Genomic DNA, 144,179 nt, shown 5'->3' with positions numbered 1-144,179 from the left:
AACACAAAAGAGTAAATACTAGGCTAGGCATGGTGGCACACACCTGTTATTCTACCACTTGGGAGGTCTAGGCAGAACGATTGCCACAAGCCTGAGGCCACCCTGGGCTACATAGTAAGTTCAAGATGAGCTTGGACTACATAGCAGGACCCTGTCTTAAAAAGCAGAGCAGCAGCTGTGGGTCAGGAAAAGAACCAAGAAGTCAGCCTGCCTTTTCATGAGCCAGCTGGCAGGTAGCCTGGAAGACAAGAGCCCCCCAATCCCTACAGCTGATTCGGAGGGACCCAGGCTGGGATGACAGCGACTGAGGTACAAAAACAGCCTAATGCCTGTAATCTGAGCATCTGTTTAGAGGATAACAATATGCAAAATAGCAACTAGAGAGGATTCCTTCTGTCTTTTTTTTGAAATTCAATATTGTTCCCATTGCTTTGTTCCATTATATTGTTTTGTTTTATTCTCTTTAAAACAAACAAAACAAAACAAAAGCAATGACAAAAAAGAGTAAATACTAGATGGATCTGCTGTTTTTGTTTAGAGTTAAGAAAACTCAGAAAACTTATAAAGGGTGCTAGAAATCAGAATAATATTCATCTTGAGCTGGCAGTGGTGAGATGAGCTCACACATAAATTAGAATGCATGATGTCAACACTCAAGGGCATATGCATGTATTTAAGACTTGAACTTTATACTGAAGATTAGTGTATTCTGTATATTTCAATTTTAAAAGTTTTTTAAAAAGCACAATAACACACAGAATGTCAATGAAAAATACAGTGAATCTTTAAATTTTTAAAAGTTGTTGCAGTAACAACACATTTCCATTAATTCTCCTCAAAATGCTTCTCCCTTGCTTCAAGTATCCCAATTCTGGCATTCTCATCACTGTCTGAAGCAATTCTGGAAGCTGTCTTCCATGTTGTACAGTTGTGGTCGCCTCCATGTTTTGAATCAGTTCAGAATGCTCATCCTTCATGGTCATTTTGACTTTGGGAAACAGAACTTACATAGTTCACGATCTGATGAAGCAGGTGGAAGAGGACACCCTGTGATGTTTCTATGAGCCTGTCATTCCAGCATGTGTTAACAACATTCGCCATTTGTTGTTTTTTGAGAAAAGGTCTCAAAAGTTCACGCTGACCTTAAATATATGGCCATCCTGCCTCAGCCTCCTGCCTGCTCAGATTACAGGGTGTGCCACCATGCCGGTTTAGCATTTGTCATATTTTGTATCACACCATGAAAAGTCAGGAAAGAGGACTTCCAGAAATGCTTCAGGAAGTGGCAAGAATGGTAGGACAGGCATGTTTGCAGCAAGGGGAGTATTCTGAAAGGGTAATGGCAACCAGTCTTTTCCTGAAATAATTTTGCAAACATTTGTTGTGTATTTTGATCAGTCACCTTCGTACATGATTATATAGTTCGGATGTGGTTTGTCCCTTGAAGGAGGCAGCTGAGTCATTTGGTGGGGATTCACGCAGTTCTCAGGGGACCCCAGGTCATTTCTGTGAGAGTGGGTGGTTAAAAATATTTTAAAAAGCAAACCCGGGCCCTGCGTGCCTTGCACTTGTCGTCTCACCTGTGATCTTCCTGTGCCTGCCCTCTGCGATGCCAGCCCCTGCGAGGCCCTCACGAGAGGCTACACCATGGGTTGCCTCACCTTAGACTTTCAGTTCCCACTACCGTGACCAAAATAAACCTCTTTTCCATGTAAGCACTTAGTCTCAGGTATTTTGGTATTATAATAACAGAAAATAACCCAAAACAGTTGCCAATCTGAAAAAAGTAGGTAAAATCATTCTCTTAAGAAGTTTCACCCAGCTATGAGATGATTTATTCCTTTATGTTGATAAAAGAAGGCAACCTCTGTACTAAGAATCAAGGGGAAGAAGAAGCAATAGAGAAAATGCTGAAAAATTGTTTAAACTAAATAGAGAAGTAAAGCAACCATGGATTATAAAAGTATAATCAATTAAACCAAACTTTGTTTCTATTATGGCCTGACTAAATTCCCAATGACTAACATAATGCTCCATCCCACCAAGGGCAGGGAGGTGGGAGGGGACAAGAAGAGGCATTGACTGACATTTTATCTGGAATGACATGCTAACTGGAGACAGAATTCAGTCTGTGGACCAGCAGCAGATAGAAGCTGAAGGTATGCCAGGGCAGTGATGCACACCTGTATTCCCAGGCTCTATGAGGCTGAAGCAGGAGGGTTCCAAGTCTGAGGCTACTGAGCAAGACTATGTTGCAAAACAGAAAATGAAAAGGAGTAGGCATGTAGCCCAGCTCAATCTCCAGTGCTGGGGGATGGAGGGAGGGGAAGGAAGGTAAAAGGGAAACACTGAATACTATATAAAGTTTTTTGGGTCCACAGCATGGAGAACAATGGTAATCTTTGCAGATAAAGGTCAGAAGGAGCAGTGGTCAGGAAGAAAAGAAACAAGGTTCTCAGCACCCAGAAACAGAAAACTGAAGAAAAACAGCCATGTGAAACTGAAATAAGCTGCTTTATAATGTGTCAGAAGAGCTCAAGAACAAGAGAAGAGAGGGAGAGAGTCACTCAAGAGTGAAAGCCACAGACTCGTTTCCTACAAAGGCTCTCTCTCATGGTGCAGCGGAGGGAGGCAGGGAGGAGCCAGCAGCAGGTATCTGGTCACAAAAGGCTTTGAACTTCTTGGCACTTTGCTCTTCTAGTTTGTCAGGGTTTTTCTCTTAGTAAGTTCTTCTCTGAGGTATGATATGTATCAACTCCTTGCAATAGATACATTCACCTTATATTGCAAATATGTACTAACAAAACATTTTTCAAAGTAAGTTCTTTTTGGATTAAAAAAATGAGAGAGGCTTGCTGGAGAAAAGTTGGAAACTGCAGAGTTTTAAGGAGAAACAAAAACTTGCCTGGAGAGGACAACAGCAGCACTCTGGTTTAGGGAAGTGGTAACAGGCAAAGAGCATCGAGAGGCCGGCAGGCCAGAGGCCCCCTTCCCCTAAGACTCCAGGTGGTTTACATTATCTTGACTTTATTAGTGCATTTTTCCACTCACAGTTCTGTGAGGGTAGAAATTTGTTCTTTCTTCTTTATTTTTGTTTTTCTTTGTTTATGATGCTGGGGATTAAACCCCCAGAGCCTTGCACATGCTGAGCAAGTACTCTACCAATGAGCTATATCCCCAGCCTTTGTTTAAATTTTATTTCGAGACAGTTTCTTTAAGTTGCTCAGGCCTGCCTGGAACTTGTGATCCTCCTGCCTCAGCCTCCAAAGTAACTAGAAAGATGGGCATGTGCCACCACACTCAGCTAAAAATTTTTGTCTGTGTTGTTATTGCTATTTCCTTGGTGTCTGGTGCACAGTAGATTTTTCAGAAACATTTGTTGAATTAGTGCTTTTCCTTCACTTTTATTTATGAAGATTAGCTACTCCGGGAGCCCCCCTTTTATCCAGAAGGGATACATTCCAAATCTCCCAGTTATGTCTGAGACAGACTGAGGATAGTACCAAACTCTGTGTACTATGTTTTTCCCCCCTTATACACCATATTAGCATTCTCTAGAGGAGCAGAACTAATAGAAGGTACACGTAGCTGTAAGAGGGGATTTCTTAGATCAACTCATGTGATCAGAGTCTGAAGCAAGCTGCCGAGAGAAGCTGGAAGCTGCAGAGCTAGAGGGACCAAGGCTGCCAGTGTAAATCCACATGAAGGGCCCAGGAAGATGGAGTCTGGTGTCCCCGGGGGAGGCCAGCAGCAAACCTTGCACCCTGCCATGGAAAGCTGAGCTCGTGCCCATGTGTGAGCACCAGCTTCTTCTGCTTTTTTGCCCCATGCAGGCTCCTGTGCTGCTCGCATTTGCTTCCTTCCACTCACTGGTCTCAGGCCTGCTGTCTTGGGGACACATTCCCAGATACACCGGAAGCGTGCCTCACCATTTTTCTAGGAATCTCTTGATCCAATCAAGTTGACAACCAAGATAAACCATCACACACTCATACCTATGATGAAATTTAATTTACAAATGAGGCACAGTAAGAGAGTAACAACAATAATAAAATAGAGCAATTATAGGTTATGTGACTGTGCCTCCCCACTCTATATTACTGTGTGTATGTGTGTGTGTTCACCTTTCTTTCCCTTATGATTATGTGAGATGATACAGTGCCCATGTGATGGGACAAAGGGAGTCATGCCACACTCATTGTGACACAGCAATAGGTAATTATATAATGGTTACTTAAATGGAAGCCTTCTGGGAAGCTGAAGCAGGAAAATCACAAGTTTGAGCAACTTAGTGAGTTAGGGAGACCCATTCTCAAACTAAAAAATTAAAACGGGCTGGGGATACAGCTTTGTGCTAAGGCCTATGTTCACTCTTGAGTACTATAAAATAATAATAATAACAGAAGAAAGTAAAACACATGCACTTTGCTATTTGGACAGTGGATTGAGTAAGCCACTGCTACTAAGTGACTAATGGGGATGGGTGACTTAGCAGTGACACACTGGACAAAGGAATGATTCATGTCCTGGACAGATGGAGCTGGACAATGCACTACTTCAAATGCTTCAAATGACATGTCATTGAAAATTTAACGAAATTGTTTCTGGAATTTTCCATTCAATATTTTTGGATTGTGATTGACCACAGGTAATTGAAACTGGAAAGTGAAATTTTAGATGGGGGCCTACTACACTTACATTTTCCCTTTCTATAATCAAAATATTTTAAATAATTTTCATGTTCAACATTTTTGTTTTGGTGGTGCTGGGAACTGAATGCAGGGCTTTGTACATGCTAGACAAATGCTGCGCTAATGAGCTATATTCCAGCCCCCCTGACTTCCTATTTATCAGATCAATCTAGTCACTAAGTAAACATGTCTGTTGAAGTTAGGAAAATGTCCATTGTAAACAGAAACCTCACGATTTATACTGTATTTAACTGCATTTTCTCTGTGATGTCTTTTTATGTACCCACCCCCAGTTCTTAGAGAAACAATTTTTGTTCATTTATTGCTCATATAACATATCAGAGAGAAGTTGAAAATCATTTAACATCTAGGACACTACAACTCATTAAAAAAATCAAATAAACAGGATTTCTTGTTAAAAGTTATGTTTGGACCCTAATTTTTGTTTCCAAATCAAGACTTTCCTTTGAATAGTGAAAAATGATCAGGAGATTGCATGTTGTTTAGAAGTCTGTTGAAGAAAGGTAAGAATAGCGAATATTCTTGCAATAAAAGTTTCCAAGGAAGGCAGATAGAATTACTCAAATTTGAAATACAGTCAGAATTCTAAAGTGGACGTTCTCATCCTGGAGTGAAAACATCCTGGAATCAAACATACCTGCATGTGCGTGTGCGCGTGCGCGTGTGTAGAAATGAAGAATGAAGCAGGGCCTTCGCACAGAGTTACAGTCTCAGCCTCTTTTTTTTGTTTGTTTGTTTATTTTGAAACAGAGCCTCATTAAGTTACTAAATGTCTAGGACTGGGGTTAAATTTGTAACCCTTCTGCCTCAGCCTCCCAGAGTGCTGGGATTACAGGTTTGTGCCATAACCCCCCAACTCAACCATTATTAGAGGTAGCCAGGATTCTTCAGGGCTCCAAAGGCTGCCACACAGTTATCTGGGAAAACAAAACAAAGCAATCACATGGCTAAGCAAAGCAGAGTTTTATTGGCCCACAGTAATTGGGATTTCCAGTTACTACAGGTGGAACTAGGCTCGCCATGGTTGGTTCCAGGGGCTCAGCAGTATCAGTCTTCTTTCTCCCTGCCCCCCATGTGATCAGATCTCAGGGGAGAATGATTGGTGCTACTCAGATTAGCTACACTTTGAGGCACCTCAATATGAACCAGAGAATAAGCTATGGAATGGGTAAGGCCGGGGCCAGTCCATATTAACATATGTATGTGAGTAGGGAAATAGGATCAAACTGTTCCAAAATGAATGAGGTGGATTTTCTACAAGAAAGAGAAGTTCCATCATAGCATGGAATGGCAAAGCCTACTGATGAAATGTTGAATTTTATCAAAATCCTGTGCTGCTGGAAAAGTGTCCCTCCCTTATATTCCAGGAAATGTTTCACCTTGCCTATGACAAAGCTATGAAGAACTTTCTAACATCCTATTCTTTGCCTCATAAATGATTAGCTGGACTGTGTGTCCACATGGACCAATCCATACAAAATGCCTGCTGAATGACAACCTTGTCAAGCCAGCAGGTTCCTGAAGGCCTTCAGCGTTAGAACTAGGAACATGTGCTCCTGATCAGCCCCTGTGTGGACTTCATGGAGCTGGGGAAGAAACGTCCCTGACCAATGACCTTAGCTTCCCAGCTCCCGCCATCTGCTTCCTCCCCACATGGGTTATTCTTCCCTATAGAAGAGAAGCCTTTTTCTGCCTGATCTTTGAGATGCCTGTAGAACTTATGGCCTATTATTAGAGTATTTTCCCTATTATTTACAAAGGGCCCTTCTCCTTTTGCAATACTCTTTTTTTTGTCTTTTTCGTTTTTATCGGTACCAGGGATTGAACTCACGACTGCCTGCTTGCAAGGCAGGCGCTTATGCCGCTGAGCTAAATCCCCAGCCCCTGCAATACTCTTTTAAAATAGTGTTTCTTTTTATTTCCTGGGGTATGGGGAATCAATTTCAGGATCTTGTGCTTGCCAGGCAGGCACTTTGCTGCTGAGATATGTCCCAGCCAAGTGTTTATCTAGGTTCAGGTTCCTTCATTTTTTGTAACCACAAGAAGTGATTACCAATCGGAGGGACTTGAGGGGATGACAATTAATATACCCTCCATTCCAGCCTCAATTTTTTACCAACTTGAGAGGCAGAAGCAGGAATCAGGCAGAGTTCAAAAACGTCAACATTACCATTCTTAAAAAGGAAGTTATAGGGGCCCGAGGTTTAGCTCAGGGGTACAAGCGCCTGCCTGGCAAGTCTGAGGTCATGAGTACATGAGTTTGATCCCTGGTACCAAAAAACAAAAAAAGGAAGTTATGTCATGTGGTACAACATGGATGAATCTTGAGTGCTTTATGCTCAGTGAAATAAGCCACCCACAAGAGGACACAGCCTAAATGATTCCATCCTTCTGAGGCATCTAGAATAGTCACATTCACACAGAAAGTAGAACTGTGGTGACCAGAGGTCAGAGGGAGAGGGAAGTGGGGAGTTATTGATTGATGGGTAGAGTTTCAGTTTTGCAAGATAAAAAAGTTCTGGAGGACTTTTTGGTTGCACAACAGTGTTAGTGTAATTAACATTATTAAACAGTACACTTAGAAATGGTAAGGTGGCTAATTTTATGTCAGACACTTTCATCACAACAAAAAATAATTTTTCACGCATGAGGCTCTTGTTTTGAAACCAGAATTACAAAAACAAAAACTACCTACATTACTAATAGTGCTGGTTGGAGACTGTGGCATATCTGTGGACAAATGAGCTAATTAAAACTCACTCCCTGAATTAAATAAACCTCCTCACACTCCAGCCCTTTTCGCAGGTCTGGGCTTACTCTGGTAAACTCATTGCAAACTGAATCCTTAGGGAGTGGCTGCTCTTAAAGAGGAAAGAGCTGCATCCCTCAGTCTTAAAGAAAGTGGCTTTTCCCAAGGAGAGAGAGAGAGAGAGAGAGAGAGAGAGAGAGAGAGAGAGAGAGAGAGAGAGAGAAAGGGTAGAGACCTGAGCTCCCCAGCCAGTCCCTCCTAAGGGTAGTCTGAGAACTCAGGAATAAACTTGAGCCCCTAACCAGTCTGGGCAGGGGGTGGGAGGGGAGGAGTGGAGAGGGGAGGAAAGGAAAAGGTGGGCCATCAGGGAGGGAACTGAGTGGAACAGGGAAGGCTGAAAGGAAAGGGGAGGGAGGGAACACACAAGAAATCACGGACAGGAGGGATTTTCTTCACACTGTTGCTAGAATTATGGGGCTTGGAGTGATCATGCTTCCAAATGAAAACAAATATTATTGTTATGTCCTTTTAAAAATACAATGCTGCCAACGTTGGAAATACTACGTTCATAATGATTTGACACACTCAGTTTATTAAATGGCTAAAGGGGAAAAATAAAGGGGATTATTGATACACGGTTCCATTTTATTATCTTTATATCTGCCTCTTTTGTTGTGTAACGTTCATTACTACAGTGAGGCTGAACAGTTTCAAAATGCTTTTAATTGATATTAATGCCAAAACAAGAGAATGCTTTTTCATAGTGAAACATATCCGCTTACATGCTTTCATATGAAAGAGAAATACATGATCTGATGCCCAAAGAGTTTAAAGTCAGACATGAGTAGATTAGACATAATTGAGTGGGTACACATATTTTTTAAAAACATATAATTCAATTTACTCTAGTAGTAGAGCTTTCCTGTCTTTCCAATATTCCTATGGAAAAGATTTCATTCTGCTAGGTCGTCAGATGAGAAAAAAGATGGTATTATTTTAAATAATGTGCTCCAGATCATATATTTAAAGTGAAATAGCTGAAACTAAAACTTCAGCCAGGTGTGGTGGAGTATGTCTACAATCCTAGCATGCAGGAGGCTGAAGCAGGAGGGTCACCTCAAGTTCAAGGCCAGCCTGGACTATATAGTGTGATTCTGTCTCCAAAAAACCCCAAAACATTCTACTTTTTTGTGCTTTCCAAAACTAGCATGTTTAAAACTCTTGAAGATATTGATATAGGCAAGACTTTATAAACAAAATCTTGATCTCATAGGTAATATTCAAAAGAATCAATAACTGGGATCACATCAAATTAAAAAGCTTTCACATAGCAAAAGAAACCACCAACAGGGTGAAGAGAACCCACAGAAAGGGAGAATTTCTTACCAGCTACTCTTCAGACAACAAACATCTAGAATATATAAAACACTCAAAAAATCAGACCCCCCAAATTAAAGACTCAGCCTAAAAATGGGCACCTGAAATGAATAGACACTGCTGAGATAAGAAAGACAAAGAGCAATAAATATTTTTTAAAAATGCTCAACATCATTGGTGATGGGAGAAATGCAAATTAAAACAACACATTCCATGTCATTCCAGCAATAATGGCTGTCATCAAGAAATCAACCAATATCAAATGCTGGCGAGGCTTTGGGGAAAAGGGAACCTTTCTCCATTGCTGATCGGACTGTAAACTGGCACAACTACAGAAATCAATATAAAGACTCCTCAAAAGACTACAACTGGAGGCTCCATTTGACCGACTATTTTCCTCATAGGTATCTTCCTGAAAGCTGTGGAAGTATCATGATACAGTGATATATGCAGATCCATGTTGACAGCAGCACAGTTTATAGTAGCTAAATCTTGGAAAGAGCCCATATGCCCACTAACAGATAAATAAATTAAGAAAATGTAGTACTTATATACAATCCATAAAGAAAGATAAACTTGAGTCGTGTGTAGGTAAATGAAGGCACATGAGACCATAATTTTAAGTAAGATAAATCATCCGATTTATTGAACACAAGTATAAATATTGCATTGTTTCTCTTGTGTGAGAAACTCAAAGGGTAAGTAAAGTCCGTAATTGAGGACAGCTATTGGAAAGTTGAATGAACACATTTAAATAGGAAGGGGAACAAAGGAAGGGGAAGCAGGAAGGGAAGGAAGGGAAAAAGAAAAAGGAGCATAGAAGGAAAAAATGGAAAAACAGCTTTTGGAAATGGGGAGGGAAAGAAAGATTGAAAAGAGGGCCAGGGGAAACCCAAGACTCAAGATATGTTATATACAGGTACAAATTCCCTATGATGAATGTGATCAATATTATGACAAATACGTACTAGTAAAAAAAAAAGTAAAATAAAATAAATATGTTTAATTGTATGCTTTTGTTCTTGCTCATCTAACTTGCAGGAAAAAGTTATCTTTTGCTCCAGGAATATAGCGCAGTGGCACAATGCCTGCCTGGCAAGTGCAAGATGCTGAGTTCGATTCTTGGTACAAAAAAAAGTTATCTTTAAAAATTTTCAGTTACATGGGGCTGGGGATTTAGCTCAGCAGCATAAGTACCTGCCTTGCAAGTGTGTGGTCGTGAGTTCGATCCCTGGTACTGATAAAAAAAGAAAAAAAAAAAAAACTTTTTCAGTTACCTGTCAGATTTTAAGGAAAAAAACTTACAAATATGTAAATTAGGCTTCAATTTTTTAAAAAGCTCTTATTTTATTTGTTTAATTAATTTATTTTTTGGTACCAGGGATTGAACTCATGATCTTGCGCTTGCCAGGCAGGTGCTGTGCCACTGAGCTGCATCCCTGGCCCTTTATTTATTTACTTAATTGACTGAGTCTTGCTATGTTGCTCAGGCTGGCCCTGAACTCCTGGTTTCAAGCACTCCTCCTGCCTCTGCCTTCCCACTTGCTGGGATTACAGGTATATACCACTGCCTCCAGCTATATATTTTTTAAAAATGTAAAAATAGTACTAACTTGGAGGCAAATTCCTCGGTGGGAATGTCAGCTAAATAAACAAGTGCATTCCAAAAAGGCTGAGTATGACATTTTAAGATAGTGCGGAGTGAAACAGCGCAGTGTGTTTCCTAAAAAGAAGTCAGGCAGATACTGTTATGTCAGAAAAATGTATATCCGCATTTCCTCTATCAGCCCAAAACACATTTGGTTTGAATAATTTCTATATCCTCAGACACACACTCTCCCTAAGGAATCAATCCATTTAGGAAATTACTTCCTAGAACTTGTACTAAAAAATGAAGAGGATATATCTCTCACATTTTCTTTGAGAGGAAAATGGTGCACTTCAGATAAAACATTCCAGTGACCAAAATACCTCCCATCTGTCCACTTTATATTCCTCACATTTAGTTTCATATCATGTGCTTTGGCAGGATTCATAGGAGAAAAGCAGACAAGGACTTTCTTTTTTTTAATATGCCAGTTTGGCCAGGGTGTAGAGCAATGGGTACTCACAGACATGTAAGAGTATAAATTGGCTCAGCCTTTCTGGAAGATAATTTGGCAACACACAGGATACAAACATTTAATATATGCACATCACTGGCCCAGAAATTCATCCTCTGGGAATTTATCACAGTGAATGAATTGAACAAACATGCACAGATAAATGTGAAGGACCTACATGAAGTATTGTTTATAATAAAAACAGGTAGAAACCACCTAAATCCCTATCTCTAGGAACTGATTAAGCATACTGTGGCAGATCTATTCAGCGGAGTACTTAGTAGTGCATTAAAACAAACATGTATACTCATGTTATTTGCTAAAGAATGGTTGCAAAATAGTGTCTGTATGAGTTGTTTTTTTTTTTTTTATTTTTGAGACAGGGACTTGCTACACAGAACAGGTTGACCTTGAACTTACTATGTAGCCCAAGTTGGCCTTGAACTCACGGTGATTTTCTTCTCCTGTCTCAGCCGCTAGAGTGCTGGGATTACAGTTATGCATAACCATGGCTGGCATAAAAAATTTCTGAATGCACAGAAAGAACCTTGGAAAGACACGTAAAAAATTAATGTGATTGCTTCTAGATTGTGACGTTTCATTTTACTTCAGTTCTTTATTTCTTTTATATTCAGGAGCACATTTCACTTGTTTAATCATAAAACACAGGTTCTGTAAGTAAAAAAAAATTTTTTTTTGAGACAGGGTCTTGCTAGGTAGTTCAGGCTGGCCTCAAACTCACAGCAATCCTCCTGCCTCAGTTTCCTGAGTGCTGGGATTGCAGGTGTGCACCACCAAGCCAGGCTTTGGAAATCAATTTTGGCTTCCATAGCCAAACACCACAGGAGGGGTGATTTAAACAACAGGAATTTATTTCTCAAAATCCTGGAGACTGGGTCTGTAACCAAGATATCAGTTGCCTCTGTTCTTGGTGAAGGTTTACCTCTTGGTTTGTCCTGTATTTTCAAGGCAAAGAAAGTGAGCTTTTGTGTTTTTGTTTCTTGTATTAGGAGTATCAGTCTTACTGGATCAGGGTTCTTTCCTTATATGAAATACTTTTATCTTTTCTTCATAGGTGTTGTCTTCAAATGCAATCACATTAGAACTTCAACGTGAATTTTGGGAGGACAAAATAAATCATTTCATATCTTCTGTCTTGAAAAAAATCGAGTGCTGACTTTCACAACTGGAAGTCACAAAGGAGAAATATTTTGCAAATCAACAACAAACAATCCAATTAAACATTGGGCAAAGAGATGGCCATAGTGGCATAAGCCTGGGTGGTCGAGTGCAAGTTTGAGCCCAGCCTGGAGAACTTGGTAATTTAATAAAATTCCCTCATAGGTTAGCACTAAAACGTCTTCCAAAAGTGTTTGGAAGTGACTGAGTCATGCCGGTGCTATATTCACCAGTGGATTCACCCACTGATGAGCTCAGTAGTGGAATGTGCTGTTAGGAGGTGGGGACCAGCTGGAGAGGGTCACTGGGGCACCTCCCCCCACCCCAGGATGTATTCTTGTCCCTGGCTCCGTCTTTCTGTCTCTGCCTTCTGCTGCCATGGGTTGAGTAGCTGTCTTGTCAGGCTCTTCCACCCTGACATTTCTGTCATGGAGCCTGATAACATTGAACTGAACCCCTGGAAACTGTGAGCCTTTATCTCTCTCCTCCTTTAAACTGTGAGTGTTGGGTACTTTATCCAAGCAATGGGAAAGCTAATAAACTATCTCAAAATACAAAATGAAAAGGCTGTTGGAGTTGCAGCTCAGTGCCAAGGCCCTGGGTTCAACCCCAGTACTGCCCCCACTGGACTTGAATAGCGATTCTTCAAAAAAGATACATAAATGGCCAATATGCACAAGAATAGATGCTAAACATGACTAACTATTGGGGAAATATAAATCAGACCCAGAGCTGGAGCTAGATAATGGTTGTGTAACAATGGGAATGTATTTTGTTTTGAGACAGGGTCTCACCATATAGTTTAGGCTGGTCTTGAACTCATTTATATAGCCCTAAACTCTAAACACCTAGTTATCCTCCTGCTTCAGTATCACAGGTATGTAAAACCATGCCTGGTGCCTTTTTAAATTTTTTTTTAATTTTGAGACAGAGTCTTGCTAAATCTCTAAGTTTCCCAGAGTCGCTCAAGCTTGTGATCTTCCTGTCTCAGAGCTGAGATTAAAGGTGTATACTACCTCACCTAGTTAAAATTTCTTTTCTATCATCAAGAGAAAAATAAAAGTAAACACTGTTTACCCTGTTTTGACATCTAAAGCCTAGTTATTTCTTAATTAAACCCATTTTCTGAAAAAGAAAAACAAGCTCTGTTGTTTCATACGAGAGTCATCATTTTGCATGGCCCACATTTTCACCTGTTAACCTGCTGAATGTGGAAGAGAACCTCACACAAATGGGCCTTTGAGGCCAGGGTAGCCCAGGGTTGGAGCACACACTTGGAGTCCTGGGTTCAAACAGTGGCTGCAAACAAAACTAAACTGCAGGACTTCTGATTGCAGGGTGTATCTTTTCTTTTTTGGGGTAAGCAGGCTCATTGACTCGACTTTGATTCTTAGGGCTGAATCATCCAGGCTCATGGGACTTGAGAGCTAAAAGAGACTTTGAAAAACAACTAGCCCAGTTGTTTCCAATCTAGGATGACATCCAAGGACATTAAGTGATCTAGCCAGGAATTCAACCACTATCTAAAAATCACTACTAAGTGTAGGAATAATTAAGACTCCTTCCTTTCTGTAGTTTCTTTTTGATCACTACTTTAAGTACCTTCACTGGGGACAAAGTGAGAAAGAAGTCACTCTTGGTAGTTGTTTACTATGCGGATGTAAATTTTTGTGATGAAAGAAGTTGAAAATTGTGACCAAATAATTTTTAAAACCTCATATCTGCTATACATATTCCTGTTCTCATGGGTTAAGAATTTACAGACCATCTACTGCACAGATATAGTGGCTAGGGACTACAGAAAACACTACAGCAAAATAGCTGGTTGTAAAGTGAATTTATTTTCTTTTTTTGGACCGGGGATCAAACTCACAACCTCGTGCTTGCCAGGTAGGCAGTTATGCCGCTGAGCTAAATCCCCACCCTTTTATTTTCTTAAAATATTCAAAATCACAAAGTTAGGCACATTCACACACACAAAAACACATGTGCTGAACATTCCCAAGCTCAGCTTTGGGAAAACGGGGCCCTTGCTTTTAGAAAAGGCCCTATTCTCCATAGCTGAATCAGTCATGGTTAATCAGAAGAGGGTTTTCTAATAACTTGACAGTTTATGCCGCGATTGGGAACCTTGACGCCCTGCAGGACTCCGTGACCTGGGGAAGGCTGAGGATGTGCGAAAGCTGGCAAGGAAGATGGGTCTGGCAAGAAGGACTGGCCAGGTGTGCCTGCTACCCCAAGCCCAGCCCATGGCTGGCCCAAAGCCAGCCAGCCCATGAAGTGTCCACATTATTTCAGTTCTGGAAGTTGTGAGCACTGGTTTTCCAGGGAAACATGCACGTGGCAGGAGGAGATCCAGGTAGTATTCACCACTCAGGACTCAAACTAAAGGGCGGGGTATGGGGCAAGGGTTATTGAGCGAGGGCGGGCATGAGCCTAACATAATTCAGCTATGGAAATCAATAGAAAGCTCATACTGTCACGGAAGCAGGAAGAAAGAGATGGTAACGTATCCATCGTCATTCAGAGCTTCTATCTGCCCTAAATCCAGTTAAGCATGTGTGTACTTCGGGACTAATTAGCTCCCAAGGTTATCATCAAAACATTAACGGAAGGAAGAACTCACGTTTGCTCAACACTCCCTTATGCTATTCATCACACACACACACACACACACACACACACACACACACACACACAGAGGAAGAGAGGAAATTTACCCTAAGGAATTAGATTGTGTGGTTGTTGGAGAAAGGCAATCAAGTTTGAAGTTTGCAGGGCAGCTCACCAAGAAGAGCAGGCTGTAAACCTTATCCTGGAGCTGACACTGAACTGCATGGCGAGGATTTCTTTCTCCTCCAGTCTGCTCATGAGAAGTTTATCGGCTTGGATCTGACTCAGTCAGGATATGGACCATAATCTCCTTTTCTTAAAGTCAACAGGATGTAGATGCTTGTCATATCTACGATTTGCCCTTGCAAAACACCTTGTCCAGCATTGCACTGAATGACCAGATTATATAACCCAATCTCATCCACAAATAAGATTGACCATTGTACCACTTATATCACTGAGTATCAGTTAAGTATCTGATTTCAAAATTGGAATCCAAGGCTTCGAGAGGTAGCGGCTCTTGTTGTAGGAAAGAGATTGTGTTGTTTGTATTACACCATGCCTTCCTGAGGGTGATGAACATGTTCCAGTCATCCATATGATTTAATGTTCCCAAGATCTTAAAAATGGGAGACGGAAATTATAGAAACTGGTGTAACCTCAGTAAAGACAACAGAGTTGAGAATCAGACACACCTAAATTGGAATTATAACTTTGTCACCTTGAGACAGTACCTGATGTTTAAAAAAAAATTTGTTATAATTTACATCCATATGAAATACCATTTAAAAGTATATGTTAAGAAGTTTTAACAAATTTATACAGCTGTTTGATCATGCACATAATCAGGATTTGAGAAAATTTTTCATTTCTCTTCCTAGTCAGTTCCGCCTATTCACCAGCCCAAGGAAACCACCTACGCTTCTTGTTACTAATATTGATATATTTTTACTAATCTTAATATATTCAATTGTTAGGGATGATGAGAATCAAACTGAGGGCCTGCACATGTCAAACAAGTACTCTTGGGTTGAACTGGACTCCCAATCTAATTCATTTATTTTAAACAGTTATTTATCGAGCACTTACTGAATGAGCAGTTCTGAGAGCTGGAAAAAACTGGTGAATAACATAGACCCAGAAAGCTGTTATTAGGAAGAGATAAAAATAAACAAAATATATAAGTAAAATATACGTTAGGTGAGATGGCGATGAATTCAACAAAAATAGTGGGAAATGATGAGGAAGAGCCTAAGTGAGTCTGGCGTGCATTGCTGCTTTTAGAATGGTCAAGGGTCACCTTGTGGGGAAGGTGGACTTGAGCACAAACTAGGTGGAAGCTGGAAGCCAGGAACGCCAGAGGTGAAGATGATGGCCAGGTCAATGGCCTAGAGGTGGGTGTGGCTGGAATGTTTGAGAAACTACAGAGAATCCAGCCTAGCTGAAAGAACACTGACAGAAAGCAGAAGCAATGAGAGGGAAAAGGAAGTCCATGGGCAGCAGGTCTCGTGACCCACTGGGAAAACTTTGACATTTAAAAATATTTTTGAGACAGGCCCAGGTTAGGCTTGATCTTGCAGTTGTCCTGTCTCAGTCTGCCCAGTAGCTGAGATTACAGGCATGTGCCACTGTTAATCCAGTAATGGAGAGTCATTTCAGGGTAGTGAGATCATTTAACATGTTTAAAAAGTTTCCAGTGGTTGCTGTGTTGGGAATTTACTGTAGAAGCCAATGCAAAATTAAAGTGCTTGACATATAATAAATGTTTAATAAATGTAAGTTGTTTAGAGAATATTGATTCCTTAGTACAAATGAGGTTGTCACCTCTCCTGGATAGCCCAAATACAGATTCATTTTCTTCATTTAACAAATGTTTACGAAGCATGAATATTCTGGGTGCTGGGAAACGTAAGTTGACTTAAAAGAGATAAGATTGATGCAAATTCATAGAACCAAAAAGTAGAATGTTGGTTACCAGAGACTTCAGGGAGAAAGAAAAGGGAAGTTGTTCAATTGGTATATTGTTTCAGTTTACAACATGAGAAAGTTGGGGACAATGTGATTGGGGCTGGGTGTGGTGGTGCATGTCAGTAAACCCAGCACTGGGGAAGCTGAATCAGGAAGATTGCCACAAGTTCCAGGTCAGCCTGGGCTACTTAATGAACTCAAGGCCAACCTGAACTACATAGCTGAATTACATAGCAAGACCCTGGTCTCCAGACCAAACAAACAAACACACACAAAAAAACCTCAAAACAACAAATGTGAATATACTTATGAACACTGAGTTGTACACTTAAAAATGGCTAAGATGGTAAATTTTATGTTACTTTTTTATCACAATTAAAACATTTTTAATTTTTTTAAAAAAGTGAACTGCTGGGGGTTCCTAACTAAGCAAAATCTTAGGAATAAGTACTTACGCTGAAAATAATCAGGGTGATATGGTATACAGGTGAAAGTCTACTTCAAATAAAAAAATTAAGACAATTTAATAAGAAAGGATGGCTTTCACGCAGCTTCCCTGTTTATTGGCATGGGCCCTGCCAACCAGAAAGAAACAGCAGGGAAGCCGAGTGGCTTCCTGTGTGCTGGTGGCAGCCCTGCTGGCTGGGGAGAACCAGCAAGGAAGCCACCTCCGCCTCCCCATGCCCATAACAACTGGACGCGACCTAGGCTGAGATGATAATAACCGAAGTAACTGAAGTAGCGAAGTAGCCTGACATTTATGTCGTTTGATTGACTTTGCAGGGCTGGGGCTGGTGGTCTGGAAAACTATTTACAGGATAACATGCAGTATAGTAACGATTATGGATTTCCTACTGTCCTATTATTGTTTTGTTTTGTTTCATTTTACTGTTCAGTTTTACTCCCTTTAAAAGAAAAGAGCGGGGGGAGTGCTGAGGATCCAGCTCAGTGGCACAAGCGTCTGGCTGTCAATCATAAGTCCCAAGTTTGATCCCTGGTTTAAAAAAAAAGTATGGCTTTGTTTATGCAAAGATGTTTGTTGTGGCTTTTATCTAGATGTACTCCCAAAACCTCATGTACTCATTGATGGAGCTTTTTGGAGCTGGCTAGCTTTAGTGAGTTTGATTAAGGTGCATGGTACTAAATTAGTCCACTGATTGGAATTAACATAGGTCTGGGTATGGCTGGCACCAAAGGAAAGGGAGGTTTGCTTTGCTGCTGCTTCTGGTGCTGCCTGCTGCCTTATGCCTGCCTTGCCATGGACTGTTTCTCCTTTGGGATGCCCTTCTATCCTGCTACCTTGCCTTAGAGCCAGCCAACTAGAGACTGAGACTTCTACAAACTGTGAACTGAAATAAACCTTTCTTCCTTTAATTTTGAGTGTCAGGTATTTTGTCTCAGCAACAAGGAAAGTAACTAATACAATGTGCTTAAGTGTCTGCTGCCTGGGTAGATTCTTCCCACTTATAAATAATACTTGAATAATCTTTTTATCCTTTAAAATGCAGAATTAATTACAAACTTAAAAAATGCCATTTTCCCTTTGTCTTGCTAAAATAAATGTGTATACACAGATTTTACGTTATGTGTGTCTATACATGCACACATATATCATACATACACATATCCATGCACCTGCCATACTACACAAAGAAGTCTGGTTGCTTGCATGGCAAGCAAGGTAATAACAGGGAATTTTCCTTTCATTTTCATACTTTTCTGTATTGTTTGACTTTTTAAATAATAAGATATGAGGTTTTTTCTAAAACAATTCAGCTATTTTTAAAAATAATAAAATAAAAGAAAACACAAGAATACAATTCTGCTATATGAACTGATAAATGTGCGTTGCTTAGGGCACCCTGGAACACAGTAGGTGTAAAGTAGAATAAGCTGCTATTATTTTCTCCTGTGTTGCAGGTGCTGCTCCAAATACTTCACAGGGACTTTCTCTCATATTCCTTACAAACACAAAGAAAGAGACAAGAGCAAGCCTAAGGCCTTCACACTGAGCTATATTGTTGGTCTTTTTACTTTGAAACAGGATCTTACTAAGTCACAAAATTACTCAGGCTAGGCTCTAGCTTGTGATCCTTGTTCCAAAGTGCTGGTATGGTGTGCCACCATACCCAGCTTCACAGTTTTTAAGTAAGAAGATTATATTTAAGGGCAAACATCTCTTAACACATTTAAACATAGGAGCTATTCAAAAAGGCTTCTCTCTTTGAAGAAGTAAAAAACAGTAAGTGAAAACTTACTGTTGAGGATATCCTCAACTAATACTATAAATACATAACCTTATATGGTTATGCTTTAAATGGTTTAAGAAAAATGACCTATAAGTTCAAAAGGTTTCTGAAGGTATTAAAACACATGAGTTAAATGGCCATAAATCCCACAGCCTCTAAAATGTGTTAGATTTATTAGCAAAATTATTGATATCCTAGTAGCTTGCCCTTAAATAGAAATTAGTGATTTACAAAAGCACATAAAATACATTAACTCATTTTGATTTTTCAAACCACTTAATCCACCAGCAGGGTAGACACTGCTCTCCTTCCTCACAGTGAAAGAAGCTGAAACATCTGTGTACATAGCAGTTAGAATGTCTGGCCAAGGGTAACAAAAGCCCACCTTGAATGAGTTTAAACAATAGAGGAATATACTGGCTCAAGTACTTGAATGTCCACAGGTAAGGCAGACTTCAGGATTAGCATCACCTTGGTTATTTTGTGTTTATCTGCAGTTCTGCTTCTTCCCTTTCCCAAGTGCGCATTTCATCTTCAGCCTGATGCTAAATGTGATGATTAATCTTGATTGTCAACTTGATTGGTTTAAGAGATTACTAAAGCACACTTCTCTGTGGCTGGTGGGTCACAGGGGCATGACTTTGAGGGCTGTATCTACTTTGGCCCCTCACTCTTCGACTCTTCCTTGTTCTCTCTGCTGTCTGGCTGGCATGATGTGAGCAGCTTCTCTCTGCCATGGTGTTTCTGTTTTGCAGCCCAGCAACCATGGACTAAGACCTCTGAAACTGTGCGTCAAAAACACTTCTTCTTTAAATTGTGTATGTCAGGTATTGTCTCAACAATGAGAAGCTGATTTTTCATTTGTTTGCTTTTGTTTTTTTGAGACAGGGTCTTGCTATATACTTTATGCTGGCCTTGAACTCTTATAACCCTCCTGCAATAGCCTCCTGAGTGCTGGTGTAAGCTACCGTGCTTCACATTTAATGCAGGATTTTTATACTACAAAGTAAAGATCTATGAAAGACTAGAGTATTGTATATATACACACACAGTTAATGTTAGGTAAAAGGTAATCTGATGTACACTTCAATGCTGCTGTTTTGTTCCATGTTGTTCTTAGGTTATATCTGTATCTATATATCTCTGTATCTTTCTCTGCATCTGTCTACCATCTGTGGTGCTTTAGTTTACTCATCCTAATTGCAATGTAATCCATTGTTTACACCCCAGTACATCACTTACTTTTCTGATGACAGATGTACTGGTGGTTTTGAGTATTTTGCTACTAAAAACAGCGAGTATGAACATGGTAGCAGACATACCTTATAGGATACCTACAGAAGTTTGTCTGGTTCTTGAATTGTTGAGCTCATTTTCAATCTTAATAGATTGCTATTAATCTCATGGGTCTGAAATTGAATAATCTGCCAGGGATACAGCTCACTGACATAGCGCCTGGCTGGCAAGTGTGAGGTTGTGAGTTTGATTCCTGGTACCAAAAGGAAAAAAAAAAAAAAAAAAAAGAAAGAAAGAAAAGAAATTGAATAATCCTCATTTCAGAACTATAACAATTTCCCCTGTATATTTCCCATGCACCTGAAATGCTCCAGTCTGTTAAATATATTTCACTGTAATATACTAGAAGTTTTATTTCTTTTTTTATAATAGAAAATAAAACTACATATTATGGACTTGATATATTTTGTTAGCCTATTTTTTGAATATAGGTAGTTACATACAAAACAGAGAATTGGCAAGAGAAAAATAAATACAAATATATAAATATCTGCTTTCTCTCCAAATTGTTGGGAGACAAGGTAATTTTTTTATAATTTCTTGCTCACTTGGTAAGTGCTAACACAATCTGACTTTTTGCATTCTGTATGAGGAATGGAGCACAACCCTTCTTTTTACTGGTAAGACCTCTAGATCAGAAAATTTAGGAATATGAGAGATACCCATCAGTTTAGTTAGTATTTGGCAAACTGTTTAGTAGAATTCTTGAGCTTACATCTGGAGTGCAGAGATGACAATACTGAATACTGCAATGCCATGTTCACATCTCAAAGCATTACTATATTTTTAAACATTGTCTACCTATGAGATTCAACAGCACTTGGATACACGTTTGCTCTTCAGGGAGCAAACTCCCTGAAGAGTTCCCTGAGTTTAGGATAAGAGGCTGCATCATCACTATTTACACCAATCTGACATGGGAAATGCAAAGATGACACAGTAAACAAATGCAAGAACATATTTCTATTTTATTTATTCATATTTCTATTTTAGTTAAGAACAGAGAACATTTATTTTTTTTTTCTTTTTTTTTTAATTTTATTTAAGGAGAAAACAAAAAAAAAGCAGGGAAAGGGTACAAGTTATACAGATTTACAGAAAAAAAATGAACAGTAGGAAATCACTAGTTAATGGATTACATATTGTCATCTTAGAAATAATTGTTCAAGTCACAAAATTAAAGCTTGTAAAGTGGACATTCCATCAATGATACTGCAAACAGTAAGAACAGAGAACATTTAATCCTGAGAGAGAAAGGAGAAAGCAAAATGCCTGCTGAGTTTGTGGTTTCCCTTGCAGTTTGCTTAGTAAAATCCAGATGGGAAAGGAATAAGCATTTCTTTTTTTCACATTTTTACACTTATAAGTGTCTTGGCATCAAAGGAAACACTCAGCATCAAAGTGCACTTTCTGTGGTATATAGCAGAACATGTCTAGAGGCTGGAGCTTTGTGGCTACAAAAAGGATTCAAGATCAAAATCATGATAGCAATAATAATTTCCAAGATTGAAGCAGAACCTCTGATTGGGGAGAGTTATCTGCTTTCCTGATAGCTTCCTAGAGGGTTGAGTTACATCGCGTATCTTCCTGATGACTGATAAGTAGGCCCTTTAGAAGTGCTACAAATGCTTGTTGTTTGCCAAACAGTTTCTCTACTTTTTTCTCGAGGATCTCACAGTGCCAGCTAGATTTTTCTGAAAAGGTCAATTTTAGTAATTTTTCACTAAACATGACTTCAGAAGTCTTTATAATATGTAGGAGGTAATGATGGTATTAGGAATTTTAACATACACCTTTTATTATTTGTAGTTAACAAGTACTATGAGTTATTTGGAAATGTTAGGCACTGTGCAACAGTATTTTGAAAAGCAAAACTTCCTTGAATTAAATCATTGTTCGATAATTGAGCAGATCCTCGAACTGAACACTTTCTGCTCCTGAGTATCAGTACCCTCCTCAGATTCCTGTCCTAGTTTACAGCAATTTGGCTTCTGTCAAATTCTGGGTCCTCCCTCCTAACACTTCCCTCCTGGTGTTTACCTCTCATTATAGATTCCAGCCTCCACACCAGACCCTGTCATCACCACCTCAAATATCATGAAACCTCAAGCCTCCTGAAGTGGTTCCTCTGACTTGCTCTCTCCTGATGACCAGAACTACAGCTGCTAAATCAGTGACCTCAGCCTGGAGGGTCAGTGTGCTCAGAGTGAGAGAAGTGCACCATGGGCATGAGACTCACTTTCTAATATAATGACTTTTTATTACCCCAGCAGAATGCAGCAGGCGTACTGACATTTTGCCTACTGGCACCAGAGAAAACAGTGCCCTGTTCTAGTTCCAACATGCTCCTGCTGAATTCTGATGGTGCTGAGAAACTTATTAGGTACACAGAAGGACTAATCAGGTTTTTGCAGGCTTTAATACAAACACATACCACATTTACAGAGGTACAGCTCAGCAGGCACAGAGCCTGTCTGGCAAGCACAAGTTCCTGAGTTCGATTCCTGATACAGAAAAGAAAAAGAAAACCCATACCCAAACTTAGCACACTTATGAAACAAGCTTCCCCTCCTCTCAACTTGAACTTCAGTAGCAATAGCCAGGTAGCAGTTCTTCCTGGAAAAAGTGGATAATCTTAATTTAAAATTAGTTGGTATTTTTCAGAGATCTTCAACATATGTTCTGCACACATTTTTATGACAGAAATTTACTTTTGGGAGTGGTCTGTATCACTTACTCTTTTCTGGTGCTTCCTAGCCTCTCATTTAATCTCTAGACACTAGGACACTAACTTTCATTTAGAACTGGGGTGTTGTGTAGAAAACTCCTTAAACTCTCAATCCCACGATACAAAGCCCCTGATCTGACTACACCACCTCAAACTTCATGTTTTTGCTGAGATTTGCCAAGAATCTTCATCTATTAAATTCTTGGCAGAAAAAGAGGAAAGGAAAGGCAGAAAAGAAAGAGATGCTTGCTGTAACTGGTTAGATTACAGGATATAACTTACCTACTAAAGAATTAGTGACATGACAGTAACAAAACAGAAGGATGAAGCCACATGAATGGACAGCTCCTGCTTTATTTAGAGAAAGATAGCAACCATTTGGCTACTTCTATCTCCCTGTCCCTCAACTAAAGTAAGATTAGGAAAGAAAAGCAAAGTTAGTCACTTTCTCAGGTGACTAAATCAAAATGCTCCTGATCAGAGGTCCTCCAATGGAATGAATATCCTGGGATATAAGTGAGAAATTTCTCCCGTGCCATCTGATCCCAGTTGGAAATATACTGGCTAAAAAAATCCGTGCTGCTGACTGAACAAAGCAGAGGATAATAGCCTCTGGCTGAAGATTTTATAATCGAGACGAGACAGAGTGGGCCATGTGCATATTTAGAACAGTGATTGCATTGTGAATCACAACAGAAGTCCCACTTGTCAGTCACAAATGTTTAAGACCACAGAAAGGCATCTAATTTGGGACAGGGATCACAAAACAGATCTTTTGGTTTTCCCCATTTTGTCCAGAATACAAAGGACTGATGCCTGCTTTGTTCTAGGATGAAGTTTTACATTACTTTTAGGACCTATCTACTCATCAAAAAAGAAAGAAAATTCCTATCTGGAATCACTCTTGCTGCTTTGTGAAAGAAGTAACCTTAACTCCTAGCCATCCAATGGGGAAAGAAAGCAATATAAAGGTTATTATGGCATATTTTTGGTTTTATTTGCTAGCTATCACTTTTCTTCATTTATTTTTCTTAAACAGTGGTAATAAACAATATTAAGAAATGTGGCTCTTGTTTGATAGTACATCAATACTTAAAATATCTTGATTCTCTGAACGAGGCATTACATTTTTAAAGATTTGGTAGATACACTAGAAGATGTGGAAAACATATTTATGAGGATAATTGTGACAACATGGTTTATAACTTCTAAAGAGTGGAAACAAAAAAGAATTGCTTATTGATAGTGGACTGAAGCTGGGCACAGTAGTACATGCGGTAATGAAAGCCCTTGAGAAGCCATGGCAGGATTGCAAGTTCAAGGTCAGCCTGGACCACACAGCAAGACCCAATTTTGAAAAACAAACACACAAACAATAGGAGACTGAATAAAAAAATTATCATACATTTTTACAATGGAAGATGATGCAATCATTAACTAAAATGCAGCCCAGCTCCAGATACTAATTACTGATAGATAATGTGCAGGTGGGTAAGAAGCTACCATGGAAGCTGAGGAGCATGTATTCTTATATGAGTGTAAAACACCTTTGGAAGAATATACAAGAAATTGCAAGAGTGACTCCCTCTAAGAACTGGGCATGGAAGAGACAAGGTAGGAAGAAAAATTACTTGTCACCGTCTCTCTTTTTTGTATCCTATGAATTGTGATTTTATGTATTTTTTTCTCAGAAAGGTGTAATTAAATAAAATACAATAAAATATATGTTTGATAGATGAAATTAAGGTGATGTGGAATTAAAGAATTAAAATTAAACGAGGCATAAGTCTGAAGTCCAGTCTGTCCTTGTCATTGACTCTGGAACGCTGGTTTCTCTACTCTGTCACCAATCTAACTGGTTCCCATTCCTATGGAAGGTGGTCACAGACAATATGCAGCAAGGATTAAAGCGTTGGGTGCTTTACCTTTGGCCCTTAGTAGTAGTAATGGAAATTATTAACACTTAACGGGAGAAGAAGGGATCTGGACTAATTCTGGACCATCTCTGAATGAGAGTCATCTTAACAGTCTGCTTTCTAGACTCATGAGATGACCCAGCGCCTCGTTAGTATACAATACTTATTAGAAAGAGTTCCACATCACTCTTCTAATGACTATTGATTTCTAACTGATCACAAAAATAAAGTGAGCTTCTTTTTTACTCATTGAGTCTAAGAACTTCCTGGATAATTGGAGGTGGAAGAGCACTATTAGGTGCCACTGCTGAAATACTGGAAAGAAGAAAAGCTGTCAGTTTGTTAAAAATAAAAGATCATATTGACAGGCGGCATGGTAACTATTTAAAATCTTGTGACATAATGATCGAATTGTGTAACAGAGCCAACCAGGGTACCTTCCTACGGTAACTTATCTCACTGTATTATTACTTGGCTTCTCCACTTTATGGTGAGCAGCTAGAGTTTAGCATTGTTATTTTTTTGTATAAACAGTGGCAGGCAAAGTGCCTGAAACCTAATAGGTACCTAAGTCTCCAAATTGGGTTCCAAAGCAAGTTGAAAAGCAAGTTAAGACAGTGTTTTTTGTTATTGTTTTTCCTGACTAAAGTAAGGCACACTTTTCCCCGGAAAAATGCATATATCTATGTTATGGTTTTTATCTAGGTGTCCCCCCAAAGCCTCACAAGCTCAGGGAAAGTGACTGGATCATGGGGGTGTGAAATTTATTAGTGGATTAGTCCACTGTTAAATTTATTGCTAAACATGTTGAGTGGTATATCTTGGTCAAAGAAGTGGGTCAGCAGCAGGTATGTCTTGGAAAGGTCTAGCTCCCTTTCTCCTCCCTTGATCTGCATCTTGTCCGCCGTACAAAGAATAACTCTCTGTGCCATGCCACCCTAACTGGGAGGCAGCTGTGAACTGACACCTGTACAGACTGAGCCAAAATAAACATTTCTTCCTGTAAATGTGGGTGTTGTGTCCCAGTGACAAGAAAGTAACTAAGATATCACATATACAAACAAATTTAGTTATTTCCAGGAAATCTTGGGACACTGGCCCTTTCTGCACTTTTTAGACCTTGAAGCAAACCAGAAATTCTAGATTTAGAAATTCCTAGATTTAGAGGTTGGGGACACACCTCACTGGAAGAGGGCTTGGCTAGTATATATGAAGCACTGGCTTGGTCCCTAGCACCACAAAATGTCCTCAAATCCCCTAAACTTAGAATGTATAATCAAGAGAGAATGGAGAAATCTTTGTGAAGTACTCAATCTCTATTTTATTTTAGCACTCAGGATTGAATCCAGGGCCTTTACCCTGAGCTACATCCCTATCCCTTTTTGAGACAGGATTTAGCTAAGTTGCTAAATTGCCCAGGTTGGGCTCAAATTTGTGATTCTCCTGTTTCAGCCTTCCAGAGTGCTGGGATTATAGGGATGTATACCTGACTTTCATTTTTTTTCCTTACAAAAATCATGGGCTGGGGATTTAGCTCAGTGGCATAAGTGCTTGCCTGGCAAGTGCAAGGTCATGAGTTTCTTCCCTGGTACCAAAAAATCATGCTTCTTTCATCTTCATGTAGAAATTTTGTAAGGAAAGGGCCTTTTTCATGCAAAAACCTTCCCCTGGCTTGGGTGAACAGAATTTATATCACTTTTAAAAAATTTTTTTGTGGTGCTAGGGATTGAATATGGCTTCATATATGCTGGCAAGTGCTGTACCACTAAGATTAAGCTATATCCTCATCCCTATAGTTTCAGACTCACCTATTAATCAGATACTCTGCAGTTACTGTAGAAAAATGCATTTTATAGTAAAATTTTATAGCAAAATTTTTTATTTTTTTTTTGAGACCAGTTCCTACTATGTTATCCAGGCTGTCCTTGGACTCCTAATGTAGCCCAAACTGGTCTCAACAGTGTTTTTTCTGCTTCAAAGTGTTTTGGGGTTACAGATGTGTATCTCCATGGCCGGAGCAATAAGTAATTTTAAACAAGGTGTATGTATTAACTTTTATTAACTAGGCTCTAGCGATCAAGGGCTATGGAGGACAGGAGACAGACATGACTCAGGGAGATCACAGTACGATGGAGGGGATCCTGAGACACAAAATGAATCAAAATTTTGCCTTTGTGTATGAGTGATGAAGACAGTAGTGGGTGGGATGAGCAGAGAGCAATTGTAAATTCCTGAAGGGAAGAAAATGAACCTATATCCAAAACAACATTATTCTGAATAAAATGGATTTGGAAAAAACAATTTTAAAAAAAGAACATTATCCTAGTCATATATGGCTGTTAGTCTCCTACCACCATTCCCAGATTATCCACGAGGAGACTGCAAACCTCCGGATGAGCACTGGCTCTCTACAGATGATTAAGACAACACTTACTAAACTGTGAAGGCTCTCCTGGTGGAAAGAAGGAGCTGCAACCATGTTAACACCATTCCTAAGACTCAGCCTGTGAACATTTCACTGAATGATGTTTTTCAGATGAACATCGTATAAGGAAACCTCAAAGCTGACCTGACACCAATAGCTACTCAAAGGAGGATTCTCCTTGGCAACACACCTGGAAGCAATAAGCTATTTAAGAATACTTGTTAATAGCCATACAATGTATTCCTAATCAACAATAATCATTACATAGTGAAACAAAGCCTTTTTTCCAACTGTGTATCTAAGCTCTGAGGTCTGAAGTCAGAAATTAGCCAATTTTCTCTCCCATATTGTCCAATTATTTGAAAACAATTATTTGTACTTCTGAATTCATTCTCCAGACTGAACTCCTTCATTCTTGTGTATGTTTATCTCAAAATATCTTGAAAGGGATCATCTTGTCCTTGCTGAAGTCTGATGAACACACAGATGAATAATCAACTGTGATTGATCCTAACCGCCCTGGAGTCCAGAGGATTAAGTTTGTAACCTGGACACATACTTCCCCCAATATATCTTTCAGGTGTTCTACCACTGAGCTATACTTCCAGCCTGTCAATATACTTTTTTTTGTTGTTGTCTTTTTGAGACAGGGTCTCACTATGCAGATCGTTCTGGCCTTGAACTCACTTTGTGGGCCAGGCTGGTCTTGAACTCACAATGATCCTCCTGTCTAAGCCTCCCAAATGCTGGGATTACAGGAGTGCACCACCAAGCCTGGCTTCAGTACACTTTTAAAAGTTTTTGCATTCACTTCCTTAAGTACCACTATCGAGTAAAGTTTTACATTTTTTATCTAGCAATCAAATGTGTGTAATTTCAAAGTTGCTCTCAGTACCAAAAAAAAAAAAAAACCAAAAACAACAACAACAACAAAAAAAAAACAAAACCAAAAACCAGCCAAACAAAAAACCCAAAAAGAAGTTGGGGAGCGAGGGGGTTTTCATTATGTTTCCTAAGCTGGCCTGTAACTCCCAGGTTCAAAAGATCTTCGCACCTTAGCCTTCCGAGTAGCTGGAACTATAGGCAACCACTCCTGCACCTGGCTTTTAAATACCTGCTTTTGAAGCCACCCAGTCTGTGGTATTTTGTTTTAGCAAGAAAAACTAAAACAATATTTTAATGTACTTTTTAATGCAATTTTCTTGAATATGGAAAACTTTACTTGAGTATAACAGGAGTGAAAAAGTCATACACAAAGCAGCTGATCCATTGGGGAGGCAGGCTCTCCATCAACCTTTAATGCACACACAAAAGCGAAAGGCAAAATGGCAAAGTAGAAGAATCATCCCCTGCTAAGTTAAGGCATTTGCAAGTACAAAAACCACATCAGTAATTTTTCTTTCAAGAGCTGCTTTTCTCTCAGTTTGGTCTCCTACAATGCAATTTCTTGTCTACAGAGCAACAAATACCCATCTTCCACTCCCTTGCTTAGAAAGGCAAGACTTTAGGGGCTGGGGATTTAGCTCAGTGGCATAAGCGCCTGCCTTATAAGCAGGCAGTCGTGAGTTTGATCCCTGGTACCGATAAAAATAAAAATAAAAAAAAAGGCAAGACTTTGATCTAAGTAGCTCAGGTGATAATTCATCACCATCATAGGGAACATGCAATAGTGTTTATTAATAGAGGGGGAAAATGTATTTCAGGTGGTATAACATCAGGATTTTATTTTTCTTCTCTGTAGTATCTTAAAACCAAACTTTTAAGGAATCATGCCTACTATACACTAGCAAAAAGATGTTTTAAGACCTGCCCTTAGCAATATAATAAATGATGCTGGAAAAAAAAAATGAAACAAAATCAAACTAAAATAGGCTTAAATCATCTGACTAATCTAGAGGGACTTTTTTTTTCCCCTTGTCTTTTTGAGGCAGGGTTTCACTATAAAGTTCAAGCTGGCCTTGAGCTTACTATGTAGCCTAGACTGGTTTCGAACTTGCTATGATCCTCTTGCCTCAGCCTCCCAAGTGCTGAGATTACAGGCATGTGCCACCATGCCTGCCTCTAGTGGAACTTCCTTATAAATCCGTAAATCTGAAGCATGTTTGTCCACTTACAACTTATTTTTTTGCTTTTTTTTTTTTTTAATCGGTACCAGGGATTGAACTTATGACCACCTACTTGCAAAGCAGGTGCTTATGCCGCTGAGCTAAATCCTCAGCCCCTTACAATTTTTATGGTTATCTTCCATTTATAGTGTTATAATTGGATTTGAAATATTCCCCAAACTCAGGTGCTGAAGCTGATGGGTTTTTGGGGAAGTGATTGGATCCTGGGGGTTCTAACTTTATTAGGTGGGCTAATGCATTGATGAGATCACAATTTGACAGCATTATTGGAGGGACGGAAACTGGAGGTAGAGTCCAATAGAGGAGCAGGTTCCAGGGTACCGGGTGGGGGGTGGGCCTTAGGAACTGTATCTGGTCCTCTTTTTCCTTAACATGCTCTTCCGTCAGGATGCTTCGGTACCACAGGCTTAAAAGCAATACAGCCAGTCGACCTTGGACTGAAAATTGACAAATCGAGCCAAAGAGAAATCTTTCCTACTTAAAATTATTATTCTCAGGTATATAAGCTGACTAGCATAGAGTATCTCAGTGATAACTTTGTGTTCTGATGGGGGAGAAAGAAGAAGCCAACAAATAGCTACACTTAAGAGTTTCAAAAGTCATTATTTTTGAATTATGTTAGTGAATACCTTTTAAATGAGTATTTGATTGCACTGTGGTTCTTTGGTAGGTTTTAACTATAAGAGATGGTCTAAATAAGAAAGAATATTGTTGTGCTTTTGCTCTTCTATGCCTTTCAGTTTTAACATTAATATGTGAAAGAAATGTGAGTTCATTCTGGTGAACAATAATGTGACTTTTACACACTAATTTTTAGTTTCCATACAAAACAAGACTGAAATACCAGTTATCACAAAGAACACACATAGGCAACACAAAAAGCTGAAGAGAGTTTTTTCTTTTTTTTTAATTGGAGAGTAGAAAACAAATCAGGGCAGGGGAACTCATCACAGACACGGCTTTGGGGACAGTTACATGGAATTAGGTGTGGGAGGGAGAAGGCCCAGGTAACTTGTCTTGAAAGGATGGGTAGGATTTCATGTTGATGTTTAGGGTATCTGCTGGACATTAATCACCTTGGAATTCCATTTATGTTTCCATAGCTCTTGTTTTCATTGCTGTCTCTAATTTTATTATCCAATGTAATAAAATTTTATTCAGTACAAAGTCCATTTGGACTAAATCATAGAAAGGTTTATAATTTTGTTCCTGGCCAGCAAAGTTATACCTCAGGTGTGTCTTGGCAAACTACTGGGAGAACAATGTAGTATATGTTTACTTTTTGGAGGGTCTAGGGGTGTAACTAGGGTAGAGCAATGACTAGCATGCACAAGGCCCTGGGTTCTATCTCTAGCAATGAAAACAAAGCTTATAAAAATTTATTTTTAAAATTATCCTGTCTTGGTTTCCTCCTACAGAAAAAATAAGTACTGTGAATTTACTGGTATGCTGCAGACTTGGAATTTAGGCCCAGAGTTAAGAGGGTTAAAGAGAGGTCCAAAGGTTCACTTCAAATAAAAATAACCAGATAAAATAGGTTATTGATGAGCCTCTGCCCAGAGGTGGGTTTCAGCATATACATAACAGTTTGGACAGCTGTCCTAAACTCTGCCTGAATCTACTCTTCTGGATTATTATTATTATCATCATTATTATTTTACTTTTGAGACAGAATCTCACTATGTAATCTCCACTACGGTCTTGAACTCACTGTGTAGCCCAGGTTAGCCTCAAACTCATGGTAATCTCCCTGCTTCAGCTTCTCCAATACTAAGATTACAAGCATAGTACCATTATGCCTGGCTTCTCTTCTGGAATTTCTGAACTCTTCATATAAAATAGTCCACATTAGTGTCAACTCTCTTGCTGTGGCATTTTAAGACATTTTGTGGGAGGTGGTTATAAAATAGGCAATCATTACCTCTTATTAGAAATGAGAATCAAAAAAGACACCTGGGCTTACTTTAGTGGTCTAATTGGCAGCTACATCAGACAGACAATTTTGTATGCTGAAGTAGAATTGTGTCTGTAACACAAATCCTTTAATACACGATACAAAGACTTGCAATATACCTTAGGCTAGTTCAGTTAAAGCTACAAAAAACAAAAGCAAACGAAAACCTTTGGTACCCTGTAACTGAACTTCAGGGAATAAAAACAAAAAAAACCTCAAAAAGAGGAATATGATTTAAGCATGGCTGAAAGCTGGGGTCACGAGGCCTGCCTGGTATACAAACACACTACTGAGGCACATACTTCTGACCTTGAGGTATGCAGGTGAAAGAGAGGTCACAGCTTACTGCAGGACAGAAGATCAAAGTTGACACAGGGCTGCAAGAAAATATTTACCAGTGGACTGTGAAATCCCAAGTACAAAACTTCAAGATATAAGAAGGATCAAATTATATCATGTATGTGATTCAATTTAAAAATTCTGAGCCCTCTTACATTATATTATCTAGATTATAATAGTAAAAAATCAAATTACATTCATAGGAAACTTTTATCAAAAGAAATCAAATCCATTTTTATGGAATTTTATAGTATAATCATTTTTTAGTGGGTCTTTTCTTAGGCCACAGTATTTACAATTTCTTTTACATCTGTATAGTTTTTAAAATTGAAAAACAAAAGGCAGTCAATAGAAATCTAAGTGTTCATTTGCAAAAAACTCCCTTCAGTTTCCAGACCAGCAACACATGGTGATGTCGACTTGTCCTCCAGACATGGACGGCTACCAAAGATTCCAGCTCACGGAGCATGCAGGCCTCGACTCATTAGGAACGCTTTTTGGTTTGGCTCACGTTTCAAGAAATTCTGGAGCATTTCCATGCCGTCCAGAGATCCCCCAGGTTTCAGGATCAGGTTTCTGTATTTCATTCCAACCTAACAAAATAAAACATCATGCCTAATAATTCACAGTCACAACAGTTCTCCAAATCTCTAGACACTAAAGACAAAGGGCTAGGGATAAAGAGACAGGAACTTCCTCTTTGCTTGTCTACATGTTCTCTTCTGCCAACACTGCGGCTCTTTAGTACTTTTTAATTTATTTTAGTACCTAAGAGATTTGGAGTTTAAACCTGGTCTTTTGCTCTGTCATTTATTGCTGCCTTGTTTTGTCTTCTAGTTTCAGTAGTGAGCTGATAATGTGGGCAAACAGATAAGCAAAACATAGCCAGATGGACAACATAGCCTGTTCCTATTTGTTATTCCATCTCAAGTGCATTTTCAAAAGGGTCAGTAGAGCACATGTTCCGGGAGGCTCCAAACAGTGGTCCTGTGCTACTGGAAAACAGTAGCACAGCTACTGTCAAATGGTTCCTGCTGCTTTAATGAGGAATACATTTCAAAACCCAAACAGAAACAACTCTTTTTCCTTGTGGCTGGATGCAGAAAGAATGGCTCTAGCCCCACAGTACAGGGTGAAGCATTTCTGTTGGGGTTGGTGCTGGAAATGAGGACCTCGGTATCGTTGTCTTCGGGGATAGTCTCAACTTTGAAAATATCATAGTTTCTCTGCCTTTACTACACAAACTCATGAGCAGATAAAGTGAAAGAAAACAGTTGTTACTAAGTATCAGCATCATTCCATATTTTTACTTTCCTTTCCATGTCTTTTAGGGAACCAAGACAAGTCAATGCTACATAATTTCAAGTAAAGGAAATAGATCAGAGTACTTAAGTTTATGGCTATTGTATCTTTTGACCAACAGGACTAATCAGCTTTTTGAGGACAGGAAGGGTTACAGAACTGCCAGAAACTAACATAACCTAATTTTTAACTTAACAAGATTCTATTTGGTACAACCATTAGAGATAAATATAAACTGTAAAGGAAAATAAAACATAAATGAAATCCACCATTTTTTGGTAAATTATTAAATTTTTATAAGTTATTAAATTGTCCACAGAGTGATAAAATCAAACCTTTTGGGGTTGTCCCTTGGTTATAAATGGAATTTTTTTTTGCAGCTAACATCTAACTTTATGGTCTGGACACTGGTCAGAAGCGAATAGCCAAACCTAAGTTACCTTTTCATAAACTCTACAGTGGCACCGTCCACTTGAAATATAATATGAAGTTGGCACGGTGGTACATGCCTGTGATTCCAGCATGCTGAAACACTGACAGAGGAAGTTTGAGCCTTGTCTAGGTCACTTAGCCAGTTTAGTAAGACCTTGTCTCAAAAGGAGTTGAGGATATAGCCAGGCACAAAGGCACTGGGTAAAATTCCTAGTATTGCTTAAAAAAAAAGAAAGAAATAAAAATATGAAGGCATGTATATAATCTTATATTTTACTAGCTATACTTTAAAAAGTTAAAAATCAAATAAATGAATCTAACTTTTTATTTTACTTTTGGTGGCAGTGGGATTTAAACCCAGGCCCTTTTTACTGAGCTAGGTCTTTTTTGTTTTTAATTTTGAGACAGGCTCTCACTGAATTGCTTAGTTAAGGCTGGGCTTGAACTTGATTCTCCTGCCTCAGCCCCTCCAAGGTGCAGGAATTACAGGCATGTGTTACTATGCCTGGTTGTGAAATTAATTTTAAATTTTATTTTATTAGTAAATGTTTGTGATACATAGTTATCAGATTCAGTTTGGGGATTTGATATATATACATACTGCATTTTGATTTCTTTTATTCCCTCTATCCCCCTTGCCTTCCCAACTTTTAATAATAATTATATATTTTTTAGGGATACTGGGAATCAAACTCATGACCTCACACTTGGCAGGCCTTAATAACATATTTTATTTTATTAAAATAAAAAACCTGGTAAAAACCAGGCAAGGTGGTACATGCCTGCAGTTTCATCATTTTGGTAGGCTGATGTGGGAGGATCACTTGGACTCCACAAGTTTGAGATCAGACTGGGCCAACAGTGAGGAACCCCCCCCCCCACTTCAATTAATAGACAGACAAACCGCTGTATATATAATGTTATCATTTCCATGTGTTCTTCAGCTGCACCAGCCTCATTTCAGCTGCTTAGTGATTAGGCATAGCGAGGACAGTGATGGGGAAACTTTTAGAGACCAAGTGTTCAAACTGCAGCCCCAAACCCACTTATTAATCACAAAGTGCGAATGCTGCAATTAAACCTGAATGTTGAGGTTTTGGTTTAGAAAACACTACTGTTACCTGATGTTCTGCTGCTGGGGCAACCTGGCTCACCTGCCAACAGAGAGTCTCTAGGGCCTACTGTACCATGCTCACCTGAGGTTCACCACTACTGGCCTCGGGTCTGGGGCAGAGCTCTTCTAGGAAGGCTTCTAAGTGTTTTAGAAAAGTGTTTTGGAAAAGGCACATTTTCTTCAAAAGAAGAGGACCTTTAATCACTGCTACTGAACCTTCTTAAAATTCTGGTGATGAGGATTTCAAAGTAGATTACTTAGCTTTAGGAAAAATACACCAAAACACAAGAGTGTCATTTCTTTTGTAGTCTGCAGCAATATTTCTGTTTTAACAGCAATTTAGAATCTAAAATATGAGTGTGTCTATTCATATCATAGGAGCATATCAGAGCTGTTAGGTCCAATCCTTCTTTTTCTTTTCTCCTCTAGGTGTCTAAATTTGACTGGCATTTTAAATTAGTGGGTGGAGCACGAAAACACTAGATTCTCTGGGTGAACCCAGAAGAACATACAGAATGTGAATTAATTACAAAAGTATTTTATATTGTTTATTAAGGAAAACTTAAAATATATACTGGCAGTAGAAGCAATAATATAATGAACCTTCATATATTTATCAGCCAAGCTTAATAATTTAGGGATACTGGGAAACTTGTCCATAGTATATCCCTTATTTACTAAACACTGTATTTTCACAAATATTATATGAACTGAAATGAAAAGCTAAATAGAAGATTAAAAAATCACTCCAAATACTAATATCAAAGCATTTCTCATCTTACATAAAAATTGTACTTTCAGGAGGTAAAGAAAAGCAAGCATTTGAAGAATTATGTGGTCTTGTAAAGAGACAGTGTGTGATTCCTTTGCATGGCAGAGTCCTTCAGAGCACAGCACTGCTTAGTGTCACATCATGTGGCTCACTACAGCTCCAGTCTTCCTCTGCTTATGGCTCCAAATAAGCTGATTCAATTTCCTGAATTACAGAGGAACGGCCTTTTAATAGTTTCATTTCCTTTGCAATGAAGTTTTAAGAAGACTGTGTGAGCCATTTTGTTAACAGAATGCTGCCCTTGCCAAGGAAAAAAAGTAATTAGTGAAATTTTGTGTTTTAGGAGGGCAACAGATTCTGTAGGTGGGAGAATACAGTCTGGGAGACATCTGCCACAGGGGGAAGGAGCCTCACTCTTAAATTGTTCAACTCTGTTTACACAATAAAGAAACTTTAACTGGGAGAAAGGCAGGAAGAGAAGCCCTAAAACAATAACATTTTCTGATTTCTAACATCCTTTGGAGGATATGCACGCTAACAATTGCTATAAATTCTCCCATGAAAAAAAATCAGCATCAGTCACCTCTTGATTTGAATCCTAAAGGATTTCTAATACTTGTGATTTGTAACGCAAGACCAGGACCAGATTTGAATCTTGCCTCTGACCTCAGCTCCGTGATCTTGGGCCTAGGTCTCCTTAATGGTAAAAGGGAAGGCCTACCTCACTGTTTGGGGTATATAGCCATTTCAGTACTTTGCCCACTGCCTTGTATAATTCCCCTGCACACAGTGGTATTCAACAAATCATTTTTTCGCCCTGCAGTACTGCAGATTGAACCTAGGACCTTCACACTGAGCTACATCTCCAGATCCTTCTATTTTTTTTTTTTTTTTTAATTTTGAGAAAGATCTCACTAAGTCACTCACTAAGTTGCTCAGCCTGGGCTTAGACTTGTAATTCTCCTACCTCACCCCCCAAAGTTCTGGAATTACAGGTGTGAGCTACCACGCCCAGCAGGTACTCAATAAATCTTATCCCTTCTTTCATTTCCTCTCACTCTGCCTCCAAATGCTGTTACTCATATATAGTTCAGGGAAGTAAACGCATTCCTGGTTTGATGTTGTCCTTAAAATTACTTTTGGTCCCCTTAGAGAAAAGCGTAAGAGACCTTATCTTCACTATTAGTAAGACACAGAATGTATAATTCAATATGAATATTAAGTAGGAGAGACAAGGTACTCACTTTACCTAAGAACGTGGATATTTTGAGGCAGTGTTTTAATAGCACTCACAAATATCCAAATTAAGGATACTTATCATTTATTAGAAATGAAAATGTAAGTGGGAAATTGATTGGGTCTCCTGCTACCTCTGGCACCTCTGAGGCAGCACAGACAAGCTCCTACTGCCTCTCAACCCTCTGACACTGGGGAGCAGAACCAGGCTTGTCTGATTGACAAAAGCAAAAGGCAGTGGAGCAGGGAGCTCTGACCCAGGACAGGTGATGATGAGCAGGTACCTAACAAGCTCTCACCAGGCTGTTTTAGAACTGAACTTTGAAACCTTCCCCTCCTAAGTCTGTAACTCCCCTTCCATAACACATTCTTTGTTTGCTACGAGGGTGGGGAAAGCGTGGGTGGAAAAAAATACCTTTGACAATAACACTGGAGGGAGAGAAGACAAGGTTGGTGCAGGTAGTCAGGGAGATGAAAGTAAGAATAGTACTAATCGCTGTCTGACTGGACGAGGCCCCTGGAAACCTTGCACAGAATTCCAATTTGTGAGGATAGCAGGATAAAGCTTTACTTAGAGGGGAGGGAGGGAGACGAGAAAAGTACTTTCATTTGGAATATGTATTAGGGGCACAGGGCTGTGAAAGGCCTGGGGGCTCGCATATGTACTATAATACTTAAACAGTTCTGAAGCACAGAAGGGGAAACAAAGGTAAATAAAATAGTTTCTTTTACAAGATCTTATTTCTTAGAAGAGGAAAAAAAATGTAGCATAAGGCAGAGTATTACAGATCTAAAAGAAATATAAAGAAAGGCTATGGGAACACAGGAGGAGAAAAAAAAGTTTCTACTTGGTTGGGATTCAAGACTTAGAAGTTCTAGATTTGTAAATATTCATTCAGGAAGAATCAAGTATCTCTCCTTCCACTGTTCATTAAATCAGGCAAAACTCAAGGCTGTCAGGAAAGGTGGATATACCAGAACAATCAGCTGCTGAGTGGCGGAACAGGAGAGGGGATACAGAGAAGAGAAATGGATTTGAAGGTCCATTTGTCAGGACCTTCAAGAGAGAAAATTCCTGATTCTCTCTTAATGACACATAGTGACTGGCTTATGATTCTGTTTAAAGAACACTGCCATGCTTAACTCACATTCTCTCAGCACACATTTTCAGTTGGGCAATTTAATAATTCCTCATTTTTCTATGTATGTTCTATGTAAGATCTAGCTACCTCCTTACGGCATTACAGACTGAAATGGTCACACCTTCCTATCTTGACTTCCTTGCTAGTTCTGAAGTGACATTTGTATTTCCTGCCCACCCCACATGAAGGAAACAAAGGTTAGCAATTTCTCTAAATGCAAAAGGAGAGGAAGATAATTCTGACATAACAATATAATTGCCACTGAATCCACAATTCTATTATCTCTTAGGAAATTTTCCCACAATGAAGCTGCCTTATAAAAAGAAATAGCCCTAGTTAAAATGTTCCCAGTTTTTCAACCCTATGATTATCTGTTGGATTTTGAAATTACATTTGGTGACCTTAAAGATATCCTTAAAGAGTTTTTAGGGATTGCTGGAAGAGTTAATCTCAAGCAGTTCTGCCATGGTTAAAAGTAAATTATGTCTGATAATGAGACAACTTCCCCATGTTCTACTAAAAACAAACATTTTAGGTGACATTTAATAAACAGCTAAAATGTATCTATGAAGAATAATATAAAACTTATACATAAAGACACAGGTAGCATACTTTTAGGCTCCAACTCTGCTTGCTAGGATCTGATCTGGTTCCCAGAGCAGACTCTGGACTCTGAAGGATGGCAAGAGGTTATAAGAGAAGCCTGGAGATGTGCTTCTGTGTTGCATGACCAGTAGCATTCATAAAATACAATCCCCTGGCCTGCAGCCTCCCTGGTGCCTGGGACAAATGATAGCAGACACTGATTCCTGAAGGGCTGTTCTGCCGACTGCTCAAAATGAAGTGAGCATACATCTGCCATCCGGGAGGGTGAGACCCTGAGACAGAAGAGTGAAGGATATACTGTAATTGTTTAAATCAAATTGACCGGTAATTAGACCACAAAATTTGCTATATATAGAGGGCTGGGGATCTAGCTAAGTGCACAGGTGCCTGCCTGGTAAGCATGAGGTCATGAGTTCGATGCCTGGTCTACTATAGTTGGGACAAGTGTAGTAGAGTATGCCTATATGTCTAGTACTTGAGAGGCTGAGGAAGGAGGCCTGCTGTGAGTTCAAGGCCAGCCTGGGGTACATAGTGAGTTTAAGGTCAGCCTGGGTACATACACATAGCTGGACGCCATCGAAAAACCCAAAACAACCTCCTCCAAACAAACACACATGAAAACAAACCCCCCAAAACAAATATTCCTGGTTTTGTACCTAGGGAAGAAACTACTTACCGAAACTAAAACAAGGCACAAAATCTGAAAACACTGAAAGTGATACTATCACTCGTAGTGTTGGAACAAAATTAGTGTGACTTAAGGCTCTAAAGAATGGTATTTTTCTATACATTACAACACAGGTGTAATGATCTAACCTTTTTGGCAGAATAGGAACCGTGTCCCAGGAATCTTTAGAATGTATTCAAATTCATTTTTCCCACCTCTTTTGTAGTACTGGGGATTAACTCAGGGCCTTCACATTTAGCTACTTCTCCTTGTTAAGTGCTAAATTATCCAGACTGGGCTTGAATTTGCAATCCTCCTGCAGCTTTGTAGAGTACAGGGATTACAAGCGTGTGCCACCAACTCTGGCTGTATTTACATTCTTTAAGTAACTCCCTGAGTACCTATTTGTAAAAAGAAAACCAAACAACCTACAAAGACAAACAATACACGATGGGAGGCAAAGGTTCTAGTATCTGCCCTGGAGTGAAGGGTGGAGTTCAAAGAGCTTCTTGGTTTTTGAAGCCAAGTCCACTATTGTTGTGACAGCAAGAAATGACAGGATACTTCATAACATTTGAAAGGAAAGGAAAACAAAGTCAAAAGAAAGGGATTAAAGCCAGGCTCAAGACATAAAATGTATAATAGACCGCACTGTTGAGTCCAGAATTTTAATAATACTGGAAACTTTTTTATATCATCGTGAAATAGCTTCAAATTGCTGGGATCTTGCTTCCCTATGTTCAACCCCAGCTCCTTTGCTGCAGTGAATAGTATGGCTGCCTGCCAAGCTGTGAAGTTTGAGAATAAACATACAGAGAAGCCTAATACTGGGATTCTTTATGTTGGTCTTAGGAGTAGCCTGGGACCTGCTGGGACCTGTGATTTGGCTGCTACCTTGAGGGCTGCAAGAGCAGAGGGTCCTGGGGATAGGGTCCAGAGTGGACACACAGAGGGGGCAAATGAAAAAGCTGAGCTGCGGGGGTGCACACCTAGCCAGGAGGCCGGCCAACTAGGAGGAGCCAGGAAGATGTCAGAACTCACCTTCACTCCTTTAGCCTTGGGTCTCTAAAACATTCTTTTTCAATTTCTAAAACAGCTCACGGACAGGGTAAAAATAAAGAAAAGCCCCATAAAACATTCAGGAAAAAGTTAATAATCACTCACAAACTTCCCTTTCCAAAATAACCACTAGAGAACATTGTAATGTGCTTTCTCCCTAAGTGTACTTTAAAATAAAGATTTGCATCCTACGGTATAAAATATCTTATAATGCACTTATTCAGCTTACATAATAGTTATATCAAAAATTCCATACATGGTGTTGCATGCCTATACTCCCAGCAATCAGAAGGCTGATGCAGGAGGATTGCTGTAAGTTTAAAGGGAGCCTGACCTACATAATCAGACCCTGACTTAAAAACAAAAACAAAAAAGCAAACAAGCAAAAAAGACAAAACATGAAAAACAAACAAACAGAACAAAACAAAAGCAACAACTAAAACTCACCTAAAATCCACACCAACAATACTGCAAACGTAAGCAAAAGCTTACTGAATGCCTTCCCACATACCCAAGTCCATTCTTATGACCAGATGACCTGGTTCATCTGGAAGACTTCACACATGAGTGAGTTTGAAGAATGGGAGGATTTTTGAGAGGTACAGACAAGGAAGACATCCATTTGAGGAAAGAGACAGCAATAAATGTGTGGAGGCAGGAAGACCCAAGGGAATACACAAACTTGTGTGACACACAGAGAGAACTGGGCACCAAGGAAAGGCCTTGACAACCAGGCTATGGGCTGAGAACAAAGAGAAGGATAACAAGGACAGAGACGTAAAGAAAAAGGTGGACAAGTTCCCTGCTGTGGTGGGAAAGTGGTTAGTAGTATCTTTGGAGGGAGGACAACTTTCGAGTCAGTCACTGAGTGTAAAGCTGGAAGTTTGGACAACTTTTTCACACCAAGAAATCATGCTGTAAAAGGACAATAGTACCGGGGTTAACATGGTTCATAGCAAGTTTTCTTCTAAGACAGCAAACAAGTGAGGCTTGGAGTTAGAGACATCTCTTCTGTGACATGAATAAGCAAGCTAAATACAAGATGAGTCTCCTTGGACTAAACTTCAGAACTCTAGAATGCTTCAAACTCTGAAACTCTTTGAGTCTTGATATAACACTTAAAAGGTTTTGGGTTTAGGAGCAGTCTGAGTTCAGAGTTTTGGACAAGGGTTGTTCAATCAATAAAATCTATAGGAATATTCCAGAACCTGAAAAACTTCAAAGCAAGAAACTGTTCTGGTCTCTAGTAGTTTGGATAAGAGACACGCAACTTGTCCTGGAAAAGATGAGGGTACTTCCAGTGATCTTCCCTGTCTCCCTCTGTGTGCTGAGGGTGGCACATGGGCCCTCAAGCATGCAAGTCAAGCACTCTATCATTAAGCTACACTGTCCCCAAACTGCTTAAAAAGAGAGGACAGATCATCTCCTAACAGAGAAGAGGAAGTAGGGACTTACAGGATATTAGTGAGGGGACAGCACAACTACAGAATAACCCTGAGTGATCAGTGCAGGCTGGAAAGCATGACTCTGGAAGGAGGGCAGTTAATGGTGGCATACAATCTTCCCTTGAACACTGAATTCCGAGGGCACCTTCTCTACTGGAAAGGAATGAAAGGCTAGATAAGGCTGAAGGTCCTGTGAGAACAACAGTCAGTACTGTATACTTTCCACATGATAGAAGGAGGCTTAAGGCGACCTATCAGACAGGTGGGGGTGGCAAGGGATATGCGGATACACTAGAGGTGTTTCTTTAGGGAAAATCAGGGAAGGAATGGTGGTCTTCATTACATATGTGCAAATACTGTGTAGTTGAGAAGTATTCATAGAATAAACCAGTTGACTGAAATAAACACAGATTTTGATAATCCATTTTCTTATTTCAGAATTGAACAATTTAAAAACAAAGAGAAAAATGTATCAACTTTAGAAATAATCTGACAGCTGAGTCTTCAGTGAGCACCAAGACTGGAGGGCCATAACACAGCAAGGTTTGGCTGGTTGCCACTTAGCAGTTTACTCCTTGTATGGGGAGGACTGGCTTAGGTTAATGGTGCAGCTTAGATTACCCAAACGCATTTAGGTTACAAACTACACAGTAGGTAGAGTAGTGAGCCACAGAAAAAGGGCGCCTCCCACAGAAGAGGTACGAAGAATATGTGTAAATATCATCAAAACACAGGAAGACGATTTACATCAGGAAGACGTCTACCTTTCTTTCCCAAATCCTTATAAAACTATAAGTCTGTATGGCACATGTCAAAACTAGTAGCTATAAATTCTCAAGTGCATAAACAAGGCTTTGAATTTTTAATTACGCAATATACTGGAATGTTAATAAGCAAGAAAATGCAGCAGGCTTTTTTTTTTTAACCCTATAGAATTAGAGTTAATCACTTGGACACTGCAACTTAATGATGTATGATAATTTGAGAAGATGCAAGACCTTAAAGTTAAAAGCTGTTACCAAACTTTTTACTCTAAAATCTAGATGTCATAAATATTTTACATTAAGGGTTAAAAGGAAGAAGACAACTACAAAATTAACAAAAGAAAAAGAAGTACACACAATACCTCTGGATTCATTATCCCTTCTTTTTTAAAACAGCTATAAAACATGTCCATGGAAAATACTTCGCTCCAAAGATATCCATAATACTGGCCATCATATCCTCCTGCCAAATGTCCAAAAGTAGCAGGCATATTTGTGCCTTTAAAAGAACATACATTTCAATCAATGTGAGAGCAAGTGTTAATTACCAGGTTCTCAGCTAGCTAAGATTTCTCTTTAAGGACTCTGTGGGAGGAGAGAGTGAATGATAGGATCTCACCTCTGGTACTTGGGTTATGTGTACCCTTGGCCAAGATGTTTACACAACTCTCAGCCTTACAGCTGGTTTCTGCCTAAGCTCAGGAATGCCTAACAATAGTTTCAGAGGCTTTGTTCACACCCACCAGGTAGTTTGGTATTCTGTCAGTCTTTTTTAACCCTTAAATATCTAGGTGTTTTAAATCACTCTAAGACTGTACTAACCACACTCTTCCACTTTTTTTTAGGTGCTGAAGACTGAATCCCAGACCTTATACCTGCTAGGCAAGTGCTCTACCACAGAGACATGACTCCTAGCCCTTTGGCACCATTTAACTATCTAAAATGTCTCAGAATAAAATGGCACTTGTTCTAAATGAGTTCTGAAACAAAACTATTTGAAAAGCAAAATGATTTTACCAAGTCAAACTATCTTCCAGGCTACCTTAGGAAGGGGTGTGTCCAAATGGCTTAAAGAGTTGCTCCATGGCTTAATATAAATAGGTTACCAAAGGAGGTGAGGAGGCTACAGAGACTCAAATGACTATCTTTATCTTTATTATCTTTATAAATATAGCTGATTCATTTTATAACAATTTTCTCAGTAAAAAAAAGTCACCTTACCAACTACCTACAAATACAGAAATACACATATACTAATGAATCCCATAAGCTTCAGGCTAGAAACTGGCAGTTAAATGTAACTGATTTCAGAATCAGAAACAAAATTCATACTTCTGTCTCAAATTTTCCCTCCTGCTACCTTCTGACTGAAAATCAGAAGGAAGTCCCAGTGCATTCAGGCAGGGAGGGGCCAGGAGGTGCTGACAAGTTTTGTGAAAGGCTCTATCAAGGGAGCAGGCCAGCTGCTCATGCCTGGTTACACTAAAATACTGTGAATCTGGAACCACCTTTTCTTCCAGTGCATTTGGACAGGATACCTTGTGAGGGGATAGTATGCTTATCTGAAAGACATGGCCTGATCACAGAAATCAGAAAGAAGCAAAATTGGGCCTGAGTAACTCCATTACCGCTGTAGTGTTAGAAGTACTCCCTATGCTTCACAGGAAAAAGGAGCTCAAGAGTTGCAGAATTTACGAACCTGGAGTAGCTGCGATACCTAAAATTTCTGTGCAATATTTGGCATATTCACTGGCAGCATCCAGTGATGGGTTGGTGTGGAGAGACTGATCAACTTTGCTCAAGACAATCTGGCGCAGAGTCAGAAGACCTAGTAACATAAAAATGAGCACATTTTGAAGACAGAACCATATGACCTAATGTGACAAGATCACAGATTTCAAAAACCAATTTCAGTAGAACTCACCATAAAGTGAGGATCAAGACATCGCATAACGTTTACAACTTAAAAGAAAAATTTTTTTTCTTAGATACATCCCAGAATTTTTTGTTCCAATATACTTAGCACGCTTTCTTCTACTTATTAGCACTCATGGGGCACCATTATCATTAAAGGGAAAATAAGGCTTCTATGAAAAGCAGCCATCCATTTTACATTAAGAAATACTCATTTCTTTTTCTAAATTTAGAAGTCATACCTGTGTTGACCAGTCTAGAAGCAACAAGCTTTTCAAGCAGATCGTCTGTAATAGGACTTCCATCTTTATAATGCTTTGACAGTCTCCTGAGGGAATCAATGTCCCACACCCAATTTTCAAGCATTTGTGATGGCACCTCTACGAAGTCAGTTTCTACATTTGTTCCACTAAATCGTGCAAAATCAGTCTAGAAAGGAAACAAAGGTATTTTTTAAAGCACTGAATGAAAATATGTGATGAAATATAATTAAAAGCTCACTTAAGGCAAAACCAGACAACTGTGCTTTTGAATAAGATGTTAGAATATTCTCAAGAAAAGGTAAAGTACAAATACAGCATTCAAATAACACAAAAATCAACTTTCCAAATACTCCATATTGAAGTACTATTTTTTTTATTACAAACAAATGTGGAAGAATCAACAAGAAGTCCTAACTTTAAAAAAAAATCAGTCTAAGCTAACAAGCTTTAAAATTTGAAAGTAAATGTGTTTTGAATTTTTTTATTAAAATGAAGAAAACCATAAGACAAGTTGCTTGCTTTTGTTTACTCAATACATGCCTCTCTGGCACACTCATCCCTCTATTGCTTAACTGTTCAAGTTTAAATCAATTAACGACTTAAATTACAACATCACAATCTGATACCCACTGTGTGTGTTCTGAAGTTTTAAGTCAGTGGTTCTATGATAACCATGCTATAAAAAATAAAAATAAAGTCTCTTCAGTGAGAGTTAAGTCTGTAAATTACTTGTTAAATGGGGTGGGTTAAATACTGTAGAAAAAGAGAAGGAATATGTTTAAAAGTTAAAGTACCTCTGATAAAAATAAAGGACTGATTCTAAGGGCCTCCACTCGGAGTTTAAAAAAGGAGACCTTCAAAAATCCAGTTGGATACAATGGTGTATGCCCATAGTTCTACCTACTTTCGAAACTGAGGCAGGATTGTTGAGTTCAAGGCCAGTCTCAGCAATTTAGTGAGACCCTGTTGCCAAATAAGAAAAAAAAAAGAAAGTGGGCTAGGGATATAATTCAGTGGTATAGTGCCTCTAGGCTTAAACCCTATTATCAAACAAACAACTACCATAGCAAAAATGAGACAAATTTAGTAAACTGAGTCAGATGTCAGAAAAAATGTAGAGCTAGTAAATGTAGCTTACTAGATCAAGCTAGTATGGTCGTCCCTTCCATCCTGTCCTGTCCTGTCCCGTTCCACCCCTTTTCTCCCCTCCCCTCTCAACTCCTCTCCTTTGTCTTTTTGAGCCGGGGTCTTGCTATGCAGTTCAGGCTGGCCTTGAACTCACTTTGTAGCCCAGGCTGGCCCAAAACTCATGGGTAGTCCTCCTGTCTCAGCTTCCTTCGTGCTGGGACTACAGCATGGGCCACTACTCCTAGCTTCCTGGTTAATTTTTTTAGGCTAGTGTTTTACAACCTTCATGCTGCTCACAGAACAGCTGTAAAACTATTGTTGGGACAAGAGATTCAGCACTGGCTGGACTAGGTCATGCATAGAAAGGGAGCTGCCATTCTGTTGTCTATCTCTGAACCTTGGTCCTGTTTTGCTCTTCAGATGCCTTACATTCCAACCTTCTCTCCCTGACTTCATCATCCCAGGGGCTCTTACCAGGAAATAAAAGGAAGAGGGACTTAACTTCTGAGAAGGAGCAGATGGAATGCCGAATCAGCAGTAAATAATGAGTATGCTTTTGGCCCAGGGCAGAAGGCACAGATGTCAAAACACCACTGTACATTCTGCCTTCCTATCTTTATGCAAAAACATGTTTCACTTGACTTCCCACTGTAACTGCACTGATTCTAGTTATGAAGAGCTGCAAATTCTGGAGGGCTGAGGGAGGTACTGGAACTAGGTTACCTTTGCTGAGAACATCTCACTAAGAAATCCTTACAAAAGCTTGGTCTACATAGCTCAGTGGTACAGCACCTGCCTGGCAAAAAAAGAGGTCCTGAGTTCAATTCCCAGTACCACCCCCCCAAAAAAAATCTTGCAGAGAAATAACCAAGGATCCCCAGAGTCGTTTGCCTCACATGAATATGCCATATTCTAACACTGCATCCTGCATAAGAAATAAACAGTAACAGCCACTGTGTCAGACACTGGCTCAGGCTCCTTACATGAATCATCTCATGTATTATATCCTCAAGCAATCATGAGATAGAATTTTTTTTTTTTTCAGACAGGATCTCCCTCTGTAGCCCAGGCTGATCTTGTACTCACTATGTCACCCAGGCTGGTCACAATTCACAGGGATCCTCCTGCCTCAGCCTGCCAAATGCTGGGGATTATAGGTATGTGCCACCAAGTAGCTGTAATATAACTGTCATCTCCATTTTTGAGATAAAGAAACTGAGGCATGCCAGAGACTAAAGATACAACTAGGATTTGAATAAACTGCTATCTTAACAATGAAAGTATTATGCATCTTTATCTTTTAGACAAATGGGGAAAAGGATTAAATTACATTGTCTCCCTTGGGATTAAATTTAGAGGGCATTCTATTCTTGAGCTACATCTCTAGCCCTTTTTATTTTTTATTTTGAGACAAAATCTCACTAAGTGGTCTAGGTTGGCCTTGGACTTATGATCCTCCTGCCTCAGCCTCCTGAGCAGTTGACATTATAGGTATATATATCACCATTCCCCAGTTAAATGATAATATTTCAAAATGACTAATCTTCTTAGAAACCATTTAAAAATGAAAGGTCTTATATTAAACTTCCTCTTGATGTGAAGAATTAAAGTGAGGTTTCAGTGTGGTTCTTTAGAATTTTGGTAACTTCTAAACGCTAAAGATTTTTCAAAGATTGAATGTAAGCCTGAGGTGCAAAGGCCAACCTCTGTAACCAACTATCCTAAATTTGGGATTCTGTAATGTTAATTGCACAACTTTTTTTTTTTTCAAAGACCCAGCCCAGGACAGCACTCATTCACATCAGTCAATTGCATAATTTTATGCAATTTAATTAGTTTTTAAACAGTTACTAACAGCAGATAAAAGCAAAACCATATGATCTGCTAGCGCATACAACAAAAATGTAAATGATATATATCTTGCTTGTAAAAGATGTTTCAGTTTTTTTCACTTAATATGTTTTAATTATAAGGTAAGAATATGAACAAAACATTTAAAAATAATCTCAGTTATTGTAAGAGACAATTTGACCTCAAGAAAAGTTTAATTTTATGGAAAATTTAAGTTGGACAGTTTGTTCATATGGTTGTTAAGCCATGCTTAAAAAAGAATCTGGCATCTATGACCTCAACACTTGGGAGGCAGGATGATTACTGTAAGTTTGAGGCCAGACTGTATTACATAATGAGACCCTGTTTCAAACACATGGAACAAAAAAGCTCCCAAAACATAGCAGTAAAACTAGTTTCTATTTTGAGATAACTGTGCATAAAAACAAATAAAATCCTGAAGCAGAGTAGGTAAAAATGGCCTAAATGTCAATGCACTTTCCTTCACTGAGAAAGGAGACGGGGTGGAAGCTTCAGAACAGCACAGGGGTACGATGCTAACAGAGTCCTGCTCTAGGAGATGGAGTGACTTAACCTGAACACGAACCTTTAATGTCAAAGGGGCTGGTTGGAAAGTCACAGATGCAAGCATAATCTGAAAATGAGTTTCAGTCAGTTATTTTTAGAGAAGGAAGAAAATAAACCCCAAGTAACAAAAAGTATGAGTTTTTGTGTGTGTGTCAGCTATTCAGTGTAAAAAGTAAACAAGTAAATACTGTAACACATGAGTTAAGGGTTAAAATAAGAATCAAGACAGTTGTGTCATGCAGAGTAGAGAAGAGAGGGCTTATTCTACCTAAAAGCCAAGTGTGGGGGGGGGCAGCTATCAAACAGATGCACAATGTATTCTAAAGAACAAAAGGAAGTGTTTGCAAGGAGTAAAAGCTAAAAATAGCTCTATTGCTCACTAACTTCCCAAAAGTCAGTCAGTGGTTGCTCTGTAAGCCCTTTGGGGAACATCATTTAAATATTTTGTCAAATGAAGAGGACAAAGAATCTACAAAATTCAAAAGCTAAATTTCCTACAAACAGCTAATTCTGAAGACAAAGGAACACAGCCACCGCTGCGTGCATCTGCGCAGCCCGCAGGCAAGACCCAGCAGAGTTTGCACCTCACATGCAGAACACAGCAGCTGAGTTATCACTTATTACTGGTCATGGTGCTGCCCAGCATAAGTAAAATACAATCCAAAGAACCCTGTGAGGTGCTTTATAGTTTTCAATATGATCAGTCTGGAGGCGAGAAAAATTGTAGCTTATGGGCCATAATAACTATTAATGCTAATATACTTCCTACATAAAAAAACCTGAATATTGTTAAAAATAAAATGACTGGAACAAATCCAATTAACAAATAATTTTGCAGATTATAATTCAAAAGATTTTAGAGTATGTTTGCTGAAGGAACGGTCTTGACAATAAAGTCCTGAACAGTAACATAAACTTAGATGCTTGTTTCCTTAGAGGTTCTTCAGAGGAAAAAATGGTCTAAATGAGATTTTTATTATCTTTTAAATGGACAAAGGGATGCATAAAATATACTCCATTATAATGGACTTTTACAAAAAATGACTTGATGCTATAGAGACTGACTTATAAATTTACATACTGCACTCACTAATACAAACTGAAGTAAAAATGTCCTGTGAGTTTTGCTGTATTTTAAGGCCAAGTAGAACTGGGCATGGCAGCGCATGCCTGTAATCCCGGCACTTGGAGGCTCACATAGATGGGTCACTCAGTTTGAGGCCAGCCTGAGCCATAGCAAGATCTTATCTAATTAAAAAAAGCAGAAGTATTACAAGTTATTATCCCAATTAAGAAACTGGTTGCTTCTAATGGTGGTTCTTCTTACTTCTCCTTCTCTTCTTCCTCTTCTTCTACTCTTCTTCTTCTCCTTCTGCTTCCTCTCCTCTTCCTCCTCCTCCTTCTTGTTCTTATTATTATTTTGGGTTTTTGAGATAAGGTCTCACTTTGTAGTGTAGGCTGGCCTTAAATTCAAGGTAACCCTGATATAGCCTCTTGAGGGCTGGGATTAGAGGTCAGCACCCCCTTGCCCAGTGAAAGTAGTAATATTTTTTATGATAGCAAATTTCAATGAAAAAAAAAGTAAATTGCTGGAATTAAAACATGAGTTTTGTTTAGGAAAAAGGATAGGCCTCGGGTGAACTGCTCTTGGATCTTTGAGTAGTCTACTACCAGTTCTGTAGCAGTCATTCCCTACCCTGATCTGTTTGATACCCAGGTATTAAAAAGTGTGTTTTCTGAAGTGAAGTTAGCAAAAAAAAAAAAAAAAAAAAAAAAAAAAGTGTGTCTGTTAGCTGCAAGATTTTGTCATATATAGGATGGCTAAAAGTTTGTATTTTTAACTTCTCAAATACGTTGCATTTACTGGAATGAACAGTAACAGAGGATATGATTAATATTCTGTAGATCAATTTTTTTTCATTTTTTAGACAGGGTTTTACTATGTAATTCAGGCTGGCCTTGAACTCACAACGTAGTATACTCACACTATTCATAATGATCCTCTTGCCTCAGCCTCCTGAGTGCTGAGGCTATAGTTGTGTGCCACCATGTCTTTAAGAATCATCATAGTTGACCAAGTCAGAATCCCATCATTGTAACTTGGGTACTGCAAATTAAATTTACAAGCTTGCCTACAAAATAGCTGTATTTTCTAACTAGATAGTTCTTAAATCGTTTCTTTTCAAATTAAAACTAATAAAAGTACCATGCTAACTCAAATGTGAAAGGTAGATAATATGCCTTTCTTACCACTGAGTGTCCAAAAGGTAGCACATGCAAGAAGTAGATAATAAATATAGAATGAATGAAGCCATGACAGTAGGTCCATATGAAGTCGAAACAACTCTTAGGCTATTTTCTGTTATTATTATGCTTGCTTGATCTGATCACTTAGCCTATTCCTGTACTGCAGCTTCTTTGAATATTTAACATTTATTCTTTCCACTAACAGTCAGTCTGTTATTTTTTAATGTTGCATTCCATGTCCTCAAGCAACCTCTAAACATTCAAGGTACAATAAATTTTTTCTTTTCTTTTTATAGAGTTCATTCACTTTCTTTTCATTGTGTACAAGCCTTAAATTGTAGCTACTGTTGGAACTTGAATCCTCTAAACAGACTCTGGTGTGGGTTTTTACAAGATGGTCAGTAAATTCCTGGTAGGGAAACTTGGTAACCACAGTCTCTCTCTTTTTTGAAAATTACATTTATTGGTACACTTTGATGCATATAATGATCATAATTATCATAGGGAATTTGTGCCTGTACATAGTGTATCTCAATTCTTTTATTCCCATTCCCTTCCCTCCCTTCAACACTTTTTCCTGTCCCAGTTACAAAAGCTTTATTTCCATTGCTTTATTCCATTTTTAAAATTCCGATTCCCTTCTCCTGCCTTGTTCCCTTGTGCCTCCTCCCATTTGAACATATTCTTCCTACTTTCCAAGAGTATTGCATGGTATTTACCTTTGGGCTTCTCACACGAGAAGCAATGCAATATTTGAACTTGTGTGCCTGATTTGTTTCACTTAAAATTATAATTAAAGACCATAGTTAAAATTATGGTCTTGATGTTCATCCATTTACCCACAAATGATTCAAGTTTATTCTTCTTTATGGTAGAAGAGTACTCTATTGTGTATATAAATTCCACATTTTCTCTATCCATTCATCTGTTGATGGGTATATTATAAACTGTGCTGCTCTAAATATGAATGTGCACATATGATTCTGTGAGATGATGCTTTGTAACACCTTTGAGAAGGTATCTAGAAGTGGGATAGCTGGGTCAAATGGCACCTCTAGTTGTAGTTTTGTGAGAATTTGCTATACTGATTTCCACAGTGGTTATACCAGTTGACGCTCCCACCAACAGCGGAGAAGGGTTCTTTTGTCCTCATAGCCTCACTGGCATTTGTTATTCATTGATTTCTTGTTAATAGTAATTCTTTCTGGAGTGAGATGGAATCTGAGTGTTGTTTTAATTTGCATTTTTCTACTGACCAGTGATGTTGAGCATTTTTTACACATTTTACTGCTGTTTGTATTTCCTTATCTAAGAAGTCTCTATTCATTTCAGAGTCCCCCCCCCCTTTTTTTTGGTACTTGACGATTGAATTCATGGCCTCACGCTTGCCAGATATGCACTTACACCAGAGCTAAATCACCAGACCCAAAGAAGAAAGGTCTTAGATCAAAAACACAAACTTCTATTTTTTCTTTCTCTTTTTTTTTTTTGGTACTCACTAAGGATCAAACTCACTCCCTGGTGCTTGTCAGGCAGGTGCTTATGCTGCTGAGCTAAATCCTTGGCCCTAGATGCCTATTTTTGCACTGGGTCTTTAAATTGGGGATGGGGGTGAGCTTTATATATTCTAGATGTTAGTTCTCTGTCTGAGGAGCGGCTGGTAAAAAACTCTCCATTCTGTTGTCTTTTCACTCTGTTGGTTTTTTCTTTTGCTGAAACAGTGTATTTTCAGAAGCTGAGGATCAGGTAGCTGTACATCTTGAAGAAGACATCAAAAGTGACTTTGGCAAAGTTGCCAGAGTGACAGTGCATACCCAGACACAGGTGTAGCAATCATCAACGCAGCCATTCACAGCAGTTTATGGGCACAGGGGTTGAGATGATGCCAGTGCCTCCGGGAGGAGGGGTCAGACACACTGACAGAGACCCAGCACCTGTCTCCTTGAAGGGGACAGGGTGGAGCTTGTCAGACTTGTTTCCCCAGGAGGGGACTGGGACAGTACAGAGATGGCCTCTTGGATGGCAGCAGCTACCTCCTTGGAGCAATTCATCCCCAGAGCAACATGACTATTGTAGTCCCCAGTAGCAATAAATGACTTAAGCCTGGCCTGCTATCCAGCACGGTGTGCTTCTGCACGAGCATGAACTTCATCTGCAGAACTTTATTCCTGAGGGATGTGCCCAGGAATAACCTCAGACTTCTTAATGGGCAGAAAGAAGAGAAAATCCTCTCCAGGGCCTTGATCATCATGTCCTTGACCAGGTGACCTAGCTTGAAGGGATGGGGATCCATTCCTTGTTCTGGGCCTTGTTACTGTTGAGCCCTGAGGTCTTGGCCTTTGCCTGGCTTGTGGCACCCAAGGCACTGAGGGCTGAAGCCGAAGCCTCTGTAGAAGCTGCCTTAACCTCCAATGACTGGGCTCTGGGGCATCTGGGGCCTCTAGTACCCTCTGGTCCCTCCCACTGCACTAGCCTCAGCTGGCATTTGGTAATTCAGGAGGAAGGAGCAATTTCTTTTTTTTTTGGAACCCAACTGTACCATATGAATTATGACATGATAGGGATAGTAGATAATAATTCTGCTACTTCAGAACTCAGAGGAACATTTCTCTCTTTAAAAACATTTTTTTTGGGGGACCATGGATGTAGTTCAGTAGTAGAGTACTTGCTTAGCAATGTGTGAGGATCTAGCTTTTAAAATTTTTTTTGGCCCAGGGATTGAACTCATGACCTCACTCTTGGCAGGCAGGGACTTACACTGCTGAGCCGGATCCCCAGCCCCAAGGATCTAGCATTGATCCCCCACACAGGAGGCCATATATATATATATGGCTTTGTTTTTCCCTTATTTAAAAAAAAACACATGTAGAAAATGCAATAAGCAAATAAAACAAGCATGTTCCCCACAGAAATAAAGATGATAAAGATTCACATTTTGAGTTGTGACGTTAGCATTTATTCTTATTTTTTTGGTACCGGGATCAAATTCATGACTTCCCAGGCAGTTAGCATTTATTCTAAGTATTAGCACATGCAGATACGCATGTGCTATTATCTGTATACAAATTTTAAAAAGAAAGATCCTGAAAGAAATCATGTCTGACTCCAGCAGTGTGCTGGAACTGGGGCTGGGGAAGAGGAGAACAGCAGAGGCACAAAGACTACTGGTAAAGAGCTCATGGTTCTCCTGGATGGAAACCTCAACAGTCATCTTTGCAGAGGGAGGCGTGGAAGTGGACAAAGTCCTTCCTTCCACATGATCACTGAAATACCATTCATTAACTCAGGAGAAAAGTCTGGCAGACAGCAATATGCACAACAGAGGCTAATTTTAGACTGCATGAGACATGCTGCCTCTACGGCACAGAGGACAGCAAAGGTGTGACTAAATCTGCAGCAGGGTCTTCTCAAGTTCTATTCACATTGGGGGAATAATAATGCTCCTCTACCTCAAAGGGTACTGCGATGATAAAATGAATGAGAATTCAAAGCTCTGTGTACAGTGTTTGGCACATGGTGTGTGCTCAATAAATCTTAAGCATTCTTCTTGGCTAGCCCATTCTGCCTGTCCATGTATGGTCTTGGCTTCTCTGACCACATGTGTTCTCGGTTTCCTACAAGTATTTATTTCTTAGCGTTATGGCCACATTTATCTACAATGAAATCTCCACCATCCTGAATACTCTAAGCGGCTCATTCCATTCTTGATCAGGACAAGAACTTCTACATTATGAAAACAAATACAATTCTCATTGTTTCCTATCACCTTCCACAAAACTTTACCCAAAACTAAGTGATGGTAAGCATTTGTGGGTTCCCTTGACTATGAAGTGACACTAAATTGCCTCTTGGTCTACCTCAGGGTTTCAGTTTTGATTCCAAAAGGACTGAATTATACATAAGCATGGTTATCAGGATACTTCAAACATGTATGGTACTTTATGTTTTTCAAAGCACCTTTTCACATATCTATTTAATTTCCCTAACATGCCATGTAAGTAGGTAAGAACTGCTGCTATTCCCATTTTGTGGTTAAAAAAAAGAGTTCACAGATGTTAAATAACTTGCCAAAAGACCCACAGCTAGGTCCACAAATAATTTTTAATTTGATGATGATTTTTATCCAGTGTCCCTATCATAACAATAGTTGTGTCTGACTAATATAGAGTATGCTTATTTAGAGGGCACAATTTAAATATTTAAAACATACAAGATGCTATAGCATTTTTAAGCAAATGAAAAGCTATTTCTTTGTTTTTTTTGTTTTTTTTTTTTTTTGAGACAGGGTCTCACTATGCATTCCAGACTGGCCTTGAATTCACTACATAGCTCAGGCCAGCCTTGAATTCATTGAAATTCTCCTGCCTCAGCCCCCAGAGTGCTAAGATTATAGGCATGCACCACCATGCCTCGCTGAACAGCTATTTCATATCACATAATCTGAAGTTTTTGACTGTCCATCCCTTTCACTTTTAATTTAAAAGCTTTATTATGATTCTGATGTTTCCTTAAAATCATTATCACTTTATAATTCAAAATTCATTAGTACTGCTCTTAATACACAACCTAAGAAGCCATCAAAGTCAGGCTGGTAAGAAGCATTTGTCTTCTACTCTGCAGAAGCTTAAAAGCCCCTGACAACTGAGAGGCCAAACCACAATCAAAACATGGACCAGCAACAGTAATACTTCCTCTTGATTGCTACCTTCAAAACTGCCTACCCTGCAGTGTAAACAAAGATAATATGTGCAAAACTCAACTTGTCAATGGTGAGATAGGAGACATGTTGAACTACTGTGTCCACATGTTTGAAAACTGAAAGTTTCTGCCTACGCATTTCAATATTACTGTGACAAGCTCAAATAGGCTCTTCTGGTCATCAGACCTACCGAATGCCACAGAGAAGAGCTCAAAGGACGAGCTTCCGTATCTTAAAACCAATCTACTGAATACATATGGTAACCTTTTAATTTACTATACATTTCTCAAAAAAGTCAGAAGAACTGAACACAAGTTACGGATTTCCTTACTACTATCCATTTTACATCGGTACAAAAGATTGTGGACTGCCTAATTATAAAACTGCAAATACATGGATCTGTATATGCCTGCAAAAATAGTAATCACTTGTTCTAAATATCACTGTCTAAAGAATTTCTTAAAAGATTACACAGCATCTGAAAGGAAAAACAGACAAAGAGATTCTTCAAAGATCTCATTGGAAAGATGACCAAGCAAAGGTCATCAACACTTCTCATCAGTATGACACATTCTGTGTTCATAAATAAAGTTCAGCAAAATATTTAAGAACTGTTTACTGTTTTGAGAGAGACACATCAAACTGATGAATGCAATGTGTGTGTGTTCAGTTATGAGCCAGTTTTAAAATGTCAGCACCAAAAAACATTTTTTAGTACTGAAGTGGCTATCTCACATAATGTAAAAGCCAGGCATGACAGTACATGCCTGTAATTCCAACTACTTGGGAGGCTGAGGAAGAAAAATCACAAATTTGAGGCCAGCATAAGCAACTTAGTAAGGCTCTTGGCAAATCTCAAAATGGAACTGGTAATAGATTCCAGTAGTCAGTGGTCACCTAGCATGCTCAGCCTGGGTTAAAACCCCAGTAATATAAGAAAGAAAAAAGCCTGAAATGACAGGATTAAAAGAAAAAATACAGAATTAGTTTTTAAACAGAGTATTATGCTTCACTGTCACAATGGCTTAGGAGCCTGAGTGTGCCTGGGTGGCTGTGCAGGTGCGTGCTTGGACTCTACATGTAGCCCCATGTCACTTCACCTCTAATGCTGCTCTCCTGCTGTTTCCCTGCCACCCTCAATTAAGCAGTTTTGCTGTGCTATATTCTTCTGCCATGACCTTCCTGCCACAGAACAGTCAGCTGTGGACTGAACCCTCTGAAAACATGAGTCAAATGAATCTCTCCTTGTTTAAATGGTGGGTACAAGTAAATCTGACTAATGTAAGAGGTAATAATAGTTTTAAAATGAATGGGTACATTTTTGACTGTTACAATGTTTTGATTGTTACAATGATTCTGAGGACTAGGGATACTGAATGCTCAGAAATGATTATGCACAGTCCAGGAAAAAAACAATGGTTGTTTTATGTCTGCCCTGTCATTCAAGTGTCCTACTAGTCATTTATAAAGATGAAAAAACTGTAACCAAGTAAGTCTAGAAACTAATCCTACCATCCATATTTTTGCAATGTATTTTTATCCAACTGAAAATTTCAAGCATTATTAGTATCTACTGTGTAAATCAAAGTTAAGATTACTTTTTTTTTTTTTGTCTTTTTCGTTTTTATCAGTACCAGGGATCGAACTCATGACTGCACACTTACAAGGCAGGCGCTTATGCCACTGAGCTAAATCCCCAGTCCCAAGATTACTTTTTGTCTTTAGAGTCTCCTTGTCATTCAGGAATCCACATCAACACTGACAGTAATGTTTTTGGAGCTGAGTTAACAACACACACCACTTCCTTTCTACAGTGTATGGTGCTCCATTCACAGTTATTTACAATTGGTACAAACTCCCCCATACTTCATTTTTTCTTACTGCATAGTCAGGCTCAAGTATTAGCACTTGAAAAACAAAAAAGGTGGTTTCTTTTATATTCAGTGAGGATACCACTGATTCAAGAAGATTATGGAGAATGACTATTAAAGGACACTAGTAAAATCTCAGTAAAATATTTTTAGCTACCACTGTACTAACACTGGTTTCTTAGTTATAACACATGTACTATAGAAATGAAAGATGTTAAAATTAAGGAAGCTAGGCATGTTGGTGCATGCCTATAATTTCAACTCTCAGGAGGCTGAGGCAGCAGGATCATCATGAGTTTGGGGCCAGCCTAGTTTATAGGGTGAGTTCAAGGTCTGCCTGGATCACACAGCAAGGTCTTATCTGAAAAAAAAATCAATCACATTAAAAAAGTAGGGCAAACAGTGAGGATTGCATGTGCAATCATTGAAACAGTTTTTCAAATCTAAAACTTTTCTAGTAAGATTATATAAAATGTTTATGTTTTAGGGATGCTTAAGATTTCAACTGTAGATTATGTCATTTCTGTTAGTGTTAATAAACTTAAACTGTTAGGTTAAACTACTAGAGATTTTCGTATGTGAATGACAGCTAAATATTAACAAGTTTATATAGTTCAAATCAAAATAGTTTGGGTCTAGTTAAATGAACTGCTTACAGAACCGAGATAAAAAGCATGTTTATTTGTTTTGGTTCTGAAGACGGAAGCCAGGCCTTGAAATAAATATAGTTTTTATTTTTGATAACAAATACTTTTTTCTCTTTTCCTATTCATTTTTATTAGCACATATTTGCCATACTTAATGATCACATTCATCATAGGGACTTTATTGTACATAATATATCTTGATTCTTTTTTTCCCATTTTCCTCCCCTTTCAATTCTTCTTCCCCCTCCCATTTACAAAAGCTTTGTTTCCATTTTTTTCCTTTCTTAAAATTTCTTTCCCTTTCCTTCCTTCCCCCCTCCCTATTCTTCTTCCCATTTGAACATGTTCTTCCTCTTTCACAATATCTATCCTTTGTTTTGCTCTTTGGTGCTTCTCGCACAAGAGAAGCAATATGGTATCTGAATTTTTGTGACTGATTTTACTTAAAATTATAGTTTTGAGGTGCATCCATTTTCCCACAAATAACTCAGGTTTATTCTGATTCATGAGAGAGTACAACTCCATTGTATCTAAATACCATATTTTTAAAATCCATTCATTTGTTGATGGGCATATGGGCTCTTTCCGAGATTCAGTTATTATAAGTTGTGCTGCTATAAACATGGATGTGCATATATTATTGTGGTATGATAGTTTTAGCTCTTTTGGAAAGATACCTAGAAGTGAAACATCTGGGTCAAATGGAACATCCAGTTTCAGTTTCTTAAGGAATCTCTATACAGATTTTCATAGTCTTTGCACCAGACTATACTTCTAATAGTGAAGGGTTCTTTTTCCCCCGTAGCCTCGCTAGCATTTGTTACTGGTTGAAATCTTGATGATAGCTGTTCTTTCTGGAGTGAGATGGAATCTCGATGTTGTTTTAGTCCGCTTTTTGCCAGTATTTTGCATTTTTCTCCATGTTTATTGCTGTTTCTTTTTCTTTATCTAAGAAGCATCTATTCATTTCAGTTGCCCATTTTTGGAATGGGTCTTTAAATTTGGGGGAGAGTCTGATTCCTTTGAGTTCTTTATAAAATCTAGATGTTATCTCTCTGTCTGAGGAGTAGCTAAAAAATTCTCCCATTTTGTGCGTGGTTTCTTTTGCTATGCTACAGATTTTTTAATCTGATGTGATCTCAGTTGCTGATCCTTCATCATATTTTCTGTGTGATCAAGGTTTTGTTTATAAAGTCTTTGCCTATATCTATGTCTTCAGAAGTTTTATTTATTCTGTCTTCAGAAGATTATGTATTTCTGTTTATATACATTTTGGGGGAGGTGCATACCAGGGATTGAACTCATGACCTTGTGCTTACCAGGGAAGCACTTGTGCCACTGAGCTAAATTCCTGGCCTGTATTTATATTTTTGATCCATCTTGATTTTAATTTAGTGTATGGTGAGAAATATGGGTCTTCAGTATGTGGAAAGCCAGTTTTCCCAGCACCACTTATTAATTAAAGAGGCTTTCTTTCACTGAAGGGGTTTGGTTTCTTTGTCAAAAAGAGTAGCTGAGTGTGTTTGGAGTTGTTTCTGCATCTCCTATCCGGTTCTACTAAGCTTGGGTGTTTCTTTGCCATGTTGTTTTTTTATTGTGGTAGCTTTGAAGTATACTTTCAAACTGGGGATTGTGATGCCCCCTGTTTTGCCACTGTGACCCAGAATTGGTTCTGCTAGTCTACATCTCTTCTGGTTCCAGATGAATTTGAGGTCTGTTTAAAGAAATCAGTTTTAATCCACCGCACACATACTTTTCCCTTGAACAATTCTCTGCATGGTTATTTTATGTGATATTAACTTGAGCTTAATAAAAGGAGGTGCTAAAATATTTATTTTTAGAAAATGAGTAAAGGGTATGAGAAGGCTGAAAATTGCTGTTCCTCAAAAAAGCCTTAATAAGAGGAGATCAATTACAGCATAGCTTATCTGTGAACCTCACACCAAACTTCTATGAAGAAAGAAGGAATGAATAAGGAAGAGCACAGCATTTGTTACCTTTCCTTTTTGATAATCTTACTTTTTTCACCACAAGCATTCTATATTCAGCGAAGTTCTTTCCGGGGGTGAAGATAGGTTGTGAAAGAGGTTATGATAAAAAACTCTTTCTGCAGACTTTCAAAATTCTTGAACATGTTCAGGTTTGGAAGAAATATGTTAAGGAGAGAAACCTGACAAAAATAGTAATTGGTAGGTTTATCAAAAAGGAATCACTCACCTGTGCACAGATCTGATGCATCACATGACCAAATTCATGGAAGTAAGTCCTGACTTCATCGTGTCTGAGGAGAGAGGGGCGACCTGCCACGGGCTGCGAGAAGTTCACCACGAGGGCAGCCACAGACATCATCCGGGTGCCATCTGGGAGAAGACAGCCTGGCTGGAGACCAAAGCAGGCGGCATGATTATATTTTCCTTCCCTGGGAACAAAAAACACACAATAGTAAGAAGTGAAAGCCTTTTTCTAGCAACAACACTGACATGGCCTTTCCCGGTCATTAAGTGTTACACCTGGTATGAGGACTTTTAAACATTTAATTTACCTTTCAGATAGTAGCATATTTTGCAAAATGGAAAAACTAAGTGAACAATAATCCCATTATCACTTGGAGTTATAGCTCCAAGATTTCTTCTGTTGAGAAATCTTAATGTTAAATGAATGTATATCACATCCAGTGTGCACTCACCTTTTTTTTTCTGAGACAGGGTCTTACATTCTTTATTGTGCAGACTGGCTTAGAACTCATGATTCTCCTGCCTCAGCCTCCTGAGTACTGGGATTACATGCATGTGTTTCCATGCCAAGCCCCTAATATCCTATTTGTGTGTGTGTGTGTGTGTGTGTGTGTGTGTGTGTGTGTGTGTGTGTTGGTGAGGATCAAAACTAGGGCCTCACTTCCTAGGCAAGTGCTCTGCTGCTGACTAGAGCCCTACTGTAAGCCTGTCCAATTTACTTTAATGAGCTTCTGTTTTTCTTCTTCAGATGGAGTCATTGTTACATGACTGAAGTAAATTTAAAATAAAAGATATACCTTACATGGTGTTCAAGTAATTTTAAAATAAAAAATGAAGTGTGCCTGACTAGTTTTCTTCCTTCAAATTAGAACTGATAAAAAGCCTTATTACTTTTAGATAAGTAGGTTTTTCCTTTTATTCAAAGAGGGACGACTCAGAACTTGCAATTAAATAAACTTTTATAAACTAGGCAGCCTTTTAACAACTAAACACTTAGTTAGCCTAGGAATAAGCATATGTGATGTTATGAAGGCCTCAAGTCTTGGACAATGTGGTATCATTGGTGGTTTTTCAAAAGCTGTGTACCATTACACCACAGGCTAGGTGTAGATCTCCTCCTCCTCTTTCCCTCTGCCCCTGCTTTTTTCTTTCATAAATAACAATACATTTGGATTTCAGATGGGTTATTTTAGTTTGGTGTTTAAATTATTTCCTTTTCCTGCATTATATCTTCTTGTTGACTCCTGCTTTCCCCCCGCTGATGACAGTCAAATAAATTTTTTCCAACATCCTATTTAGATGTGTAAAAGTGGAAAGGGCATCGCACTTATCTTTACTACAACAATGCCATGGCGGACAATCTGCAAATCACAACTTGTCTTGAACCCACCAGAGAGCTAGTTTTGAAGGGCAATAGACAGTCAACTAATCCACAATCTAGGAGAGGTACCTTCAAGGAGAAGAGAGAAGGAATCAAGCCTTTTTTTTTTTTTTCTTTTTCCTTTTTAAATCTAGGGAAGACATAGAAGACCAGGAATTTTTAGCAAACTGCTAATATTATGTAGCCAAAACAGGGAACCACTAACGAAGTCTACAGACAAGAGAACTTTTGTACCCATTTTCAAGGTCTCTTCTCCAGACCTTACTAGTTACACACAAAAAAAGCCTGGGCGCAGGGTAAAAGAGCTGAGAAAGCATCAGTTGAGTAAGGGCACAGCTGCTGTGGTGAGGTATGTAATACTGCTTAGGTATTTTTTACTTGTCTCCTACAGAACAAAAACCTTAAATTTCTGGGAGAAAGGCAACACACTCTATTATTCTTAGAGCATTAGGGAAACCCCACTGCCATTTGTGGAAAGGAACAGAAAAAAAAGCCTCTATTTATGGAAAGAGAGCAGCATGAATCATGGGCTCAGCCCCACTGCTGAGGGTGAGGTGTATCACTGAACAGACCCACTCCTAAAGCCCAGGAATAGAACCCATGTGGTGATTAAGACCGATGCTTAATCACAGAGCAACAGAGAATGCCTAACCCTTAGCCAGGTTAATAAGCATCCAGTAACAAATTATAGTAGCCAACTGATGGGTGAGAACAAGATCTTGGAAGAAGATCTGTCCTGAGACAGCATAAGAGAAGACTTAAAGTGAAGGTGGGACAGACTTTGAGGAAAACTCTGACAACTTCCATCATGAATCCAAAGCAAAAATTTGAAACTTGCAGTACTCTAAAGTTAGTCATGGCAGTAATAGATACCAAACCTAGTTCAACTACTAAATGAATCCAACTCCTGCATTAAAAGTCTAGCAGAATTGGTGGTGTTGAATTGGTGGTTGCAAATTCCCCTAGTTCCTCTTTATCCTGGAAGCACCTTGTTTTTCCATCAATTTCTAGGGACAGTTGTGTAGGATATATCAATCTTGGCTTTCAAAGCTTGAATTGTTTCCCCCCACATTCTTTGTGATTTGATAGTACTGCAGGATATTCTAAAAAAGGAAAATACCAAGATTCCAGAAACAGTGGGAGAGAGGCCACAATGAATGGAGCAGAAAACGAAATGAAGAAGACAAACTGACAACAAACGACAGAAAAAGAGCTCAACAGAAATGAGGCAGAGAAGATCGGATGGTAGGAACAGCTATTTTGGGGGGGGGGCAAGGGTTGGGCTTAGGCTCTTGCCGAGGCTGGGGCTGCTCCAGAGGCACTGGTGCCAAGGACTGTGGTTGCTCCAGCTTGTGGATGCCCAGATCACCAACTTAATTGAGCACCCATGGTCTTAAGCAGCCAGGCCAGGCAGCCGAATCCTCAGAACATGCGTTTTTTAAATGAAAATGAAAGTGCAACACAATGAAATTTGTGGATACAGTGCAAATAGAGCAAACTTTAGTGCTTATATTAAAAGCTTAGATGAAAAAACAAAAACAATCATGAATCAAGGACGTGAGAAGGAAAGGCAGGCATAAGAAGGAGAAAGAAACAGTGTGCTGGATTTACTAAATTTTCAACTAGCTCAATCTCAAGGTATTCAGTGGGCACATGAATCTTTGTGGGAAGATTTCATGTAGTGAGTTGGAAATGTATAAACAGATAAAAATCTATTAATACATTTAAAAATCTTAAATAGGAAAACTACATCAATCTGGAATTAATCTGTTATTTTTTATACCTCTTGATACATCATGAAATACTATCTACACCTTTTTTGAGAGTGACATGGTGTTACTGCATCAGAGACAAAAAGCAAATTAATTTCTTCTTAAAAATCTCTGCAGAATTTTAAAAATTATAGCTAAAGATCAAGGATTTTCTGCTAATTTAAAAACCAGTACTATGAGGCATGATGGTGCATAGATGTAAGCCTAGCACTTACTTGAGGGCTAAGGCAAAAGGATCACCAGAATTCATGTACAGACTGGGCTGCACAGCCAGTGAGACCTTGTCCCAAGAACAAAATAAGACAAACCAAATCAAACCAAACCTGCCCCAAACCACAATGACATTCTCTACTATTTTTTAATCTTTTTTCCTTGAGAAATCACTTCCCTTTTTTAACTTGACTTATTTAGTTTCAAATGTTTCTTTATTCTGATTGTTTTTTTAATATTTTATTTATAAAATGATGGTGACTAAAAGAAAGTCTTTACTTGAAAATCTTATGTTGAAGTCATCATCAGCCTTGTTTTTGCTTTGTTTGAGAATCTCAGTTTTTGATGAATAAAAACTGAAATATGATTAAAAGAAAAAATAAACTGGTTTTTGAAAACCTACTCTGAATTTTTTTAACCAAATAAAATTTTTCTCATCTTTGTGAAGACAAGATGTAAGGTGACAGGAAATGATTACTAAGTAGTAGCTCATTACGCTTTCAAAAGATTAGTCTTTGGTAATGACCAGATCTCTGAATATAAAAGGAACATGGCTAAGAGACATCAAGCTAAGGTAGCAATAACTGTTACTTTGATTTTGGAAAGAGAATTTGGTAACAGTTACAGGAAGTTGCAATGTTGAAGGATTACTATTAATGAATTGTTGGCTTAAAATGGTATCCTGACACTTTTTAAATTAAAGATAAGCCCATTACATTTGGTTTTAGTTTTAGGTCAGATTGTAAGTGAAAATCCATAAAGCTTTGGGATACTGAATGACACAGTTACAGAGCCTCTTTCCCACCAACACACTCAGTGGGTTTTACACCTATACCATATGTTACTGAATAAGGATGATACTACAAATTCACTTGATCTGTTTAAGCAAAGATTAGTAATTACATCAAGTTGGCTGTGTTTTAGAAAGCAGCCTAGGGAAAAAAGACATTCAAATCCTTTGGGTTGTCTGATAAAACACTGTGGAGTCCATCATTACCACGTTATAGAAACAGTAATAATGTTTTGAATTCTTATCATTGATTAATGGGTAGGACAGGTGATTTGGATATTTGATATTTCAAGCAAATAAGTCTGTGAAGGTATTTTCAGTCCCATATTACAGAGGAATAAACAGTCTAAAATAGTTATGGTATTCAAGCATTCACACTCCAGTCTGTCTGCAGAGATTCTGCTATTCTCACTATATAATGTATTATACTGTTTCCCGCCAGACTGCGAGGAGCAGTCAGTCTGAAGCGGACTAGTAGACAGGTTATCTGAACAAAAACATTTGAGAGGACAATTTCCAATTAAGCAAATGCAGTCAATGATGATGATAACATTAGTACAGCTAATATTTACTAAGCACTTGCTATGTGTTTGAGAGTCTTCTAAATACTTTGTATGTAATTAACTAATTTAATTTTGATAGTAAACCTACAAAGCAGGTGCTATTAATATTTTTATTTCAGCAGCCCTATATTATATAGGTAAGGACACTGAGCCACAGAAAACTTAAATCACTTGCTCAGTAAGTGATGAAATCAGACATTCTGACTTCAGAGCCGATATTTTAAACCCCTTTACTAAGAACTACACACAGGAAATAGAAAGCATGTCTTAATGTCCAAGGCCCTTCCAAACATGTGATCATCAGTACCTTGGATAGAGGTCCAAGTAGAACTGTCCCAATACTTCTCCAGTAGCTTTATCCTTCACATTGTAAAGTGTAACACTTTGATTCCAAACATGAGCATCTGTCACTTGCTCAAATGAAAGTCCCAACAATTCTTGGTAGATACTCAGCAAGCCTTCGGTGACTACCTCAATGGGGAAGTATTCTTTGAGGAACTCTTGATCTATACAGTACTTGAGTTCTTCCGTTCGAGTCATGTAGTAGTGTAGGTCCCAGGCATTGATTTTCCCATCATACTCAAAACCTCTCTCTTCACATTCTCTTTTCTTCAGATTCAAAATAAACTCTCGTTCAGCCTCACCCAATGGTTTTAATTTCTGGCTTAAATCATCTAGGAAGGTAAAAAGGAAAAGTTAGCAGTCTATTGCTCTTGGGAAGAAGCACACCAGTGCTTTAGCATGGCACTAAAAGACACCAGGAGGAAGAAGGGACAAGAACAAGCTCACATATGACAGATTTTCCTTTCTAGACTGATGTATTGACACCTTGTCAGTGTTTCTTTTAGCACCAGCAAACTTGGCAATGCCCTCTTTATAGTATCAACAAAAAAATGAATTTCACCTCAGACTCAGTGTTGTAATTAAGGAAGAAAAACAAACTACTCTTATGTGCATAATGTTTTTCAATGAGGCTAAGCTCCTAACAAAGCTACAGGAAACAAATTACATATGACCTGTGGTCAACATTATCTATAAAGTGTTCAACACATTCGATAGTCATGGGTTTAGTTCTTCACCATGAATGGGAAGAGGGACGATTTGGATACATCAATCCTGGATGTAAGCTGGAGACATTTCTGGGAACAACAATATATATACTGTGGTCAATTTCTGGGCATTTTTTAATTTAGTTAAATAAATATGCTCAATGTATTTTTCACAATTTGTTACATATGTTAAGATGAGAATGTGCGTAGGTCTATAAGGGAAATGGTACTTTAGATACAGCTTCACAGTGAGAGGGAGGCTGCAGCCAGAGAGGACTGCTGTATTCTCACAAGGGACACAAAGAGATATGGTTTTCACTAGGCTTGTGAGAGTATATGCAATACAGACGGCAAGAGTGTAAATCATATGAGAATATGCCCACTTCAAATTAGAAAGAAAACTACCATAAAAAAAGTAAGTGAATCAAGGAGCGCTACAGAAACTTTTTATCAGTGCGATCACCAGTAAAGGAAGCATTCTCACAAACCTGTTAAGGCCCTTACCCATCCTCTTGTATAACATGTGTCTGACTATATGGCAATCACCTGTTCACTTCTCTGTTGCTCCCACTAAGCAAAAAATCATTGCGGAAAGGCCTTTGTTTTATTTCTTTTAGCACATTACCTAAAATTACATAATTATTCATAAATGTCTCATGAGTAATTCTATGATGATAGATATATTATCATTGATGAAGCATCTGTTATAAGGCATATATGATTCCAGCACATATATTAGTAAGGTAAGATATGGCCACTTAAGGAAAGAATTGAGTAAATTTTTGGTTAAAGACTGATTTTTAATACATTATTGTTTGCAACTTAATTATGGTGGTAAAGACATAACAAAGCAATGAATACTTTGAGAACATTTAGTCATGAACATATACTTTCCTTTTTTGAGAGAGGGTTTTGTTATGCAGTTTAGGCTGGTCTTGAACTCACTTTGCAGCCAGGCTGACCTTGAACTCACAGCACTCCTCCTGCCTCAGCCTTGTGAGTGCTGAGATTACAGGTCTGCACCACCATGCTGGCTAGACATATAGTTTCAAAAGTATTTATGAAAAAGGAATGTAAATCTAGTTACTAGTATTGAAGTTTGCTATTTTATATTACTTTCACATCTTAATAAGTAGTACCTTATTAGTATGTATACTTTTATTTATATATGTTCTGTTTTCATTTACATGATATATGCTGGTTTATTTCATACAGATTCCTAAGTAGCCATGCCATCTCTAGTGAACACCTAGAAGCAGTAAATAAAGGCTGTGAGCTAACGCTCTCTTTTAGCACTGTAAATGGCACGTGAGGAAACAGTATAAATACCCAAAAAAAGATACTGCAAGACAGGATGAAGCAAGGGCTAAAATGGTAACATAAACAATCAAACTGATATGATACAGCAGGATAGCCATGGGGAGAGGGAATAACAGAAACCACACAATTGTTTTAAAAAGAACAACTAACCTAGAAAGGCCGTCACACGGCTTGTGCTCTTGGCAGTGTTCATTTCAAGGACAAAGTCAGCATGTGTATTATAGCCCAGGAGTTTGGCCACTTGGGCCCGCAGTGGGAGTAGCTGCTGCAGAATTAGGGTGTTTTCCTAGTAATAAGCAACAAAACAAAGCTTAACAATTAATTGGACAAAAAACACTAAAACAAGAGTTTTCACATTTTTGGACTTATAAAACTGTCAATCTTTTTTTGAGATAGGGTTTCACCATGCAGTTCAAGCTGTACTTGAACTATGTAGCCCAGACTGGCCTCAAACTTGAGGTGATCCTACTGCCTCCACCTCCTGAGTGCTAAGATTATAAGAATGTACCAAACTGTCAAAAAATTTTTTTAGAACATCTAAACTACTAGTTTCCTTTCAGGGTCGAACTTTTTTTAATAATAGAATTTTGTTTCTGAAAAAAATTTGAACATTTTAAACCTCAAGAGACAGCTATAGTTATGAGTTTCTTAATAAACTTTGAGGTATCATAAATAAAGTAAAAATACATTTTAATAGTGATTTTCATTCATTCTCATTACACCCAATATTGGTACTTGATTATTTTTAAGATATCATACAGTCATATATATATATATATATATATATATATACATATATATAATATATATGTATATATATATATACATATATACAAAATATATGTATATATATATACATATATATATATACACACACACACACATATATATCCATCAGTTCAACCAATGAATCTGATTTGGTTCTTGTTCAATTCAGTCTGTGACCATAATTATGGAAAAAAATTTGTGAATTGTGTGTGTATATATATCTATATATGAGGTACCACTGTGTATACATATATGCATGTATACAGGAAACCAAATATGTGTGCACATGTATATGTGTAAATGTGTGTGTGTGTGTATATATATATATATATATATATATGTGTGTGTGTATATATATATATATATATATGGAAAATAATGTAATGGCAGGGATATAAAGAATTTGAAAACCTTATGCACTGCTGATGAGAATGTAAAATGCTGCAGCTGCTACAGAAAATAATACGGTGATTCTTCAAAAAATTGAAAAGATTTATTATAATATTCAAAATTTTATTTCTGAGTAAATATCCAAAAGAAGTGTAGAATCAAAGACAATTTGTAAACCTATGTTTATAGTGGCATTTTTATTCAAAATAGTGAAAAGATAGAAGCAACCAAAATGTCTTTTGACAGATGAATGGATCAAGAAAATGGTACAGTGCTAACTTAGGTTTACGAGCTTAATACTTTTGACAATTCTGGTTGCAAACTGATTCAAATTCAATGGTTAGGCTCAATGCTGATCTTATGGAGAAATTTGATTTGGTTCTTGTCCAAATCAGTTTGTGACTAGGAATGTGGAAAGAATTAAATTTGTGAACTGAAGCATATCTCTATCTACTTATTTATATTTATCTATATACATTTCAAACTTAAAAAGAAAAGCTATTCTGACAGACAAATGTCACAATATGGATTCGCTTTTAAGACATTGTGTTAAAAGCTGGGTGTGGTGGTGCAGGCCTGTAATCCTAGCATTTAGGAGGTTGAGGCAGGAGGATCACTGCTAGTTGGAGGCCAGCCGGGGCTATAAAGTGAGTTCAAGGCCAGCCTGAACTGCATAACAAAACCTTCTCTGGAAAAGACACACACACAAAAGACACTATGTTAAGTAAAATATGCCAGTCACAAAAGGATATTCTGTATGATTTCATTTGTATGAGGTTGCTGAGTAGTCAAACTCTTTGAAATACAAAATGGGATGATGGTTGCCAGGGGCTGCTGGCATAAGAGAAAGGGCAGGAATGTTTAATGAATACAGAGTTCCAGTTAGCAAGCATGAAAAAGTCTTGTGGCTGGCTGGTGGTAGTCGCAGAACAGTGTAAATATACCTAATGCCACATGCTATGGTCTGCATGTTCTAAAACTTAAGGGTTAGAAACTTAACTTGAATTGTGGCACTGAGAGAGAGCATTGCTGGGCAAGTGATTTAAGTCATGAGAGCTCTAGCCTCACAAATGGGTTAGTTCCTATGAAAGGCTGGATTGAGGCCACATAGGCCCTTTTGCCCTTCCACCATGTGAAGGAACACTATTCTGTCCCTCCTCCCCCTTTTGAGCTCATGCCAGAGCTGTGCTTTTGGATTTCTCAGCCTCCAGAACTATTCAAAGTATGTATGTACTGTTTACATTTTGTTTTTTGCTTGAGACAGGGTCTCTTGCTATGCAGTTCAGGCTGGTTTTGATCTCATTATGTAGCCCAGGTTGGCTTGGAACTCCCAGAGATCCTCCTGCCCCAGCCGTATGCATTCCCTTATGCTTTCTGAGCTTCAACTTTCTCATCTCTCTCTTTTCTCATCCATCTCATCTCATTAATTATTTATATAAGGTGGTCATGAAGATTCAAATGAGAATATATTGAAAGTCCTTACAAAAATTGCAAGCAGGAGGACTGGGGGTTTAGCTCAGCGGCATAAGTGCCTGCCTTGCAAGCACACAGTTGTGAGTTAGATCCCCAATACCAAAAAACAAAACAAAACAAAACCAAAAAAAAAAAAAAAAAACCTAAGTGAATGTTTAAATTTTGGGCTGGGGATTTAGCTCAGCAGCATAAGCGCCTGCCTGCCAAATGTGAAGTCATGAGTTTGATCCCCGGTACAAAAAAAAAAAAAATTGCAAGCACTATGTAACTTGTTATTAATGAAACAGGGCTTCACTAACTAGTTCAGGCTGGTCTTGAACTCACTATGCAGGCTGGCCAAAGCTTGTGGCATTCCCCATCCTGACCACTGGGATTACAAATGTGTGCTATCACTTGGTAGGATAAATTCTGTTTTTTGAGACAGGGTCTCACTATGTAATTCAGGCTGGCTTGGAATTTGATAGTTCTCCTATCCCAGCCTCCTGAGTTCTGGAATTACGGACATGTGTCATCACACCCGGAAATATTATTTTAAAATCAGAATGGAGAGGCTGGCCCGATGGCTCATGTCTGTCATCCCAGTACTCAGGAGGCAGGAGGACTGGATCACCCATGAGTTCAAGGCCAGCCTGCATTATATAGTGAGGCCTTGTCTCAAAAATATAAACACAAACACAGAAAAGAATGAAAACATGCATAAGAAAGCACATACAACATCATTCTCCAAGTTCTAAAATTAACTAGTTTGAATTTTCTCTTGTTTTTTTGGTTTCTGTAGATATTCTTGTTAGACTGCTAATTTTCTCCCAATATCTATCCTCCCATTCTTCTTTTTAGTAAAAGAGCTCTGAGTTTTTGCTGGACATATGATTACCTAGCTGCCTTTCCCAGGCTTTCTGGTGTCTATTAATATGTGGTCGTGTGACACTCAGTGGAACAATGAAGTCTGAATGAAGTGATGAGTGCAATTTCTGTGTCATCTCTTTACAGGTGCTTGTCTTGTTAACTGTGAACTGAAGATGACAATGACCTTAGAAGTTACATACTGAGTACGGCCAAGCTGTCCTCCAGCTCAGGATTACTCATTTCTCAAGTTCCAAGAGAAATCTTTGCAAAAGTTGTGGTACGATATATATACCTTAATGGTTAAAATAATATATAATTAAGTATAAAATTCAGTGCTGTTAATTATATTCACATTGTTGTGCAACTATTACGACTGTATTTCCAGCTAAAACTTCCTCATTACCCCAAGCAGAAACTCTAAGCATTAAAAGCAACTCCTCAGGCTCCCTAACTCCATTCTCTGGTAACCTCTAACCTACTTTCTGAAGAGAATTAACTTTTTACCTTGAGTCACTATGCTTTTGAATGGTTCAGCTGCTTAGCCTATACCCTGCTACAGAGATTGATAGCGGGGATAGGGTGCTATGATGGAAGTGAAAAGGAAGAGCAGAATGGAAAGTAAGTACATTAAGGCTGCAGGCTGGGAAGCTGCTGATGTTTATTATGCACAGAGAACATGTATTAACGCTGCTGTTATACTTAGAAAACAGGCCAGATAACTACCGAGGAGTAGCTCTAAGGGAGTCCTTTGTGGAAACTATTTTTGTTAGCATGTGTGTTTGTTGGTGTGCTGATTGTTATGTGAGATATGAGTTCATGTAAGAACTGGCCAGTTTGCAAAGACAGGAGGAAAAGAATTCTGCTGAGGGAGATTGTGCCTGTGGCCTACAATATGGGGCTTCAGATAGTTGAAAACTCAGTTCTATATCCCTAAAATTACCAGAAAAGATGTCATTCTGAGTTAGTAAACCATAGAAACTAGTTTGAAAACACTGCCTTCTTACTCAAGCCTTCTTTTCAAGGGAATCAAAAGCAGACAATATTAAATTGAGAAAGAGAAGAATGGCAAAATATAAAGTCAGTATATGAGATACAGCAGTTTTAAGAACTATGACCAAAAGGAATATTTGGGCATGGTTATTTTAACAAGAATCTGACTAGAAACAAAGGAACAAAACATTATGTAACCCAGATTGGCCTTGAATTTATGGCAATTCTCCTGCCTCTGCTTCTCAAGTGCAGGACTTATAGGTGTATGCCATGATTCTTGGCTCTGAAATTAAGTTCTTGAAGGAATTTTATTACCCAAAAATGATTCGAGTCTAGCCTATGAAATTTTATGTTTATTTGAATCATAAATCATCCCTTATACTTCAAACTGAATCCAACTCATAAACTGAATCATGACAGAAAGCAGACCCCAGTAAGTCCAACAGGGTTAAACAAGGGACTTCAGAAGAACATGTTATCCTCCTAAGTCCTGTCAAACAGGTTCAAAAACTGTCTGCTATGTTTTCTACTCTTTCCTTTTTCTAATGGGATTTTTACCATGGTTATTCCATTCTTATTCTACTCCTGGATGTGGTTTGGGGTTAGGAGGCTGTTAATGTGGCATTCCATTCACAGAGTACTAGATGATGAGAAGCTGTAACTGGGAAGAACTGTGTATCACTCAGAGATATTGGTATTTAAACTAGTTCGAGGCAGTAACAGGCTAGGAACTGATAAATGGTTCTATAACAGAAGGAAACAAATAAACGAAATGAGATGGGAGGCCCTTCCTTGTGGTAACCTGGGTAGTCAGTGAGAAAGAATACGGTGGAATGGGCTAGTTGACGCAGTATTCAGTTATCTTTTTTTCTTTTAGTAAAATCTTTAGCTGAGTAATGACTGTTAACTAAAGACTACATTTTCCAGCTTCTCTTGAGCTAGATAAGCTATATGATTCAATGTGGTTGTCAATGGATTTGTGTATAGATGGCATTTCTAGGCCTTGCCCTTGAAGACAGTTTGTAGACCCACTGTACCGTCCCCAACCCCCATATTCCCAAGGAACTAAGGAATACTCATTTCTAGGAATGACCTTGGAAGTCACTTGTTGAGGAGAGACAGCAATCTTAAAGGCCCTGGGCTTCTGCCCTGGGGAAGGACTACAACTTCTAGTTAACTTAACCCATTCTCCTTTTATTAGAACAACTTAGCCTGGGTCTACAAGAGCAGACTGCTAATAAGCAAAACAAAAGCTAAAAGTCTTAGGAGTTATACACCACACAGACACACACACACACACACACACACACACACACACACACACACACACAGAGACGCGCGCGCGCACACACACAGAGGAATATCACATTCTGAGATGACTTCAATATTGATGAGCAAAACAGATCTTTTCCCGAAAATCTTCCATAAAAATAAAAGAAGGACAAACATTTGTGGTACCTCTTTGCATCTTGTATTAAAAGCCATTTCCATCCTCCTTCTGGTTTCAGGAACACAACATTTCTTCATGACAGGAAAATAGTGTGGATATTTTAAGGTGATTTTATACTTGCCATCATCTGTCTTTTCTAAACTGTCAATGAAATCATCAGGAAGAGCACCTGCAAAAAGTCATTTTCTCATACTTCTATTCTCCCAACTAATTATTGGTTTATTTAGTATTGGTACCGTACCTTTAAGCAGCTCTAGGAAAAGTGATGGAGTAACTGAAATTCAAGTAAAATAATGACAATCTTTATAATTTCATTTTGATTTTACTGGAATGGGGGTGATGTTGAGAGGGCAGGTGGCTCAAAAGATGGTATTAACAGGCTGCAGAGCACAGTGCAGATGGTGTTTTGAAGGCAAACAGACAAAACTGAGCCAAGAAAGGCCCTGGATAGAAGTTTAAGTTCAATGCAGGGGACATCATGGCAGAAACACTTTCAAGGTTCTAAAGGCTATTGGTCACTAGGGTAAGTTAACAAGAAAGATTCAAGGGGAAAGTGTTATGAAATCTCCCCTGGTTTCTTCATAGAAATAGTATACAGTCTCTTATCAGCCTAAAGTCTAATTGTGGCTGCTCTGTTTGTCTTTTTCATAGCAAGAGTAATATGTTTAGTTGTTGGGTCATTTTTAAATTAATGTTTAAAACTCTGATATAGTTATTTTATCTGGAAAGCATAACAAATTATGAGGTAACATTACTTGCATAAATTACTTAATTTAACGTAGATAAGTAACAGAATTTTACCAAGTTCAGCCTTGGAAAACACAAGGAGAGTGTCATCCTCATTGAGGTTTTTGTTAAAGTCAATACATAGTTCACTCATTCTTTTCTTTATTGATTTGATTTCCTGAAATGAAGAAAAATATACAGAACATTAATAATAAAAAGGAGCTTTCATTTTTACTGCCATCAGGCAAGTACATTTCACCTTTATATGGTGACTAGACTCTGTATCCAACCCTCAGAAAGTACTTTCCAGAGATGTGTTTGGAAAAGCAGCAATTGGCAGTCTTCTGTGTCATGCTCACAATATCTGTGTGTAGTGCTTACAGAAAGACAAACTGGGGATATACTAGGATTGGTTGTAAATTTGAGGAACTAAATAAATTAAGGAGTTACAGTAAAAGCAGTATCTGGTACACTGTGCACATAAACAGTTGCTAAGTGAATGAAGAATCTAATGACCCATTAATGAGTGTGTTTAAAAATTTCAATTTAGTACCCAATGTCCAGTACCTAAATAAACCAAAAGATAAGAACTGCATAATTGTTAGGTTGATTTGGAAAAAAGGTAGTGTCTTAATTTTACTGAGCTTTAGTAAACTGAAGTAATTTAGGGATCCTATCATTTGCATAAAAAGTGTTTAAGTGAACAAAAAGTAAGCAATAAGAAATCACGAGAAAATTTTATATTAATCTGCCCCAATCTTCCCAGAATGCCAGGAAATTACATTTACTTAAACAGGCTCTCAAAGTGTAGCCCTGCACAGGAGGACTGGCATCACGGTGGAACTGTAGTTGCTCAGGCCACCACACTAGCCTGATGGAAACAAACTCTTGGGAGTAGGTGACTATGATCAGTTTCAGTAAGTTCTCTTGGTAATTCTGATGTACACTAAATTTGAGATTTCTGTGTAGGTGCATATTGTTCAATGTTGTTTTGGACACTTTGATTGACTCTCCAACTCCTTTCTCATTTTTTCAAAATTGTTTTTGGAGTCAGGGTCCCACTATGCAGTCCAGGCCAGTTCTTAACTCACTAGGTAGCCCAGCCTGGCCTTAAAATAGCGGTGATCCATCTGCTTTAGCTTACCAAGTGCTAGGACTACAAGTGTATGCCATCACTCCTGCCTTCCTTTTTCATTTCTTTCCTACTTTGTAGTCCTGTAGTTTGGTTTTTTTCTGTTGCTGGTTTTTCTTTTTGAGACAGGCTGTTACTTGAACTCATTATCTAGCCTAGGCTAGCCTCAAACTTGCAGTGATCCTCTTGCCTCTGCCTCCCTAGTGCTGGGATTACAGGTATGTGCCGCCATCCCAGGTCATGTAGTCTGGACAGAAAACATCAGTTAGATAATCACTTCATCCCCATCACAGTGACTAGGTCAGATAATCCAGGCCTAGTATTTCCCTTACTAATATTAGCTGAAAAATTATTAGGTGAGAGATCCAAGGAGGTAATAAGGAAACTATAAGGAAAAATTTGAAATAATTTTTAGTCTGTAACACTCTTCTGTAATTCTAGATAATGAAATTTAATTAAATCACACTCACTGATTCTTAAAGTGGGGTCCTGCTGAGAAGAATCAGCTTCTGATTGGGGACTCAGTATTAGGTACAAGGATCCAAGCTGGGTCAAGACATGAGGAGAATTTTGATGGGGGCTTCTCTATGTCTTTCTTTTTTTTAGATTCATAGCCGTTTTAGTAATATAAGAAAGTAGCCTTTGAGAAACACCATGTGATAGTTAATTGATTGTGTCAACTTGAGTAAGAAATGCATAACTAAATTGGCTCAACAAATTTCTGGGTGTGGAGAACAACCCTACGGAAGATTGTAACCAGAAGAGTATAAAAGGGAAATGAAGAAGGAAGGGTTGCTTCTGTTTCTTCAGTGGAGCTCTAGACTTCACCTTCACGTTGGCCATCATCTCTTGGCTTCCAGTGCAGATGTTTCAGCCTTTCAGTATGGATGCTTCACTGTTTCATCACAGATCATTTGGCCTCGTAATTTGGACTTGGCATAGCAGATTACACTGAGCTTCAGGCCTTTGACTAGACTTTTCAGATCTATAGCAAGAAGGTAGATCTTTTACACTCTTCCACAGTGGACTCTGTGGGCCACTGTAAGCAAACCTTGTAAAGTCTTACACATTCATATATCTTGCATTAAATGTTTCACTAGTAAGCACTGACTGCTCCACACCACCACTGAAGAGGATAGAGCAGAGAAACAGAAAAAATTCAGGCCACCAGAGGCACCACTGTGCATCTAGATCCACCTAAACCAGGAAACTCATCTACATCTGGACTTCATAGTTACATAAGCAACAAAATCTCTTCTATTGTTTAAAGGAGATTTTATTAGCTACAACCAAACACAGCTTAACTTTAGAGTGCTCATGTCTGAAAGAGAACTTAAGATTGACTGGGAAGGCACAGTCATGGAAGTCTGGTAATTTTTCTTCTCTAGTTAGGATGAAGAGGGTACCAAGTGATCAAAGGGCATTCAGGTGGGAAAATGGCACCCATAGCTCAGTGGTGCCTACAGTTATGGCTACCATGATGACATTATATGGTTTGGATTTCTTTCAAACTGATTTCCAGTTCTTCTGTCTAGAAGAATGATCTAGAAATAAATCATGGTTTATATTTCCTATTTAAGAGGAATGAGGTTAATTATAAAGCTGAGTTTACTGCTAAATCTGGAAGAAGACATGATTGGCTTCAGACAAAAGGAAAAGTCTGAGAGGCCTTTTTCAGCAGCTAATCTCTACTTTTTAAGGTACTATCTTAATCATAGAGTATTCCATTCCAAAGTGCTGCTTTAAAACTCTCCATCAATAAGGATTTTACTGCCAGTGTTCTATCTCTGTATGATCAAAGAAGGAACAATATAAATCAACTATTAATATTTGGAACTAACAAAGAATATGAAATAGAGTAGGGGAAATAAGTCCAACACTGTAACAAATAAAACTTGGACAGGATTAAAGAAAAATTGTCTGTCAGTCATGAGGAGGGTAAAAGGAGTTACAGGACAAAGCATTAAAGACCAGACACTGCAAATAGATTAGCACTATGAGTTATTTTATTATAGCTTATCTATTTCCCTACTTCTTGATTTTTATTGTAGTTTATTCTTTTTTTCCCATTAAGAAAAGGAAACATTAACTCACATTCTGTACTTGTTCTGGAAGATGAAGTCCATTCCTTTTTCCCATTTTAACTGACTTTTCCAAGTATCGTCTAGCTTCCGGCTTTATCTGCTCCAAATCACAGGTTTCCTGAAATTAATATAAATGACAACCATTTTTGTTGCACTAGTACAAGGGTAAATTACAAACTATGAGGCCAAAAAATTTATTTGTCATCTCTTTTGGATTACAAAGTACATAAGGGATTATGAGGCAGGCCCTTTTGAAGACAATTTATTTTATGCTTTATTGAACTTCTGCTCATTTAAAACAGAAATGTTAAATAAATAAAAATCTAACCAGAATTTCCTTGCCTTGCCTCAGAGTCAATATGGACTGTACCACTGGAAGGCATGTTAACAGAAGTATTTATATAATCTCATTCTGAGCATTCTTTATGACTGAGTGGCCTTTTTCATAAACACCACAAATCATTTGGATTTAATATTCGATCATTTGCTAACCTATTTTTACTTGAGAGACATGAATAAAACTAATTGGGTAAATTCTACACAAATACAGAATGGGACAATTTTGCCAAGAAACCAAACAAGGACAGCTGGATAAAACCCCATACCAGCAAAAGGCTTCCAACACTTCAAAACTGCCTTCCTGTCGTTTGGCAAGCGAGCTCAAGAGTAGCAAGCTGCATATGAACAAGTATCTGGGAAAATGAATCAGCACTACACAAAGAAGACTAAAGCAGTTGATGGATCTGAATTATAAGCAGCAACACAACACTCACTCCAAGGGACAGAGAGCCCTAGAGGAGAATGGAAGAGTGCCCCAGCTATAGTAAGGTAGTGGAAACACTACACATTTCTCCAAAAGAGATGGTAGAATATGCATGGCACATCTGGATAAGTGGTCAGTTAGTGGTTTCTACAAGGAAATGGACTCCAGATAGATTCAGCATGTATAATGGGATCAGTTTGGGTGACAGCCAACGAGTGCCTTCTGTAACTGGAGCCTTACAGACTCTATGACCCAGCTGCCCAGGCCTGAATACTCATTTCCCAACTCATTAGCTCTTTACAAGTTTTGTTTAGCTGCACAGACCATTTTATTTTATTTTATTTTTTTTACTTTTTTGGTACCAGGAATTGAACTCAGGGCCTCATGCTTCCCAGGCAGGCACTTATGACACTGAGTTGCATTCCCAGTCTGCAGATCTATCTATCTATCTATCTATCTATCTATCTATCTATCTATCTATCTATCTATCTATCTTTTTGAGACAGGGTTCACTATGTAGTTCGGCCTGGCTTTGGGCTCATTTTGTAGCCTAGGCTAGTCTCAAACTTGCCTCAGCCTCCTGAGTGCTGGGATTACAGGAGTGCATCATCAAGTCTGGCAGCTGCAGATCATTTTAGATTCTTGGTGCTAAGCTTATGCTACAACAATTTGGTAACTTTTTTTTTTTTTTTTTTTTGCAGCAGCAGTTGGCATTTTAACTGGGAGGTATATACCATTTAGGGTAGAAACCTTACTTCACTCAGCCTACAAATAAATACCTTATGTCATAGTAATAAGGTACCCATGTATACATTATTCAAAGTTTCCTCTGAGTTTATCCTCAGTGGAGGCAAAATATAGTTAGATTACTTTTTCCACACTAACTTCCTTTTGTTTCCCTGGAGAATTTGTGTATGTGCTGGCCTGACTGGAGGTGCACCTATCCCCACCTGGTATAGGCATCCACTGGGATGTTAGAAGCAGGAGCCTACAATGGGAAGAAATCTGTAATTCCTAGGGGCTGACTGAGGTAAGGACTGGCCCCCTGAGGGATGATCGGTAATTCAAATCAGTTTTCATGCAGATGTAATTAACTTGTGTTCACTGCTTCAATAACACCAGAAAGTCTGCCTTGAAGTGTCAACCATGGCAACACGAGTCTCTAGACACTGCAGCACTGCGAGTTGCAAAGCTGGGGCAAACTACGCAGTGTATATTGGCAGGGGTGGCAGGAAGCCTGGTGAGAAGGGGTGGCAAGGGCTGGGTAATTTGTTAAGGACATAGGTGAGCAGGTGGAGATCCAGGGCGGAGGGTCATTCATTGAGGATCTGAAAAATGCAGCTGCACAGGCAGCTGTGTTCTTGGTCCCGTTTATCCCTGAGCTTAGAAGACAGACTCATAACAAAAGCTCAGCAGCTGATATAAGCAGAATTCCTACTCCATGGCCTCTTAATCACAATGGGCTCTCATACTGGGTAGGCTTACATTAACTCGCTATATCTGCAGGTAGTAGGGCTGCTGTTTCAGAAAGCCTGGAAGTATACTCAGGACAGTAAACTCAAATTTCATACTCTGGGTTAAAATTAAATCTACTTACTCTAAAAATACACCTATTTATTCGGCTATAAACAGGTAAAAAGATAATCTAAGAAAAATTATCCTTGATTTATGTCCAATTATAAGATTAATTAATGCACTGAAATATTTAACTTACTACAAAAAGACACTTAAAAAACTCTGACTCAGTTTTAGCCAGATACACCCTGCAGGTCAGACTCAGGTCTCAAGCAATCTCTGAAGGCCTCTGGTAGGAGGGAGGTGCTTCTAACATGTGCTTCTTAAGCACATTCCTGTTGCAGAGCCCATCATCATAATACAGTCCTTTATAATCCTCCACAAGGCCAGAATTACTGCCTAAGGACTCCATAGGAGGGAGTCAGCAATACTTCTAGACTGCTTTGCTGTAATTGTACCTTCCTTCCTAAACAAAAATTTCTCCCATTGAATCTGAACCAGACCACAGTCTTGGGTGAAATTTATTGTGTTTAAAGAGGAGAAGGCTAAAGTTCTCTAAAGTAATTTTGAAGTTTATATAATTTGTCAGTAAGCAGACTTATTTTAACCATTTCGGTGATAAGATTTCTCTTTAACCTCCTCTTACAATAAAGTGCTTTTATATGAATCTGTTCATATGCCACCCCCCAAGGTAAGGCTTACAGACTTATTTTATTAAATTTTTTTGGTAACGGGAATATTTTTTGGTAACTCATGGTCTTGGACTTGACAGGCAGGTGCTATGCCACTGAGCTATATCCCCAGCCCAACAAACGTATTTTATAGACAATAAAACTGAACTTAAAAATCATGGGAGTATTTGGAGGGAAAATCAAGAAAATTTCCCATTTTGTATAATAAAAGTTTCAAGATTGCTAATGAATTAAGGGTGATAAAGTACTAGTATATCACAGTGGAAAGAGCAGTAAACATAAGGATTTGAAAAAAATTTATGTTTTTATCATTAGATAGCTGTTTGATTTCAAGGAGAACATTTAAGTTTGAGTGTTGACTTTGTATCCAAGGATGCTGCTGAATTTGCTTATTAACTCTAGTAGTCTTTGGTGAAGTTTTGGGGGTCTTCTATGTAGAGTATCATGTTATCTGCAAATACTAGTAATTTAACTTTTTCTTTCCTACCCTTATACCTTTCATTTCTCTCTCTTGTCTAATTGCTCTGGCTAATATTACTAGAAATATACTGAATAGGAGTGGAGGGAGTGGACATTCTTGCCTTTTTCCTGATTTTAGAGTGAAAGCTTTCAGTTTTTGTCCATTTAGTATGACGTTGGCTGTTGATTTGTCATAGTTGGCTTTTATTAGATTGAGGTAGAGACCATCTATTCTGATTTACTGTAGGGTTTTTTAAAATTGTGAATGAATGTTGGGCTTTATCAAAAACTGTTTATACATCTATTGAGATGATCATGTGATTTTTGTCTTTGGCTCTGTTGAAGTGGTATATATGTTTACTGATCTGCATATGTTGAACCATCCCTGCATTCCTGGGATGAGTCCCACTTGCTCATGATGCATAATCTTCTTGATGATTTACTGCATTCTGTTTGCTCAGTATTTTACTGAGAATTTTTGGATCTATGTTCATTAGGGAGATTGGCCTGTGGTTCTCCTTTTGGTTGGGTCTTTCTCTGGTTTTCAGTATCAGAATAATACTTGCCTCCAGGAATGAGTTAAGGAGACTCACTTCCCTTTGAATTTCAGTTTGAGGAGTATTGGCATTAAAGTGTCTCTAAATTTCTTGTGGAATTCAGCTGAGAATCCATTAGGACCTGGGCTTTTCTTTGTTGGTAAGCTTTTAACTATGTTTTCAATTTCAGTAATTGATATTGAGTTATTCAAAATTTTTATATCTTCCTGATTCAGCTTTGGTAATTCATGCATTTCTAGGAATCTGTCCATTTTTTAATGTGTTTTTCAGTCTATGTGATCTTTCAAAATGGGCACTGAGATCTTCTGAATTTCCACAGGATCTGTAGTGATTTCATCCTTTTCATTTCTCATTGCATGAATTTGAGTTTTTTCTTTCCTTTTCTTGTTAAGGTTGGCCAGGAGTTAATCAATTTTGTTTATTCTTTCAAAGAACCAATTCTTCGACTCATTAATTCTTTTTATTGTTTTCTTAGTGTCAATTGCACTAATTTCTTCTCTGATCTTTGTAATTTCTTCCCTTCTTTTGGCTTTGGGCTTAATTTGCTCTTCTTTTTCTAGAAGCCTAAGGTGTAGCATTAGGTTATTTGTGCTTGCTCTATTTTCCTGATAGGAGAATTCGCTGCTATATATTTCCCTCTTAGGATTGCTTTCATTGCATCCCATAGGTTCTGGGGCATTGTATCTGCATTTTCATTTAATTGTAGATATTGTTTAATTTCTTCTTTAATTTTATCTGTGACACATTGATTGTTCAGGAGGATATTATTTAATTTCCATGTGTTTTTGTAGTTTTTGCAGTTTCTTTTGCCATTAATTTCCAATATCAGTACACTATGGTCAGATAATATGCATGGGATAGTTTCAATTCCTTTGCATTTACTTAAGCACATTCTATGGGCTAGTATACAGTGTATTTCAGAGAATATTCCATGTGCAGCTGAGAACAATGTATATTCTGATATTGTTGGATAGAACACCTTGTAAATGTCTACTAAGTCCATTTGTTTATGTCTGATTCACTGTTATTTTTTTGCTGAATTTTTGTGTAGCTGACCTCTTTTGTGCCTGTGTACCAGTTGGCTCACAGGAAGGGTGAACTGGCTTCTTTCTTCTTGAGACCCTCATGATTTGTGTGACTTACATGAAGGAACAATTGGCTTCTTGTACTCCTCTCAGATCTAGCATGGCTTCTGCGGACTCACAGGAAGGGCAAATTTGCTTTTCTCTTCCTGGGCCTTGCATATTTGTGCAGCTGATGGGAAGAGTGAATTGGTGTCTCTCTTCCCCGGCCCTGCATGGTTTGCACAGTTTAGGGGAAGGGTGCGTTGGCCTCTTATACTCCTCCCAGACCGAGCATGGCTTCTGCTGACTCACAGGAAGGGTGAACTGGTTTCTTCTTCTCCATTAATTTTGAAAAGATAGTTTTTCAGAGTTCATCAACCTGGTTTAGAAGTTGCTTTTCTTTCAGGGCTTCAAATACTTCACTCCAAACTCTTCTTGACTTGAGGGTTTATGTTGAGAAGTTGGCCATGATTCTAACAGGCTTTCCTTTACAGGTGATTGGTTTCTTTTCTCTAACAGCTTTTTGATATTCTGTTCTTGTGCTAAATTTTTGGGATCTTGAGTATTATATATCTGGCTATAGATTTATTTTGGCTATGGGTGTGCGGAGCTCTACATGCCTCACTCATCTGTACTCATGTATGGGAAATTTTGTGCTATTCCTTCTGCAAATATTTTTTTTAATGTAATTTGCGTTGGCTCCTGCATTTTCATTGTCACCGTCAGTCTTACAGTGTTTTTCTTTGCATTGTCTTGGAGATGTTGAAACTGTTATTTGGTGGTTCCTTGTTATTTTTAAAAGATCTTTCCTTTGTGATTGCTAGCCATGATCCTGTCCTCAAGGTCTGAAAGTCTACCTTCAGTTTTCACTCAAGCAGTCTTGCCAGCTTTCAATGGGATTTTCAATTTCCTAGATATTCCTTTGACTCATTCATTCAATTTCTTTTCTATATTTTTCATGCATGGTTTCCATCATTTTCCTATGATCCTACATTTTTTAATCTATGTCTTCTCTAGCTATGCTGAACAATTCCTTCATTAAGGTTGTCACCTCTTTTTTTTCCTGAGATTATTTCTGATCTGATTTCCTGTATAGCCTTGTGGATCTGGTTTTTTACTTTACTTGCTATTGTTTTTCGGAAATTTTAGATATGCACCTTCCAGTGTCTCCTATGTCGATGTCTCCTGTACTTGTTCCAGATGGGCTGGGGTTTGAGATTACATTTTGCTTTTTTGTTTTGTCATTTTTACCTCCTGGTTGATATTTCAGTCTTTTCAATTCCACTAGTGTCATCCATACAAAGTATGTGCCTTAGCTTCCTACTATGTAGCTGTTGCTCACCCAGTTGCCAGGTCTCACAGTATACAGGAGTGGTCAGTCACCAGAATTCCTCTTGTGGGGCCAGTTGGGTAAGTCCTGGATTCTTCTTGGGCTGACTAGCCTTTGAGGATTGATGTGAACCAACCCTTAGTTCATATTGTTACTGTAGCTTCAGACTTTTCCAGACTGCTAGACCCACCTGTCCATGGTGTGTGCCCCAACTGGGGCCTTACTATGTCACTGGGGGTTTTGCAGACCCAGCCAGCTTTCTCTGGATAGGGGGAGGCTTCTTTGGCATTCTTGCTGCCCCACCTGGGGTCCTTTGTGTGGGGATCTCATCTGTGCTCTCATTGGCCTGCCAAGGTTCATCTGGATGGGGGAAGGACTTATCCATAGCTCTCACCTATCTGCTGAGGTCCTCCAGATGTGGGGAAGGGTTGTCAACACTCCCCCTGATCTGCCAAGGTACTGCGGGGTGGGGGAGAGGGGTTACTGATGCTCCTGCTGGCCTGCTGAGGAATTGCGGGTGGGGGAATGGGTCATTGAGGCTCCTTCAGGTCCACAAAGGCACTTCAGGTGAGGGGTGGGGCCTCTCCACTTTTATTTTGTGACAGTATCTCAATAATTTGCTCAGTTTGAGTTCAAACTTAGACTTGTCCTGTGCCTCAGGCTCTCAGAAGGTACATCACCACACCCTACACGGTCATGGTTTAGGGCACTGGCTCTCCATGGGCGGTAGGGAAGGAGAAAGCATATATACTTAAAAGCATCTGTACTTGGGCTGGGGCTGTACCTCAGTGGTAGGGCCTGTGCTTACCTTGAATGAGGCTCTGGGTTCAATTTTTGGCACCGCAAAAAAAAAAATCTGTACTTTCTTCCATGACTTACTCATCAGCCTTGTAACATTAAAATTTTCCCTTTTAAATTCTGAATTGCCTAAAATAAACTGGTAAAGCCAAAGTCTGTGGCTCTGAAAACATATATACAATATTATAACTGGTCACTTCATTTCACAAATATAGTTTCAACAGTTCAGCCTCTGTTTTATCAAAGAATTCTTATTGTGCATCTATTATTTAGTAAGTGACAATGATGAAATATGGTTAAACTGTTTTATCATGAAAACATTGTACATTTTCCTCACAATGCAGCTTGAAAGAATATCTATGCAACTGATTTTTGCTGGATTTTGGTTAATGGTTGAGAAGATTGTATAAAAAATGGGAAATACCAAGACCTGCTGCATAATTGACATCTTTTGACATTTGGTCATTCTTTAACAGGATGAAGAAGTTATGTTTTTGGTAGAATTAAGAATAGATTTAATAAATTTTTATGTAATACTTGATATGTACAAATGAATATAATTATATACATGTGAGTTATAAGGACAAATTAAATCCATCCTTTATTTATAAAACAGAACATTAACACAATTACATTTACCAATGTAACAGGCAACTAATGCAAAAAAAAACTCTTGAATTTTATGAGACACATTTTTCTAGTTCTATTACTGATGTATATCTGTTTCTTTTTGAGCTTTATAAAATGATAATGTTGTATGCAGCACTCTGCAATTTTTTTCTCATTTTTACTAAGATTGAGCCATATAGTTTCACAGTTGCCATATTTATTTCAATGCTTTAAAATATTCAGTTGTATAAATGTATCACTTGTGATTGATTTTTTTTCTTGCTAATAAAAAGCTGGTTGAAATAGTCAATTTTTAAATTGTAATACTGTAATGAACACTTACCCAATTTCATTTGGGCACAACTACAAAAATACCTCTAGGACAGTGGAGGCAAACTTATGGCATGCTTTCTGAAGCTAGCTGTTTGGTACAATTGAAAGCTCTAAAAGGTTTGCTATCATTGTAAATATTGGAGTTGGAGGTAGAGAGGGTATGCAGGATTGTAGAGAATTTAGGGTTGATTTTATAAATCTGCTTTATACACCTTAGTTGTTATTATTTTTAATTAATCACATTCTCGTAGTACATGAACACTTTCATTGAACCATATTCACAAAGAAAACTGCCATTGCTAGAGTTCTTAATTTTTGCCAGTGTTGTATGTGAAAAACAGCAACTTGCTGCGGCCTTCATTTGCATTTCTCTGAATACTAATGAGGGTAACTTTCCATATGATTAACTGCCATTTGTGTTTCTTCCGAATTATCTCTTCAAGTCATCTGCCCATCTTTTTACTGGGATGTTCCTTTGTTACTGATACACTAGTTTTCTGTGTATCCTAGACTATTTTGCTACTATAATGTTTTGTAATTTTCTTTTCTCAGTATTTATCTTTTTACTTTATGAATCAGTTACTTTATTTTAGTCTTTTTGAGACAAGGGCTTCCTATGCAGTTCAGGCTGGCTTTGAGCTCACTTTGTAATCCAGGCTGGCTTCAAATGCATAGCAATCTTCTTGCCTCAGCTTCCTGAGTGCTGAGATTATAGGCATGAGTCATCATGTCTGGCTGAACCAGTTATTTTAATGTAGTCAATTTATTAGTTTATACTTCATAATTAGCATTTTTGTGTCTTGTATAAAAAACATATCTTGTGCCCAGATGATATAAAGATACCATCCTAGACAAAGTTCTAGAAACTTTAAATTTTAATCTATTAATTTAGGACCTTCAGATATTGGGAACTATTTTTTCAGTCTGTTGTGAGGAAGAGATCATATTTAATTTTTTTCCACATAGATAACTTATGTTTCAGCACCAATTACTGACGGCCTATTTTATGAACCTGCCACTGCTTTCCCATGTTAGTTCATTGGACATTGTTATGGTTTACATGGAGACCCACAAAAGCTTCAAGCACTCATAGGCAGGACTTGAGGAAGGTAACTGGATCCATGCGGCACACTGTGCACCAGAGGAATCACGTACTGTTAAGTTCAGCAGCTGTGTGTGCTGCTGCAAGGTGCCACTGGCCAGAAGAGGCAGGTCACTGGAGGAGGACACATTTCTCTTCCAGGATCCTTCCTTCTTTCTCTGTTTTCTAGGCTCCATGACCTGAGAAACTTGCCTCAGTGCAGGTCCTTTCACCACAGACAAAGTTTTAAAAATCATGAGTCAAAATAAGCTTCTCCTTGTGCATAGACAATATTTTGTCTAAGAGATGAGAAAACTGACTAAGACAATTACTAAACGCTTACTCTGTAGCAGTTCTTTTGCTAGAGGTTCAAAACAGAGTGAAACAATACAGACCTTCCCTTGAGGGATTTAACAAAGTGTATGCATGGTGTCTGCCAAGCACTTACTGACCACTATGCTGCTCTTGCATCTTACTATTGATGTTTTGCTCTTTTTTTTTTTTTTTTTTTTTGTCTTTTATTGGTACCAGGGATGAACTCACGACTGCCTGCTTGCAAGGCAGGCGCTTATGCCGCTGAGCTAAATCCCCAGCCCCAAGAGTTGCAAATTAAAGTTTTTTGCAATTCTGCAAAAAGTAATATGCATAATAAAAAGTGCCTAGCACAGTGAAACACTTTTTCAAAAAATTGTAAAGGTATCAGGACAATAACAATTTAAAACTAAGACATTATGAAAATTCTGGGAAGCAAATCAACATTGTTGATTAAGAAATCAAAGTACTCAAAATTGACCCATGCAGAAAACTTATTATCCATAATTTTTGTGAGTATTAAGAAATACAAGGTTGACATCAGCAAGCATGACTCTCACATACATTATCAAGTCTTGTCATTAATATTACAGCCGAAACCAAGGTATGTATAGATAATTGGATTCCATTTGTTTTTAATTAATCGGATCTAATACAAACCATCCAAATTCAGAGATTTTTAATTCTGAACTTCATAGCTTATGATGGTCAAATACAGAATTACAGATGTGCCTTTTGATTACTCCTTTGATTTTTATTTATTTATTTATTTTTTGACACATGGTCTCACTAAGCAGTTCAGGGCAGCCTTGAACTCACTATGTAGACCAGGCTGGTCTCAAACTCTTGGCAATCTTCCTGTCTCAGCTTACTAAGTGCTGGGATGACTGGCATGCACTACTGGCATGTACCACCCTAGCTTGGTCTTTAATTTTAAGTGAATGAAATCATAATTCCATGTAAATGTAATTATTATAATACATTATATAATACTATGCATATTCATTATAAACATTAGAAACCAAATCTAGGAAAATTCAAATACTTATCCCAGGTCAAAGGGTACCCTTGTGCTGGGGACAGAACACAGGGCCTTGTGCATTCTGCCCCTGAGCTCCAGCTGCTCCAGCTCGCAGATTCTTACTTTTGGGTTGTAGGTCTCCACTCCCTATTTAAAGGAATTCATAATACCACTTACCTGTAAATGAACAATTTTCTGAAATATATCTTCTCTCATGCTCATCTCAATATCAAAACGAGAAAGTCTCTTGTCTGCTTCTGTACTTGCTGCCCGTACTTCTTTGTCACAGGACACATGCTGAGGAAAATCTAACATGGTTCTTTCCACTGTTGACAGATGAAGAAACCATGAGCATGACAAGTCTTGCCAAATCAGTATTAAGCCAAATACTTTCTTCCTAGATGAAGACTAAGCTGATTACGTTTTCATTTTATATTTTCTGTAAAAGTTCCCAACACTATCAAGAAACATCAGTTAATGCAAATCTTGGCTGTTCTATTTTCTATTTGAAATCTTTATGAACAAGAGGATGGGCACTAAACATTTATTTAAGTATATTTAGGGTAAACATTTATTAACTGGGAATAGTTGAAAATATAGTTTTTATACTGACAATTTATAGTTCTTATGACCTGAGAAGGCAGGAACAGGCTACATTAAAAAGATAAAGAAGAACATGGGACAGAACCTGTTGGCTGTCAAACAAACAGGATACATTATAGGTAGTAGCTCCCAAGTGCTGGGACACCAGGTAATGGGCTATGGAGGATCTTACAGGATGAGGGGCTTAGAATGGGGTTGGAAAGATAAAGCCTGCAAGCATAGGGCCTGGAAAGACAAGGATTTTCAGAAAGTAAGCTGATTGATTTAGCAGCATAGGGTTTGATTAGAACAGATTTCCTTTCTTCTTCTTCTTCTTCTTCTTCTTCTTCTTCTTCTTCTTCTTCTTCTTCTTCTTCTTCTTCTTCTTCTTCTTTTTTTTAACTACAGATGCCTTAAAGAATCAAACCAAAATTATGGACTCTCCTCCAAACACACACATCATATAAACTCTAATAAAAGTTCCATATAATTTGGGAGGATTCTCAGAATTTTAAGTGGATTCATCCAGCAAATATAGCTAGATATGGAATATCTCTTTTAATGATAATGGTAAATAACTTAGTTTGCTCTAATTTTCACCTGTTAAGAGTGGTCCTTGGGTTTTTCATATATCATATTTTGACTTTATTTAGATAAAACTGATATTAGTGAAATACCTAGTACTACATAACAAAAAGAAATGTATTTTATAGCAATGGTTGTAGTTATGCTGACAGTTGAGTACTTTGATCATTTCCAGTATTTTGAGGTCTTACAAAGAGGTAAAATTTATACATGTGTTATCTATCTTTTAAACACCAAGAAATAATAGTTTGATAAGCTGCCTCACTTATCAGTCCTCTTAAAAGATTGTTACAAATAAAACTGTTTTAAAAATACCTGCCAGAAATATCAAAATAAGTCCATAATGTGTACTACAAAATGCAACTTAGACAAGTGTATTTTAGGATTTAATTTATATATAGTTTTTGGTTTTTGAGACAGGACTTCCTATGTAATTCCGGTTTGTCTTGAACTCATTATGTTGCCCAGGCTGGCCTCAAAGTTTCAGTGACCCTCCTGTCTCAGCTTCCTGAGAGCTGGGATTACAGGCATGCAACACCATGTTTGGTAGGACTTAATTTAGTTTATAATGTTATGTCTAATGGTAAAGGAAAAAGTGGAACAGAAGGTTTAAACTTTAACCCATACAGTACTTAAGTGATTCAGTTAACTTTAGGTTGTAGTTTCTCTTTACTTTTAAAAAATAGCTTAGTGTTATTAAGAAGGAATCAAAACTTCTCAGGAACTTGAATTAGGAGCACAAAATTCAGAAGCCTTAAAACTGGAAGCAGATTCTTAAATAAACAATCACACTGAAAACCATTTTCTTCTATATTTTGCCTCAAAGTTGGAGCCAGATTTACACACTCCTTGCCAAACTATAAACAATGCTGATGCTTTGTAGCTGGCATTAGACAAAAGAAGCTTTAACATTTACTGTAAGAGGTAGAATGAACTCTCAGAACATATACAGATAAGAGAAAGTGAATTTAAAACAATCAGTCCCAAAACTCAAAAACCTTAATGATTAACCAAAAGATAAATTTATGGAAGAACAAAAATAAACACCACAAATTTTGAGATATGCTTAAAAGATTATAAAAAAATAGAATTAAAGATAATTATTTTAAAGGACTTTGTTTTTAAACCCCAATGGATTTTTAGACCAGTCAAATATGTGAATAGAAAAGCTAAAGCCTTAAGTCACTAAAGATGTAAGCACCTGAACCGGAGACAGACCCACAACAGGGCAGGACATATATAGGAAGGTGCCTGTTGTAAAAACTGCTGAAGTTTCATCCCTTGGACTCTTAAGAATTCTACCAGATCCTTGTAAGCAGATGTAGTGGTCATTAATGAAAGTGAACTAATTGGTACTAGGATAGATATGGAAAGAAACGCGAGATTAAAATATCCACCTAAGTTCCTTATTACTGTGGAACATAGGGTAGGGAGCTCTTGGTGATGGAGAGATAAACAGGTTGCTCTGGCTGTGCTGGATTCTGACAGCCTTTCAAATTTCAGGATGCAGAGAAATATTTATGATCCAGTTTTTTACTTACTTCATATTCTCATGAAATTTAGATATACAGCCCAGGTTGTTTAATTAGTCATCCTATGAAATATGTCCAATTCTAAGAGATAACCAAAATGAATCTTCACTCCTTCTAATTCAAAAGGTCTGATACATTATAAAAACAATACTGTGTATGTTTGATGTAGGAAATATGGAAAACAAAAAACACATAAAGAAGAAAGTCAAAACAAACTGTAAAGCCTCACTCAGAATATTAACTGTTGTGATAGTTAATTTTATGTAATTCCTGACAGTGTTTTTTGAAGAGTCTAACATTTACATTTGTGAACTGAGAGTAAGCTGATTATTCTGTGTAACATGAGTAGCTTCATCCCTGGAGTTGAGGGCCTATCTGAAACAAGTTCTGCCTGCCCAAGCAAGGAAGAACTCTGCCACAGACCACCTTCAGGCCTCATCTGCACAGCTGGCACTCTGAGTCTCGGGCTGCTGGTCCATATGCAGAGTTTAGACTTGTCATCTTCCATTATCATGTGAGCCAGTTCCTTTAATAAATCTCCCTGCATGTACTCTATTGGTTCTGCTTCTCTGCAAAATCTTGTTAACTCTGTGAAACCTGATTTTCTTCCAGGTTTTCCTCTGCATCCTTTTCTTCTATGTCATTTAATACTACTTCTATGATTTTCATGGCTACAGAGTGTTACAGAGGATGGACAGTTTACTAATTAGTCACCAAATTGTAGTCGTATATCCACAATTCTATTTGGTGAGATATGGGGGTTGTTTCTGAGCCCTTCTATGAGAAAAGTGCATACTTTTACATAAATTTATATAATTTTGCCTGGATCTTATTTTTCCTTAGAATATTTCAGGATAATGGAATTAATGGGTTATGGTGTGAACTGAAAGTTTAAAATGTATTATTAAATGCTGTTCAGTAAACAGTGTAATGATAGTTGTCATCTTACAGCATCTTTATCAACATAGTAAAATTTATAAACCATAGGCGATTTTATTCTAAGCAACTAAACAACCATAATATAAAAAGTAATCTCTTATAAAACTGGAAGTCTGATTGCCAGGAAACAAAGCATGAAATGGCTTTAGATGGTAGAGAATGGAATACTGATGCACCTGTGCAACCTACCCACCTATATATGTCACTTCCACGTCTGCCAGCACCTGTAAACAGTTCTCGTAGGTGACTTCCTCCATCTTGAGCATTCCAACAGCATCATACACCTGTTTGGTCTGCATGATTAATTCCTCGGTTCTTGTTCTAATTTGCTCTGGTGAAAGATCCCACCTTAGAACATTTTTCCCATTTGTAGTAGAAGAAGATACTGCCCGAAGGGAGGATGCTACTTCTCTTCCTAATGTCATTCTTAGTAAAACCCCGGAACCACCAACTCTAAGAAGAATCAGAAAGAAGAATAGAAATTAGGAACTTTTGTATGTCCAAAGTCAAGATACAAATGTATATTATAAAATTCAATTTAAATTGAGCAAATTCTCTCATGTGAATACATATGCATAAAACTAAATGCCCTCGAGCTTTCTATTTTTGAATAATTATAGTTTTATGGAATTCATACAATCCAAATACTGAATTTATGTCATGAAATTATACAGAAAAATGAAGCTAGGTGTCAGTGATGTAATAATTGTTCTGTATAAATTAAACTAGAAATCTTCTCTCTGTTAACTTCTACCTACTATGTACACAGATTTAAAAAATGTTTGCAGGCTTGGCAAGGAAACATTTAAAATTTGTTTTTATACTGAACACTTTTCCCTCAAATTTTCATGCAAATCAAGAATTATTATTTGAATTTATTTGTGGAAAATAGTCTCTGGCATAGAAATTACAATATCATAAAAGAAAAACAAGAAACACATTCTTAGAAGTAATGTTAGTTCTTCACTCCTTTAACACATTCAAATAATACTGATGCTTTGTATATGTGTGCATGTCTCTTTCTCCTTTATTCTCCCTTCTCTCTGTACCCCACCCATTTTTGAGCTTATAAATAAAAATATCATATTTATTAGCTAACATATACATAGTGTTCTCAGGCACTATTCAAAACGCTTTCCATGTAGAAACTCATTCAGTCCTTCAACAACTGAGTTACATACTGTAGACATTATCATTTTACTAAAGAGAAAAATAAGACATAGAGAACTAACTTGCTCAAGGTCACATTACATAGGAGACGCTAAGATTAAAAACCAGGCAATACAGATCTAGAACTCACTCTTAATTACTATGCTAAACTTTATTTTTCTCATCTTACAGGGTCCAGAAACAACCTTATAAAGTAGGCAGGGCATTATTCTCTTTTAACTCATTATGTGCAAAAGGCTAAATAACTTGTTTAAGGAAGAAATTTTCCCAATAAACATTTATGCACACATAATATATGTAGTTACTGTGACAGGCACTGAAGATAAGTGCTGTGGACAGGGTTTTGTGAAAGGTTTTAGTAGGACAGAGATGTGATAAGTTTGCATTTTAGAGAAATCATAGAAAGGTTTGTGAAAGAGGATCATTTTAGAGAGAAGCTGCTATTACAGTATTGATAATGGATTATCATGGTAGGAAATAGGGAAACTGGAGTGATTTAAAAGATACTCAGATGGTACAGTCAATATGACTCCGTACTGAATGGATATAAGGGGGCAGAGGTGAGAATGAGAAAGTTAAGCATAATGTCCAGGTTTCTATCTTGGAGCTAGTTGGAAGGATGTTGGTACCAATTAGTGCTATTGGGGCTACAGAAGAAAGAGAAGGGTTTTGGGGGAAAACGACACAATGAATTTTGGATATGCCACATGTGAAGGAAAATTCACTATATTAAGACACATAAGTTTAAATGTCATATGGTATATCTCATTTGACTGAGGCAAAGTACAAAGAGAATAATAAAGGATAGACAGAAGGGGACAAAGGATGGATCTCTCACAGTAGGGAAGTGGGCCCAGGGAACAACTGCAAGGGGCAAGGGACTAAATACAATAGAGGTATGCTACGTACAAGAACCTAATAATCTCAGTTAATGTAAACATACGTCATAGCATGAGACAAGATTAATAACATCAATAAGAATGAAAAATGGAACAGGGGAATTGAAGGAGGGGGGAGGGAGAGAGAGGGGAAGGGAACTGACAAAAAGAAACAAGTGATGGTATGTGCATGTAACCACTCCTCAAGGTATCTGTAAACTGAATGAACTCTAAAGGTACTAAAATACTCTTAAAAATACTTTCAAAAAGACAGTTACTCAAAATTAAAACAACAAAAAATTTTTCCAGTGTAAAACAAGATTGGAAAAAGAGTCATAAAGATGCAGAAGGCTTCTGAATTTAGATTACTTACATGTGTCTTTAAAGTCATGTTTCAGGTTAAAGAAACAAAATCAAGAAGATGCATATTAGGTGCAGTTCATGCAAGGAGGTCATGAAGAAGGTCTTAGTCTTAGAAAAGATTTAGGAATACATACTGTAGTTTTAAGTTTGAATACATAAGGAATCTTTTACAATTCTACTTAAAACAAAAATTTCAAAAGAAGATACAGAGTGAGCAAATTTCCTATGGAAGCAAAAAGAAATGGAATATAACACATGGGCAGAGCAATTTGTTTTAGATAGAAAGAGAAATTGAAGACACAGTAAAATAACACAGTACAATGGGCTAAGTAACAGTAAAAATGTGAGATGTTTGAACTTAAGAACTCAAAGTTTAAGCAGTATGAAAAGACGCAGGGAATTTTCCTGAAAGTAGATGGCCGGTAAAAACAAGGTGAAGAGTGCAAACTGAGTCTAGCTTGGATAAAGAGGGTCTACATGCACACTAGGTCTGCAGGTTGGTGGTCTGTCTGGGAGTTGAAGGAAGACTGGATCAAAAGCCAAAATCTTGAAGAATGAAGGGACCAACCAGGAGGTTGAGAGGACAATATGCATAGGGTATAGAATGGGAAAATCACAGCTACAGAGTCAAAGATGCTTTGTCCTTGTGGCGCTGAGGACTGAACTCAGGGCTTGTGTAAACCCTACCCCTAATCCCTGACAAAAGATGCTTTTATCAGTGGTGGAAGTGTTGATCTAGGAATATTACTGCAGGTCGGGGTGGAGGTAGGGGAACCAAGACGCGATGTTTCCTTCTTACTTTGTGGTATCAGGTGTGGAAGAAAGAAAGTAGAGGGAAGATTTTCTTCAGAGGAGAGTGGATATTAGTAAAAGTCAACAGCAGAAAGAAGATTATGAAGCAGAATAATAAAAGGTTTTCTTTATCACAGGAAATGGCTTCTGAAATTCTAACAGGTCTAGAACAACAAATGGTTAGATAAGTATTGGCTGTCTAGTTACCCATCTTTTTTCTTATCAATTACATATATGAAATCATTTTTCTCCCAGTGCACATGCACTCCCACACCCCCACAGTCCACATTCTCTGAAGGTGGCTGCCTCCAACTCTGGAATCCTTGCTTGGAACACACGAAGAGAAAGAAGTCTGATTTCTACTCACTACAACTAATTTGTGTCCTTGATAGCAGCTGGCAGCCATCTATGAGAAAGTGGAATCTGATTTATAATGAAATAAACACTGTGAATGGTAGAAGAAAGGAAGGAAACTAAATATTTAATGACATCACTGAACCTTTAGATCAACTAATTCTGTAGTCCAGAGCCAGACCTTCCAGTTGTGAGTCAATAAATACCCTCCATTGTTTAAATCAGTTTCAAAGTAAGGTTATATTTTGGCTTCATATAGAATCACAACTGATGAATAAAAGCTAATAATAGATTAAGAATAGAGAGAAGTATAGAGAATTAAGCATAGAGAAAAAAGAAACCTATTCTGGTGGCCAGAGTATAAAACAGATGGAGGAGCTTATGTTCTGGATGCTGATCAGAAATACGAAGTTCAGTATGTGAAATTTGCCAAAAAGTTTCAGTAACTGTTCCTGTAACCTTAGGGACACACAGAACCAAGGGGTCCAAAAAAAGGTACCCATGACCATGATTAATTGTGCCACAAAGGAAGATCTATCATAAACCAAAAGGCTGGCCCTGGGATAACTGACTGTCATGAACAGTAAGTAGAAGGATAATATTTAAATCACAGGACTTCTACTCTTTTCACCACTCCGCTTAGAACGAACTAATGACTACAAACAGGTATGCATTACTGCTACATAACTTTTAAATAAAATTACCTTTTAAGCATTTCACTGATGAGATGCTGTCCAGTGGTTTTCACTAAATTTCTTAACATTTACCAAAAAGTTGAGCGAGTGGCCACAGTATTCCTGAGTTTACCTTAGTTAAACTGAGAAAATTATTCATTCTTTGGTTGGCCAAACAAATACACCTTTCTTTGGTGTTCACTGCAACTAATGAAAAGCCACCCTTTCTGTATTGTAGTATTCTTCTATGAACACAGAAGGGCCAAAAAGGAAGGAAGGAAAATTAGAAATGATGATGTCATGGGTCAACAGAACACATTTTATTTTCTTTTGTTACTTTTTGGGATTTCATCTTTATTTCAAGATTTACAGTTTTTGTTACAAAAGGAAAGGAGATTCTCTAAACTTCAACCACAACATTTTACCTATTATTTTCTTCTCTCTCTTGTCTCTGCATTTTCTCTTCCATCTTCATTTCCTTTTTCCCTATGTTACATTTTCAATTGCTAGTGTATTGACCTCTTCTCCTTCATCAGCCTCTGGGAAACAGTGCACCTACAGCTCATATTGAGAATCTAGAGAAGACTTTCACTGACTTTTTTGTAAGTGAGAACCACTAAAGTTGAAAGAAGGCAACACAGCACAATCACTTTCTCTATAGGAGATACTATGTGCAATTGTTTGAAAATGAAAACCCAGATGAACCAGAGATCCTTACTGCTAATTAAACACTAACTTTTTCTCCAAAAAATTTGAAGTTCTTTATTACTTTTGTTTCAAGCACACTTTCTTTATTGGCACCTTTAAGTATTTTTGAAGATAAAACTGAAATTTATACCTAAGAAATAATAGAGGATATGATAAAAGAGTTGGCAGGAAAGTACATTTGTGAGGGCTATAATCTCTGTGTCCAAAGAACTAATGAATTGCTTAGGCCAGACTCTGACCAGGTTGCAGAATTTCATTTGGACAAATGAGTATGCCATAGTTATTCTAAGTTAATTACTATCTTGAAACTTTTACAAAACATTCTGGAATGTATTTTCAAAAATGTTCCAACTTACTGGGTTTTCTTTTGAAGCCCAGTTTCAAGGCCTGTTCTTCCTCTCATGCAGGTATCTTTGGCTGTTGTAGTTCACCCAGATTTGAACTTCTATCATTTTTTTATGCTGTTCATTTGAGACACTGAAATTACTATCTTCCATATGTTTAATTAGTTTGCCTTGCGTTGTAAATGAGACTGGGATTTTCTCAGGCACAATCGTTACGGCACATTCCACCCCAACACGTTCTACCCTGCTGAGCTGATCATGAATGTTCACTATACACATGAAACAGCTGTGATGAAACACTAAAGCAACACCATCTTCCTTCATCATCACAAACATTCATACAAGGAAATGTATTTTATCAAAGGCAGACTACTCTGAAAGTTCATTATGTATAATGCCATGACTTCCATATCTCTGCAATTTATCTATTTTCCATCCCTTTTCTATACTAGAGTGCTGTGTTGTACTATACGTTTTATACGATACTTCCTGAAATTCTCCCCAATTCTTACAAATACTTGGCAAACATTTCCAGTATTTGCTTTGGAAAAAAGTGCTTTTTGCAGACTACCACTAAGATCTGACAATCAACCACCCACTATCCTGTCTAGAATTTCTGTATATGTTTACTTTATTTCTCTGGTCTATTCATCAGGAACATTCTCCTCTAATCTTAATTTCTGTTGTCGACAAAGCTGTTTTTTCCATCTTGAGCTTTAGCTCAAGTGCAGCATTCAGACTTCCTTTATCAGAGAACAGAGGACTCCTTTACTTTATCCCCCAGGAGGGAAGTCCAGTCACTTCGCTGCAGCTTACGTAGGCACTTAGCCTATTTCCTCCTGGAAGCCATCAGCCAAGTAGCTCCTTATCCACGATAGTCATATGTGGTTACTTAAATTTAAATGAAGAATGAAGTTGATGCCCTGAATTGTATAAGAACATTTCAAATATTCCACAGCTACTGTGCTAAGTGGCTACCATATTAGACAACACACAGAAAACACTTCCACCCTCTACAGACACTTTCAATGTGTAGTCCCAACTCAATGACCTTATTTCTGAAACTATAGCTGACAGTGAATATATGCCAAGCAGCTCTGCCTGTGCTATCCTAAAGGTGCCCCTTTTCCCTTCCAATTGCAAACCTGGTTGCTAAGTACCTTATGTGGAAAGCAAAAGGGAAGAATACAAGAGGATGAGAGAAGGCATCTGCTGAGTTGTCCTATGTGTCAGGCAGTATCCTTACAACACTGAGACTGAGGCTGAGTATTGAAAAGCGCCATTCTCAAAAGCCTGGTGATAACATAATTAAAATATAAAAACAGATTGTCCTCCTATGAGATTGTTTAAATTTCATGTCCTTAATTTTGCAAATGAGACAATCTAATTTTTTAACTGTCCCTACCATGGTGGATCAAGCTAGAAAACTTACCTAAAACTTCCTGGTAGTTCTCCACTTCCTTCCACATAACAAACACGTGAACTTTCTGTTTTCTCTCTGGTCTGAATAGCCTTTCATGCCACACATCCTGTCCGAACCCAATGTATAGCACTGCCAGCCAGTGAACCTCTCCCCCACGGTCCGTTTCCTCTTCCATTCAAACTTCCCTCCATTCTCAACCTTATCCCAGAGCACTGCATCTTCTGCTTTGCCTTAATTAAAACGTGGTGTCGTAGTTTGTTTTGTCTGAGACAGGGTTCACTATGTAGTACAGGCTGGTGTTGAACTCATGGCAATCCTCCTGCCTCTGTCTTCCAAGCACTGGGATTACAGGTGTGCACCGACACATGTTGTTATAGTTTGGATCTTAAATGTCTCCAAAGTCCCATGTGTTATGGGCCTAGACTCCAGCCACAGCACTATTAGGAGGTGGCAGACTCTTTAGGACCGGGAACCTAGTTGTAATAGTGACAAACCTATGGCACATGTGGTGTAGTGGGATGTTTGCTATCACCACCAGCTCTAAAAGGTTCACCATCACTGGCCAAGTGGAAACAAGTTAAGTCATTGGGAGCATCTTCAGAAGAGATACTGGAAATCTAGCCCTCTGCTGTGTCTTTTGCTTCCCAGCTGCCATGATGTAAGAACACCTCTTGCCAATTACTCCGACCAAGGCACAAAGCAAAAAGGTCACGTAACCACAGATATTGTTAGAACCCCGAACCTAACAAGGTTTGTGGACCTAAAAAACTGTGCCCAAAAAGAAAAAAGTCTTTAGCATATCTTATTTTATATATATATCTCCAATATACAAATTGTTCCAAGAATTTAGCACTCATAGGGCATTATATAGAGCCCTGCTCTGCAACAGGAGAAATGATACAGCCTTGTTATAACAGCATGCATTAGATACTCAAGTGTCCTGAATGTTGTTCACAACTTCTCTTCTGAATGCACTGCTGCTGTGAGGCATCAAGTTCAGGACAGTGCTCAACAGTAAGTGTGCCCTCCAGTATTACTAACTATAGTCCCCAAGAAACATCTATTACTTGAGTCACTATTCTCTCAACAATGGATGATTCTATTTAAGGAGCTTTTGATTTGGTTTGGAATTAAACTTTCTGATGAACAGACTGTTTATCAGTAAACACAGACTTACATCTTTAGTCAGAATTGTTACTTTTACTATTTGTCGATGCAAAGTGAAGAATTAGTATCTGGATAGGTTATTTTAGTTGAATTTCACAGTTAATAGGAAGTGTAATGTTTATCCATCCTCCTCTTATTTTTATTAGTTTTAAACAGACATGTGTAACCCTACTTAGTCATTAGCATTTACACTTAGCAAATTTCCCATTTACTGCCATTGCTTTCTTGTTTATCATTAATTCTTACACATTATTTCACTAAAAGTGGCCTGGCAAAAGTCATTATTCTTTTTTTCTAATTCTTTAATTTTTAAATTTTTATTTATTTATTTAGAGACAGCGTCTCATTATGCAGTTCAGGCTGGCCTTGAACTCACTTTGTTGTGCAGGCTGGTCTCGAACCTGCAGTGATTCTTGTGCTTTGGGCTTCCGGAATACTGGGATTACAGGAGTGCACCACCACCTCACCCAGCTAAAATTTTTCCTTATTGTTAACCCCAGCACGGTGGTACACACCTGTAATCCTAACACTCTGGGAGACTGAGGTACAATGATTCTAAATTCAAGTTCCAACTGGACAATTGAGCAAGACCCTGTTTCTGAATAAAAATAAAAGGACTAGGGCTTTAACTCAGTGTGGAGCCCTGCATTTAATTCCCAGTACTGCATATTATCTTATTGCTATTTTTGTGGTGCTGGAGATCAAATCCAAGGCCATACACATGCTGGAGGACAGCACTCCACCACTAAAGCTGTATCCCTAGCTCCTTCATATGTCTATCAACATTTCTTCTCAGTCTCTTTTGCTGACTTCTTTTCCTGTATTAAGTAATAAAAATTATGTCGTTCATGATTCTGCACTTGGTGGTCTCTTCATTTTACTTATTTATCCTCAGAGATGCCTTCTGCTCCCACAGTGTCAATCACCACCTGTAATCATCTACAGTCTCCACCCAGATCTCTAACTGGAGTTGCAGATCCACAGATATCTCAAATGCAACACATTCAGCCTAATCTTCTTCAAAAACTTCCAGTCTCAATTTTCTACTCTCTACCAAGGTATCTAAGCTAGAAGTTCGTTACACATACGACTGGTGTTATTATCACCAACCTTAATAGTTTTAAAGAGGACATTAAAGAGTTTACATGCATTTTCTTACTTAACCTTCCCAATCAGATAAATGTGTTTTTCACTGGTTTTACTGGGCACAGTTAAATAAGAAACTCATTGAAGGTCACACAGCAGGTGTGACATTGGGATTCAAGTTCAGTCCTGAGTCTGCAATCCACTTTTTAAAACTAAATTGTAAACATACAAAGGCAAACATCCAACTTCTCACTACTGGCAACTCCCTCATCTTCCACCTTACTTTTCAATGGAGAAAGCAAGGTAAACAAAAGCATATATACTTACTGTATATCGCTTGCCTGATATGTTATTTACACTAGTCCTGGATAGAATTCGGCAGGTGTTGAGGAGGAATGCCCCAATTTAGCTCCCATTCAGCTCAGACAAACAGGCTATGTAGGCTTGGGCAGCTTTCAATCACACATAGCCAAAGACTACAACAACTCAAGTTAGGTGTGGTGGAGCATGTCTAATCTCAGCACACTGGAAGGCTGAGGCAGAAAAAGTACAAGTTTTAGTTGAGTCTGGACAACTTAGCATCTTATCAAGACCCTGCCACAAAATAAAAAATTAAAAAAGGGCTGCAGATGTTGCTGAGTGTAAAAGCTTTCGTTTTAACCCCAGTACCATCAAACAAACAAACAAACATTGACAACCTCATACTGGGACTACTTTGCATCAAGGGCTCATTCTTTTTTTCAGAACCCTTTAATTAATTGTTCTTAGGTAATCAATAAAAACTTGAAAAGATATATTCCCAGGAAACAGTAAACTTTTTCATAAAGTACTTAAGCAAAGGTCTTATACTTCTTATTGATAAAGATTTAGTGGAGGCATTTTGAGAATACTTTCTATGCAGTAAAGAGTACTGGTTCTTTATTCCTGTGTGATTCCTCACATAAGAGATACTGACTTCCTATATTGACTTGGAATTATACATATAATGCAGACTAACAAAATCAAAAAGCTCTCTACTAAAGGATTGGAGTGAGTTTCACAGGAGTGAAATTATTCAGAAATGCACTATTTCTTCAATTAATACTGAGGTTACAAAATAATAAAAGTTATTGGCCTTTCAGAGCTTATACACTTGTGAAAAGGAAACAGACATAGTGAATTAAAATATCAGGTAATAAAGTCTACACAAAGTAATAGGAATGTAGAAGACATGGAGGAAAAACTCGGCCTTGGAGAATCTAAGAAAGACTTCAACAAGGACAAGACTTCCAAGCTGACGGAGTCCTTCAGCACAGCTCTATGAGTATATAGGTATGTGGACTTAATGGTATGTACATGGGTGGAAAGTAGGGCTGACACAGGTTAGATGATGGCTGTGTAAAATTTTCATAATGAAGCTGATGATGAAAACTAAAAACCTTTAATTAGACTGGACATTCCTGATACATGATGGATTAATACAATGGATAGCTTGGGCCTTAAGGACAGTAGAGAATATTGATGTCTGCTACATTTTGGAAAAAAATTCTGAGGTCATTCTTTTCAATTTTCCATCACATTCTATACATACACACATGTACACCAAACCTTAGAACCTGGTTCTCTTTCATATTCTTTGTAAAATAATTTGCATGGTTATTGGCTGTTAGTAACAGCTAAAAAGATTTATCTATTAGATCATCATACTTTCACTTCAACCAACATTTGTGGAAGGTCTTCTATATGACAGGAAATGTTATATCAGCTACTTCTAACTGAAAATTCCTTCAGATCAATGTTTCAGGATCTATATGTTAGTTGGTTACTTGTTCACACATGTAAGAGATATAAAAAAAATGTTAAAAATTTTGAAAATATCCTTTCATTGAAAATTGTTTTGGCCCTTTATCTATAAGGAAAACAAATTGTTTATATAGAAATTAAGCCTCTATATAATGCTTAGTACTCAGAAAATATTTGTTGAGTGAACTGTAGTCTGTGTGAATACTGAACTTTATTATTGCCCAAGCCAGACATACCCTGTTTGGAGATATACCAGCAAGGATGACTGATATATCTTCCCATAGGTCAGGGAGGAAGGGCTGCAGACATTTTCCTTGTAATTTATCTACTATATAAGCTCCTGGGAAATAGGGCCAGCGTCTCAGTTATTTTTGCATTTCCCGGTGAACTCAGATAGAAGAATGTATTTAGCATACAGCACAAGTACTGTAAGTGTTGAATCAGTGAATATAGAAAAGAGATGGAGGAAGTGCCATGCGCACCATGCTGGAGCTGCAAAGACACAGCTGCACACCTCCCACCTTTGTCCACATCCTAGATTTGTTCCAATGACCTGTTAAAACATGGTGCCTTATATGAAGTTCCAGGGGGAGCAGAGATATGCCTCAGCTGAGGACATCAAGAAGACATATTAGAAACTGGCATTAAAGTGGCCTCTAGATAAAAGTCCTGAGAATAAAAAAGCAGAGTGAAAATTCAAACATCTGAGTGAGGCATGTGAGCTGCTATCAGCTGCTTAAAAACAAGACATCTCTGACAAATATGGTAAAGAATGGTGGGGAAGGCAAAAGACACGCTGACAGTTCATTTGAGTTTGGCTTCACATTCCAGAATCCAGGTGTTGTCTTCAGGAATACTTTGGTGGAAGGGACTTTGTTTTCATCTGATTTCTTCAAAGACCCACTCAAAGATTTGGGGGGAATCAAAGTGGTCCCTCTATGAAGCAGAAGCTATGGTGCAGGTTCCTTTTTCTCCACCTTCAGTGGCTTTTCAGGTGGACTTTGTTTGCTGTATGATCTATGATTTACTTCATTTGGGTCTTCAGGCCATTGGGGGCCCTCAGTTTACTTTTGTTCACAACATTTGGTGCAGGTGAGATGGGCAATTTTGAATCTGTATCAAGTTCTACTAAAATCATTAATGGCAGAAAAATCGCAGGGAACAGTCAATAAGGAGTAGAAGTTAAAGAGAGTTAACCACAAATGGTAACAAGCAGCTGCTACGCTTGAATGAGTAATTCAATGCAGGCATTTAACAGAAATGTTAAACTGTAACAAATACCATTTGAGGATTAATAGGAAAAAAAATTTTTTAAGCCAGTCTTGTACAAATGCAGGCTGGTCTTGAATTTGCAGTGATCCTTCTACCTTAGCCAATCAGGTGCTAGGATTATAGGCATGTGCCACCCTGCATGGCAGGAACATTTTTTGATTTCAAATGAACTTAATTTTCTGTATAACTAATTGTACCTACAGCATTTATAAACAGCTCATTGGAGCCCCTCTTCGTGACAGACTTTTCAGGTCACCATCAGGACTACACAGAGGGTCATTTTTTTGTCCTTAAAATTGGAATTTGCTTTGTATTAAACATGATCCAAGGGAAGCCTGGACTCTGAGTAGCACTAGGCCAAGACTGTACTCTTAACAACAGCAGGGATCTGCTTGCCATTGTGCCTGAAACGTGAGCCAAGTAGTACAGCCTGCTGTGAAGCTAACATGGCCAGGAGTCATCCACAGAGGTAATTTTCCATTTTTTTTCGGTGTTTAGTAATGAAAGATATTAATGTATCAATGCTAACACATTTCTGGTTTAATCTACATTTTAAGGATGGTTTTCTGTTGTGCATAAAAGGTGGCAACTTAGCCAAGTTTTGACAATTGTTAAATATGTAATATTAAGCTTAGATTTTAAAAAGCTGGTAAACTGGGTCTTTGTTATTTGCTTTTAAAAAATGCCCACTCATGATGGCACACACCTATAATTCCAGCCCTGGGAGGGTTGAGGCATGAGTTCAAGGCCAGCCTGGGTTCCATAGTGAGACTCTGTCTCACACATAAATTTAAAAAGTGAAGAAAATAAATGTGAATGTGTTTGGTACATTCTTTCCAGTTTAAGAGCTGCAGTCTTCTTGTGCTTGTACATTTCAAGCTTGGGCTTCTAGTGACTCTTCATTAGTGCGCCATATTTATCACTTAGGTGGGTGCTGAGTGCTATATGTAGAATACGCGAAGACTTTCTTATTTATAAATAATGGTTAGCAATTTTTAGGATGATAACATTTCTATGATGGAGAAAAGAAATAGTTTTACAAATTTTCCTTCTTAAAAGTATAGTTGTAATTTTGTTGAATGTATTTGATGTAAGATCACTTAAGGTAATATGGATGGCAAAAGTCACAGAATGATTAAAATAAAGCTGCTTCTTTTGTTAAAAAAAAATGAAAAACTTACATTTGTCTGTCCTAAATATGTGAATGCAGCTCAAGACTTGAAGCAAATCAAGCAAAAGATGAAGCAGTCAAAGAAAGGTGCTCAAACAATAGTATAAAGAAAATTAAATGAGGAACACATTGTGAGGATATTCTGAACCATAGATATAATCTACAGATCATGTAGTACATGCAGCAAGCAAAGTATTACGATTCTGCTGTTCCTGCTTCCACCTGCTGGTACAGAAAAGTAATTTCTTAAGTTGGGCAAAATTGTTTACTAACACTAGACAAAAATACAAAATCTTTATGCTTTAAAACTTCTCCCTCCAAAGTAACATAGTACATTTCTACAGATGGCTATTTACACAAAATGTACATCATAAATTTAGCTGTGCAAATTTAGAGTACAGAGAAGAATTACCCTATACTTGGAAATATGTTAGCCTTTATTCTAAGTAGACTCTATGTCTAATAAGATAAGAAATCTGATCAATTTCCTTCCATTGCAGTCCCTTTCTTTTTGTATTAACAAAAGCAGTGCGTAAACTTGATGACTAGAATAACCACTGCAATGTTAATAGTACAATCTTGGTCTCCATACAAACTCACCGACTATAAAGCCGGCAAAGAGGAACAGCACTTGTAAGATTAAAGACTAATGACCTGGGAAGATAACACTTCTCTGGAAATACATAGGAACTTTTTTCTCTCTTCTTCTTTTTTCCTCCATAATTGGTATGTTTTTGATTTTTCACTACTTTTTCTTTTGGTAGAAGTTCGAGTTTTATTATTTTCTAGCCCTTCCTCCATCATCACTTTGTTTTAATTGTTTGAATAGGCTCACACTTTATTCTCTCTCCCCATCTTTTCTCACCTTTCTTCAATCAGTCCCCTTAGTATTTTTTCTTATTTTCTCTTCCTGTAGCTTAATCTCTACTCCCATTATTATCCTTTTTGTAGATGGTCATCTTTAGGTGGTTGCCTCCCACTTATTTCCCTTTACTCCTTAACAAGACTTTCTAATAAACTTTACCACGTTCTTTACATCTACCATTGCTTCATGCTTCATAACCTATTTGTTTGTTTTATACTACCACAACCATACCATTTACCTGGATGAATCTACAGGTAGTTAACTTTATCTTACTATGGCTGAATACTGCATTGCTGTGAAAGGAAGCAAAATTGCTCTATCAAGTGTATATTCTGCGTTGTCATGAATCTTGCTGTAAACTATAAATCTTGTACCAAGGAGTAAAGGCAACAAAGTATTAGCTATTACAGTTTGTCATGTTCCAGTTTGTGTTTCATAATATAGTCATTACTGATTATACTAAATTAGCCAAGATCATGAAGCTGTTGTGATCAGTTGCTCCTCCTTGTATCCCAATACCTGGATTATCTGAGGCCAGTACGAAACAACTGAGTGCAACCTTTTATCCTAATAAACAGAACAAGTAGGATGCTAGGACAGACTCAAAGGCCAAAAGCCATCTATGCCTAGAAAACAGCTCTGAAAAGTATTACTACCTACAGAGATTTTGATACTACTAATAAAACTATCTACCATGAGCAGTTTACAAGCTTCAATGAGAATAGACCTAAAAGACAGGAAAAAAGAAAAAGAAAGAAAGAAAGCAAAGACAGACTGATAAAAAGAAAATGAGAAAACTCAAAAGCAAAATGTAATCCGAAACACCCAAACAACCCAAAGCAAGCCCTGAGTGCACTGAGTTGGAAGAAATCAAAAGCCTCCCAGCTGAATTTTATGAAATGGTAGCAGCAGAAGTAACAAAGCAAATGAGTAAATTCTCAGACAAAAACAAAACAATACTATTAATTACGCTGATAACTACGAGATGATGATCATAATGAAGGAAATGGTCAGTGAATCTAGAATAGATACAGATAAAAATAGAGGAGCTTAGGGAAACCATGAATGCCCAACATAAGAAAGAAGTGTATGGTATAAAACAGATACAAAGGGATATTCAGGAGATTAAAAATTCTATTGAAAGTAAACAAGGCACAATTAACCAATGTCAAGATAGAGTATAAGATCTAGGAGACAGGGTTGTGGTTGGTGATCATTGAATGAAAGACTACGTTAAAAAAGCAAGCGACCATGAAAAATCAATCCAACAGCTGCCACATGATACAAAGAAGAAAAATATAAGATTAATTAAAATCAATAAGAAATCAGAAGAAGATAACACACAGGGCATAAAAAGACCATTCCCAGAAGTAATAGTAGAAAAGTTTCCAAGTATGGGAAAAGAATTTGACAAATACATAAGTGTGGCATACAGGACTCCAAATTGGAAAGATCAGAAAAAAAACCATACCAAAGCATGTATTAGTCAAGATTCCAGAAATTTAACATGAACTCAACTATTTCCCCTGAGCATCACTTGGGCAACAAGTTTGTTTATGTACTGACTATTCTGAGTACTACTCTAGCAGGTATCATTTCAATGTATTGATTCTCATACTGAATACATTTGATAAAATTGGTGTTTTTTCATTTCCTGTTATCTTATAAAACTTAATGGGAAAATATGCAATTTTTTTGAGTCATGCTGTACTCAAATAATGGGACTGGTTAAGAGCTTTAGAGAAATGAAGAAATCACCTATAAAGGAAAACCCATCGAAATCACAGTAGACATCTCAACACAAATCCTTAAGTCGAGGAAAACATCAAGTATTTCAAGCCCTAAAGGAAAACAACCTCAGTCGGTGGGAAGGGTCATCTAGCCAGCGCACTTCAGAAGAATTTCAACCAACAAAGAAAGAAACTGGGGCCTCCTGGAAGAAGCAAAAAAGATGGGAAGAGGAAGCAACAACAAAAAGTCCCCACATCCCAACCTTGAGAACATGGACCCAGGATAGGTAAATACAAAGGAGAATGAGAACAGCAAACATGCAATATCAGACACAGCACCAGTGGACATAAACAGATATATTCGGGACCTCATAGACGAGTTCAAAAGTGAAACATTTAGCCAAATAAAGCATGATATAAGAAGATTAATAAAAGAGATACTAAGCAACCCTCAAGCAGACACAGACAGAAGAAGGAAGGAATGCAAACAAAGGAGAGAACCATTTGATGAAGAATATAAAAAAATATAGAATACATGAAGCAGATTCAAAGAGATCGCCAGGAAATTAAAAACTCTATGGAAAGATGGCAAATCAGCTTGAAAGAAATGAAGGATAGATGATCCAAACTGGAGGACAATTTTGCAAAGTGGGAATATGCAAGGGAAAACTTTTTAAAAATAACAAGGAAACAAGCAGTAACAATACAAAGGCTAGAAGACAACAAAAGGATCTATAACTTGAGAATAAAGAATGTGAATGAAGAAGCTGGGGTACAAACAAAGGAACCACAAAGGTTATTCACAAAAATAATTAAGGAAAACTTCTCAAACATAAGAAAAGGAAATGATATTCTGATATATGAGGCATATAGAACTCCAGCCACCTACAACCAAAACAGAGCTACACCCAGGCATATAATAATCAAGATCCCAGAAATTCAATTTAAGAACAGAATATTAAAAGCTGTTAGAGACAAGAAACAGATCACCTATAAAGGAAGGCCCATCAGAATAACGGCTCAACACAAACCATCAAGTCAAGAAGAGCCTGGAGCAAAATACTCCAAGCCCTGCAAGAAAATAACCTCCATCTCAGAATGATATACCCTGATAAACTGTCTCTAGAAATTAATGGAGAAACAAGATGCTTCCAAGACAAAGAAGAACTTGGGAAATTCACAACCACCAATTCAACTCTACAGAGAATACTGCAGGGCATTCTAGAGAGAGAGAAAAGTACTACGATTCCAGGAACAGTGGCAGAGAGGCCTCAATGAATGGAGCAGAAAACAGAATGAAGAAGATAAGCAGACAACTGATGGCAAAAAAAAGAGCATAACAGAAATAAAGCAGAGAAGATTTTATTCAAAACTGATACGATTGATACTATCACGTCTGAGAGTATAGGCAACTACACTGAAGATGACAAGACTCTACAATACACATTCTGGTTTGATAACTGCCGGTTTTTGAAGTTTTATACTATATACAAAGTTGGGTTTTTATTAATACATTATGTACTGATATATTCAATTATATTATGTCTGATGATATAACCATTTCTCTTGGAGATAACAAGAGACAACACAGGAATTATGGTAGAACTCCTTGTGCAATGGTCTTATATGTTTATTTCATTTCATGTGTTTATATGAATATGTTTTGTTTTGTCTTGCTTTGTTTTGTTTCTCCCTCTAATATAAAAAGGATAGAAATACATGTTAAGACTCATGCATATGTAGAATCTATAAACAGTTTATGAGATCTGATCTTATGACACATGATGAAATGAACAGATACTTTGAAGAAAAAGAGACACTAAAATACCCACTGCTGATCCTGGAGTGTCATAATGTGAAACCCAGCAATAGTATTATTCTTTGTTCAGAGTGATATCACCCTGCTTTGGTTTATTCAATCTCCACATAATTGGAGATATGGATTACTGCATGTTACTGCACGTATGTTTAAGTGTTTAGGGTTGATAATCATATTTCTAAGTTTTTGTTGGATAGCTGAACAGAACTGGTTGCAGTCTCACTGTTTGAATCCCTACTTTATATGTTCCACTTGAGTATCTTGAATAAGTGTTTTTAAGTAGGCAATCTGTAATCATCAACTAGTGATTTCTTACTGTTTTTCTTTGAAATTATGTATTATTTCTACCCGTTTTCTGTTTTATTTAGTCTTTCATTAAATTAAATTAAAAAAAAAACCAGACACTACAGTACTCAGTGCTGATCACAGAGTATCATGATGTGAAATCCGGGAATACTATTATTCTTTGTTCAGAATGATTTTAACCTGCTTTAGTTTGTTTAATGTAAACATAAATGAAGATATGGATAACTGCATGTATGTTTAAGTGTATAAGATTCACAACCATGTTACTAAGTTTTTGTGTGACAGTTGAACACAACGGTTTGGTGTCTTGCTGTTTGAATTCCCACTTTATATGTTCCATTTTTGTATCTCGAACAACTATTTATAAAACGACAATATGTAAACATCAACTAGTGATTTCTTACTATTGATTTTTTTCTCTGAATGCATTATTTCTACCTATTTTCTGTTTTGTTTAGTCTTTCTTTAAATAAAAATTAAAAAAAATAAAGATATTCTGGTACAACAGGAAAAAAAAAAAAAAGAAAACAACCTCCAACCCAGACTGATGTACTCGAAAAAATTATCTTTTAAAACTGATGGAGAAATATGATACTTTCTTGACAAAGAACAGATGAAGAAATTAATGCTCACCAAACCAGCACTCCAAAATGTTCTGAAGGATAGCATAAAAAAACACAACCAAGAGAATAATTCCAAATATTTCAATAGAATGAATTCACATGCCAAGGCAACCAATTATGTAGAAGGGAAAAATGTTCAACATCATTGATCATTCAAGAAATGTCAACTAAAACAACACTGAGACTCAATCTCACTACATACACAAAGAATAGCTATCATCCAGAAATCAACCAAGGGCAAATGCTGGTGAAGCAGTGGAGAAAAGGAACCCTTCTCTACCACTGGCAATGGTATAAACCGGTACAACCACTATGAAATCTCTATGAAGAAAGCACTGTGAAGAGCCCTCAAAAAACTAAAACTAGAGGTTCTATTTGACCCAGTTATTCTCCTCCTAAGTATCTTTATTAAAGGATTAAAAATACCATACCACATTCTGGTCCTTACTTTGAGTTTCCCTTCCTGGATCCAATGAAGATCCCTCAGCTTGCTGGCACAGAGCCTTCATCCTACTGGCACAGACTTTCTTTTTTTTTTTTTTTTTTTTTTAATTTAAAAAAAAAAAATTTTTTTTTTTGGTGTTTTTTCGTTTTTATCGGTACCAGGGATCGAACTCACGACTGCCTGCTTGCAAGGCAGGCGCTTATGCCGCTGAGCTAAATCCCCAGCCCGGCACAGACTTTCTAGCTTCCATACTGACCTAGGGGTCTTCCCCATGCAGATCCTTGATACAGACCTGCACGAGACATTGTCCCAGACCCCAGGCCTCCAACTGGATTCATGGAGGATACTGCCATGGGATCTAGGTCTTCAGCTGAAGTTGGGTAGCACATTGCAGTGGGGTCTAGGCCCTTAGCTGGATTCTCTGGGACTCTAGTGTGTGCACAGATCTCCCACACTCTTTTGTATTTGACTCTTCAGGTGAATACTATAAAACAATCCTCTAAATTATGTGTCCTATATTAAATTGTTTTTCCTGCAAACCCCAACTGCAACACCCAATAATATGTACATCCATGTCGACAGCTGCAAAATTTATGACATTTAAATTTTGGAAACAGCCCATATGCCCATCAATGGATGAATGGATAAAGCAAATGTGGTGTTTATATACAATGGAATACTATTTTTCCATAAAGAAGTATAAACTTTACACATTGTTAGGTAAAGGATGCACCTTGCGAATATAATTTTAAGTGAAATAAATACATTTTTTAAAATATCACATTGTTTCTCTTCAAAGGGTAAGTAAGGTACAAAGTGGAAGATAGATATTGGGAAGTTGGAACAAAATGTTCAAATGTCAAAGTTACCAGAGGAGGAGAGTGAGGGAAGGGAAGGAAAGGAAAAGCGATTTTAAAAAAGAATGAAGGACAGTAATGGAAATAAAGCTTTTGTGAGTGGGGAGGAGAGGAAGGGTTGGAGCAAGGGCCAGGAATTAGGAACAAAATACGTAATACATATTACATACAGGCACAAATTCCCCGTGAAATGGAAATCAGTATGGAGATTCCTCAAAAAAGTGAAACTAGAGGTTCCATTTGACCCAGTTATTCCCCTTCTTGGTATCATCCCAAAAGAACTTAAGGTTTACCACAGCTACATATGCATATCCATGTTTACAGCAGCACAATTTTTTAAAATTTTATTTTAGAGAATAAAACTAAGCACAATAAAACAGAATAAAGCCAATCAAAACAAGACAGTGTGACACAGGATTTCAAAACAAGATAATAGGAAAGAAACAAGGGTTACTATAATGTGTCTTGTTGTCTTCAAAATAGCTTCCCATACCTTTAGAGGCAGTAAAATCAAACAAAACAGAAACAAAGTAAAACCAATAAAAACAAAATAATGAACATAATGTAGGACTTCAAAACAAGATAATGGTAAATCCCAAATGGCTACCATAATATATCTTTGTTATCTTTGAAACAGCTGCCCATGCCATTGGATGCAACAAAATCAAACAAGATAGAATAAAACTCAACCAAACAAAACAATGAAAATGATACAGGACTTCAAAACAAAATAGTAAGGAATTAACAAAGGCCACCACCTTCAAAAAGACACAACCCCATATATGCTATATTGCATATTGCTATGAGACCACCTGCTTTAGGCCTCCAAAGTCAGTGAAACACTACACACTACAAGCATTAAGTTGAATTTCACCCCATTAGCTATCATCACAGCCTGTGTTTCTTCTGATCAGCTGGTTGTTTCCTGGGGGCACGGGAGGAACACTGGCTCTTCTTGTCTTCCTGGCTGCATGCTGGAAGGGGCTGGTTTCTGGCTTTCCTCCAGTCAGCCTGCGCATGGCCCCAACCACAGGAGGTCTTAGCTTCTTGTTGGTGCTAAGCACAGACTGCCTGGGAGGAGAACAAGTCAACAAGAAGCTAAGACCTCCTATGAGTTTGCACTGTACGTGGGGGAGGGCAGAACCGGACGCCAGCCCGCTCCTCTGAGTTAGACTATTCACAGACAGTAGGGGAGGAGAACAGGAACCAGCACAATTTGTAATAAGAAAATCTTGGAAACAGCTCAGATGCCCATCAACAGATGAATGGGTAAAGATATGATTTTTATATACAATGGAGTACTACTCTGACACAAACAAGGATAAATTTGAAACATTTTTAGGTAAATGGATGCACCTTGAGACCATACTTTCAAGAGAAATCTGACACACGAGTTCAAATGTCACACTGTTTCTCTTCTGTGAGAAACCGAAAGCACATGAAGATCAAAATGAGTAAAAGACATTATGAAATAGGAAGAAACTGTTCCAATGGGAAAGGGAAGGGAGAAAAAAAGAATGAAAATGTGTTACACACATGTAACTATATCTCATGTGACTGTAATCAATATGTATTGCATAAATGTTTTATAAAACAAAATTTTAAAAAAATTTCCATGAACGTGATTATGTATGGCAAACACGTATCAATAAAACTTAATTTTAAAAATGGTAGTAAGACTCATAAAAGAACATAATGGATATCAGACATATTCAAAAGGTGAGGCTATGGTGGTTTCCCTCACATGGGCCGGCCACCCTGTATCCTCCAGTGACCTATATGCTGTTTTTCTATTAGTTGGCCCAAGCTTACTCTGCAGAGACTGTTTCTCCCTCATGTTCACTTTTATTTTTTTACGTAAACTTTGTCATTGCTGTTTGCTCATTTTGTTAGAGGCAGTCTCAGTGCACACTGGCCTTGAACTCAGACATCCACCTGCCTCAGCCTCCCAAGTGCTGAGATTACAGATTGTGCCTTCACGCTCAGCACAATTCTTTTTTCTTTTCTTTCTTTTTTTTTGGTAATGGGGATTGAACTCATGTTCTTATGTTTGCCAGGCAGGTGCTATACTACTAAGCTATATCCCCAGCTGCTTTCAATTCTTTGTTTTAGATGAGGAGAACTTGTAAAGGAACTCAGACTGAAGCTGAGAACACACTATCAGGTTTCTTGGGTTTCAAACTTGCACACATAGATCTTGGAAGTTTTTTCAGCTTCTGTAACCATTTATGTGTGTCTGATGTCATCAAGATTATTTCCTGGACAAATGTTAAATCATGGTTTCAAGTTCCAAAAGTTTATGCATCATTTGGTAACAGTAAGAAATGCACTAAATCTACTCATTACTTTAGGTCAAGCTAAAAAAGTGCAGTTTGTAGTCAAATTAAAAGAAATTTGTAGGTCTTTTATTTTGCTCAGGTCTTACCTTTTTTTTTTCTTTTTTGAGACAAGTCTCACTATGCAATTCAGGCCTGCCTTAAACTCATCATGTAGCCCAGATTGGCCCTGAACTCCAGGTGATCTTTTGCCTCACCTTCCCAAATGCTGGGATTATAGGTGTGCACCACCATGCCGTCAGCCAACTTTTTATTTATTTATTTATTTGGTACTGGGATCCAACTCATAACCTTGCAACTTGCCAGGGAAGTGATGAGGTTACTCAGCCAAATCCCAGGCCCTATTTTATTCTTAGGCACTTGTCGTGCCCATAGCTAGAGGAGATGTTCAAAATGAAGTAACTATTATCTTTCATATTTTAAAAATATGTTCCCTTGTCTGAGACATATTTCATCATGGATTGTACCTGTAATACACAAAAAATGTTATTTTTTGTTTAGTACTTTTGTGCCTTGAATCTGATTTTGTTGAAATCCTATTTTACTCCTGCTGTGTGTTTGTCTGATAAAACTTTGCGCTCCTTTGGAAGCAATTTCATTTTAATTTAGATAGTTCTTTTGTAGTTATTAAGAGATTGGATTTTATTTTTAACCATGTCCCGAAGATATTTATCTTTTAATAGGAAAGTTTAAACAATTTATTGTCATAATAGTTTGCTTGGGATTCTGTCATTTTTAGTTAGTATTTCTCCCTGTACTTTCCATTCTTTGCTTTATATACATCCTCTTTCCATGAAGACTTCACATGTTTGTTTTCAAGAAATGTCATTCAGCTAGGTGTAATTATCAAATCCAGGATAAAAATGGCATTCATAACTTCCAATACATTATGAAAATTTTCCTTCCATTCATAGTTTTATCAATATGGCCTATGATTTTAAATTTAAATTATATATTAAAAATTTTACATATATCTTAAAAATAAAAGGTAAAACTGGAAGGACACTTTAAAAGATGGACATCACAGAGTATCTAATTTGTGTGACAGGTGGATAGTGGTGCTACTGACAAAAGAGCAAATTCACCACCGGACAATCATAAACATGAGAGAAAGCAAGAGTAGGTTTTGGGACGTACTAGCAAATTTCAGACATGAGTATTTCTGAGTGCCTGTGAGATATGCCACGCTATAGAAGTGTGATGAATGGCAACAGGCAACTGGAACCTGGACACACATACACACACACACACACACACAGAGGATTCAGATGTGAGATCCTGTGACTGGACTGTCACCTCAGATAACGTACAGGCAGCAGCAGAAAGTCTGGGAAACAAAGGAAAGGCAAAAAAAGGATTCCCTGGACTGAGGGAAGGTTTTAGTCAGAGACACGTAGGGGAGAGATTTGAGCATAAATATAAGCTAAAGAAAAAGAGAAAGAAAAGAGATTATATACAGAAACTGAGCCAGACACTGCAGAAAACCAGCACTAGAGAACCAGGTCCTTCCTAGGAAGGGAAAGCTTAGAAGAAACTTAAAGAATGTCCATTCCATCCTCTGTACCCCTTCCCAAAAAAGTTCAGAGAGGAACGTTAGAAATTTATTGCTCTGAAAGTCAAAAGAGAAGATGGGGCCAACGTCCCAAAACTTAGTTTAATGGAGACCAGTAAAGTTAGGACTAGAAAGTGTCCACTGGATGTGGCGACTGATACCCAAAACTCAGTGTCATTTTATCACTGATCCTCGTTCTTCAACAACCACATTAACTCACTAATTTCTACTGAACTTGGAAACAAGGTTCTAAGTTTCTTCCTAATTTGTTTAACATAAATGTAAGACTTTATATTTAGCTCTATTCAGAATCACCTTGTGAGACTGGTGTTCTAACAAGTAGAGATGCTCTAGAATTTTAATTTTTCACCTTTACCTGAAGTCACGTGAAACCTTTAGTAGGTCATCTATAACTTTCTCTTAGCCACAGAGAAAGTATTTGTGACCTTTTTCTTTGGGGAGGGCTGTATGTGCACATGTGTGGAACTGACCTAAAGTTCTCACAGAGGATAAGAACATGACCTAGCAGTGAGCTACACCTTCAGGGCCCATGAGTGATTCTCACGTGTTGATAGTCTTCTAGTTATTTTTTATTACTTTTGAGCACTTTTCCCTTGGGCATACAACTTACTCAATGTACTGTTTTTTTTAAATTTTTTTTCAATGTACTGTTTTTAAGTTCTGGTAAACAAGGGATTGGAGAATATCCTTCTTTTGATGTACAAGTCCTTCAAGGTCCAGTTGCACATATAATTATGTCCTTGTCCCTCTTTTTAGTCAAGAAGGAAGCTCTTTCCCCAAACGCCCCCATCAATTCATCTACCACACGCTATGAACTTTATCACCTTCTATCTAATATTCTCATTACTTAAATGTGTGCCTTATCATCCTTACTTTACTGTATTGCCTTGGTCTTTTAACCAACAAAATAAGAATTAGCACTGTGAAGTTGACTTTTGCATTTAGTAAGCATTCTTTAGGCTGTTATCATTACTCAGTCTTCCCTGTATGATAAATCCACAGCGTGAATTTATCTCACAAAGAGTGCTAAGAAAAGCACTGTTCCTAAAATTTCTAACAACATGCTTTTTCTTGCTCTCATTGCCAGCAAATTCACAGTAAAACTCTGGACAATTAGACTTGCTTCAAATATTGCTTCAACTTTTTTGCTTAATGCTCTTTTCCTTTTACATTATTTTATTAATCTTCATGTAGATTTTCAGGTGTTATGGTTTAGGTGTGAAGTGTCCTCTGAAGTCCCCAGTGTTTGAAGGCGGCTGGAGGACGGGGCTCTGCACTCATCCAGGGGTCACCACGTTGAGCTCAGTGGGGGAATGTGGTGTTAGGTGGTGAAGGCCTGACGGCAGGCATCTCTAGGCTTGTGCCTCTGCAGGTTCCATCTCCCTCCCGCCTTCTTTCCTCACTCTTGGCTGCCATGCAGTGAGTGGTTACCCTCTGCCAGGCCTCTTACCACGCTGCCTCTGCTTTTAAACCTGCTGACCATGGACTGAAACTGAGAGCCAAATAAACCCCTTCTTACTTACCTATCTTGCTGAGACAAAATACCTAAAAATGAAGTTAAAGAGGAAAGGTTTATTTGACTTGCAGTTTATAGCTTTCACGTCAGAGTTGGCGGCCTCCAAGGCAGGGAGGGTGGCATGGCAAAGTGACACTGAGCAGGAGAAATAGTCCACAACAAGGAGGCAGCGAGAGCAAACAAGGACCATAGCCATTTCTTTCTGCTCCTTTTAGATACTCCATCTAGGCTACTGGGATTAGGGTGATGCCAAACCAATCGGTGGCCTGATATAATAATTATACACCCTTACTCCCAGCGTCACACATTGTAGATCCAGTCACCTCTGAAGAAGTCCCACTTGTAACCCCAAGAGGCTTTGGGAGGACATCTAAACACAGGCCATAATACCTCTCTTTCAAACTGTGTGTTACGCATTATGTTCTGATGACAGGAAAGCTAATACATTAGAGCAACCACAAGTACACTCTGGTAAAGAGAACAGAACAGAATACATTTTAGCTGGGTGTGGTAGTAGACGCCTATAACCTTAGCACTTGGGAGGTTGAGGCAAGAGGCTTTCTGTGAGTTCAAGGCCAGCCTGGGCTACATAAATAAGTTCAAGGCGAGTCTGAACTACAAAGGCCTGTCTCAGAAAACCAAAACAACTACAGAAATAATTTTTTAACAAGCAAATATGATCTAAGCTTTCTTTACCATTTATTCTTGTGATATGTATCACAGATCCTTGCATACAGTAACTGCACTAAGTTAATGTCTATGACATAAGTGAATGAAATTTTGTATATATAGTTTTCAATCAGGTACATCCCACTAACCACTTCTTCCATAACTGCAATTTTTCAATGTCATAACAAATTTAGTGAACAGTGATAAGCCATACTGAGTGATCGGGTTCTGTATGACATCCCAATAGAGGTTTTCATGTTTTTTACTTCCCTTCAACTACTGCTGTGCTGTTAGGAGGAACAATACTCTACCCCAGGGTGCTAGATTTAAGAGGCATCATACGCTTCCCAAGACATGAATTTATAATCACACTTATTTTGGATTCGATACTTTTTCAACTAGGTAGGGAAAGCTGCTTGGCATTCTTTTTAAACCTGACCAACAAGCACGTCTTCCCTGCTCAGTTATATGTATTTTTCCAGTTTCAAGTAGCTCCTGGAGCCGTGAAAGTCCACAGAGTTTGGCTTCTCCTTCCTGGGCTGACTTTAGACAGACCCATGAGAAGTTTGCCTGCTTCAATTCCTTCAGATCCAGGCCAACATATTTGGAAGAGCTTTGCTTCCAGAATTCATTAATATTAATATTCATTAATTAGATTATTACTCTACAGAGCTAACGACTGGGTCGTAAAAAACAAAGCAACCGTTTGAATACCCCAGAGATGACAGAGTTCATACATAGCTTCTTTGCTTCGACCCACCTAGCAAGTACTCTCAACAGCTTCCTACTGAATATTACTCAACTTTGTAATTTTTCTTATCACACAAGTAACTAAGTCTAAATTGCCTTTTTTAACATGCAAGACACAATACTTTCTCCTGGAATTTTATTTAAAGAAATTTGCAACTAGCCATTTCATCTTGGGTTTGAAACATTTCTTTCTTTTTTTTTTTTTTTTGTACCCGGGATTGAACTCATGAACTTGTGGTTGCTAGGCAGGTGCTTATCCTTCTGAGCTAAATTCCCAGCCTGAAACATTTACTTTCTACTGAAAGATACATCAGTATCATCAGTAACAAAAGGCTAAAAGTAGGCTTACACTCTGATTTATATATAAGCAGTGATACATTTTCCTTACTATTACCGATATCTATCATTTATCCACAAAAAATACATATTTATTGAGCATCCACTACACATAGTGATTCCATGCTAAGTGCTAGAGGCATAAAAATGAAATTATTTCAGCAAATTTATCAACTAATGAGGATAGAAACATAATTGACGGGTTTTAATGGAAGTACTTATAGGGCAGAAGGACATAATTTAGTAGGGGTCAGGCAAATTCACCTGAAAGACAAGCTAAACTGATATCTCTCCAACTCTAATTAACTTACAAATCTGTTCACTCTTAAATCCCTGACTAGAAAGTCACAAGGGCCTGGTCTTTCATCAGAGTTTAACATAGCTGTGTCATTTAGCTCAGTGGAACAGAAAGGTTCCCTTATAGATATACATTTTTGAATACCAGAAAAGAAATGCAAGGTATCTAGAACAGATAAACATTGCTTAAATTCATTAATATAGTAACAATAGGAAAATGGGCGAAAGATATGAATGGGCTTAAAATACAAATAGCAAATACAAAAAGATAGCCAAATCATATAAAAAGCAAGGAATATTATTTTGCAAACATTAGATTAGCAAAAGTTTATACAGAGATGCTCAAGCTGGCAGCTGAATGACTATTCATGAAAACCAGAGAGAGAAGTTAGCGTTACCGCATTAGAAAGAACTGGCTTTTAGAAGAGAATTACTCGGTAAATTTTTTTCTTTAGGATATATTCATACATAAGTATCAGGAGACATAAGAACACCTATCCACCGGATTTGGTAGCGTATGCCTATAACTCCACACTTGGGAGGCTACGGCAGGAAGACTGCCTTACGTTTGAGTTCAGCCTGAGCTACGAGGAGTTCACAGTCACCCTGAATTATATGAGGAGATCCTGTCCCAAAAAACAACAACAAAAAAATGCATAACAATTGTTTGTAACCACCACCACTACCACCACAACCACCTAAATACTCATGGACAAGAAAATGGATAGTAAATTTTAGAATAATTACACAATGATATTGTAACTTTGAAACTGGACCGTAGCCATATAAAACATGTTTCATCATGTGAAAATAAATCATATGTTGTTTAGGAAGTATTTATTTTTGGTAACATGTACAAAGAGAAGAGGATGTGTGTGAGGTTTGGAAGAGTGGTTACTGCTATAAAAAAAAAAAAAGACAAAGAAAGGATCTGGGTGCCTGAAAGGTACCAGAAACATGCTTTTTGATATATAATTTTTAAAATCTTTTACCCATATGTAAATACGTATGTGAATTACCTTACTGCATTGTAGATATTTCAAAACAGTTAGACGAATGATTAAGTAAAACATCCTAAAAACATGGGGGAAGAGAACAATGTTCCAAATAAGAGATTGATCTGTAGTGATTTGAAGCCAGGAGGTAAGGACATAAACTCTGGCAGAGGCAATGGGAGAGAAACCCAGGAAAGCAAGCAGGCATCAGACAGTGTGGGAATTTATAATCACATGAAAGAGTTTTGATTTTATCTTAAGGTTAATGACAGGCTAGAAAAAAATTTTTAAGTTGAAGTATGACATGTTACATTTGCATTTCCTAAAGATACCCTTTTTCCTAAGGAAAATTTATCAGTAGGAAGCAAAAATGCAGATTTGTATCACAGTAATGGAACTAGAAAATACTAGAAAAGTTGCAATTTAGTACCATTTATCTATTTCTTTTCAAAGAAGTAATTTATTTCTGTATTTTCTATCTTGACAGATAAGGCTGTAAGATCTTACAAAGAATTCCTTTGACAGTCTAAAAGATGTACAAATGTATAAAACCTCACCTGGGGTAAGCCCCTAACTATACATGTGGTCTTTAATGTGAATATTATATTGTGAAGCAAGCAATGTTCACCAGAAAGCTCTGGTTATTTTACTAACTGTAACTCTTCCTAAGTTGTGAGGTGGACAGAGGAGGATAGGATCTTCCAAAGTAACATTTGCTAAATCAGAAACCCTTATTTCATAAGCTGGACATTTTGCTGTTTTTCTATCTTGATTTTCTTTTTATTTTACTTCGTGATTAAAAATCTTTTGATTTACTTTTTGGCAGCAGGAATTGAACTCAATACTTCTGCACTGAGTTACAGATCTAGATCCCTTTTCCTTTTTGAAAACTTTTGAGACAAAATCTTGTTAAGTGACTAAATTGCCCAGGCATGGCAGAATTTATGATTCTCCTCTGTCAGTCTCTCAGAGTGCTGGGATTACAGGTGTGCACCACCATACCCCGGTTTTTGTTTTTTTTTTTTGTTTGTTTTTGTTTTGTTTTTGTTTTTTTTAATGTGAACCTGCAAAATAGTTAAAAGGTTTAAATGTGAAAAATAAAGTACTAGATGCAAATGTCAGTAGTTTGAAAATGTGTAACTTGAGGTTGGGGAAGGGTTCTGCAGACATGAGAGGCAAAAGTTGTAAAGGAAAAAACAACTCAATTACTTAAAAATTTTAAACTTTTGTATAACAAAAGCAAAAAAGTGAAAGGCGATAATAATGCATTTCATGGTTCAATGAAAAAAAACAATGCCTTCTCAAACAAACCCACAACATCTCTAAAGGGTTTTCAATAATCCCAATTAAAAGGCTTCCTAAATAAAAGTAGTCAGTTCACAAATGTAAAGATAATAGCTACTATTTACTGGGATTTCATTATGTAACAATATGGAAGACTGATTGCTCAATGGCCTAAACTTCCTGTCTGGCATGAATTTGTCTTTTACAACATGAGCTTGCAGCCCCGCCCACCAAGAGATGAGAATATTTCCCCACTTCTTGAATAGGGGTTGGCCTTATGGCTTGCCTTGGCTAGCTGAATGTGGAGAGATAATGGTGTTCTGTTCCAGTGTAAGCATCTAGATGTTCTCCTATATATGTCAGTCTTTCATGCAACCCTGTAGTCTCTACAAGAATAAGTCAGAGGCAGCCACCTGAAGGATGTGAGATCACATGACATTGACTAATGGCCCCGTTTTAGCCATCTTATACCCTCCACACATAAAAGAAAGCCTGGCCAGACTGTTTTACAACCAATGGTTTACACTGCAGGTATATGAATCAGTTCAGAGCAGAAAAGTGTTCAGCTAACTAAAAAACAAAAAAAGAGAAATACAGCTCAGTGGTAAAACACCCCTGCGTTAGGTCTCCAGTAATGAAAATATAATAAAATACAAATGTTTATCATTGTACTCACCTGAAATTCAGAAATTTTATTACAAAGCATCACATAACAACAAGAATAGACATAGCCAAGTAAGGTTCAAAGCATTTTATATTTATCATCCCTCCATCAGAAAAAGTGAGCATTAATTTTTCTTTTATTTCCTAATTACCAGCCTGACGTTTACTTCAGTGTAGTCACAATGGGCCCTTCCTTTCCTCAAACACACCAGGCATGCCATAGCTTTGGTATTTGCTGTTTCTCTTGCTTTGAACATTCTGCCCCATTATTCCCATGCATAACACCTCATTTCTCTTGGATTGTTACTTAATATCATCACCTCAGTAAAGTATTTTTGCGACCAACTTCCATTTCATTCCCATCAATCCTGAGTTGCCTTACGGTTGACACACTGTGTCAATTTGAGTTTAGAAGTTTAACTGAGAGACTAAGTAAGAAGTAAGGAGCCAGGATCCTCACTTCATAAATATCTAATCTTGCCCAAGAGAAGGGCAGAGATTTTGTGAGTGCTACACCCACCTTGGGGTCTGGGGTAGCCTGCATACACTCTAAGGGAGGAAAAGAAGCTTGCCTTCTGCTCCTTTTTTGCTCTGACTGCTTTTGTGGGCTGCTGCCTTAAAGTGTTGCCCCAGTGCCATGCCACTTTGCCTTGCAGCCAGCTGATTATGGACTAAAACCTCCACAAACTGTAAGCTAAATAAACTTTTCCTTTCTTAATTTTGAGTATTGGGTATTTTGTCCCAGCAACCAGAGAAGAGTAACCAATACAGTTTTCTTTTCTTTCTTCCTTTTTTTGTGAGACAGGATCTCACTGGGTAGACCCTGCACTCACTGTAGAGTCCAGGCTGGCCTTGAACTTGGAATGATTCCAAAGGCCTCAGCCTCCAGAACGCAAAGATTACAGATATGCACCACTTTCCTTGGTTCTATTTTTCGGTTTTTTTACAACGGAAAGTCAATCAACACAAGGATTTTGGTTTGCTTTGTTCATTGCTGTAACCCCATATCTATGATACCCATGACTGAAGAAACCTGCCAATCAGTCCTACTTATGAATCTATAAATAGACATCGGTAGGTGTTTTTGCCTAAAATCACAGGGCTATTCAGCAACATAGCTAGCTGGTTGGACCTAGTACGTCTGGTCTAAACCATTATGCTACATGCCCTTTGCCATGCAGAGCTAGAGATATATGTATGTACTCAATAAACATGAATTTCCTTTGTTCTTACATCTTTAATATTCAATGATGGTGAATCTTTTGTCACTCTCAATGACAAAAAACAGCGAGCTGTGGCACATGTGCCATAGGTTTGCCACCTCTGTTCTGTGTAATATCTTAACCAAAGAGGAGACACTATTTAAACCTGAGAAAGTATCAGGATGTTTCTAAACAAAACAAGGGGGTAAATAAAACCAACAATCAAAACAAAACCCCTTTTTGTCCATTTTTACAAATAATCTCAGTCTAGTTTTTGACAGTAGCTTTTCTTTATTAAGAAAAGCTGTTTTTCCTCTTATACTACTGTCCTAAACTTTTGGAAGTTATACCTATTGGATTTAAGGCAATGGCCTATTTTAATTATAGTGAGATACATAATTATTAATTTTTTGAATAACTAATTGGTCTAGTATATTCCCATGATTAAAATTTTATATCAGAAAAGAATGTTTTTGGCTTCTAGACCACAGTGTTGCATTTTGTTAAGGAATTATACTTAGCAAGCAAACTATCAAAAAATGGAAGGAAATGGAAATTACAAGAAATTTCTACTTATCAAATTGGGAAGGATAAAAATTACTAAAATGCTCAGGTGTTAGTAAAGATGGGAAAATCAGTGCTTATATATTTTGCTGGTTTAGTATAATTTGTGAGAAATTTTTTGGAGTACAGTATGATAATGAATACCAAAGGCCTGAAAGTAGCTGATACACAAATTGTGCTTTGATATAAAAATTTCATTTTTTGAGAATTTTTATAAGAAAATAAGACTTGGCCATAGTCGCACACACCTGTCATCCCAGAACTTGGGATACTGAAGCAGGTATATCCCCTAAGAGTTCAAGGCCAGCCTTGCCGACATAGCAAGACCTTGTATCCAAAAAAAAAAGAATATTTATCCAAGCAGCGTTATTCATAAAAATGTTGGAAATAGGTGACATGACAAAGGTAAGGATTAACCAAATTCTCAATATCTCCAGTGAACTGTAGCTACTGAAATAAATGTATGCTTATATTACTTTAAAGATTAGAATATGGCAAACTCATGTTTGTTTTAAAAAGGCTGGAGAGGACGAGGGTTTAGCTCAGCAGTGGAAGCACCTGCCTCTCAAGTGTAAAATCATGAGTTTGATCCCCCGGTGCCAAAAAAAAAAAAATTAATGAATGAATGAATAAAATAAAAAGGCTGGAGATAAAAGAAATTTTTGAAGTCTGTTAACAATCAGTACTTTTGGATATGCAGTCTGTGCATGTATATTTTTAATATTTTCTTTGTGTCATTATTTTTTGAGTTTTCTATACAGAATATATATTGTTATAACTTAACCAAACTTCTTTTATTGAAAGAAAAAATTAGGATTATCAGAGCTATAATTTGGCCTAATATGGTTGAATAAATCTTGCTGTTTGTTTCTTTGACTGTGTCCTCTACCCTGCATGAGACCTTAAATTTTGCTAGAGTCACATGCTGCACAATTGGTTGAGGTACGATGGGAATTCTCCTAGTTTAATTCCCATAGCAACTTAGAATTAGGGGACAAAAACTTTAGATATAATTTAATCTGGTCTTTTTTATTTTACAAAATAAGAAACTTGAGAGAGGTCCAGTGGGGCCAGGCATGATGATACATATCTGCAATCCTAGCTGCTTGGGAGGCTGAGGCAGGAGAAATCCAATTTTGAGCCCAGCCAGCTCGGGAAACATAGTGGGAGTCTGCCACAAAATAAAAAAAAAAAAAGGTGAGGATATAGTTCAATAGTAGAGCACTTGCCAAGCATGTGTAAGATGCTAGAGTCAATTTCCAGTACTATCAAACAATTGTGAATAAATTTCAACCCTTTAGTATGTTTTTGTGACCACCTCTGCTGCATAATCTAAGTTTAGTGGTTGCCCAGGAGATCTGGCTGTCGAAATCCAAAGAACTTTTACAGCTGAATAAACTGCTAATTTATTTTGTCATGGAATACCCCCTTGATCAAATTACTTGACAATCAAATCAGGATTATTCTGATTTGGGTATCTGACAGAATTCTGTAAAAATGTAACAACTGAAGCTCACTTTTAGGGAAAAAACTGACAGTAAGGTGTCCCTAGTGATAAAATTACAACTTTCAAGTGAAAATCAGAATTTTGGAAAACTCCATTTCACAATGAGCTTGATAGCTAACATTTGAAGACTCCTCTGTTGAGACAGATGAGGACATTAAAGAATGATTGTTTGATACCTAATAATGAAACATGTCAACATTAGGAAGACATATGTACAACACATTGAACCACTAATTTCCAAATGATTTCAATTTGACATTACAAAATCAAGTATGAGTAGAAGACCCACTCAAAATATAAGATATACCAACTGATTTTAGTGAAACAGTAAGTAAAGCACTTTGATGATTTCAGATTCCACTTTGCAAGTGAACTTTGGAAAACTACCATTTGCTGAACTGTGGTGATATATTAAGTATCTGTATATTATATATTATATATATTAAGTATCTGTGATTTTATTATTAAAAGCTATTGAAATATTTCCTCCACATATAAGGGTGAGGCAGGCTTTCCTTCATTTTCACCCCCCTTCAGTACTGGAGATTATATCCAGGGCCTTCACACTGAGCTACATCCCCAGCCCTTTATAAATGCTTTATTTTGAAACAAAGTCTTGCTAAAGCACTGTTTCCTAGGCTGGGCTCGAACTTGTAGTCCTCTTGTCTTGGCCTATCAGAGAGCTGAGATTATAGGTATGCACCACCATGCTTGGCTCTCCATATTCTAAAAGCAAAACAAAACAGAGCAACAGATTAGATGCCAAAGCAGATCTAGGAAGCAGGATATCTTATATTAAATCATACATTAGTTTTGAAAAAATGCAAAACAGTACTATTGGATACTCTGTGGAGAAACTGAAAGCCAGGGGTATGTACTGCTGATGAGAATGTAAAAATGGTATAGCCAGAGATGAAAATAGTATGACTGCTCCTCAAGATACCAGACATAGCATTAATAAATTATCCAGCAATTTCCACTTCCAGCCATAGCTCACAAAGAATTAAAAGCAGGCTCTCAAGTAGTTGCACTCCAGCATCACAGCAGTATTCAAAACAGTCGGCAGAAGCATCTTATATTCATTGATGATGAATGGGTAAATAAAATATTGATTAATGCATTTATTACTGTTTTATAAACTAGTACTTTAACAATATTCTATTTTAATTTCTTAATAAATTAAGTATACACATATAACTCACATACATGCAAGTTGTTACATTCTGAGACCAAAATAAAAAAAGTTAGAGAACTGCTGTCTGAAGATTTAGTCTGTCTTTTCACACCTGCATTATGCAAATGCCTTCATTTGGTGGCATAGCTTTATTGGAGAACTATACCACTTCTAGCCTGGAGACTAGCAAAAAAAAAAAGGGGGCAGCTTAAAAATATAATCACAACCATCACATTAACTCTATAATTACCATTGTTTTATGGATGCACAGTAACTGCAAGGATTGAGCAACAGAAAGCTCCACATGGACAAGTGGCCCTGTCACTTTAGAGCAAGCTGTAAAAACCTTAAATGCTGACATGTATATTTCAGAGTAGTTTTATAGGTATTCAGCAGAAAACAAACCTTCCCTTTCTTCTATTGACTCTCTGGATTTACAGTTCTGGGCAGATTTGGGAATGGGTGGCGGCACTGTTTCCTAAAACCAGGGCATCTGTGTAAAGAATTTAATTCTCTCCCCATCTTGCTACTGGTGTGTTGCAGAGAGGTGTGGTTAGAAAGCTAGGAAGCAATCCAATACAGCAGCCAAGGCTGCCCAAAACTGTATCTAAGGAGTAACAGTGGGCCCAGTCAATTTGCCCGGACAATAGACAGAATATTTCTTCTATGCATAGAATGTTAAAACAAAATAAAAAACCAAAATAAAATAAAAAAAATTAGCATGGGCGGAATTACACGGCAAAAGCAAAGCGTTTTCACGTACCGATGTGAAAGGATTAGAATACTAATATGGTGCAAGATAGACAAATGAGAATTGTTATCCTTGAGTTCACAGCTGCGGCACTCTTAGTGCCAGGTCTGCAGTTGTGGATGGGGGGCGGGGGTGGAGAGCATTTTCAAACCCAGCCCTTCCTTCTGCATTCATTCGGTTTGGGTCTGTGACCAGTCTCGCTGACTGCAGCTGACGCAGTCCCAAACAAAGGAGAATGGATGCCCTCCCGAGGGAACGGAGGAGAGAAAGGTGGCCCCAAGTCGCCAGGCAGGTGTCCCCAGGGGCGCGGCCCGCACGCTGCGGGGACTGAGGGCTCCAGGGGCGCGGGTGGGATGCGAGACTGTTGCGCCCGGGCGCCGGCACGGCCCGCGCAGAAGACTGGCCCTGCCCGCGGTCAAGGTTACCCGCGCGTGAGTACCTGTGGAGGCCTCGCACCACCGAAAGGCACGGGGCGATCATGGGCACGCCGAGAGACCAGCGGCGGCGGGCGCGGGGTCCTTCGACTTGCGGCTGGAGAAGGCAGACGGCTGCGTTCCGGTACAGGAAAGGCAAAAGCCAGGCCAACTCGCAAGGCCACAGCGGCGGCGGCTAACAACCGCCCCACTGGCGCCCTCCCACGTGCGCCAACCCCACGCCGGCGCCACTGCGGCCCCGCCCCCTCCCCGCAAAGGCCCCGCCCCATCCCCCTCCGCAAGGCCCCGCCCGACCCCGCCCGCCCCAGGGGCGGATCCAGCCAGACTCAGCCGCCTGGAGCTGAGCTAGCGGCCGGGTGGACTGGGTGGGTGGCCGTGTAGGGAGTGGGGAAGTTTGGGCGACCGAGGCCAGAGCGGAGATCCTGAGCCAGGCTCCACTCCTGAGGTCGAAGGGGCGGGCGAACCGGCTCACGGAAGCCTCCAGGCCCGCAGCCTTCGTCCCGCGTCCTCTTTTCTGGTAAGATGCTTCTGTCTGCCAGTGGTGCGTCTCCCCCAGCCCCAGGCGAGGCCTGCGCCGCGCACCCGCTGCAAACCCCTTAGGGGCTGAGGCGAGGGCGGCTAGGAGTAGGGGTGGACGTGCTCGGAGGAGAGGCGGGAGAGGAGGCGTGCAGGTGGTGGGTGGCTCCTTCCCTCTCGCTGCCTTTCCCCTTTTTTCTGTTTTCACCTTCTGCGCTGTGTGATCACGCCGTGGCCTAGAGGTTGGGCTGCCTTTAAAAGCGGTGCACGGATAACAGGCATCCTAGCAAGCATCCTAGCGGCGGGCACCACACCCTGGCTTTGAGTTAGGGAACCCGGGGAGCAGGCGGAGGATGCGATTTAGTGGAGAACAGCTCGCCCCGCGCCACTGTTTGGAGGCGCTCGCATCTCGGTGAATGAGCGGGGCCCGCGCCAACCTCTCCAGGAGAGCGGCTGCTGAGGACAGCGCTGCTCCGTTTGTAGTATCATCGGTGTAGGCACCGATTTCCTGACCTGTCTCTTGATTACACAGAAATGCTGTTTTTCTGAGAATGACACTCAATGATAGAACTGCCTTTCTCAAGTCTATTTCCTCAGAGGGTAACTGTCAACTAAGGAAAGTAGTTTTAAAAATCTCACGTACTAGGTGAAGATGCTTATTGTGCACCAGTTTCTCAGTCAGCAGTATAAAATCTTCAATTTAAGACAAGGCCTTTTTTGGGATTTCTATATCTATATTCATACTTCTTTTCTGTATCCATACTACATATATAATTACGATGTAGTGAGAGTCTAAGCTAATGTTTTACATGTTTTGGAAAAAATCTTATTAATCCAAGATTAAGCATAGTTTGATACTGAGTTTACATTTTTAAAATGTAGCCAATTACTGTAACAGTACTCTGCTCTCCTGACCAAACAGATCAACGTAATGCAAGATTTTGGGGTTTTTTGCCTTTATTGTAATAATATAGTCCTTGCTATTTATTATAATTAAGAAGTTGTTTTCATTTTTATTATTAAGGAAGTGTTTAAACTTCTAAAATGTCATCCATCAAGCACCTCGTTTATTCGGTCATTCGTTTCTTACGGGAACAAAGTCAGATGAATGCTTATAATTCTGATGAACAAGAAAGTTTGGAAGGTAGGCATCAGCTCTTTCTGTTCATTTGTGTTATAAATAAAGACTAAAACTACTAGGAGCCCAACTTCATGATGTATCATAACATGGAGATATTGTTTTCATCTTTTAAGTAGAGAGGTTTAGCTATAAGCTTACCTTATTTTCATTCTCAGACACTTGTTTTAATTGACTATTCATTTATTGAACAATGACTGGGTCAGAACTAATACATAGAATTTTTCTTCTGAGTGACTAATATCATAAATAAAACCAATTGGTAATGTAACAGCCAATATGTGATGAAGCTGAGATTAAAATCCTGGTTCTTATTCAGAAAGTTTTTTCTTTTCCTTTTTCTAAAAGCAGCATCAAGTTTAGAAATGATACATGAAAATACCTTAGTCATTGCAATAGCACTGTGTAACAAATGTAAATATTTATACCATTGGTGAGCTCTGACAAGTGCTAATAAATGCTTTGGGACTTGAAATGAGAGGATTTTATCTTTATTTTGTGTGAGCTTTAAATATTGGATTAGGTAATCTATAAATTCAAGCAGGACTCAGATGATAGCATCATGTGTTTCCTTGACATCATCTTTGTGCTTCATGTTTATGTATTAAAAATTTAAATTCATTCTAGTCCATAATAGGATAAAATTCTGCATATGGGTTTGTCAAAGCTCACCGAGCCCACCTTGTATGTGGCCTAAAGACTTAATTATTGAAATGAGAGTACATATGGGACAACTTAATAAACAACACTACAGTTTGAATTTCCTATCTTGCAGCTGCTCCTCCTGTAAAGGGGACACATCTATTTATTTCAAGTACTTCCCTTGTAAATATGTTTTAAGGAGGTAGGGGATGAAAATTCGGCATTTGCTCTAAATCTGCTTTCCGTCTGGTGAAATGATATCTTTCCAGGTGGCAGTGAGAGGAGCAGGTGATGCACAGTTGGAAAACACTGCAAATCGGTTCATTTAATATTGAGGTCTTTGTGTTCTCCTTGATGGTTGGACTGTATAAGCATAAAGGTGACTGGCTATCTAAGGAAAATGTTGGTTATGATAGCTCTATAGTGAACAGATAAATGCATTCATTTAATAAATGGTATTTATTTTCTAATCAAAGGCACTAAAATATTTTTAAAGGCCAGAATGACAATTGAGGGTATTTTAAAAACCAAGATGTTACGTCCTATTTTTAGGATAGTATGCAGCCAAAAATATGTGCTTTCAGCTGTTTGTTATAGATGGCAGCCAGAAATGATGCCAATTGTTTGTGGCTGACCCCTATTTTTGACTCTGCAGGTCTAATTTAATTGAACATGAAATCATGTGGAGGTGTTGTCTGCCCACCTTCTAGACATTTAAAAAAGCTCTAGGAAGGAAGCCTAAATTCTAGCACCAGCTTTACCACTATGTATTTTGAAGATGATAAACCATCAGCTTTAAATCTTATCAGATTATGTCATTCACTTCTCTTAATTTTTATCACCTACTGACCTTTTCTTTATTTTTGACCTTTGTGGTTTCTAGTCTCTCTTAGGTACCACTCTTGTCCTAACCTTTGGTAATTCTGATGTAATCATGGGTAATCATAGGTTTTCCTGTTTCCTGGGTTATTTCGATCGTTTTTCCTGGAGAATTCAACTACTTAACCTGCTAGATCAATGGTCCTGAATTTAGGGTGATTTTTCAAAGTCTGGAGACATGTTTGATTGTCACAACTTCCAGGGCTGGTGTTTGGCATCTGATAGGCAGAGGTCATGGATGCTGCTAAACAACTGCAATGCACAGGCTGGTCCCAGACAACAAAGAATTTTCTAATCTAAAATGTCAGTGTGCCCACCTGGGCATAGTGGTACATGCCTGTAATCTCTCTGGGAGGGTGAGGCAGGAGAATCTCAATTTTGAGCCTAGCCCAGGCAATTTAATGACAATGAGATCCTATCCAAAAAGAAAAAAAAGTAACCAGGGGATATAGCTCAGGACAAAGATCCTGGATTTAATCCCTGACTAACTCTCTCCCAATTCAATGTGCCAAGACTGAAAAATCCTTACCTAGCTCTTATCATTACCAGAATTGCATTCCTTCCATGATTTCATTTCCTGACCACAACTCCCCTAAGTTTCTAGGTCTCTCCTAGGATCTTTACCACAACAATTCTTTGAACCTACCGGTACTTCCAGCCTTTTGATATCTCAGTTTCTTCTACCACCATTCTTACTCACCTTGCTTTCCAGAGCTGATCGTTATACTAATCCCTGCAATCCACGGGCTTCATGTCCCATCTTCATACATGCCTATCCAGCAGCGTGGGCAGTGTCACTGTGCATCCTGTGTCAAAGCCTCTCCGCCCTAAACCTTTGCTATGGCTGCACCATCCCTACCGCCAGCATGCAGAAAAGCAATGGAAGCCCTTTACCTGGGCAACCGGGTGGCAGACACCATCTTCCTGCCCGTCATGACTCCAGGAAGGGGCAACTTCCCGGGCCAGCATGCAGCTTGGTATGGGCAGTGGCTGGCAGCTGTGGGCGGGGCTTGCGTGACATCACAGAGGCAGGTGAGCCGCCTGTGGTCACCACCCACTCAGGATGGGTCTGAAGGGCCCCACCCTCTCCAGCCTAGGAACTGGATCTTGTGTTTACTATTGCATTTTGCACCAGAGGAGTTCTGAGCCTGGCTCCACTGTACTTGGTTGAGTTTACCATTTGGCTAGGGCTAATTAGCTAGTCCTAGTCACCCAAGTATCTAATTTCAGTATAGTTCAAATTTTAATCTGGAGCTAAATGAGTAAAACAAGCTTCTGTGATTTCCTGATGGCTTCGAGGTCAGAAAGAATGGCCACTTTGGTTTAGCAGGGGCCTCATCGTATTCTCTCGCCGATTGGCATTGCTTGATTTCAGCCGATTTGCTTAGCGGTTTCCAAATCTTGTGAGCATCTTAGAAACATATTACTGAACCCAAATACTGGCTGCCTGATTTAGTACGTGTTTCTCTTAACTCCTTGTTCCTGATAACTGCTGCCTTCACTTCAATATGGAGAGAACTCAAAAGTTCAGAGATCACAAGGACTATTGTGATTCAGTATGTATGTCTGTAGAGAAAAGCACAAGCTTTGTAAGTGTTCAAAACTTCTCCAAGCAGCATGTATTCTAAAATTAGTCTGATACCATTATTACACAAAGTACATAAGCAAAGTTCACAAAAAAAGTACAAACTGAAGATATTAAAACACATTTAACCTGCATTACTCTAAGAAAAATTTAAACTATAACACGTTTCATCTGAACTACATTCCCAGCCCTTTTTTTATTTTCGAGTTTGAGACAGGGTTCCACTAAGTCGTGAAGTCCCCCAGGCTGGCCTTGAGCTTGTGATTCTCCTGTCACATCCTCCCATCATGTGCTGCTTCAACATCGGCCCAAAAGCACCGGGGTAAGCAGTCTCGGAATGTAACTCTACCACAGTGAGCCAAAATAAGCCCTTTACATGAGGTGTGCTGTGCACCTTTAATCCCAGCACTAAGGAGGCTGAGCCTCTAGGATCACAAGTTCAGGCTCCTCTGGGTAATTTAAATAAAAGGAGTGGGGGATGTAGTTCAGTGATAGATGCCCCTAGGTGCAATCTTCTGTACACAGGAAAGGAAGAAAAACAAATGGCTTTTTTTTTTTTTCTTTTGGTCTTTTTCCTTTTTACCGGTACCAGGGATCGAACTCAAGGCTGCCTGCTTACAAGGCAGGTGCTTATGCCACTGAGCTAAATCCCCAGCCCCAACAAATAGCTTTTTGAACTGTTTATACACGTAACCTTCCATCACCCCCGGGGCAGCAGCACCACCTGATTCTCCAGGATGAGAACTAGCACAACTGCCTAGGGTGGGACAGAACTTACAGAGAGATGTCAGGGAGGAATGCGCCCCATTCATTGCTTGAACTACCTTGAATGATTCATCCCTAGCTGAGCGCCCTTCTCTGCTCCTCCAGGGCAAAGCTAGAAGACTCAAAAATTCTTGGGATGGAGACTGGGTTTTTCCTACAGCTTAACAGTCATAAGCAAAGGACACGGTAGGAGGAGACACATTTGAAACGATCTTAATGAGAGTTTTGGAGGTCTTAAAAGGGCTCGCTGTGAAAGCAGGAAAACAAAAGTTAGAAACTGAACTCAGATTTGGTGGTGATGGCTTGAAGATGTACTTACATTTGCATATATGCCAGCATTGTAAGCAAGTGTTTTATAGTTATTTAGAAGAGGAAGCCAAGCTCTGCCGATATGGTAACTTCCGTACTTTCTCTTTCTTCGATGCAATAGTTCATGTGCTAATTAATAGTTAATTAAACTTTATTACTTTTACCATGGTGTTAAAGTCCTTTGCTGTGTGCCAATCTGCACCTCTAAAATGAATACCAAATGAAAGAAAATTAAACCACCTAGTATTTCATTGTCAAATGATGGATTAAATTAAATGATTCCTAACAATTTATCAGTTTAATATATGTATAGTAAGTGTACTATTTTCATTTCAGGTTTGCAGATGGTTTTCTATAAACTACATTTGTATCAAGTCTGTAGGTGAACAATTTTTTAAAAAGCTCTACAATAAGGTACACATAGGGTGTATTTAAGAAACTGGCCACCGAAGCAAAGAAGAAGCAGGGGAAGCAGGGGGGGGGGGGAGGAAACAAAGAAAGAGAAGGAGGAGGAGATCGGGTAAGAAGAATAAGAAGAGGAAGAAGAAGAAAAGAAAAAACTGATACTGCAGATGCTTGTAAACAATCTGAGTTAAAAATGCTTAGATTGTGAGTAACTTGTTGTGCAAGTGTTTTGCAAGACAAGCAAGCATTTCTAATAAATTTTAACTTTATAAAGGTGATGTCTTGCAATACCAGTAGTACCTGACACTGCATGTCACATGATCACAACTGAGCCAATGGTTCCCTACCCCCCCACCCACACAACAAATGTAAAATCAAATTAAAAATAATTAAAGAAGTGATTTTAAAGTGTGCTGAATTTTTTTTTTTTTTTTTTTTTTTTTTTTTTTGCTACTGAGGATCAAACTCATGACCTCACACTTGCCAGGCAGACACTTACACTGCTGAGCCAAATCCCAGACCAGGGCCATGAATTTAGCTCAGTGGCATAAGTGCCTGCCTGGAAAGCAAGAGGTCAGAAGTTTGATCCCCACCACCAAAAAACAAACAAACAAACAATCAAACAAACAAATCCCCATGCTGTTAAATGATCCTAATGGCTAATCTTATTGCATATAAGATTACAAAACAAACATTACTTCTGGTTGTATATGACTAACTCAGTATATAGACAGAAATACGGCAAAATGGTCCCCATTTTAAATGAATTTTTGAAAAGAAATCCAAGAACATAAAGAGCATTCTAACCGATTCAAATCAAAAATGTAGTTTTTATTTCCTCTAGAACCTTCAAAATGCACTTACCCAAGAAACCACACCACTGTTTTCATTGATTGTCAGACAGTGTTTCACATCACCTTTCTTGGTGTCTTAGAGTTCATTCTTTCTATGAATAAAAATGAAAGAAATGACCATATGTTACACGATGCACTTCATTTATTTCTATACCTCATTCACTCATTACTTCGTGACTACTACAAATGAAGTGTTACATGCTGAGCTGGGGCAGGACAGATCAAGATAAGGAAGCACAGAGGGACTGAAAACTCCATGACTACCAAAAAACAGGTCCATTACTAAGTGAAAAAAGCCAGTATGACAAGACTGCAAGCTTATGATCCAACCATATTATTTCTGGAGAAGGGAACATAGTATCTAGGGAGGGAGAAAACATCAGCTGTTTCCATGAGTGGTCAAGGATGAACAGATAGATCACAAGGGAAGGAAAGCTACATTTCCTTCAGTCTGCACTAGGGAGGATGCACTCAGGGAGCCCAAACATTTTTGCAAATGGACGGAGCAGCTCTCTTCAAACTGACTCCAAGTGCTCTACCACTGCCCCAGGAAGCATCCAAGGGTACACTAAGACAGCATCTGGCTCTTGCTGTCCCGTGTATGTGCTCTGGAGATGAAAATGCCCGGGGACGCTACCTCCCAAAGGAGCAGTCTGCTGGCCCTCACCCAGGGCTCTCAGGAAGTTCCCCTGGCTTCTGGAGGTGACTTCAGAGGCTGCGCATGTAGCCTTAGAAGGAGACCTGTGACCAGTATAAACCTCGCTCCTTTCCTGAAGCCTGATTCCCTTTGGGCAGTCCCATTCTACACCCTGTCCCAACAAGCCCTGCCGGCCCTGCCAAGAATGCATCTCTCCATTAAGACCTGCCCTGAGAACTATCCACAAGCTGCCCGCTACACCCACAGCTGGGGTGAGGGGTGGGAGCCTTGTGCTACCCTCCCTCCGCATACCTCTTAGTTAACAGAATACGAAATGCATACAAGAAAGAACATATGACATCAGAGGTTGTTTTGGAGAAATGTTAGTAAGTGAGGAAGGACACTAAGATACACGTTCACTGGATTTCTATTTCTTTTCTGTCTTACTTTTTATTGTATTCATTTTTGGTACTGGAGATGGAACTCACAGCCTCATGCTTGCCAGGCAGGCACTCATGCCACTGAGCTAAATCCCTGGGCCTTTCATTTCTATTTCTATATCAAGAGGAGGGAAAGATACTATATAATGCACCATATTCTTCTGCCTTGCTCACACTCCTTAAGCACTAATGCTGTGCAATGAAAACAATGTTCTTGACTGCATTCACCTGCACTGGATGAGACTTGTTATTTTTCCAGAACTGAGCATGTTAATTGTTGGGGCTTTTTGGTTGAGCAGAGAAACAAAGGCAGAAAAAAAAAAAAGGCCTTATCAGTGGGCATGGGAGAGCTGCCAAAGAGTGCAAGATCCCTCTGAGGCAGACAAAGAAGCCATGGGGCTTTTATTAGGTTGGACAGGGGGTGGTGTTTGAAGAGGCGGGCAGAAAGACCTACTGACAGCTGATGGGGGAGATGCTGGCACATGCACGAAAAGCAAAAAGGTCAACTGGAGCTCAGAAGAAGAACACAGAAATCAATACTAGAGGGACACGCTGTCATGTTAGGGTCCAGCACCAGGTTGGGCAGGCACCACGTGAGGTCTGGCAGGCTCCCACATGAGTGAAACCTATCACTAATTCAAGCGGATTTCATACCAAGAGCGGCCCGTAGGGTGATCTGGGGCTGATGCTGACTTCCCAGGGACACCTCCTCCTGTACTTCATTGTGGCCCCATCTGCCACCCAGTGTTCTTTCTTCTACTGTTCAGTTTCTTTAAGTCAAGGAATGAAACACTTAAAGGAAATAGCAAGGAAGGCTGCATCAAAAACCACGACTGTTTCCTGGTTTATTACCAATAATACCTCCACTCACAAAATTATAGAACAATAAAGAAAATTATAAACCAGGAGACTTTAGTTTTATAGGAAAGTTAGAACATCTAAATATACTAGCATTATAGTAAAATAGATATACACATCTCTCATGTGCACTTATATGCACACATTTTGTGAGATACTCATTAAATTCCTTTGTTGTGAAATAATTCTAGGTTTTATTTCTTGGAAATTGCCTGATTATAGACTTTGATATTTATTCAGTGAGTCAATCCTTCAATTTTATAGACTTAAATCTTTTATTGTCAGTCAAAACTGCCTAACGCTGCTTTTCATTATGATAGACAATGTGAACTGTGCACTTCTACAAAATTTCTAAGCACATTATTACAATTTTATTGCCTATAGGCACACTTTTGTAACAGAAGTACAGAATTTATACACCTTTGATACCAAATGCCCAGCAACTCACATTCCCCTCATCCTCAGACCCTGGAAATCACCATTCTACTGCCTCCTTGAAAGGTTGCTATATTTTAAGCATCTCATATAAAGAAAATCGTGTAGTATTTGTCCCTCTGTGATTGGTCTACTTCACTAACCTTTCTGGGTTCTTCTCCAAAACAACAGAAACCAGGAGTGAAACGTTCTGCGCTCCCTTGTTCACAGCAACACTTTCCATAACAAACAAGATGTAGAAGCAATATAAACGTTACTGTTGCAATGGATAAAAACCAGGCCATACGATTCCTACAATCCAAAAGTATTCTGCCACTAAAAAGAAGGCGAACTCTGTCATAGGTAACAATGCAAATACATTTCTTTTCAATTAATTTAGTAGCCATAGAACTTTGTTAGGGAAAGATGGGAAGCCCCAGATAATTTCTCTCCCACACAAATTACAACTGCAACCAGACACAGACAGAAAGCGCGTACTGTACTTCAAAATGCTGCAAGCATGCAGTATCAGGCAAATGGGGACTGAAATCCAAAGGAGAACAACAGCCCATAATGGGCTGTTACATGTTGAGTTTCTCCTTCTGTGTCTTCCAGCTTTGTCTAGGGAAAGTAAATTCCAGTAATCACTGAAAGAATAAATTCTGGACCCCAATCCTTGTTTGTCCAGAGAATCCAGAGAAGTGTGGACTGCTGCTCGGGGCTGGGGGTGCATCTGAGGCTTAAAGAGTCATCCCCATCCCACTTTTGTGGGTTTTTTTCCTCACCGGTTGCAAAGTTGTCCAGCAGCCTCAAGAGAGGCAGAAGGACCTAAAGCCCCAACAAATGACCTGTGCCCACAAAGGAACAGGCAGTGACTTCTGCTGTATGAAGAGAATGAGGGAAATTGCCACTATGTTTGTACTCTATTGCTGTTGCTGATGGCCTGAGGGTTGACCTGCCCTGGGGAAGTTCTCTTCTTGTGGCAGGAAAATGTAAACGGCATTTTAAAGAGGAGAGAGCTGCAGAAAGAAATCACTGAAGTCTGTGTAAGAGCCAGCACAAGGTCTAGGCTCACACTGAGCCTCTTGCACAGAATAGTTCCAAAGAAGCAAGGCAAAGGCTTTGGGAAGCGACTGAGCTATCAACCACCAGGCATCCAGTAGACCACCGGGGCTGGGGGTGGGGCACTGTGGCCTGAGCACAACCTGGACAATGCAAAGCAAATGCAGGATACAGTCTGACCCTGCTGCCTTGACAGCTTTGCAGAACAACAGAACAAGAGAAACCATTGCTTGCCTTAGGAAATTAATAGGAACCAGAGTCTCCTAAATCAACCAGCAAACTGTCCAGGGCACTATCTAAAACTAAGCAATAGTACATATAGAAAATTGAGACCATCTGACCAATCCTCAAGGGAAAGGGCAATATCCAGCCCTGCAACAACCCACATAAAGGAAGGATCATGGAAAACCCCTACCATGGAAGCAGAAAGCCTGATCAAACCATAGACACTTTGTTCAGCAAAGGTAAAGCCATTCTGTACTCAGCTACTGAACTCAGCTAAATCATATGTTTTCATCCAACTGAAAGCCCTGGGAACGTGCTGACAACTTTGCTACACACAACTATGTTGACCACAAGATAGCCATTGTACCACATCCTTCAGCTAAAACCTTGCAACTCTTCCCCACAACCTCTGTTTGCCACTCTATAAAAAAGACAAGCTCTCTGCAAATACCACCTCAGACTTTGAGGATGACTCCCCTGGAGACCACTAAATTTCCTTTCTTCTCCTGAGCTCTTGGTTACTGTTGGCTCAGTTTCCCCTACAACACTAAAAACAACCATTCTCATAGAGAGAGAGAGAGAGAGAGAGAGAGAGAGAGAGAGAGGCCAATACCCTTGACATGAATGGAATGTGACATCAATGGAATTCATTTAATGGAAATAAATAAGCTTCCATCAGAAAAAGAACAAGAGTCCAAGACTCTGCGGGGCATTAAAATGCCAATCTAAAAACAAAGAGAAAGAAAAAAGAACAAAACAATTAAGAGTCTCAGAGACATGCAAAGCAACATAAACGATTTTAACATCTTACCATCCTCATGGGTAAAGGAGGAGTTGAGGAACAAGAGAGATACAGGAAAAAGTGGGAGATAGGTCACAATTCATGGAAAACACATCTAAGATGCTGGGAAAAGTCTCACCCAAGACACGCTCAACTCAATACACAAGCATAAAGACAATTCTGCAAAATACTCAGAGAAAATAACAGGTCCAATACAAGGAAATGTCAATTTAAAACTTCCCATGGAAAACACACCAGCCACAAGAGACTGAGAGAACACCTTGCAGGGCTGAAAGAAAAGGTCCCCCCAGGCCCTGTGTGCCTGTGATGTAAGTTCTGGGGCCCAAATGAACATAAACAGGAAGGTTAAAGAAGGGGAGAAAAAGGCAAGAGAATCTGTTACTAGAAAGCTTGCTACAGAAATACACGAAGGGGATTTTCTTCAGGTTGAGGGTAAAAGGCAGGAGGAACAGGCAGGGTGTAACTTCAGGAATCAAAGAGGAGGAAAGGAATGCTGCCTGTTTGGATACCAGAGGCTGGTTACTCTCCTCTTCAGTTCACACACAGGGCAAGAGCAGGAAGATGCAAAAGCCTGATGCCAAAGCTTTCAAGTGTCCCAGGCGGGGCTCAGGCAGGAACCCTGCTCCCCTAGTCCCTCCTCCTAGGATCAGGACCCACAGGTGACAGCCCCAGGGCTCTGCATCAGGGCCCTCAAGGGACTGCAGCAGCTCATTTCCCCTTAGCTGTCCCCCTCAGCCCGGGCAGGAGGGCGGGAAACCTGCAGCCTGTTTGCAAGCAGTGGCAATCCCTCAGGGTCGCAGACTCCTGTCCCCATCTTGCTGCGGAGAGGAAGAGGGACCGCCCTCCCGGGAAGGTTACAAAATGTTGCAAACGCGCCGGGCGCGCGGCTTTTGACCGTTTGTGCACGCGGGCACGCGGGCCTGAGCACCCGCCTGCGGGGCGGTTTTTTGTCTCGAGCTGCGAAGCCGCGTCCCAGCAACAAAGCATTGCGGTTCAGGCGGCAGAGCAGTTGGCTGCTTCAAGCAGTGCGCTCTGCCAAGGTCTGGGATAGAAGTACCCCCCGTTCCCCAATAGTTCCGGGGAGCAGTGCGGCGGGGCTAGCTTTGCCCCGCAGCCCTGCTCCCTGCCCGCGGGGGCAGGAACTTGCCCCAAGGGCCCACCTCTGTGGGCCCCTCTCGGCACCTGCCCAGAGCCCTGGGTGGGCGCATCCCGCTTAGCCAGTGTGCCCGCGGATCCAGTCCTGACGTCTGGCATCAGGCATCAGGCATCCCGGGCTTGACCTCAGTGCTCTGGGCAAGAGTGCCCGGAGCACTGTTCCCCTACCTGCAGGCCCTTTTGGCCCTTGAGGCCCTTGAGGCCCTTGCGGCCCTTGGGGCCCATGGGCCAACAGGTAGGCTCTCTTCTGGGGAGGCCAGTGCTTCCCGCAGAGGATTTTCAGACACGCCGCAGCAGCAGCCGTAGGTCCTCCCGCAGGGACTGCTCGGGCATTTGGCTCTTGAGGCAGGAGGCTCAGCAGAGGAGGGCCGCCCAGGAGGCTGCGAGGCCCCCGTCCGCCTTCAGGCCCGTGGTAGGCCGGCGAGGCCAGGTGCCTTATGTCCCCAGGCCTGGGCCTCTGAGCACAGACCACCGCAGGCAGAGCGCCAGAGCTCCAGCTGCCCCCTCCCCCCAGCCCTCCTGTGTGAGCTCCACGAAGCGAGATGCCATCAGCAGCTCCTACAGCTCCACCGGGGGGGCTGCCGGGACAGCGCAGGAGGGCTGCAGCCCCCTCGCACACCAGGCCGCCCCCGGGCTCCGCCAAAGATCTGAAGGCGGCCAGGCAGGACAGCCTCCAGCAACCGTGTTCGGCCCCCCAAGTTCCCCGTAAGACCAGGAACAAGGTGGTTGCAGACACACCATCCAGACACGAAGAAACCAGGAAGGAACAGGAGATGACACCAGAGGGTGCTGGCCTAGGAAGAAGAAAGATCCCTCTCCTGAGGCGTCGCCAAGGGCCACCCCTCAGGCTGCCACCCCCTCCGGAACTAAGCTATAAGATCACCGCGGAGCACATAGATCAGGAGAAGGAGGCAGCATTCCAACTTCTGAATGCCAGGCTGATGGGTAAGTTGCAGGCCCTAGACATCAGCAGCACCATACAGCCTGTCTGCCCTCCTCCCCTGCCTGCCACAGGTACTGCTCCTGAACCCTTGATCTCTGCGGGGGAGAGTAACCACAGAAAGCAGCAGGACTCCACCCTCACCAGTAGCCCTCAGCCTTCCTGCTCTGCTTCCCAGCCTCTGCCAGGCACTGATCCACCCATGATCCCTGCAGGGAAAGGTAAGAACAGAAAGAGGGCCCTAAGAACAGAAAGGGCCCCTAAGATCTTTGATGTCACAGAGCCTTCCTGCTCTGCTCCCCTGGCTGTCCCAGGGACAGCGCCTCCACATACCATTCCAACAGGGAAGGGTAAGAACAAAAGGAAGAAGGCCCCTGAGGTCTTTGACCACACACGGCTTTTCTGCTCTGCTCCCCTGGCTGCCCCAGGGACAGCTCCTCCAGACACCATTCCAACAGGGAAGGTTATGACAGGTAAGAAGAAAAGGGAGAAGGCCCCTGAGGTCTTTGACCCCACACAGCTTTTCGTCTCTGCTCCCCTGGCTACTCCAGGGACAGCTCCTCCAGATACCATTCCCACAGGACAGGGTAAGAAGAAAAGGGAGAAGGCCCCTGAGGTCTTTGACCCCACACAGCTTTTCGTCTCTGCTCCCCTGGCTACTCCAGGGACAGCTCCTCCACACACCATTCCAACAGGGAAGAGAAAGAACAAAAGGGAGAAGGCCCCTGAGGTCTTGGACCCCACACAGCTTTTCTGCTCTGCTCCCCTGGCTACTCCAGGGACAGCACCTCCACACACCATTCCCACAGGGAAGAGAAAGAACCAAAGGGAGAAGGCCCCTGAGGTCTTTGACCCCACACAGCTTTTCTGCTCTGCTCCCCTGGCTACTCCAGGGACAGCTCCTCCAGACACCATTCCCACAGGGAAGGGTAAGAAGAAAAGGGAGAATGCCCCTGAGGTCTTGGACCCCACACAGCTTTTCTGCTCTGCTCCCCTGGCTACTCCAGGGACAGCTCCTCCACACACCATTCCAACAGGGAAGAGAAAGAACCAAAGGGAGAAGGCCCCTGAGGTCTTTGACCCCACACAGCTTTTCTGCTCTGGTCCCCTGGCTACTCCACGGACAGCTCCTCCAGATACCATTCCAACAGGGAAGGGTAGGAAGAAAAGGGACAAGTCCCCTGAGGTCTTTGACCTCTCAAGGCTTTTCTGTTCTGCTCCCCTGGCTTCCTCAGAGACTGACCTTCCAGACACCAATCCAGTGGGGAAGGTTAAGAACAAAAGGGACAAGTCCCCTGAGGTCTTTGATCTCTCAGGGCTTTTCTGCTGTGCTCCCCTGGCTTCCTCAGAGACTGACCTTCCAGACTCCAATACAGTGGGGAAGGTTAAGAACAAAAAGTACAAGTCCCCTGAGGTCTTTGACCTCTCAGTGCTTTTCTCTCCTGCTCCCCTGGCTGCCCCAGGGACTGCTCCTCCAGACACCATTCCAGCAGGGAAACCTAAGAACAGAAAGAAGGCCCCCAAAGAGAAGACAAGCAGGGAACCTTTAGGCTCTGCTCCCCTGGCTGCCCCAGGGACTGCTCCTCCAGACACCATTTCAGCAGGGAAAGGTAAGAACAGAAAGAAGGCCCCCAAAGATAACAAATGCATGGAGCCTTTGGGCTCTGCTCCCTTGGCTGCCCCAGGGACTGGACCTCCATCCACTGTGCCATCAGGGAAGAGTAAGAACAGAAAGGAGAAGCCCTTCCTGGGCTCTGGGAACCCACTGACATCTCCAGCCACAGCTACAGCCTCTGCTGTACACACAGACACTAACAGAGTAGAGCTTCCAATGGACATCACACCTCCACCTGATCCTCTCCTTTCTGGGCCTCTGGCCCCTGACACCAGTGGCAGCTCCCTCCCTTCTGCACAGCCAACTGTGACACTGCCCCTTGGCAGCATAGCCATAGCCATGGGCTCTGGTCCCCAGGTGGTGCCCAGCTTTGGGCTGTCCTCTATATACGTCACACCCCCACACAATGCTCCTCTTCCGGGGCCTCCCTCTGGCACCAGTGGGAACTCCTTCCCATCTGCACAGATGACTGTGGCACCACCCAGTGGCAGTACATCCATAGCCATGGGCTCTGGTCCCCACATGGTGCCCAGCTTTGGGCCGTCCTCTATATACATCACACCCCCACACAATGCTCCTCTCCCAGGGCCTCCCACTGGCACCAGTGGGAACTCCTTCCCATCTTCACAGATGACTGTGGCACCGCCCAGTGGCAGTACAGCCATAGCCATGGGCTCTGGTCCCCAGGTGGTGCCCAGCTTTGGGCCATCCTCCATATACGTCATACCTCCCAACAATGCTCTTCTTCCGGGGCCTCCACTGGCACCAGTGGGAACTCCTTCCCACCTACACAGATGACCGTGGCACCGCCCTGTGGCAGTACAGCCATAGCCATGGGCTCTGGTCCCCAAGTGGTGCCCAGCTTTGGGCCATCCTCCATATACGTCATACCTCCACACAATGCTCCTCTTCCGGGGCCTCCCACTGACACCAGTGGGAACTTCTTCCCATCTACACAGATTAGTGTGGCACCGCCCAGTGGCAGTACATCCATAGCCATGGGCTCTGGTCCCCAGGTGGTGCCCAGCTTTGGGCCGTCCTCTATATACGTCACACCCCCACACAATGCTCCTCCTCCGGGGCCTCCCACTGGCACCAGTGGGAACTCCTTCCCATCTACACAGATGACTGTGGCACCGCCCAGTGGCAGTACAGCTATAGCCATGGGCTCTGGTCCCCAGATGGGGCACAGCTTTGGGGCAACACCTATATATATCACACCCCCACACAATTCTCTTATTCCTGGGCCTCCCACTGGCACCAATGGGAACTACTTCCCCTCTGCACAGGTGACTGTGGCACCGCCCAGTGGCAGCACAGCCACAGGCACATCCTCTGCTCCCCAGACAGGGACTGACACAGGAGTAGAACCTATGGATACCACACCTCCAGCTGATCCTCTTCCCCGGGGGGCTCCTCCTGGCACCAGTGGGAACTCCTTTCCATCTGTACAGATGTCTATGGCACCACCCAATGGCAGCACAGCCACAGGCACATCCTCTGCTCTGAAGACAGGGACTGACACTGGTGTAGAACCAATGGATACCACACCTCCACCTGATCCTCTTCCCCAGGAGGCTCCTGCTGGCACCAGTGGGAACTCCTTTCCATCTGTACAGATGTCTATGGCACCACCCAGGGGCAGCACAGCCACAGGCACATCCTCTGCTCCGCAGACAGGGACTGACACTGGTGTAGAACCAATGGATACCACACCTCCACCTGATCCTCTTCCCCGGGGTGCACCCACTGGCACCAGTGGGAACTCCTTTTCATCTGCACAGATGACTATGGCACCACCGAGTGGCAGTACAGCCACAGGCACATCCTCTGCTCCCCAGTCAGGGACTGACACTGGTGTAGAGCCTATGGATACCACACCTCCACCTGATCCTCTTTCCCGGGGGGCTCCCGCTGGCACCAGTGGGAACTCCTTCCCATCTGCACAGATGACTGTGGCACCGCCCAGTGGCAGCACAGCCATAGCCATGGGATCTGGTCCCCAAGTGGGGCCCAGCTTTGGGCCGACCTCCGCATATGTGGCAGCCCCACACAATTCTCTTTTTCCGGCACCTCCCCCTGGCACCAGTGGGATCTCCTTCCCATCTGCACAGCTGAATGTGGCAAGGACCAGGGACAGCAAGAGGGCAGCCTGTTCCTGGCTAGGACAGAGCTTGAGCGTTGGTGCGCCCCCACATAAACGGCGCTCTTAGTGTTCCTCTAGCACCCTGCCCACCCTGGGGGCCGCT

General features: G+C 39.2%; 1 protein-coding gene, 1 long non-coding RNA gene and 1 pseudogene across 4 annotated transcripts; 2 read left to right on the top strand and 1 right to left on the bottom strand.

The window, feature by feature from the left end:
* Positions 1-30,323: 30,323 nt before the first annotated feature.
* Nln (neurolysin) lies at positions 30,324-126,902 on the bottom strand. 2 transcript variants are annotated; one of them, XM_005000285.4, is made up of 13 exons: positions 126,695-126,902; positions 91,003-91,262; positions 87,349-87,497; positions 76,648-76,755; positions 73,497-73,599; positions 72,704-72,864; positions 66,929-67,064; positions 64,717-65,083; positions 59,677-59,878; positions 44,429-44,615; positions 43,972-44,100; positions 42,635-42,771; positions 30,324-32,326 (listed from the first exon to the last, which is right to left on the bottom strand). In XM_005000285.4, exons 1-13 carry the CDS (start codon positions 126,733-126,735, stop codon positions 32,192-32,194), a joined length of 2,115 nt encoding a protein of 704 aa, XP_005000342.1. In that variant the 5' UTR covers positions 126,736-126,902; the 3' UTR covers positions 30,324-32,191. The 2 variants fall into 2 exon arrangements, with proteins under 2 accessions (XP_005000342.1, XP_003462730.2); XM_003462682.4 differs by lacking the exon at positions 126,695-126,902 and adding an exon at positions 126,407-126,444.
* Positions 102,114-102,722, top strand: LOC111754791 (dnaJ homolog subfamily B member 6-like; annotated as a pseudogene).
* A 22-nt stretch (positions 126,903-126,924) lies between the features above and the next one.
* LOC106025922 (uncharacterized) lies at positions 126,925-133,329 on the top strand. 2 transcript variants are annotated; one of them, XR_010050522.1, is made up of 3 exons: positions 126,978-127,206; positions 128,230-128,349; positions 131,657-133,329. It is a non-coding gene; the product is annotated as an uncharacterized LOC106025922 (long non-coding RNA). The 2 variants fall into 2 exon arrangements; XR_010050521.1 differs by having other exon boundaries at positions 126,925-127,206; positions 128,230-133,329.
* Positions 133,330-144,179: the final 10,850 nt, after the last annotated feature.

The sequence above is a fragment of the Cavia porcellus genome, unplaced genomic scaffold (assembly GCF_034190915.1).
Source record: "Cavia porcellus strain 051 isolate PalLab524CR breed Dunkin Hartley unplaced genomic scaffold, mCavPor4.1 scaffold_11, whole genome shotgun sequence".
Lineage (NCBI taxonomy): Eukaryota > Metazoa > Chordata > Mammalia > Rodentia > Caviidae > Cavia > Cavia porcellus.
The sequence above is the reverse complement of the archived record's forward strand: the minus strand, read 5'-3'. Positions and strand labels throughout refer to the sequence as shown.

Bases quoted from the DNA above. Each gene is read 5' to 3' on its own strand.
- Nln (XM_005000285.4), bottom strand. From the start codon at position 126,735: ATGATCGCCCCGTGCCTTTCGGTGGTGCGAGGCCTCCACAG. The intron at 91,263-126,694 runs GTACTCACGCGC...GATTCTTCTTAG, and splicing joins GTGGTGCGAGGCCTCCACAG to AGTTGGTGGTTCCGGGGTTT. The intron at 32,327-42,634 runs GTATTGTGTGTA...TTATTTTGTTAG, and splicing joins AAGGGATAATGAATCCAGAG to GTTGGAATGAAATACAGAAA.